Source organism: Eschrichtius robustus, chromosome 2 (genome assembly GCF_028021215.1).
Source record: "Eschrichtius robustus isolate mEscRob2 chromosome 2, mEscRob2.pri, whole genome shotgun sequence".
NCBI classification, from domain to species: Eukaryota; Metazoa; Chordata; class Mammalia; order Artiodactyla; family Eschrichtiidae; genus Eschrichtius; species Eschrichtius robustus.
In genome coordinates, this window is record NC_090825.1 from 56,677,188 (window position 1) to 56,799,083 (window position 121,896).

Consider the following 121,896-nt stretch of genomic DNA (forward strand, 5'->3'; position numbering starts at 1 on the left):
TTCAAATTTTCATTCCCTACTGGCATTAACATTTATTGTACACAATATTCCTTTTTAGTAAACATATTTGTAAAACATATATGTAAATTTGTCAAGAGAGTGTTCCATATTCCACTTGTACATTCCTTTACTTGGTTTTTCTTCTTTATTTCATCATACAGCAAGGTTCTCTTCAAAGAACTTCATAATTTCACCTTTTTTTCATATTCAATATTGTAAGTCACATCTAGTTTTAATTTATGATACCCTCTTCATTTCCCAGGCAACTGGTTATAATGTTATTTGTAACCACAGAGTTAGAACTTTATCATGGAACTAAACATTAGAGAAAGTAAATCTAAGTTTATTTTTGGAAAAGAAGAGGAAGAAAAGATAGTATCGGTATGATTCAAGCTGGTATGAATCACAGCTTGATTTCTGGATTCAGACAGATCTGGGTTTAAGTCCTGGCTCTTCCACCAATAAACTGTGTGACATGGGGCAAGTTACTCAACTTCTCCAGCTTCTGTGTTCTCATCTGTGATACAGTAATAATGAATAATACCTACTTTTATGGCTATTCAGAAGATTAAAAGCAATTAATTATGTAGCAAGATTAGCATAGTTCCTGGCACATTGTAGATTTCTAATAAACGGGATGTATTATTTTTGTAATTAATAGGAAAAAATGTGAAGAGACATGCTAAAATACATACTGTTTCTTCTCTTTTCTGTCTCGTTTTTTCTTTTGCTACTGTGAATGAAATTATTTTAAATATTTTGAAACTCTTTTACTAACATTTCCAACACAAAACCCTACTTAGATCTTCACAGCCTGTTAATGTAAGAAATGTGTTGATAACTACGTTAATATATATATTTACGGTAAAAAGCAGCTTTACTTGGGTGAGGTAACAAGGGTGAGAATATGAGGTCAAAGAAATGTATGAGTTCATTAAATGTGGCTAAAGTATCCAGGGAAGATGGTAATTTATACTCCTAAAGAATTTTCACTCCAGCCACACTCCGTCCATCTAGTGACATAATATATGGAGCCATGGGCTGCTGCAGCAGAAAATAATAGAGTGCCCAATTGGGATAGAACCTCCTGATCTTTATGAATGGCTCAAAGATACAGAGACACAGAGAAGGCTTGCAAAAGGACAAGTAATACTTCTGTGAAGTTGGTGTCCTATACCAAGAAAAGTTCTGAACAACTCTGGTTGAATAATTATCTATTGAATGAATGTACTATAATATATTTAACCATTCCCCTTGTGGAACATGTCATTTTCTCCCCATTTTTTTTACATTATAAATGATAATGCTACAAGCATCTTTGTATACAGAACTTTTTTCTTTCATCGAAACATCATGATGCAGTGATTATGAGTCCAGTCCCAGGAGCTTCAAATCTCAGCTCTGCCATGTGATCTTAAGCAATTTATTTAATCTTGGTGTCCCTCAGTTTCCTCATCTGTAAAATGGGGATGATAAAAGTACCTACTTCATATGACTGCAATGAAGATTAAATGCATCAAGCACTTAGAAAAGTGCCTGGCATGGAGTAAGCATTCTAGGTGGCGATTACTATTAAAAGTGAAATCTTGTCTTAGGATGAATCTTCAGTTGTAAAAGGGCATTTATATTTTTATGCTCTCAATGTTTAATGCTAAGTCACTTTTTAAGAATTAAATTGAGAATTTAAGATTTAAGAATTAATTTATACCAACAACAGCAATGTCTGGGTGCTTATTTTTCCATAGCCTCTTTCAAAGTTTTCTGCTTCTTCTTATACTTCTCTTACACACACTTTTAAATTTATTAAGTGTGAGATATTAGCTGATTGTTGTTTTAATGCAAATGTATTTAACTGCTATTGAAGGTATTTTTTAAAGCTTCCTCTTATTTGAATGCTGTTAGTGTCCTTTTGTTCTTTAGGGATTTGGTGTTAGGCTTTACCTTTGACTAAAGACTGATGTATTTAAAATTCCATTAGCTCACTTGTCATATTTAGTACAAGTAATTCCCTAAGTCTGTTTTCTTTTTCAGCTTCCTTCATTGATTTTCATTTTATAGACTTAAAATGTTTATACAGTAATATATATCCATCTTTTTTTTCATTTCTCTGTTTCCGCTCTTATTTTCCTTGTTATTTTCTTACAATTTGATTTGTTAATATTTACTTCAAGCAGTATTCTCCTAAAGGGCAGAGACTGTTAGTCATCATTGTATCTACATGCCTAAACCAGTCCCAGAACGTAGTAGGCAACCAATAAATATTTGTGGAATGTATGAATAAGTAAAGGAACAACTGAATTGGCCTCAGTAGTCCACAGACCACACAAATCTGGGATAACATAATAAGGTCACATTTTCTTTAACAGCCAAATTACAAAAACCATGAAGCTACATTCCATAAGCTTTAAGAAACCCATTCTTCCTTGGAATTTCCTTCCCGCAGACCTATTACACGTCTCCCTAAATCAGTTCTCCTGATCATTTAGCACCACTGTTGGAGTCTAGCAGGTCACTCCTGCCACCTGATAACCAGCTTCTCCAGAGCAGCACTCTGCCCAGCCAGTTTCTCTCCTAGCATGGACACAGATATCGCCTTTCTTTCTCCAAGGCACAGCTAAGATAATAATAAAACAATTAACAAAATATACTGCAGATTCAGGAATGAAATAACAATACAGTGTACTACTGCTAGAAGGAATTCCTGTTAGAACACCCAATGTGGCAATGGCCAGCTCACCCCCACCAAGAGAAAATCTCCAGGCATCTCTACACTCTGGAATACTGGCCCTAAGAGTCCCTGTGGTGGAAGTATGAGTGGGAGTGTGAATGTGTATGTGCTTGTGTCTGTGTGCGTAGGCACGCATGTGTGTGTGTGCGTACATGCACACATAGAAGAAAGAGAGATGGAGAGAGAGACAGTCAGAGAGAGAGAGATCTTTCCTCTTCAAACCCATGTCCTGTCTCATATGGCTGTTATGAAGATTAAGTGAGTTAAACAAATTAAATAACTGACAGTGGGAACACCCACCCAGAGAGTATAATCTGGCTCCCATGTCTCAAACAAGGCTATGATAAAGGTCAGCAGTGCATGTCCCAGGTCTGAGTTATTTTGTCTTAAATAACACTATGTGAAAAGCAGTAATGGTCCAATCCAAATATTAGTGTACCAAGTCCAGTCCTACTGATTCTCTTTCACACTTTTAATCTCCAGCATAAAGATATCAGGTCTACACAACCCTCTTGGCATAGTCCAGTATGACAATCTCCTGTAAACAATTAGATGGACAAAACACTATCTTTCTTTCTTTCTTTTCTTTCTTTCTTTTCTCTTTCTTTCTTTCTTTCTTTCTTTCTTTCTTCTTTCTTTCTTTCTATTCTTTTCTATTCTATTCTATTCTATCTTTTCCAAAATAAACACTATTTTGCAAGGACAGTTCAGCCTAAATCCATATTCCAGGGTGCTATAGTTTGAATGTTCGAATCCCCCCAAAATTCATGTGTTGAAATCCTAATACTCAATGTGATGGTATGAGGAGGTGGGACCTACGGGAAGGTGCTTAAATTATGAAGGAGGAACCCTCATGAATGGAATTAGTGCCTTATAGAAGAAGCTCTAGCGATATCCTTAGCCCTTTCCACCATATGAAGACACAATGAAAAGTCTGCCATGCCAGAAGAAGGTCCTCACCAGACCATGCTGGCACCATGATCTCAGACTTCCAGCCTCCAGAACTGTGAGAAATAAGTTTCTATTGTTTATAAGCTACTCAGTCTGGTACTTTGTTATAGCAGCCGAAACAGACTAAGACACAGAGATATATTTTCCCCCTCTGATTCCAAAAGGACATACGCCAGCCAATAAACCCAAAGTTGTCAGCTTATGGGAGACTTCAATTTCCTCCACAAGCAACAAGTGAGTGTTTGTTCTACATTTGTGTAAGTAAAAAGATCCATTCTGGTGATTTTGCCAAAACAAAGAAAGTCTTTTCCAAAGATGAATTGATGACTCCACCCCTAGAAGAAGAAAATAGATGGCAACTTGTAAATGATTTAATGCCAGCTTTCAAAAACAGTAAAGTCCTGATGGGCAGCTTCTTGCAGAAGGGATAAAAATGTAGTATGAGGTCTAAGTTTATTTCTCTTCACATTAATATGTGGTTTCCTTGCCGGTTCTTAAATATGACTACTTTCTCCATCATTTGGGTAGACTGAGTTAATATATTAAACTTACATTATTTGCAGACTAGGTTTTCTATTCCTTTCCATTATCCTTTACTCCATCTTTGAACTAATGCCATGCCATTTCCGTTCGTTTCCTCTAAAATTCTAGTACCTAGCAAAGATAGTTCCTCCTCATTGTTCTTTTTTTCCCCATAGTGTAATATTTGACAATTCTGCCAATTTGTTTTTCCAAAACAGTTTTGGAATCATTTTATTGAGCTCTATGAAGTATTCTTTGGTTTTTAATGGGCTTATGCTAAATCTATACATTAATTCAGGAAATATCATTTCTGCTATCCACAGTCATGCTATGTCACTGCATTCATTTGCTTTTCTGAATTCTTTCATTAAACTTTTTTTATAGTTTATTTTATGTGCCTTGAACATTTTATATTAACTTCTGCATATTTTATAATTCAGTGACTTTGTGAATAAGATCTCTTTTTAGTTACCTTTCCTAGTTGGTTTTTACTGATATTTAGGAAAGATATACATGTTTACAGATTTATCTTTCATTTTCCCATTTCACTGAATGCTTTTAACATCTTAAATAGTTTTGTGGAGGGTGGGAATGGCTTAATTTAGGTCTTCTATTTCTTGAAATAACATTTTTGTTTCCTCCTCCCCACCCCAATATTTAGTTTTCATTTCTTCTGGAGATTGTACTGGGATAAAAAAAATTTTCTAGCATTATAATGGAAAATAATAGTGAAAAACAGCACCTTTGTTTTGTTCATTTTTTAAAAGGGAAATGTTGCTAGATTTGCTCTACCATTTACAAAATCAACTTTTATTTTCAAATTCTTAGTTTTTCCTTTTTTTTATATAAAGAAAGAGCAACCCTATATCTCACTTTCAAGGTGTTTAAGACTGGATATTGAATTTTATCAAATATCACTTGGGGCTTTTATTGATATGACTGTATGATTTTATTATTGAAGTTATTGATATGTGGTTTTAATTTTGATAGTTTTCCTTTCATTAAATCACTCATTAATTCAGAGAGAATTTCCCTGATGCCCTAATCTTGAGTAGCCTCCCATCAGTCTTTATCACATCCCCTATTCTATTCTCTTCATGGCAGTTATCCCTGTCAGGAATTATCTTGTTTATTTGTTTACATGTTTATGTCTGTTCTTATGTATGGGGCCCTTACTGGTATTTCTGCTTTGAAACCCTTACTGATCAGATCATCACTGCCATATTAAATTGTGATATACCCTGATCTAACATTATAGAACTATCTTAGAGCTGATGGAATCCAAATCTGCTCCCTAAATCCTGGCTTTCCCTGCAGATCTATTTGCAAGTCATCTCTGGGCAGAAGTGGTCTTTCACTCAAGCGAGAGCACTGCATGGAATTGATATTCCTCAATTTCTGAGCTGAAGTTCTGACCTGCTGTTAAGTTTTGCTGCCCACTGGACATAGTGAGACCAGGGATTTATATATACTTTTATTCAGAGATTGTGCAAAAATGAACCCATCATCCTTAAATTTTTTAGCAAAATATAAACTATTTCTAAGCAAATAAGATCAAAATATCAGCACTAGATAATAAGTAACACTTGGATTTCAGCCTAGATGTTTTCACTTAATGTACCATTGACCTTGGTCAAGTTATCTATCCTTTTAGATTCATCTTTATAAAATGAGAGAACTGCATTAGATTTATCAATGCCTTCTAGCTGCAATTACAAATGAACAATTTATTAGAGAAAATGCATAAAATCAATATCAATAAACTATTCTTTTGAAATCTAAGTAGTTAAAATAAACCTTGGTAAACCTTCAGGCACTGCTATTTTACCAGAATATGTTGGTAGCTTGGTGGGATTTTTGTGCCCGAGCATCAGATCATCTTTTCCAGTTAAATCCCATGAATCAAATGATTTGGAGACGTACTTCTCCAGTGGAGAACTCTAAGGTAGTCTTCCTAGCCCCTCTGCTTATTCTAGAAACTGCTCTTCCTTCTCTCTTATCCCCTCCCACTACAATGAAGCCACAGCAGGACAGCCCTACTGCAACATGACCCTTCTTTCCAGCCACAGTTAATTACTTGTGGTCCAAGTTGGGCTTCTCACTCAGTCAAGGCCAGTAAGTCCCATCCCCAGGAATTTAGGTCTTAGATAGGAAAAAGATGGAGAGTTGGTCCCTAATGCTTGAAGCCATAAAATGTAAACCTTGGGTATACCGGGCAGCCATGTTCCCCATGGGAAAGATGTCTATATAAACAAGAGGCAAACAGAGAGTCTGACATTGCTGGTCCATAGACAAGCTGTATTCCTATCACTAGAATAGGTTGTTCAACTCTTTTTTGAGAAATAATCCAGTATACTTTCAATAAGTTCTTTTTGCCTTAGGTGATCAAAATCTGGTTTGCTTGCCTTCCTCCCCAAGCCCCAAATCTAAAGTAACACAACTTCTATCCAAATAAGTTGAACTCTCTCATCTTCAGATAATCTCCCTGCCAGGGATGACTGCTTCCTTCATAGCCCTGTCCATCTCTATGACTTCTATAATACTGCCTCGAGTCATCTGCTCACATTCCTCCATTCTTTTAAATTGAAAGATTTCCATTAGCTTAACTACTAAAAGATGTACTTTCTCCAGCTAAAATTGACCTGTATGACTTAGAGATATTTTTAGCTTGTTTCTTTCACTTCTGAGCCTTTCTCCTTCAGATTCTGTTGCACAGGAGTACTATAGTTTCCTGTAAAAGAAAATTCTATAGACACAGTTCAGTAAAAACAAGTAAATATATATATATATATATATTATATTATATATATATATAAATATATATATATATATAATATATATATATATATATTCTGTTGCACCTGTAAGATGGATCTTAATTTTATCTACTCAGATCTTGAAGTGAGAGGAAAAAAACGATGTGTGATACTTTACAAGAAATAATCCTTTGAACCAAACAACTTAAGATATACTAGAATCATGGTAAATCATCAAAATAACAGTGTGATGGCATCCTGTCTCCTCAGCAATCCAAATTCCAGTATTACATCCATTTGTAACAATGTAAATATGCACTCCACATAGTATTGGAAAATCCTTCTGAGGAAGGAACACAAATACACAAATTATTTGAGCAAAAATGTTACTAACCAGCATAGAAAAAAAAGAGTTAATGAGAAAATCGGAAAGGTATTAAGGGATATGAATTAATAGCTTATCCACAACTATTACTGAAATAGTCCTTTGTTTTGATTTTTTTAGATGTCTTACTGGCTTATATGTTCTTCATAACAAAATTCCCTAATGGTTTTTTCTTTCTAATTTATGTGACTATATATCCCCTCAGAAAAATCCAATTCCAAGATGAGAAATCTTCTGTTCAGTCCTTAGGGACCATGAAATATGTTTACCCCCATAGGCAACACAAGTCCTGTGAAATGCAGGCAGAGCTTTCATGCCTTAAAATTCATTTCTCTGACTGTACAATCATTACCAGTATAAGCAAAGCAAATCCAAATTACCACTTCCACTTCAGGCCAACTAGAGAAGAGACAGCCCTCATTTTAGAATTCTTTAAATCTTCCCCACCAGGAGGGCTAGAAAAAGCATAGCATACAGAATCACAAATTGGTCTTTTGACAAACTGCCAATCTAGTGACTCTTGCGAGAACAACAGTGAACACTAAGGACAAAACAAAAGTAATAGCTGAGAGATGCAGTTGAAAACTGAACTAAAAATGCAGTGGAAGCGGGGGGAAAAGAAGCCAGTCCAGCATACATGTAACTTCAGAGCCCCAAGAGAAAACTTCATAAGGATACCTTTTATTGCTTTAAAATTTATGAATAAATATCTTTGTAGCAGAAAGCCCTCATGGTTTGGTGAAATTCTTTGGATGCTTGGATATTATGACCCTAAAATTTCTGGTGCAGAAATTAAAAGTTAAAAAAGGACTTTCCCGTTTTCTGTCTCAAGGGATGATTTATTTTCAAAGTTATGAATACATATTTATCTATAAATTTTACTATAATAATCTGTGTTTAAAAATATAAATCTTTCTGGACAGAATGTCTTTATTCTATGAAAGCTGCTCATCAATTTGTAAATTAATTTTGTGAAGAACTTTCATGACATACAAAACATTAAAAATTACATGGCAGTTTATTTGGATCAATTTCATGTAATTCCCTATGGGCTATAACAAAATCATAACACTGACTCCTAAGATATCACTGGAATTAAACCTAAATTTAATTTTTAAAATATTTAATTCCCAGTTGCTAACCTACTGACTCAAAATTACATACATTGAAATACTCTCTTTCTTACTCAAAATTAAAAATGAAACCATGTCCAGTATAACATCCAACAGCTACTTTTTAAAAGTAGAATCAAAAATTCTAGTTTAACTTGTTAGACATATTTTTCTCTTTTCTGAAATCCCCTGAAAATGACAGTAAAGGAAATTTTTTTTTAAGGTATAAATTCACAAGCACAAAGACAGCTGGAAAGACACTATAGCAGACAAGAAATGTTAACAAATTTGTGGAGATGGAAAGCAGATGAAGAAGTGGAAACTGGCTTAAAAGAGAAGAGAAATCTGAAATCGAAGTGCCTAATGCCAAACTGAAGCAAGCTGAGTCTCTCCATAGAGCCCAGGAAGGGCTCAGGAATTGGAGGTACTAAAAAAGGCAGAGATGCAGAGTGGCACTGACAACAGGAGAACTGGTTGAAGAGAACACTGGAACCCTATCCTCCCTGATGAAGCCAGATGACTACTCTTTCTTGTCTCACCTTAAGAAAATGGTAAGAAGTGAACCAGAGAGGCCCCAGACTTGAGGACTCCAGGCACAGTAGAGCACAAGGATGGCACCAAAATGAAAATAAAGGACTAATCAGAGTTAGGCATAATGAACAATGAGACCTCCCACTTCCATCCTTATAACCTGTTCCTGGTCACAGAACACCAGGAGCCAGGCTTATTTCTCCCAATCAAGACATCAGAAAAGTTGTTGACACAGAAGTTGTCTCAGTGCCCCATCGCACTATGGAGATGGCCACCTGTCCACAAATTCCTCCATCACAGCAGAGCCTACAATCTGCTTTTCAGCGCCTTACTCTTAAATATGTTTGGATGGAGAGCCAAGTCTCATCAGACATTTAAGGAAAGCTCCGAAATGAAAGGCAGAGACAAAATAAAAAGACGAAAAAGAACTTGGGGGTTAGGGAGGGGCGGAATGCAGGCAGTAGAAGAAAACTTTGTTTTGTAACTCTGATTAATATCCTCCAAGAGGTGAGAGGACTAACGCAGTCTTTTCCATGCATAAAAGAGCTGGATCTGAGATAACTTTAGGTAGCATTCTCACTAAGTTTTGCCACTATTTGCCATTATTTCTGCCTTGCTGGGTTTAGACAATCTGCCCAATTCCTCTTTAGTAGAGTATAACACAAACACTCAAAACATTTATCAAAAAATAAACATTTTTAAAGAAAAAAGTTCACATTCCTCTATCATACTGTTAATAATGTTAGTATAATTAGCATTATTTTCAATTCACCTGGAAAAATTATTACTCTTTCCAAATAGCTGGCATTTATTGAGTGCTTACTTTGTGCTAGGTGCTGTGACAAAACCTTTACAAGCATAGTCTCTTTTCATCTTCTCAACAACCCTAGTCGGTGGGTACAACTAGTATTTTCATCACACAGATGAAGAAACCAAGGATTCCAAAGGTCAACTGACATCTCCAAGATGACAAAGCCAGGATTTGAATCTAGATATGCCTGGAACTAAAGGTCTGCCTTTAACCTCCCTGGTCACTACTTCTTAAAAAAATTTTAAAAGAAAATCAAAGTTGTATTGTGAGGGCACAGGAGAGGGAGTAAATGGTAAATTGGTAATATGTGTCTCTTGATGGATGTGTTCCTCAAAAGTTTTTTAAGTTGAAGATAAATACAGACCTAGAAATATTACAAAGGGAGCAGAGCTGTTCTTCTAGACAGAGCCTCACACAGGGCCCTTAACTTGATATTGATAGGGTTACCACGGCCCAGTGGTGGGGGTCCTTAGTGCTGTTCTAAAAGAAGATGCACAGCAAGATAAGGGGTCATCTGGAAAGAGTCTAAACCCAAAGGCACATCTCCCTTTCAGGAGCAAACTCTCGTTAACAAAATGTGGGGAGACACATGCGTAAGAACCAGAATACCAGTCCATGTCCAAAAACAATTAGAATGTTGTTTCTCCAATCATCAAATTTATGTGGGAAGTTAAGTTATAATCAGAAGGTTGCTTAGTAGCATGGAAACAAATCCAGGGAGTTAGGTTCTCTTAATGTTTCACCAAGCTAGTCATCCATTCATCCATTTATTTTTCCATTCACTAACTATTTATTGAGTACCTACTTTATGCCTGGCATTGTTCTTAATACTGATAATGTGATTATTAGTAAGATAGACAAAGTTCCCACTCTAATGGAGTCTGAATTTTAGTGAAAGAGATGGACAACGTCAAACAAATAGAGAATGTGATTTTAGATATTGATACATGCTATGAATAAAATTAAGCATGGTAAGAAGATAGAGGTTTAATAGGGTGGTCAAGGAATAATATCTAGCAGGATCTTTGAGATCTGAAGAGGTAAGAGAGATCATTGTGTTAAGTCCTAGGGGGATAGCAATCTAGCAGAGGAAACAGCAAGTGTAGACAGCCTAAGGTGGAGATGAGCTCACTATGTTTGAGGGACAGTGTGGCTGGAGCCCACTCAGCAAGCAGTAGACAGGTAGAAGATGAGGTCAGAAAGTCGGTGAGGGCCAGATCAAGTAGGGCTTTATAGCTATGATAAGGATTTAATTCTAGGAGTTATTGGAAGCCATTGGGGAAGTTTTCAGAATGACAGAATCCAATTTCTGGGAATCAGGCCTTGGACTGGAATGAGAGGAAAACTTAGACTCTTCTTTGGGAGTGGAGTTAAGCCTAGATGTTAAGCTACGTATGTGTCATATGACAAGTGACAAAGTTCTAGCTAATGACAAATGAAAGTGGTGTGTGAAACTTTCTGAAAGGGAGGGTCCTATACCTCTCCTTTTTTTTCTCCTTCCCAGTGGCTGGGATGTGGTTGTAAATGGCTAAGCTGAAATCTGGTATTCCATATTAGACCTTGAGAAAGGAGCTTCATATTAAGGATGGAAAAGTAGCAAGATGGAGAAGCCTACATCCCTGATAATTATGAATCTTCCAGACCAGATGTGAGCTGCCTCTGTTTACATGAGAGATAAATTACTATCTTGTTATAAGTTTTCTGTCACTTGCAGCTGAATATAATCCTAACTAACATACTTCGTTCTTAGCTTGTTTGAGACTGCACAATCATTAGAAATTTCAGGCCATGACATTGACTCGAGTCTTCTCAGAAACACTGATGGAACATACTGGTCCCTATTTATAGTTTATAATAGGTTCTTCATAACTTGGCAGATTGCTCATTGTGGCACCCAAAGTCCACTTAGTGGAGCACTAGTTTACCACTGAGGTCTGCATCTTTTATTCTGGTTGATGACTTGATTGGATGTTGTGTTTCTTTGGCTCTTAAGATACACAGATGTATTCTCCCTTCAACCCTAAAAAGACTTTTGAACTTGATGGAATCTTGAATTCTTTCTTAACTTAGAATCCCACAACTCTTACAAACATTAAAATCATATCCAGTTTAATTCTGGCAAAGTTTTGGATCCAGTGGAGAGGGAGAGGTTGAAGATACAGGTTAGAGAAGGCTAGAGGAAGATGAAGCAGAGAGAATGAACTTTGCTAGAAGAAATCATGGATTAGCTTTTTTTCATTCATCATTCTCTGGAGATTCATCCAAGCTGTTGTGTGTATCAATAGTTTGTTTCTTTTTATTGCTGAGTAGTATTCCATGGTATGAATATACCACAGTTTTGTTAACCATTCATCCATTGAAGAACATCTGGGTTGTTTCCAATTTGGGGCTATTACAAATAAAGCTACTATAAACATTCATGGACAGGTTTTGTGTGCAAGTAAGTTTTTGTTTCTCTGGGATAAATGCTCAAGAGTGCAATTGCTGGGTCATATAGTGGTCGCATGTTTAATTTTTTAAGAAAGTGCCAAACTGTTTTCCAGAGGGGCTGTACCATTTTATATTCCCAATAGCAACATATGAGTGATTCAGTTTCTTTGAATTCTCATCAGATTTTGGTGTTGTTATTATTATTATTTTTTTTTAGTTTCAGCCATTCAGATGGGTGTGTAGTGATATCTCATCGCCTGGGTTTAATTTGCATTCCTCTGATGGCTAATGTTGACTGGTTTTTGAACAATGATTTAGCCTTGCATCCCTGGAATAAACCCCATTTGGTCATTGTATATAATTCTTGTTATATATTACTGAATTTTATTTGCTAATATTTTGTTAAGAATTTTTGAGTCTATGTTGAGTCTATGTTTGAATCTATGAGAGATACTCGTTTGTAGTTTTCTTCTTTATACCATATTTGTCTGTTTTGGTATCAGGGTAACAGTAGCAACACAAAATGAGTTAGGAAGTGTTTTCACTTCTTCTCTTTTTCTAGAAGATATTGTGTATAACTGGTATTAATTCTTTAAATGTTTGGTAGAACTCTCCAGTGAAACCATCTGGGCCTGGAGATTTCTTTTGTGGGGAGTTTTGAAATTATGAATTCAACTTCCTTAATAGTTATAGCACTATTTCAAATTATATATTTCATGTTGGTGAGTTATGGTAATTAGTACTTTTCAAGGAATTGGCATTTCATCTAAGTTCTCACATGTATGTGTGCTGAGTTGTTCATAATATTCCTTTATCATCCTTTTGATTTCTGCTGGGTCTGTAGTGATATCCCCTGTTTCATTCCTGAGTTTTTGGTAATTTGTGTCTTCTTTCTTTTTCAGTCTTGCTAGAGGTTTGTCAATTATATTGTTTTTTTTCCCAAGAAGCGTTTTGTTTCATTGATTTTCCTTATTGTTTTTCTGTTTTCAGTTTCAGTGATTTCTGCTCTTTATTATTTCCTTTTACTTTCAACCTGCTTATATCATATTTGAAGTGAGTTTCTTGTAGACTGCATATATTAATACTTGGGTCATGATTTTAATCCACTCCTGCCAATCAAAATACAATGATGTTTTTAGACCATGTATATTTAATGTAATTGATATGTTAGGGCTGTCATTTTATTTCTTGTTTTCTGTCTGTTCTTTTTTTTTATTTTTTACTTTTCCTGCTTTCCTGTTGATTATTCACACATTTTTTGAATTCCATATAGATTTACCTATAATGTTTCTTAGCGTATCATTTTATATAGCTTATTTACTGGTTGCTTTAGGTATTACATTATATATATATTTAAATTACATATATTTATATATGATATATAATATATATAGTGTATGTATAACTTATCTGAGTATACTGGTATTGTCATTTTACCAGTTCAAGTGAAGTGCAGAAACCTTATCTCCCTTTATGTCTCTTTACCTTCTCCATTTAAAAGTACAATTGTCTTAAATATTTCTTCTACATACATTCAGAATCATATCAGACAATGTTATAAATTTTGCTTCAAGCACCAAATATAATTTAGAAGACTCAAGAAGAAGAAGGGAAACCTATTATATTTACCTGTATTTTTGCTCAATCTGTTCTTCTTTCTTCCAGGGTTCCTATATTCCTTCTTTTATACTTTCCTTCCTGCTTAGAGTACTTCCCTTAGCTATTCTTTTAGAAAAAGTCTGCTAGTGACAAGATCTCTTAATTTTCCTTTATCTGAGAATGTCATGATTTTCCCTTCATTCCTAAATGGATATTGGTGCTGAATATAGGATTCTGGGTTGATAGTTCTTTCCTTTCAACACTTGAAAAACAGTATTATTTCCTTTTGGCCTCCATGGTTTCTGGTGTGAAATTCACTGTCGTTCATATAAGCTTTTATAGGTAAGGTGTCATTTCTTGTTCCCTAAGCTTTCAGGGTTTTTTCCTTTGTTTTGAATTTTTAGAAGTTGAACTATGTGTCTTGGCATGGATTTTTTTTTTTTTTTGGATTAATCCTATTTGGGTTTCATTTGTCTTATTTTTTTAAATAACAGCTTTACTGAGATATAATTTATATACCATAAAATTCACCCTTTTGAAGTTTACCATAAAGTGTTTTATAGTATATTCATGGGGTTGTGCAACCTCCACTGTCTAATTTTAGACTGCTTTCATCCTCTCCAAAAGAAACCTCTGATACTTACTGGTAGTCACTCTCTATTTCCCCTCCTCCAATCCTTGGAAACTACTAATCTACTTTCTGTCTCTGTAAATTTGCCTATTCTAGATATTTCATATAAATGTAATAATACAATACATGGTCCTCTGTATTGGCTTCTTTCATTTGGCAAAATGTTTTCATGGTTCACTCAAATTGTAGCATGTATTAGTACTTTATTCATTTTTTAAATACAATTAATATTCCATTGTATGGATACACTATATTTTGTTTATTCATTAATCAATTGATGGACATTTGAGTTGTTTCCACTTTTTGGCTATTACAAATAATGCTGCTATGAACATTTGTGCATAAGCTTTGTGTAGACATATGTTTTCATTTCCATTAGGAGTGGAATTGCTGGATGTTATGGTAACTCTGTGTTTGTTTGAAGAAATGCCAAACTGTTTTCCAAAGCAGCTGTAGCATTTTACATCCCCCCCCTTCCCCACATCCTTGCCAATATTGTTATTATCTGTACTTCTTACTATAGCTATCTTAGTGGGTGTGAGGTTGTGTCTCATAGTCTTGATTTGCATTTCCCTAATAGCTAATGATGTTGAGTATCTTTTCAAATGCTTATGGGCAATTTGTACATTTTATTTGGAGAGATGTCTATACAGATTCTTTGCCCATTTTTATTTAGGTTATCTGTCTTTTTATTATTGAGATATGAGTTCTTTATTCTAGAAAAAGTCTCCTATATGTGACTTGCAAATATTTTTTTCCCACTCGATGGGTAGTCTTTTCACTTTCTCTCTTTATGGTGTCCTTTGAAGCACAAAAGTTTTAAATTTTTTTGAAGTCCAATTTATCTAGTGCTTTCTTTTGGTGCTTGTGTTTTTGATGTCATATCTAAGAAGTCTTTTTCTAACTCAAGGTCACAAAGATCTACTTCCATGTTTTCTTCCAAGAATTTTACAGTGTTACCTCTTAAATTTAGTTCTATGATCCATTTTGAGTTAATTTTTGTATATGGTATGAGGCAGGGGTCCAATTTTACTCTTTTGCAGGTGGATACTCAGTTGTCCCAGCACTATTTGTTGAAAACTGTCTTTCCCTCATTTAGTTGTTTGGGCACTTTTGTTGAAAATTTGCTCAACTTCTTAAATCTGTAAGTTTATGTCTTTTGTCAAATTTCAGAAGTTTTCAGCCATTATTTCTTTGAGTATTTTTAGCCCCACCTTCTTTCTTTTCTCCTTCCAGGACTCTGATGACATGAATGTTAGATCTTTTGTTATAGTCACTCAACTCCATGAGACTGTGTTCATTTTTTTTAAATCTATTTTCTCTCTATTGTTAGATTGGGTAATTTCTATTTTTCTATCTACAAGTTCACTAATTCTTTCCTTGTACTCCTCCACTGTGTTGTTAAACCCATCCACTTAGGTTTTTACTCCAATTATTATATTTTTTAGTTCTAAAATTTCCATTTGGTTCTTTTTTATATCTTCTACTACTTTGCTGAGATTTTCTATTTTTTCTGTTTCAAGTGTTTTTGTAGTTGTGCACTGAAGCATTTTTGTCTGCTTTAAAATCTGTCAGATATTCTAACATCTCTATCATCTTGGTTTTATCATTTATTGTCTTTTTTATATACAGTTTGAAATCTTCCTAGTTCTTAACATGACAATCGGTTTTCAATTGAAATCTAGACATTTAGGATATTGTGCCATGAGATTTTAGATCTTATTTAAATCTTTTGTTTTAGCTGGCTTTTTCTGACACAGCAATGCAAGTGGAAGTGGGGTTGGGGAGCATGCACCCCCTTATTACTGCCAGGTTGGGGGAGAAGTCCAAGTTCCCTACTTGGCCTCCACTGACACCCAAGGTGGGAGGCTCCTCATTACTGGCTAGTGGGATGAAAGTTCTAATTCTCTACTTAACATTATCTGACATGAGAAGAGGGGAGGGGAGGTTGGGGCACCTTGTTATAGCCTGCTGAGGGTGGAAGTCTAGGCTCTCCACCAGACCTTTGCTGGAATGAGTGGGAGGTGGGGGGTGTCACATTTGGGTGTTTTTTCATAGTTTTTGTCTGGAGTAGAGCATTTATTGTCTAAATGTTTTCTATCTGCTTTACTGCCCCTTTACTGGTCCTTCAGCTAAAGAGAGCAATACTTTGTTGGGCCTTTTTTTGTCTGTACCATTGGCACTTCCAGGTAGCCAGCTTCTTCAGTTTCAAGTCTGGAACATATGAGGCAAAAAGAAAACTCCGGGAACTAACCATCATGTTCCTTGGGTTTCCAGGGCCCTAGTTGGTCTGTCTTCTCTCCATCTTTCAGAGTCTTATGTTTGTTTTATGTGTAATATTTAAGGTTTTTCATTGTACTTAGTGAGAGGAAGAGGGAAAAGTAGGTCTACTCCATCTTCCCAGAAGCAGAAGTCTAAGTAGAACTTTCTATAAATAGAATCACATTTTAATCACTAGGAGATATTAATAGTTAAAGGGACTTTGAAGTTAATCCTTTCCCAGTTAATAATAATTCCCTTGTGTATCTCTTCTGTACATTCAAACTATATCTTGGGTTTGCTTTAAATGAGAAATGCTTATAGATTATATACACATTTCTGAATATTGACTACAACTGTCCTCTTCCAATATTTGAATTAAATTCCTCTAAACAATTACTTTTTAAATGTTTTTTCCTTATTGACAATCTGAACATATTTCAATGGAAGGCAATTCCTTAAACTGCCTAGTGTTAAAGGATTGAATGAGAATTGCCAACTTTCCAGAAGCATAAGATGGAAACATTTCTTAGAAGTTTTCTATTTTAGAAGCTTCCCTGTATCTAATAGATTATTAGATCACTTCTCTTACTGAGTTTCTATATACTCACTAATAATTTACTATTAAAGATATTTATTTAACAACTTATGGATTTCCAGTCCTATTATTTTTTCAATAACCATTCCTCCTTGTCAAATATCTGCTCTTTTATACATATTAATACCTAGTAATACTGTCTTTTATTGCCCTCTAACTATCTGCCAGGCACTCTGCTAATGCGCTCCTAACATACTTTCATATTTAATCCTGTTTAAAGCAAGGAAAGTGAAGCTCAGGACAGAACTGAAAGTGTTTGCAAGTACATACAAGCCCTCTGCCTCCCAGCTTCATGCTTGTTTTGACAGTGCTACATCCTAGAGTAAGCATCTTTTCCTTCCAAGGTGAAAGCTTATAGGTATGTTTTCTCCTTTAATGCTATTTTGTAATTTCTACCATTCTTTGATTTTTATCTTGGTCAATTTTTTTACCTAAGAAATAAATTTTAATACAGAAATTTAAAATATAAGATATCTGTAATAGGTTCTGAAGTTAAACTCAAAGTTTATTTACTGTTTTTAATTTCAGTATATGTCATTAAAAAGTACTGACAATTCTTCAAAGTTTTATCACATGAGCATTGCAGGACTGTATTTGGGTACAAAGAGAAAACACTACTGGGTAGCTGCTACTTCATGCACTAACTGTGCCAAGAGAAAACAAATAACAGGAAATGTAAACTAAAATAAGCTGTGTTAATAAATCCTTGCTAATGATAAGAAGATTTACGGTTTAAAACATGTATTTTTAATTTAACCTAAAGGATAAAGATAAAAAGGCTATATGTCTAAGTATCTCTTTATTCATTGCAGAACTATTTTATATTAAAATTTTAATCCACTTTCATTTAAATTTTATAAAAGAATGGATATTTAATTTGCCTAGTCTTAATTTCAAAATACTGGTAATCAATATTTTTTCTTTCAAAAACTTTTGGCCAATAAATCCTCTCGCATACACTAAATAATACTTCACTTCTTTCCAATCCATTTCAATTATTTCCAAACTATTAATCAGGTGAATTCCTTACTAATTACTTAATCAATAGTTCTTTACATCGGTCATTATTTGCTATTCCTACATATTTAAAAAGTATTCCTGTTATTTTTCTTTAGCAAAGTAGAATACAGATACCACATACATGCTCATTTGTACAGAACAAGGCTCCCTATTCCATGATGGAAATTTTCAAATGCAGAAATAAACCCTGTTTGTTATTTGGACACATATCCCTGCAGATACACTGAACTACCATTTAGGAAGGTTTACATTAAGATTTTTTTCTTGGTAATCTATTCCTATTTTGGGGGCCTCTTTTTTCTGTATGCTATTGTATTCAACTGCTATCGAATTACCATCAGAAAATGTTAAAATCATAATTACGAATATTTTAGTTAAATTTTTTTTCTTGCCATGTTCAATTTCCTAATGACAGAAATGGTCCTTTTTTTTTTTAACGTGTTTATTGGAGTATAACTGCTTTACAATGGTGTGTTGGTTTCTGCTTTATAACAAAGTGAATCAGCCATACATATATATATATCCCCATATCTCCTCCCTCTTGCGTCTCCCTCCCACCCTCCCTATCCCACCCCTCTAGGTGGTCACAAAGCACCGAGCTGATCTCCCTGTGCTATGCGGCTGCTTCCCACTAGCTATCTATTTTACATTTGGTAGTGTGTATACGTCCATGCCACTCCCTCACTTCGTCCCAGCTTACCCTTCCCCCTCCCCGGGTCCTCAAGTCCATTCTTTATGTCTGTGTCTTTATTCCTGTCCTGCACCTAGGTTCTTCAGAACCGTTTTTTTTTTTTTTTTTTAGATTCCATATATATGTGTTAGCATACGGTATTTGTTTTTCTCTTTCTGACTTACTTCACTCTGTATGACAGACTCTAGGTCCATCCACCTCACTACAAATAACTCAATTTCGTTTCTTTTTATGGCTGAGCAATATTCCATTGTATATATGTGCCACATCTTCTTTATCCATTCATCTGTCGATGGACACTTAGGTTGCTTCCATGTCCTGGAGAAATGTTCCCTTTATACTCAAAATTTAAGTTAAATAAACTTGTTCTTTCGTAAAATGATTGTTGTTGCAAACGAAAATTATTAACAAATTTATTAACAAGTAAGATGTCTCAGTATAAAAACACTTCCTAGTATTGGTACTCTAATTTTATCTAGAATATGCCTGGAAGGCAACAATCACTACACATTTTCAAAACATAATATATACAGCACTTGCAAGTAGGATAGTCAAAACTGTTGGCCTTTTGACACATTGACCATGTGAGGAAGCATATCATCAGCGGCATCATCACCTTAGGAAATAATGATCTAGCTATGCAAATATAAAATATTCACATATAGTAAATTTATATAGAAGAATACCGTGAGGTAAGGGCACTGCTTTTTATCTATTCACTACCATTATTATAATTGAGTATATAAAAAGTCTACCTCTCCCATTTTGAATTATTTTCTGTTCGGAAAATAGAAGACATTTTAATTTCTCGTGATGGCCGGTTACGGAGAGGAGGACTTGTTATTTCTAAGAGCAAGAACCTAGTTTTATATGAATACACGCCTGGAGACGTAAAACCTAATTTTAGAAGGCATTTAATTTCACCTACAAAGCAGTTGATGTGTTAGATACAGCATACCTCAAAAGCTATCCTGCAATATTAGCGGAGGACCGTCCACCGAATCTATCCACTGAAGCCATTTCTCCTTTTTACCAGCGGCGATGGAACTGTATTATTGTGGAATATGCGGCACGTTCGGTGTTTAATAGGCTCCCCGGGAAGGGCTGTCACTTTGGAGGTGGTTCTGAGGTATGGAAGTTGGGCTGGGGTAGGGTCGTCGTGCTCGGAGTCAGCCACATGTACAGGCCATTTTGGTCGAGGCCTCACAGCGCGGAGCAGCGTCCGTGCGGGCTCCTCCAGCGAGCCAGAGGCTCGGGCCCGCGCGCCGGCCGCAGGGGGCGCGAGCGGAAGCCTGGCGGCGGGCCGAAGTCCGAGGCTGCAGCGCGGGCTTAGAAACCGCTGCCACGCGCCGCCGGGCGTAGACCCATAGGCGCCGCAGGCCCGGGCCGCGGTTTTCCCAGCCCCGCCGCCGTTGCCAAGGCGACAGCCGCCGAACGTTCCCGTGGCAGGCCCCGCCCACGCCCAATCAGACCGGCGCTCCCTGGAGCCCAGGTTTTCTTTGTTCCGCAGCCATTTCAGGCCCCGGAGGGTAGGCAACGCCGCTTCGGCAGAGGGCCCGAGCGCCGGAGGCCTCTGGGATGGTTTGGGACCGGGTAGGTGGCGTGAGGGTGCGCGGCCCCGGACTGGAGGGCGGGAACGGAGGCAAGCTGTTCGGAAGCTGCCTGACGGGCCGCGGGGAGAGGCGCCGGACCGGCTGCCGCATTCTCGGTGCCCGCCCGGCCGTTTGGAGCCCGGCGGCGGCGGCGGCGGCGGCGGCGCGGTTCTAAGCCCAACAGCTGCCCGCCCGGGCGTCCCTGGGGATCCGGGCAGGGGGCTGGCGGCGGCTCTTCAGGTGTCCGAGGTTAGGGCCTGAAGCCCGTTAGGGGCGGTGGGAAGAGGGTGTGTTCCTCGGGGAGCCTTTGCCCCCGACCATTAAACCGCGGCGTTTCAGGGCCCTGGGTACCGCAGTCGCTGCCCTGGGACACCTGCTTCCCGAGGGTTCTGGGCACTGTCGGGCGCTGCCCCGGATGCCCGGTCTTTGTCCCCGCCCGGCCCCCTCTGCCCGGGTGTCCCTGGTCCACACACACCATCGCCACCACACTCCGCTGGCTGATCGCTTTCTCCAGGCGGTTCTTTCCACTTGGGGACTCATGGTTTCACGACATGTGTACATAATTTTAATGTTTGTAACTGTCCGGGTTTTGCGTGGGTTTGTGTTTTTTGCGCTTTTGCCCTTTTGTACTTCTCTCACGCGAACGCGCCACAGGGAACTGCTGCTGAGAAGCGGACCCACGCCACAATCAACCTGTTTTGGGCATGGCTTTCATCCTTCAAAAACAATCGCCTGTTATTTGTTTCCTGATTTTAAAAATCAACTGGATTTTGCAAGGATTGCTTACAGTTTAAGTCCGTTATCTTAACAATCGCTAATCAGTTCGGTTCTTCAGCAGATAAAAATGTAGAAATTTAAAGTTGGAGACTATCCACAAATTGATTTTGACAGTTGTATTAAGAAGCTCAGTAACGATCCTGCGTTGAAGCTCATGACTTCAATGATGAGTGCATAAATGGTGCTTTTCTTTTTTTTTTAATCTAAAGGAAAGATGTTTTTAAAATACAAATTGTATCGTGGAATAGGTATTTGAAACTTTAAGGTTGTAAAATGGCTGTCCTGACATGCTCATTATTAGGATAACAAATTACTTCTGGATTTTAAGTTTCTCTGTTTTATTAAATTTTCATATTAGAATGGTAAATAAGTTATGCTTAATGAAGCAGGGGAGGATTCCGTCTTTTGAAAACCATTCTGTTTTCACGCCCTCCTGCACCCCATTCTTCTTAGAGAATGACTCCGCCAAGTTGAAAACTTGCAACTGCAAAAGAGAAATATTAGCTTGAAGGTGCAGATTTCTTCTTTACTCCTCAGCATATGCAACGCATAAATGTGTAACAGTTTGGAGTATGGTTTTTACTTCACCTAATTTAATAGGAGCCTAATGAACTATTAGTGCTCCATTTTCTTTTTCCTAAAAGGGGCCCCCACCAGATTAGCCTTGATGTAGTTATATCTTCAGCCTAGATATTTAGGGAATTACTAAATTCCTCCCACTGAAATATCTATAAAAATATTTTAAAGTAATCGAGCTTATTATCATTATATATTGTGAGCAGGATAAGATTTTGGTAAAAATATGTATGATTCTGGTTGTAAATCTTTCCATTATCAACACTTGTTATTGTATTCATTGTTTTTATGACTAGTTTTTTTCTTTATATAATGTTAAAGCCATCTCATGAACTCTGTTCTTCTAAATACTGTAAATGAACTGCATTGAAATATAAATGTACTATGTTTAGAAGAATTGCAGTTAACCATGTTGGATTCTGCAGATACTGTTTTTAAGAAAAGGAATTTGGTTATAAAGGAAACCAAACCAAGTGACATACGTAATGAAATAAATTTATCACATGTAAACTGCAGAGAAGAACACAGTAAGTGGAAGTTATTTTTATTGCCCAGGGTGTACATTATGAATATTTTTTCCTGGAATTGATATTTGAGTATGTATTGGTGCCAAAAAGACCTTGTTCGTAAGAAAACAATTTGGTTTACCAGCAAAAGGGTGAGAAAGCTGAGAAAGTCAAGGTGATTGATTAACTGATGAAGTTTTTAAAAACAGTGGAGAATAATGTCACCTTCAGAAAGGAGGATGAGAGACAGTTAAATTCCCCAGGTGTTGAAAATCTTTCTTAGTTGGTTCCATTCAGCCAGTGCTATGGTAGCTATCTGGTGAGCGTTGGCAGGTAAGGGGTCTCCTGGGTTGCAGAGGGTGAGAACTTCACAATGGAAGACAGATGTTTGCAAAAGTGGTAACTGTAGATTTACCACTACAATTACAACTACAAACTGTAATTGTAGTTACATGGATGGGTGTTAGTTAGTGTGGGAAAGAGTTTCTAGAAGCCACCCTTGCTTGCTCTAAGACCTCCTTACTAGAAGAATTCTTTGAAGTACTGTCAGTAGGTGTAATAAGTAAGAATGTTAAGAGTTCCAGAGTCTCAGTGGTTAAATGAGATATTGAAACAGGAAATAGGGGTGGAGATTTGTCTTAGAATTTTCTGGAGTAGATAGAACGTATACAGGAATGGTGGCTACATCTTATTCCAGAATGGCACCTGATGGCAAAGCAAATATTTGAATTCAGAACTGATGGAAAGCTGAAAGAAATCTCATATCTGAAAGGCCACAGGGTTTGAATTGACATGTACCTTTTTAATGGTTAAAATTTTTAAACAAAACTAGTCTTTTCAGTGTAGTATAGCAGAAGCAGGAACTCTGGAGCCAGACTACTTGGATTCAAGTCTTGGCACCTTCCATAATTAACTGTGTAACCTTGAACAAATTACTTCATCTCACTATGCCTCAGTTATCTCATCTTTTAAGGAATTAATCTTATGAGGGTTAAATGAGTTAATACTAAGCTCTTAGAACTTGGTCTGGCATGTAGTAAACACTTCATACATAATAACTGCTATTATTATCATCATTGTCATGATCATTGGTATTTTAGAAAACTATAGAAAACACCATAAAATAATAATCACTAATATCAGGACCATGAGGTAACTACTATAAACCCTTTGATACATTTCCTTCCAATATTTTTTCTCAGTTTATTTGATCTTTACACAGTTGAGACTTTAATATTAACAATTTTGCATTCTGCTGTTTTCACCTAGCACCATAAGCTTTCTCTTGCTATTAAATTATTTCATCGGCATCTTTTCAAATGACCACATAATGTTTTTGTGAATTTCTCATAAGTAAACGTTTTACTGTTGGACAGTTAGCAAGTTTCTTTTTGCAGTTGTAAGAAACACTACAGTGAATATTCTTATACATAAAACCGTTTCTGTGTTTTAGATTATTTCATTAAGATAGATTTCCCAAAGTGAAAGTGTTGGGTCAGAGTGTATGAACATCCAGAGCTCATGGTTCATATCGCCAAACTGCTTTTACTTAAGGGAATTTAATAATGGACTTAAGTTGAGGAGCACAGCATTTATTGCCCTTTTGCTTGAGTTGGGAGGGAAGAGAGAGTGAATTAACATTTTTTTCTGTATAATATACTAGGCATCATTTGCAGGCCTTTAACATACATTGTTACTTTTATGTACATTATGCTCATTATCCTAGCCCTATGTCGCTTTACACATGAGAGTTACTTCCATTTTACTGGATGGGAGAACTGAAGTATCGGTAGGTAAGTACTTTGCCCAAGGACTCAAGAGTGTTCAAGGCTGGATCTGAATCTAGATCTGCCTCATTACAAAACTCAAAACTTTGTAAAGTTTTATGTGATACACATACTCAGAATCTTATAATGAATATGTATACATTGAATGAATACAGAATCTTTAAAGGAATCTTATAATTCACTATAAGAGTGAATCTGTTAATTGTAGATCGTAGATCACATTATTAAGATAGTGAAACTGAGCTGGAAGTAATGAATGAGTAAATTACAAAGTTAAAACAGGTAAGACTTAACTATCCAAGTATATTTTAAAAAGGAAAAAAAAAACTCCTTACCTGGATGAGATGTAATATGTATGTATGTATGTAATGAATGTAATGAATATATAAAGCTGGTTTCTAAAATGATTGCAGCAAACATTTGTGGGTGAAACACTCTTTTGAAGACCTCAACACAAATAGAGGAGAAAAAAACAAATCCATCAAATTTGGGGTATAAGAGAAGTGACAAAGGCCCAATAAATAACTATATTGAAAAATATGTTTAGTGAAACCACTGGCAAAGTAAACTAAAATCTTAATTTAAAAAAAAATAAATTAATAATTGAGATGTTCCAGTTAAGGAGAAGACTACCAACAAGGTGTGTGAGATTAATTTTATACTGAAAACTAAAGCAAAAAAAAAAATTTTGAGTCGCGTTTTATAGTTGACTTTGAAGCACTCTGAAGCCATTAGTGAAATAATTATCGGTGAAGTCTCTGAAACCTCAGGTGCCAAAGTAACCACCATAGATGAAAAGGTTGATCCCAGAAAGGCCAAGATTCCATTGCTTTTGTCTTTACTAGGGAAGGAATTAGGGGGGAGAAATACTTCAGCAGATTGTGAGTGTACAAAATAGATACAAATAAATGATTAGGAATAGGTGGTATCCATCAAAATTGTAAGTAAATGAATATAAAACATTGATCATTATGCTGCCATTAGAAATAATGTTTTTGAAAAATACTTAATGAAGTAAAAATATAGTTTATTTTAGAGCATAGGAAAGTGATGAGAAACATGCCAAATTATGAAGGACTTGTTCCCTTTATTCATTCAGTAAGCATTTTTAGTGCTGACATTGTCCCTTGTCCTCAAGAGATTTAGATACTACTGTAGAGAGAGATATGTAAACAAAAAAGTGCAATGAAGTGTAGATAAAGCTCTTATGATATAAATCTGAAGAGACACCCAGTAAATATTTTCTGCTTTGTAGCCCAAACCAACTCAGCCATTGTAGTGCAAACGCAGCCATAGACAATATGGAAACTAATAGGTGTGGCCAGATTTGATTGGTGGGCTTTAAGTAGAGAATCTCTTAAAGTATACACTAGAAGGATTTCAGGAAGAGGTACCTACCGAGCCTTGTGTTGCCCTAGCATGAGCCATTGAAAGATTTGAAATGAGAAATTTGCAACGTTGATTTGTGTGATTCATTAAGAGCAGAGAAATAGAAAAAATAGGTTATTTTTAGGTGCTATAAACTAAGAAGAGAATCCAATTTTTTAAGTGGGCAAATCCACAGAAGAGGAAGTACAGCTAGCCAATAATCATGAAATAATCCTCTACCCCACCAATAGGGAAATGCAAAGTAAAACAGTGAAATTTTTTTTACCCATCATATTGGCAAAAGTGATAAAGTTTTACTAGTATGTATCGATAAGATTGTAGGGAAACTCAAACATTGAATAAATCAGTATAGCCATTTTAATTTTAAAGTAAAAACATTTTCGACCTAAGCAATTTCCATTTCTTAGAGAAACATAGGGGTATATCAGGAATCATGTATATTCAAGGATGTCTTTGTCAGTTGCCACAGAACCTCCAGACTTCCAGGTCACCTTTTTTTTTTTTATTTTTTTTAATTTTATTTATTTATTCTTGGTTGCATTGGGTCTTTGTTGCTGCGTGTGGGCTTTCTCAGCGGGGGCTACTCTTGTTGTGGTGCGCAGGCTTCTCATTGCGGTGGCTTCTCTTGTTGCAGAGCATGGGCTCTAGGTGCACAGGCTTCAGTAGTTGTGGCTCACGGGCTTTAGAGCGCAGGCTCAGTAGTTGAGGTACATGGGCTTAGTTGCTCTGCAGCATGTGGGATCTTCCCGGACCAGGGCTCGAACCCGTGTCCCCTGCATTGGCAGGTGGATTCTTAACCACTGCGCCACCAGGGAAGCCCAGGTCACCTTTTATCTCCTGCATTCTAAATCATTAAAAGGTCTATATTTGTCTCCTTTTTTTGAAACCCCGTAACAACTCTTCATATTCTTCTACCGTGCCTGCTGGAATTTACAGTCCGTCATCCACAAAATCCAGTCTCAATCTAGCTACTGTTCTCCCTCCCTTCTCCCTAAAAATCCTGTTTTGGATTATGTCATCAGATTATGTGACTACTACCCTTCATGATTGCTATCAACTGCTAACTGTTCAGGTCATTCCTCCTCATTTCTCAATTATTTTAGCTCCAGGCTCATTGCCTCTCTATACCATCTCAGTCTTTATATTGAGATTAAAATGAGTATACCTGATCTTTCCTCCAGTGTTCTTCCCATCTATTCTATCTTATCTCAGTCATTCACTCCCAAAGTGGTACCCTCTTGCATTGTCAATAACTACAGTCCCTCTGTGGTTACCATTTCATGTTTTCTACTCTTTGACCATACTTCCTTTTTTAGTAGTTCATTCCTTCTAGCTAGTATCTCAGCCCCAACCTTCTTTTTACCCCAATGGAATCACCAGTCCATTGATCCTATTACTGTGTCCCTGCCATTCACCCTCTTGATGTTTTTACTTCCTTTCTTACTCAGTTTAAATTCCATGGTTAATCACTCCTTTGGATAGCTCCCTTGCTCTTTGCTTGTTTAGTAGAACCATACCCTGGTTAAAACCAACTCTCTGCTTTCTTTGTGCCTGCCCCTATATAACTTAGTATGGCTGGAAGAAAACACACAACCACACATGACCACATACCTCACATTACTTGTTAATGCTGCCTGTTGATTATACTGTATTTTCCTAGTCTGTTCACTTTCCTACTTTCCTCAATAACTATTTCATATCTTCTTCAAACCTCCAATATAACTTTTCCCATCTTCATTTTCAGTTCATGACCTTGCTTCCTATTTTGTTAAGAAAATTGAAGCAATCAGAAAACTTCCACACACTCCCACCACCCCATGAACTACCATCATCTGTGTCAGTACATGCTCTCTTCCTGCTTTTTATCTTAGGTGAACTGTTTTATGTTCTTCTGTATGCTTTTGTACTAGATCCATCCTTTCTCCTCTATCATCTGCTCAAGGAATTGCTTCAGCTTCTGTCCTTCCACATCAATTTTTTTCTTTACTGGATTATTTCTGTCAGCAAACAGACAAACTATTATTTCTGCCATCTTAAAAAAATTGATCCACTCTTCACCACCTGTTTCCCCATATTTTTGGTTTCCTTTTGCAGCATTATTCCCCGAAAGAGTTGTCTATATTTGCTATTGCCAAGGTTTCTCCTCCCATACTCTATTAAACCCACTCCGATCAGGCCAGTGAACTGTTCCTGCTGAAACAGCTCCTTAGTTTCTCCAGTAACTTCCATGTTGCCAAATGCCATATGTCCTTGATTCTGTTCATCTTACGTGACCTATCAGCAACATTTGACAGAGCTATTTCATTCTTGAAACACTTTCTTCTTTGCTTTGCAGGATACCTTACACCGTTGGTTATCTCCTACCTCAGTGCCTGCCTCCTTGTAATTCTCCTTTGCTTTTCTTCTCACAGACCTCTTAGTGTTGGAGAGCCCCAGAGCTCAATCCTTGTTTTTTTTCATAAATACTCAGTCCATTGGTAATCTCATTCAGTCTCATGGCTTTAAATACCATCTAAATGCTAACAATGCCCAAATTTAGATCTTAAGCCTCTCTCCCTAATTCCTTACATGTTCAACTGCCTATTCAACATCTCTACCTAAATGTCTAATAATAGGCCTCAAACTTAGCTTGTCCAAAACTTACCTCCTAAACTTCCTCCCCAGTACCTACTCTACCCATAGACTTCCCCATTTTGGTTTGTCAATGGCAACTCCATCCTCGCAGTACCTCAGGCTAAATATTGGAGTTGTTCTTGACTTTGCTTTTTCTTTGACACTTTAGATCCATTCCTTCAGGGCGACCAGTTTTTTTCTATATCATCAAAATAGATCCAGAATCTTACCATGCTTCACCTTTTCCACTGCCACCACCCTGGTCCAAGCCACTACCATCGTATCTCTTTGGATTACTTAAATAGGTTATTACCTGGTCTCCCTATTCCACCCTACCCTCCTCCCAGTAGTCTTCCCTCAGTACAGTAGCCAGAGCAAACCTTTCACAAATTAAGATAGTCCCTGTCACTCCTCTATTCAAAGCGCTGCAATGGTTCCCCCTTTCACTCAGAGAAAATCTAGTCCTTACAGTAGACTACAAGGCTCTACATAGTCTGCCCAGCCCACTCCCCTTTCTCCTTACTTCCCTGACCTCATTTCCTACTACCACTTTCCCTCCTTGCTCACTGGCCTTACCTCCAGGTCTTTGCTCAGATCTCACATTCTCTAAACACTCCGTTTAATACTGCATCCTAACCCCCCATCCCCCTTATCCTGGATTCTTTTTTACTTTGTGCATAGCACACACCACCTCCTAACACACTATATCAGGGATCAGCAAGCTAGAGCTCCATTGCTGTGTGGCCTGTTTTTGTACAGCCTATGAGCTAAGAATGGTTTTTACATTTTTTTAAGGGTTGTAAAACAAAAACAAAGAACACACAACAGACGTATTCTTACTGTTTGGCCTGAACGTGGTCTGCAAAGTCCAGAATATTTACCGTCTGGGCCTTTGCAGGGAAGTTAGCACTAAATATTCTGTTTATTGTCTTTCACATGAATAAGCTCTAAGAGGGCAAAATCTTTGTTTTATTTATTGCTCTATTTGCAATAACTAGAACAGTGCCTAGAATATAGGTACTCAGTAAATATTTGTTGAATGAATGAATTGCTTGTAATGGAATAAAATTATAATGAAATAGAGCTATATATACAATGAGTAGGAAAGCTAAGGCATATTTTGGATGAGTTTTTATAGAACAGAAATAAAATTCTTTTTATTTCGACAGAAACATACGATTTAAATGAGCAAAAAACAGCTCTGCAAGGATACACATCAAATGCATATTAGAGTACCTTTGGGGAGGAGACCAGGATTAGGAGAGGTACTTGAATTTCATCTGTATTGTTTACTTTTTTTATACGATGAGAAGCAGTAACATCAATTTTTCATTTAAAGATACTTTTAATGAAGAGAAAGGGGAAAAAATAGGTACTGACTAAAGCAATGAGAAGAAATAGTAATGGGGTGGAGAGAGAGGGAAGAGAATATTGCCTTTCTTAAAGGTCGTATTTGGCCAGCAATCTGAATGAGAAGGAGTGAGCAATATGAATATTTGAAGAAAGAACAAGCAAAAGTGAGACTCTTAAGTAGGAAAAAGCATAACAACATCAGGGAACTGCAAGAAAACTAGTGTGGAACATAGTGGAAAAGGGGGGCAGCGTCTGCTAGTAGGGAGGACCCCACATTAGGAACAATTTTGTATGCTATGGTAAGAATATGAGGTTTTATTTTTAAGTGTGATGAGAAACCATTGGACGGTTTTGATGGAGAGAAGACATGATTTAATTCCAATTCTAACTTGATCATTTTTACTGCTTTGTCTCAGTATGGGGCTGTAAGTGAACAAAAGAGCAGGCTGGGAAACCAAATGTAGTAGACCATGCTTTTGTAGAAAATGGTATCTGGACTGGGGTAGACAGTGGAGAAGGTGAGAAATGGTCAGATTCAGAGTATATTTTGAAGGTATATATTAAGGACATATTTTGACAGTACTGACTGATGGTTTAAATGTGGAATATAAGGGAAATCAAGAATGAGTCCTTGGTATTTTGGCCGGAACAACTGGATGAACAGTAATAACTGCATTTAGTGATAATAGGCAACTGGAGGAGGAGCAGATTTGGGATGGGAAAGAGTTCTGTTTTAGTCAGCAAAGTTTGAGATACCCATTTAACAAACAAGTGGATATGTCTTATAAGGTGTTGGTTACTTGAGTCTGAAATTCAGAGAGCTATTCAGTGGCACAAACTGGATGAGATTATGTAGATAGGAGAAAGGTGCCTGGGATATTTAGGGTTGGGAGAGCCAGCAAAGGAGACCGACAAAGAGCAGCCAGTGAAGTAAAAGGAAAACCAAGGGAGATGTGATGCCACAGGCTAACAGGTGAAGGAATTGTTGCCCGTTTTCAGCACTGTGGAGGAATTAAGATGAGGCCAAGAAGAAATCATTGGGTTTGGCAACAAGGAAATCTCAGTCTCTGAGGAGTGGAGTGAAGAGGGGGACATGGTGACTGTACATAACTTTCAAGATGTTTCTGTGAATGGAAGGGAAATTGAGAAATTGAGCAGTAGTGGAGGGTAAATGGAGTCCAAGCTGGTTTTTAAAGGTATTTTTAAATAATTTGAAACTTAGAGAAAAGTTGTGAGAATAATTGGGAGAACTCCCATATACCCCTTATCTGGATCCACCAATTTTTTAACGTTTTGCCACATTCTTCCCACCCACCCCACACACACGTAATTATTTTTTTGATCATCTGAGAGTAGGTTGCATACATCTTGCCCCTCTGCCCTTTAACCTGAGTCTGTATATCTTAAGAGCCAGGATATTCTGTTCTGAAAGCACATATAGTTATCGAATTCAGGAAATTTAGTTTTTTACAATCTGTATTACAATTTTGTCACTTGTCCCACTAACATCTGTTATAACATTTTTCCTCCAGTACAGGATCCAGTCTAGGGTTTTATACTGCTTTTAGTTGTCATCTTTTTAGAAAAAGAGTTTTTTTTTTTTAATGGAACTTTGCCATTTTCTCCTCATAACAGCCCCATGAGATAGAAGTACTATTAATTATATCATTTTATAGATCATAGGTTAATTATTCTTTCCATGACTAATAAGTGGCAGAGCAAGAACTCAAAGTCAAGCCAAGGAACCCCAGGGTTTGTACTCTTAAGCTCTGTATAACAGTGCCTCCCATGGAGTGCTTGGAAAAATCTGAAATTCCATGTTTCAAGTGGGCAGATAAGTCAAATAAATAGATCAGAGGCACTGATTCTTATATTAAAAGAATGATTTTAAACTTCTAGATCTGGATTATAACTCTTTGTAATGGTGGATCAGAGTGTAATATGTCACCTTGATGAGCATCAGGGCAGAAGGAAAGCACAAGGAAAGTGAAGATATTTACACTTCATATGTAAATTTTACCAGACTTCAGTATAAATGATATGTTTTCAGAGTTATTGCTGCTGATTGTTTAGAAAGGTAAAATAAAGTACTTGGGTTAATTCTTTTGCGGTAAAGTTTAGTTGGCAGTATATATGGACATGGACTAAAGAGTCCTGATATATGTTTCAGCTCATAAAATGCTGCTTGTCAAACCTTTATTAGAAAATATTAGGAGACTTAATTTAGGAAAAGAGCATTAAACAGTGAATCATTGAAACCACAGATGCTCCAGAGTAGGAATTAGAATGCTCCATTGGATTTTTAGTTCAATAATGTTTTATACAGTTTTCTGTTACACAGTTTTGAGGGGATAATGGGTAAAGACTTCTGTTGGGTAGAAACCCAAGTTGTGATGAAAATTTTTGTACATAACATTTTCAGCTAAAGATTGTTCTTACTACTGAATGACTTTGGTAAGAAATGACCTAAACCTGGTGCAGTGCCATGCCCTTTCACAGGAGCCCAAGTATTTGCTGAAAGAATCAAATGACATGAAGCTCTCACTCAGGTAATTTAGTAGTCCCAGAACTACACTTGAACAATTGAGTTGAATACAAGTTTCCCTGAAGACTTGGAGAATTTCAGTAGCAAGTATAAAGAAAAGAAGTAAGGCTGGTTTTTGTATGTAGAATATGACCAGACTCATTATTTACTAAATGTTTTGCATCTAGAAGCTGAAAAGGAGCATGGTCTTTAGTTGCTTTATAAATGAGGAAATGAACCAAATGAGTGTAAATGATTTGTACAGGATTGCCCAGGCAGTTCTTTGTGCAGAGAAGAACTGAGACAAGAGCCCCAGATCTCTGACACGCCTTTTTTCCTGATGTTATTTTGGCTCATCGTGGCACAGAAGACTTAAAGACCTGGGCAGTTTGTCTTAAAACCCCATGAAGTTACACTGCTGCTGGGAGTTGAAGTGTCTGTTTCGCCTCCCCACATGTCATCCTTCCCTTGGTCTGACACCACCCCACCGTAAGTCAAGGATGAAACGGTGGAGAAACTGTAAAGGTAGTAGGTTTTTCTGGAGTCTTGTTTTAGCACAGGTAGTAAGCTCAGAATCAAGAGAGTGGTATAGTAGTTTAAGATTTAATGTGGATTGGTTCCAGGACCCCCACCCATACCAAAATGCACAACGCTCAAATCTCGTATATAAAATGGTGTAGAACAGTCAGCCTTCCACATCTGGCATGTGGAACCTGTGGATAGAAAGGGCCGACCGTATTACTGTTTTGTTGGATCGCCTAAGTTTGTATTGCTGAAATATACTAGGAGCTCCCTTTTATAATTGTTCAAATAAAGCATGTGTTTATCCACCATATTTGTAAACAGTGGTGCCTCCTGGAAATCATGATAAGAGATGTTTTAGGTCCTTTGAGATGTGGACTGAGTCTTGGGAAGAAGTGTTACCTGAAATCTGGCATCACAGTGAGGGTAAGTTACTACTGTCCCTACATATCCCACTAGTATAAATGTTAATAAAATGAATTTGAGGCATTTTTTTTTTCCCTTGATGGCAGCAGAGGCAGTGATGGCCAGTGCTCAGAACCAAAGTAATATAATTTGGAAAAGGCAAGAGAAGGGAGAGGAGGAATAGAAGTAGATGGGTAAGGAATTCTGTTGTCTGTAAAGAGGGTGCACACCTGAACTGGCAGCTGGTTTTGTTCTTGGCTTTCTCTATTCTTCCTATTCAGTCTGCTCTTTGCCCATCTGGGTATATTCATTATACTCAGTACCTCTCAGAGACTTTCATGCCAGCTTTCAGATTTACTCTGGTGTTCAGCCTGAGGAAATTGATTTACATGATAGTCATCAGCCTTCATCAGTTCCGAGCCCTACAATTCTGAGAGAACTCCCCTAAAAAGTTCAGTTCCTTCTACTTAAAGCAAATACATTTTGGGAATAGTTTATTTTTGTATATATATATATATAAAATTATGTGATTATATATTTAAATAGTTATTTACTATTTCTATTCTGATTAAGTGCTTCTGGTTCCAAGGAAGAAAACTTAATTCAGATTGTCTTAAGAGAAAGGGAGAGATTTATTACTTTTTTAAAGTCATTTGTGGAAATAGAAAGCCATCTGGAAGCAAGGCAGCTCCCAGAAGCAGATACTGTCACTCTGGTGGACCATGTAATCTTGCTCAATGCTTCCTTGCTTCCTCTCTGTGCTGGTCCATTCTCCTCTGCTTTTGCTTACAATTCTTGCCTCTTTATAATTTTGTCATGTGTGTGGAATCGAATGATGGCCACTTGCCTACCACATTGTGACCTTTTAGCTTCTGCTTTGAGAACTGGTAAATGCTTAAATGATCCTAGTACTTCCTGTTTATATTTCTGAGAAAGGAAATTCAATTGACTTAGCTTATCTGTTTGTGCTGGGATTCATCATGTGGAGAGTTGGGTGCCCAATCCTGGTTTAATTAATTGCATTTAGGAAATGCAGTCACAAAGTATCAACCTTGCCATTAGAACCATTGGTTAGACATGGGCTGCAGGCTACTCAGTTTCCTTTAGAAAGAGCCTTTGGTTTTACTGATAATTATCAGAAAACCAGTGCACTATGCAAAAACAAAGAGAGAAAAGAACCTTATAATATAGAACTGGATGTTGTTACTATGTTTTTAAAAATAGAAATCAAATTATTTTTCTTAATTAATTTGTAATGTTGGCTTCTGGGTCTTGATTTCTCCATTTTTTAAAAAACAAGATAGGGATGTTGTCTAATGCTGTTTTCATTTTGGAGATAAGATGTTGGGATCGCTATTTTCTAATTACAGTTAGTTTAAATTGATAAATTCCAATTCATGGGATGAGGGGGATGGATGGTGATAACCACATGATATTTATTTGGCTGATAGATAACTCAGTGTCTCTGTTTATAAGATAACAATAAGCTTTTCAACCCAAGGTTCAGTTTTTAAGGGTATATTCTTATAAACTGAACACTTCCTTAGTATGTATAAGAGATTAGTGTTATCTTTTATGTCTAGTGTAATCTCAGATTTCCTTACCATCTCACATTTTTTTCTAGATTTTATATTCATTAATTTTTTTATGTGTCAGTCTTGGTTGAGCCTCATTGTTTCTTTGTCATGGTAATAAAACAACAGACTTGAACACTCAGAGTATGTGCTGTTGTTTTTCATACTAAACAATTTGTTGTATATACCATCTATCATACAACATTATTTCCTGCTTTTTTTCCATTTGTGGACTATCTGTAGAATTTATTTTGTGATATTCTTTTCCTATCTCCTTGCATACCATGAAGACTGCCCTTAATCACCTACTTAGTTTTCACCCTTATAAAATTTTTACAGACTGATTACACTTATATCTGATTTAATATTCACCGCTTGATTTCTGGTTCTTTTCTTTGTTCCTCTATTCCTCCAGTATTTCTCTTTTGATTTTTCTATTTCTTTGGAATATCAACTCATTTAAATGACAGGTCAGACAGCCCATTTTGTTGCATATTCTTTGATCATACAAAAATAATTTAAGTAATCTTCATCTTAATTCTATCTCATGATACAGACTATCATCAGTAAAGCTGTGTCTTAATGATAATTTTAGTTGGGGGGGTGAAGTGTGAAGGGATTGAACGTTAAGTATCTACTATTGCATCATTTTACATTCTCAGTTAATCTTCCCATCAATACCATTTCACAGATAACTAAACTATGGCTCTGAAAGTTAAGCTACTTTCCTAAAAAAGACAATTGGCAGAACTGAGATTGTATGTATGACTCTGGAGCCCATGCTTTTCCTCTACTCTGTCTTCCTGCTTAGCAACAAAAATAGTGTAGAACAATATTCAGCTCAGGCACTAACATTGTGTTGGATAAAAATTGATTTCCTTTCATGAGTTTTTTCTGCTGTGTCTGTCTTCCCACAGCTGAAATATGAATGATATATGCCCCTGTATGTGTGAGTGAGATTTCAATGAACAAAGGAAAGATTAGATAAAAACTAATGATAATCAGCCTACTGACTACTTACCATGTATCACCTTTCTGTTTTACTGTCTAAACTGCTCTGACCCTTTTACCAATTCAGCCCTGGCCAGTGAGCATTGTGCTATGTTCCTTTTTCTGTTTACACTTGAAAATGTGAAATATTGAATCATCCCATTACACTTTAACAATCAAAGATAGTTTTGGACATGAATGAGAAACTCATAGGGCCCTCTCACTTCAGAACTTTAGGAGGAATCTAGCTGTAATGAAACAGTATACTTGTAGTTACCAAAATGATCTGTAATGGTTGTCCCCATGTGCTACCTAATTTTTCAAAAAACTATCAGCTTAGCTCCCTATCAACTATACAGGCATGTCTCACTTTAAAGTAGATACTAAAATAGTGAATCATACCTTTTTTTTTTTTTTTTTACTTATAATTTCAGATGTGTTATATGGGAAAATATTTGGCTATTTGCATTATAGCCCTTTTTACCATCGTCTTAAATACAGTAAGTGCAGCTATAATCAATAGCTTGCCTGCTGCTGATACATTTTTAATCATTCATTACCAGCGTTTTACCAAGAGCTATTATAGTCTTGCTAAGGTACCTACAGATTTGTCTTCATCTTGCATGTATGTCCACACATGAACCATCAAGTAAGTAATCAGTGTAGAGTGATGTTACTTTAAGACAAGCTGTTCTTTTAATTAATTATACTTCCATATTTTATGAACTATGAATTAAAGAAGCAGTTTGAAGTAAAAGAAACATTGGACCAGAAAGACATACATTCCAACCCAACGTGTTTTGTTTTTTTGTAGAAGTAGTAGTGAAACTGTCTTATTTATTTTTTATATATTACCAGCTTTATGGAGATATAATTGACATATAACATTGTGTAAGTTTAAGATATACAACATAATGATTCGATATATGTATATATTGTGAAATGATTACTGCAATAAGGTTAGTTAACATATCCATCATCTCGTGCAGTTACAAGTTAAAAAAAATTTGGGGGCGTGGGGTGAGAACTTTTAAGATTTATTGTCTTAGCAACTTTCAAATATATAATACAGTATTGTTAACTATAGTCACCACGCTGCACATTACATCCCCAGAATTTATTCATCTTATAACTGGAAGTTTGTACTCTTTTGATCACCTTCACCCATTCCTCCCTCCCCTGGCCCCTGGCTACTACCCGTCTGCTCTCTATGAGTTTTAGGGATTTTTTGATTCCTCATATAAGTAAGTCATACAGCACTTGTTCTTTCTCTATCTGACTTGGCATCGTGCTCTCAGGGTTCATCCATGTTGTCACAAATGACAGGATTTTCTTCTTTTTTATAGCCAAATAATATTCTTGTGTGTGTGTGTGTGTATGTGTGTATCATGTTTTCTTTATTCATTCTTCTGTCAGTGGACACATACCTTGGTTCCATGTCTTGGCTATTGTAAATAATGCTGCAGTGAACATGCGGGTACAGATACCTCTTTGACATAGTGCTTTTCTCTCCTTTGAATATATACCCAGAAGTGGAATTGCTGTCTCATATAGTAATTCTGTTTTTAACTTTTTGAGGAACCTCTATCCTATTTTCCATAGTGGCTGTACCAATTTACATTCCTACCAACAGTGCACAAAGGTTCCCTTTTCTCCACATCCTCACCAGCACTTGCTATCTCTGTTCTTTTTGGTAATAGCCATTCTGACAGGTTTGAGGTGTTATCTCATGGTGGTTTTGATTTGCATTTCCCTGATGATTAATGATGTTGAGCATCTTTTCAGTGTTGTTGGCCATCTGTATGTCTTTGGAAAAATGTCTGTTCAAGTCTTCTGCCCACTTTTTAATTGGGTTGTTTGGGTTTTTTTGATGTTGAGCTGTATGAGTTCTTTATATATTTTGGATATTAACCCTTTATCAGATACATCATTTGCAAATACCATTTTCCATTCAGTAGGCTGCCTTTTCATGCCAAAGGAGTTTAGTTTGATGAATCTCATTTGTTTATTTTTGCTTTTATTTTCCTTGCCTGATCCAAGAAAATATTGCTAAGACTGATGTCAAAGAGGGTACTGCCTGTGTTTTCCAGAAGTATGTTTTCAGGTCTTACATTCAAGTCTTTAATCCATTTTGAGTTTATTCGTGTAAATGGAGTGAGAAGGTGGTCCAGTTTCATTCTTTTGCATGTGAATATCCAGTTTTCCCAGCACCATTTATTGAACAGACTGTCTTTTCCCCACTGAGTATTCTTGGCTCCCTTGTCAAATATTAGTTGACTGCATATGCATGGGTTTATTTCTGGGCTCTCAGTTCTATTCCATTGGTCTGTATGTCGGTTTTTATGCTAGTACTGTTTTGATTGCTTTAGCTCTGTAATATAGTTTGAAATCAAGAAGTGTGGTGTCTCTAGCTTTGTTCTTCTTTCTCAGGATTGCTTTGGCTATTCAGGGTCTTCTGTGGTTCCATATGAATTTTAGGATTGTTTTTTCTATTTCTGTAAAAAAAAAAAATGCCATTGGAATCTTGATAGAGATTGCATTATCTCTGGATGGCTTAGGGTATTATGGACATTTTAATAATATTAATTCTTCCATTTCATGAACGTGGGATATCTTCCCATTTGTTTCTTCTTCAGTTTCTTTCATCACAGTTTTATAGTTTTCAGTGTACAGACCTTTTCCCTCCTTGGTTAAATTTATTCCTAAGTATTTTATTATTCTCTTTGATGGTATTGTAAATGGAACTGTTTTGTTTTTTATTCCAGATAATTTGTTGTTAGTGTATAGAAATGCACCTGGTTTTTGTATGTTGATTTTGTATCCTGTAACTTTACTGAATTCATTTAGTTTTTTTATAGAATCTTTAGGATTTTCTATGTGTAAGATCATGCCATCAGCAAACAGAGACAATTTTACTTCTTTTCTAATTTGGATGCCTTTTAGTACTTTTATCTTGCATTGTTACTTGGTATTGTGGTTAATCGTAGTAGTGAGAATGGGCACCCTTATCTTATTCCTGATCTTATAGGAAAAGTTTTCAACCTTTTACCATTGAGTATGATGCTTCCTGTGGGTTTGCCGTATATGGCCTTTTTTATGTTGAGGTATGTTTCTTCTATACCAAGTTTGTTGAGAGTTTTTATCATGAATAGTTACTGAATTTTGTATGTTTTTTCTGCCTCTGTTGACATGATCATATGATTCATATCTTTCATTTTGTTAATGTGATGTATCACATAGATTGATTTGTGTGTGTTGAATCATCCTTTCATCCCAAGGATTAATCTCACTTGATTATGGTGTATGATCTTTTGAATGTGCTGTTGAGTTTGGTTTGCCAGTAATTTGTTGAGATTTTTTTCATCTTTATCCATCAGAGATACTGGCTTGTAGTTTTCTTCTAGTGTCCTAACTTGACTTTGCTATCAGGGAAATGCTGTTACCTCGTAAAATGCATTTGGAAGTGTTCCCTCCTCTTCATTTTTTTGTAAGAGTTATAGAATTGATATTAATTCTTTTTTAAATGTTTGGTAGAATTCACCAGTGAAACCATCTGGTCCTGAGCTATTCTTTGTTGGGATTCAATCTGATCAATCTTCTTTCTCATTATTGGTCTGTTCAGATTTTCTATTTCTTCATGATTCAGTTTGGTACATCATATGTTTCTAGTAATTTATCTATTTCTTCTAGTTTGTCCAATTTATTGGTGTATTATAGTGATCTCTTGTGATCCTTTGTATTTCTGTGGTATCAGTTGTAATGTCTCCTCTTTCATTTATAATTTTGAGTTCTCTCTTGGTTAGGCTAGCTAAAGGTTTTTGTCAATTTTGTTTATCTTTTCAAAGAACCAACTCTTGATTTTGTTGATCTTCTCTATTATTTTCTTTTTCACTATTTCCTTTATTTCTGCTTTAATTTTTGTTATGTCCTCCCTTCTGCTAAACTTGGGATTAGTTTGTTCTTCTTTTTCCTATTTCCTTGAGGTATAAGCTAAAGTTGTTTATTTGATATCTTTATTTTTCTTGATGTATGTGGTTATGGCTGTAAACTTTCCTCTTAGAGCTGCTTTTGCTGCATCTCATAAGTTTTGGTATGTTGTGTTTCCGTTTCAGTTTGTCTCAAGATAAATTTTTATTCCTTTTATAGTTTCTTTTTTGATCCATTGGTTGTTCAGGAATGTGTTCATTTCCATGTATTTGTGAATTTTCCAGCTTTCCCCGTTACTGATTTCTAGTTTCATACCATTGTGATCAGAAAAGATACTTGATATAACGTCTGTCTTGAATGTGTTGAGACTTACTTAGTCGCCTAACATATGATCTAACCTAGAACGTGTTCCGTGTGCACTTGAGAAGAATGTGTGTTCTGTTGCTGTTGGGTGGAATGTTCTGTATGTGTTTGTTATGTCCATTTAGTCTCTAGTGTTATTCAAGTCCAGTGTCTCCTCATCGATTCTCTGTAAGAGTGGAGTATTAAAGTCCCCAGGTATTATTGTATTGCTGTTTGTTTTTCCTTTTAGTTCTGGTATTATATATATGCTTTATATATTTAGGTGCTCTAATGCTGGATACATAAATGTTTACAATTGTTATATCTTTTTGATGGATTGATTCCCTTATCATAATATGATGAACTTCTTTGTCTCTTTAGACCATTTTTAGTTTAAAGTCTATTTTGTCTGCTATAAGTATAGCTACACCTGCTTTCTTTTGGTTACCATTTGCTTGAAATATCTTTTCCATCCCTTCACTCTTCAATCTATGTGTGTCCATAAAGATAAAGTGAGTCTCTTTTAGGCAGCATGTTGTATCTTTTTTTTTTTAATTTCTTCCAACATTCTTTGTCTTTTGATTGGAGAATTTAATCTATTTACATTTAAGGTAATTATTGATAGGTAATGACTCACTGTTGCCATTTTGATAATTGTTTTCTGTTTTGTAGATCCTTTGACCCTTTCTTGCTGTCTTTGTGATTTGATGGCTTTTTGTAGTGTTATACTTTGAATCCTTTATCATAATCTTTTGTGCATTTACTACAGATTTTTCCTTTGTGGTAACTATGAGGCTTACATAAAATATCTTATAACATCCTATTTTAAGCTGATAACAACTTCAAGAACATACAGAAACTTTATACTTCTACTTCTCTCCCTATCACATTTTAGGTTATGGATGTTACAGTATCCATATTTTTTTACTGCTTATCCATTATCAAAGTATTGTAGCTATGGTTATTTTTAATACTTTTTTTTTAAACTTTTAAACTAGAGTTGTAAGTGAATTAAATACAACCATTACAATGTCAAAGAATCTGTGTTTCATAATATATTTACCATTACCAGTAGGTTTTATACATTTATATGGTTTTAGGATGTTAATTAGCATTCTTTTACTTTACAACTTGAAAAATGTTCTTCTATCATTTCTTGTAAGGCAGGTCTAGTGGTGATGAAATCCCTCAGCTTTTGTTTGGGAATGTCATTATTGCTCCTTAATTTCTTTTTCCTTTCTTTTTTTTTAATATTTATTTATTTATTTGGTTGCATCGGGTCTTAGTTGTGTCAGGCAGGCTCCTTACTTGTGGCTCGCAGGCTCCTTAGTTGCATCAGGCGAGCTTCTTAGTTGCGGCTCAAGGCCTCCTTAGTTGTGGCTTGCCGGTTCCCTAGTTGAGGCACATGGGCTCCTTAGTTGCGGCTCACCGGATCCTTAGTTGTGGCATGAGAACTCTTAGTTGCAGCATGAGAACGCTTAGTTGTGGCATGCATGTGGGATCTAGTTCCCAGACCAGGGATTGAACCCGGGCTCCCTGTATTGGGAGTGCGGAGTCTTAACCACTGTGCCACCAGGGAAGTCCCTCTCCTTCATTTCTGAAGGACAGCTTTGCTGGGTATAGTATTCTTGGCTGACAAGTTTTGGTGTTTTTTTTCCCCACTATTTTGAATATGTCATTCCACTCTTTCCTGGCCTGCAAAGTTTCCGTTGAGAAACCTGCTCATAGTCTTATGGGGGCTCCCTTTTATGTGAAGAGTTGCTTTTCTCTTGCTGCTTTCAAAATTCTCTGTTTTTGACTTAAGACAATTATAAATTTTTGACGTAGCCCTTTTTTGGGTTTAACCTATTTGAGATCTGGATGTTCATTTCTCTCCCCAAGTTTGAGAAGTTTTCAGCAATCTAACCCAAGTCTTAACGTTTACTAACCAACTGACTTTCGGCAAGTTGCTTAACATAACTGAAACTGTTTCCTCAACTCACAGTTTAGTTTTGAAAATTATAGATAAAGTGTGACAGTACTTTGAAAATTATTAAGCACTGTGTTTACCTGAAACCACTAGGCAATGATCAGCGAACATTCTGAAATGGAATTTACATTCTGAAATGGAATTTACGATCATGTTAATAAAAGAGGATTTTTTTCTTAAATCAATGTCACGGAAATGACAACTGTGTTAGAGTATGGTTGACATATTCAATGAGGATAGTCAGTTGAATGTAGCATTGGGAAGATCTCTAGTAAAGCTCTTTAATGAAGCTACAATGCTAAAAGAATCAGGGACCTAATTTACTTATTTTGTATATTTGTATTTAATGTGTGGGCTTATTATTTAGAAAGGTTTTCTTTCAATTTTATGAATGTCTTAATATTGCCATCTGAAGAAAGATGTGGTTATTACTTGCAAGATAAGTTGATTTGATATATGAATTTAAATTGTATTTGGCTGGTCAAGGACCATAATTGTCTAGTATGTTTTATTTATAATTTACTTAACGTATTTAATTTATATAACAACTTTTGTTGTTCCCCCGTATCTTGACTTTTCCCAAGTTTCCATTTCTAAGAACCTAAGTGCAACTCCTTACCCAGCCTCTGTCACTGATAAATAATGAAGTAAATGACCATTGTACTTAATAGCTTCCAACACATGCAGTCCTTACCAAGTAGTACAAATTATGATGTGACTTTAAACAACATGTTCTTATGTTTTGGTTTTCATCAAAGACATTTTTCTAGCAGTTAGAATATTTCCATGTTAATCAGTACAGTCTGCATTCCCTTCCACTTTCTTCTGTTTTGTGTCATTTCTGGTACAGCTAGGACACTGCTGCTCATTAGAGTAAGAAACTCATGAAAATTGCCAGGAGCAGATTTATTGAGTTAATACAAAGAGTCTCAACTGGCTGTATATTAGAACCACCTGGGAGTTGTTTAAACATACCCATGCCCAGGTGCCTAGGCTCCACTCCTACATTGAGTCAGTGGGGGTCATAGGGAACAGGCATCATATTATTTTAAAGGCCCTAATGAGTATAATGCCCAGTCAGGGCTGAGAACCACTGGTTTACATAGCTTAACGTACATGGAGAGTGAGACCAATTGTGATATTAAAGAGTTAAAACAGTTAAATCTGTCTTAGAAATCAACAGAGAATTGGTGTTTTGATGATGAAAATTATATGACCAAAAGTTAAATATATGGGAAGTATTACTCCTATCAGCTTTTTATTTTGATGTACAATAAGTAGTTTGAATTCTGAAAAGCAAAGTGCCGTTATCCCACCTGAACTAATGAAAGGAGACCCTTAAATAAGAGAGCTTTTGAGTTCTTGGTGATGCATGGAATAGAAAGAAAAAGATAAGCCTACCCACGAACTCTACCCAAGAGTTCTGTTAAGGATTAGTCACATGTTCGTGGAAGTGGCAGAATGAGAATAATATGGCAGCATGAATCAGTGCACAGGCTCTGGAGTTGGGTGCATCTGAGCTTGAGTCCTGCCTTTGTTCTTTACTATTTGTGTGACCTTGGACACATTACTCAACTTTTCTTAAGCCTGTTACTCTTCTATAAAATGGAGGTAATAGTAGTCCCTACTCACGGAATTAAGTGAGATCATGCATTTAAATCACTTAGTATAATAACTGGCACATAGAAGTGCTCCATAAATGCTAACAGGGTTGCTTTTTTTACTAGACACAGTCCAGACTTTGGAATTACACAGATGTGGTTTTGAATGCCCAATCTGCCACATACTGGCTGGGCAAGCTACTTAACCTCTTTGAACCTCAGTTAATATAAAGTAGACTTAATATCTACCTCATAGTGCTGCTGTGAATATTTAATGAACTGAATTATATAGGAAGTACCTGATTGCAGATTGGAGTGAGTTTTGAGATCTAGTTTTCCTTCTTGTAACCTGCTCATTTTGATACTAGCCTTTTTTAAAAAATGTTTGTTTGTAAACTTTAGCACTTGAGTCACATGACTAGTCGTCTTCAGAGGTCTTCCTGAAAGGGCACTCTAAGAATACATTTATTTAAATTTTCCATAGTACTTATTTTTCATTTTCTTTTTTTTTCTGTAAATCTTTCAGCTCTTAGATGACAAATTGTAATGCCAGAGGATTGTAATTTTAACCTCTTAGCATAATTCTTCCAAGTGGTGAATGAGATCCATCACCCTAATCAGTCAAGAACAATTTAAAACCTGCTATGTGTCTAGCACCATGTAACATCAGAGGGTCTGTATGCTATGGTCCCTGCCCTTCAATCTAGTTGAGCTCATTTCCTCAGGTAGCTTGGGCTCAATGGTTGCTTTTGCTTTTTCCTCTCTTTTTTTTTTTTTTTGATCCTTAATCTCTGATTACTTTATAGAATCTCTTGAAGAACCTTCTAGTTCTACTGATATCTATTATTTAGCAAGCCTGTCGACATTTTCATTCTTTGACATTAAAAAAACCTCATTTTAAAAAAGTTACTAATAATCATTTGCCTTTAGACTTTCCCTTCTTTCCCTTCATACCTGAATTTTGGTTCAATTTCTTATAAAAGTTTTATTAAGTAACTTTTTAAAAAATAGCATGCTCTTTTTAGCCCTCTAGGCATCTCTGATTTTTTTTCTTTCTTGTTCATCATAACATCTTTTTGTAAAAAACCAGTGTAAGAGACATTTTATTTTGGAAGATCTGATTCACATTCAGCAAGTGATTCAGCAGATGACTTAAGCTGTATTTTGATTTATCTGCTTGTCAAATGAAGATAATACTTGCCACCTACTTACAAGAAAGGGATGTTGTGAAGATCAGATTTAGAATGTTTTGAACTCATTTACTCAATGCTATTGAAATATCTCATTTTTATTATATTTTCACACTGTATACATACTGCTTTTTTAGATCTATTATAATTTTTATAATAGTGAAATACGATTTTTACTTCTCTACCTCACTACAAAGGTATCAAATACATGTTATTTCTTTAGTATACAAATGGTTTTCTTTATGATTAGTTTCCCAGTTTACAGAAATTGATGTTTCTGTTTAAAAGGCAGTTTATCAGGGGCTTAGAGACTGGACCCTGGAACCAGGTTAGTTGGGTTTGAGTCATGGGTTTGAGTCAAACTTCCTAACATAGTCTGTGAGGTCTTCGTAGCCCTACCTTCCTCTCACTTTCACTTTTTAGTAAGTCCTATTAGATCTCAGGTAAAAAAGTCACTTCCTCAAGGAAGTCCTTTCCTGACCTCTTAACTGGGTTAGCATAATGTCCCCACAGCCCCTGGTACTATCCCCTACCATAGTCATTCTCCACTGAGGCAGTGCCACTCTCTGAGGGGGGAGGGGAATGTCCTAGTAATTGGGAGGTGCTCTTGCCACTTAGTAGGTGGAGCTGAGGGGTCCTAGATGTTCATCATTAAGAACTGTCTGGAGCCCTGAATGACTTTTGAATGTCCCATTAGGGAGTTACATAGGTGAAAAAAATCTGTTCATAGCTGTCAGAGCCTAGAGCCTAACTTAGTTTCGCATATACACATGGAATTTTTTGCAGAATTTTAATTAAATGTTGAGTTTTCCAGGAATAAAACTACTGTATTATTGAAGGAAGATTGTACCTTGTTTTGCGTGGAACTCTGCCAAGAATTGTTCACCATTTTGGGAAATCATGTCACTGATGGCACCATTTATCACATTCATGGTGATTCACCATATAGGTGGAAACATTTGACTGCTCAGTAAATATTTGTTTGAATTTAATTGAAATTAGGAGAGAAGAAAGACTCTGAAGCATATGGGAGAAAAGCACATCTTTCTTCCTGGCAGAATATTTTCTTTTTTTTCCTATTGCACTTCAATCGCATACTTCATTCATAGATAGTGCATGTGTCTCTGTCACTAAATGAGAACTTAGGGCAAGAACAGTATTTTACTTACCTTTGAATCTCTACTGCTCACTGAGTACATGGTAGTTGCTCAGCTTAATATTTATTCAGTTGAATTAATGGACAATAATAGTATTTGAGTAATGAGCAACAATAGTATTTATTCAGCAAATACTTACTGAATCACTCTGCTAGAGTGATTCAAAGGGGCAAAAAGATACTGTCACTGCTCTCAACACATGATGTGTTGCTAAGACAGACCTGGAAATAATTATAATATGACAGTTTGTGAAAAGGAAATAGCCATAAACTATAGATTTGTAATGAAAAAAATACTTAAGTCTTGTGGGAAGGTCCTACAATAATGTTACAGAAGAGAAATAGTATCCAGTACCAATCATAGTGCCAAGGAAGACTCTCAGTAAATACTGGGAAACTGAGTAGAGGAGCATATATCTGAAGAGTGAGATGGAGTTTGCCAAATGGTCAAATTTAAAGAGTTCACTCCAGACAGGAAGTCCCTATTCAAAGGCTCAGAGGTATGAGAGGCGCAGCTGGTATTGCTGGAGCATAAAAGTTGGAGGTTGAGTTGTAAGAGATAAAGCTGTCCCTGGAGGTGATGGACCAGATCATGAAGAGCCTCTTCCATGAAAAAGAAGTTAGATTTCATCTTGCAGGCAGCAGAAAATCATTGATTGATGTAACAAACAAAGCCACTAAATTTCAAACCATACTGTATGCCAGGCAAATATCTATAATCCTATTACAGAGTCAGTATGTTCTCACTTTATAGTTGGGAAACTGAGGCTGAGAGAGATTAATTAACTTGCGCAGGTTTTCACTGCTACTAAGTGAAAGAACTAGGATTTAAATTTAGGTTGGTTGAGTCCAGCCCTTCTGTCTGCCTTATGTTTACTTTTTCAACCAGTCTGGCTTCTTTACCTCTCATAAACTCCAGTAAATTCAAATTTTTAATGTAAATTCAAGTTCTTAACAGTTTAGGACTAGAGTAAGTTTTAGTCTTCTGAAGGCCAAGATGTTATCTTACAGTAACTTACCTCTTGCAAGCTTTTTATTCTGGTGCCAGCTTCTGTATAGATGGTTCAAATAACTGTCTTGGCTTATTGAAATGCCTTTTGGTGGGGGAGCGGGGACTTACCATTGAATGTCATGGGCCAATCAGCGTGATTTGTGTACTCTAAAAGAGAAAAATTTGAAGTACTATTTCCCCTTTCTGAAACATTTCTGAGTCTTCAGTGTGCAAAAAGAATGGTAACTATTTTAAGAAAATTTAATATTAATCTTGATATTCTATTTAATTAATATAGATGTAGTTTACTGTTTAAATAAACGATTTCTACCTCATAATTCTGGTGTGCTTGGTTAGCTTGAAGTACTTCAGACATTATCTAAATAACCCTGCGATATCTCTGGCTACCCTAGGATAAGATTCTTCCTAATTTTAATGGCTATGAAAATTTGGTAAGTTCTGGAGATAGAGGTGGCAATGGTTGTACAACAATGAAAATGTACTTAATGCCACTGAACTGTACACTTTAAATGGTTAAAATGCTAAATTTTATATTATGTATATTTTACCACAATTAAAAAATGTGGTATAGAAGTTCAGAGTGGCCTGAGATCTCTTATCAAGCAATTAACAATCAAATATTTTTGAGAGCCTTTTGTTCCAGATAACTTGAGTAAGGTGTGAGGGAACAGTTTATCTCAGTTCTTCCTATCTCATCATCATAGGCTGATCACATTAAATGTTCTTAATACTAAGCTATTCAAAAAGAAAAAGAATTCTGTTGATTTGATGCAGGGATAAAGAAGGAAGCATGGTAATGATATGGGGCAGCCATCCTCAGGATAGGTATGATGAAGGTATCTTTTGGACTTGGCTGCTGTTGGCCCCTGGCATTAGTTTCTTTTTCAGAAAGGCAGCTAAGGAGTTAAGTAGGTATCCAGTTGTCACCTCAACAGGTGGGATATGCATGGTAGCAGCTCAACTCATAACTAAGGCTCAGACTTTAAGGTTCCTCACCCCCTCTTCACCCACTCCCTCCCCCGTCCAGGAACAGGAGAAGTTTTAAATGTTCACCCATTAGATTAACCAAAATTAAAAGAACGTGCTGGTGGATATATGGGAAACATATTATTGGTGAGTGTGGATTTCAGCTGTTTTTGGAAAGTAACCTGGTAATAACTATTAGAAATGTTTAAATACACATACTTTTGGCCTAATAATCACACTGGGTTGCCATTACTGGCTAGGGGGACATTAGTACAAGAATGTTTTTTGCCGTGTTGTTTGTAGTCACAAAAAAGTAGAAGCAACCTGGAAGCCAATCAGGAAATAGTTGAACAAGTTATGTTCTATCCATTCTAAAGACCAATGTGCATCTATTAAAAAGTGAAAAGTTAAATCTATATGTAGTGGCCTGGAATGATGGCCATGCAATATTATGTGTTTTAAAGTTTTTAGTTAATAGAGTGTAGTATGTGGCATGATCCTAAAAAACAAACCAGAACTATGTGTATGTTTGAGAATAGAGAAAGGTGTAGAAGGATTCATATCAAACTGTTGAAACTGATTCTGTCAGGGAGGTGAGCTTAGTGATGGAATTGAATTAACTATTTTGTACAACCATGTTGTTTGATTTGTTGTAATATTGTTTTTGTAAAGTTTTTTTGAAGTTTCTGAAGTAAAAAAGTCAAGAGGGAAAGGGGAGAGGTCTATAGTGATAGAAATTATAATAGGGATTATGGCATGGGTTGATGACCGAGAATGGGTACAAGAGAAACCTTGGTACTGGTAATGATCTTTATCTTGATGTGGATGTTGGTCACACAGGTATTCACAGGTATTCACTTTATAAAAATCCATCTAGTTGTATGCTTATGATTTGTACAGGTTATTGTATAATATCAATTAAAAGTTTATTAAAATTATGGCACGTCAATACAATGGAATACTTTTTTAAAAAATACTTTTAATATTTAATGATATATGGAATTGGCCAAGAAACAAGACAATCCCATTATTATAAAATATATAAACACACAGAATGAAGACTGGCATAAAAACACTACAGTATTAATAGATACTATGTCCAGATATCATTTTTGTTTGGGGGGGTTTTGTTTGGGGGTTGGGTCATTTAGGAAGTTGATAGAATTTGGTGAGCAAAGCCAGACTACAGGATATTAAGCGGAAAATAAAGGTGAAGAAGGAGAGAGGAAAAGGTTTTTTAAAAATAGAAAAACACTGCTAACTAGAGAGGTACTGTAAGGTCAGGTAATTTTTTTTAACCCCTGCTAGGAAGGGACTAAATTCAGCTGTCAAACCATCAAGTAGTAGTAGATCCAGATGAAAAAAAATCCTCTCCTTCAGCAAATTCAGTTTGATTTTTACAATAATTCATGCCTGATACTTAAGTTTTGTTTTTGTTTAAGCATTTAGTTTTAAAGGAACTGTCATCGATAAGGTAGTTTCCATTGATTGTAGCAGATGCAACTCATGGTAGTTTAAGAAACCTATATTCTCCTCCCAATCTTAACTAATTAACTGTTGTAATTTCCTCTGATCTTTTTGCTCTATAGTTGCCACATGGGGGCAAATAATACTTCCTCCGGTCGGAGTGATAATAAAATGAGAAAATGTATGTGAAAACACGTTAATAGAATTAAACACTATCCAGTTGTAAAATTGCGTTATTTTTCTTGTTTTTCTTAAGCCCAAAGTCTTTAGTTGTGAAATGCGGTTATTTCAGGTGGAGTTTATTTCACGTAAAGAGTTCAAAAGTTGAAGTTTATGAAAGGATGCATTTTTTCGGTCAAATTATGCAAATGTAAATGCAACATGTAACTACATGTTTATCGAAGTGTGGGTTGTGATTGCAATGCATCTTTAATATTTTAGACTAAATATTAGGATTTAGTGCTTTATATATCAAACTGAAATGTAAACATTTTTATTTCTTTAAGTGTTGTTGAGCTGTCAGGGGAATTACCAGGCTTTCGTCCTTATTACAGTCATTCTTAATCACTAACCATGTTAACTTAAAATGACTGAAACCCAAAATCAGATCTCTTCAGGTGTTTCGCAGGGATTTTGATAAGGACTTGATTTTTGATTAGCCCTTAAATCAGTAATAATCTGGATGGAACTAGAGTTGGGTTGGAGAAAACTGCGTGGCACTAGGACCCAGGGGGCTCCCGTGAGCGGATCTAGGGGCCAGATTGCAAATTCGCGGTGACTCAGTCTGGTCGGCTCCTTGCGCTCGGCGGCCGCGGCGGCAGCAGCAGCAGCAGACATTGGCGGCCGAGCTGCTAGGATCAGTTTCCCTGGGTTTCACCGTCCGAGACTTCTTTCGGGGCGCCCCAGGCAGGTCCGAGGCGTCCGGGGAGCGCAGGGGTCGTTCTGGCGGGGAGGAGGTGGGTGCTTGGCGCGGGAAGCCCTCGGGCCTGTGCACGGGGAGTAACATTTGCTCCGTCTCTTCCTGTGTCTGGCTTTATTTGCAGCAAACCAAGATGGAGTATGAGTGGAAACCTGACGAGCAAGGGCTTCAGCAAATCCTGCAGCTGCTGAAGGAGTCCCAGTCCCCCGACACCACCATCCAGAGAACCGTGCAACAAGTATCCTTTCCGAGGCCTCGCCGCCGCCCGCGCAGCTTGCCCCGCGCGGGGCCCGCTCTCGGCGGCCGGGTGGCTCCCGCCGCCCCTCCCCCTCCTCCCGCTCCCCGGATCCCTCCGCCCTTCGTCCGCCCGCCCGGGAGGAGAGGCCCGCCCGCCGCCGCCGCCGCCTCGCGCACGCGGCCCTCGTGCCTCCGTTTCGGAGCGCCACAGCGCCCGCCGGTTTCCGGCCCGCGGGAGGCTGGGGGCTCCTGGCCGTCGCCCGGGATCGCGACATGTGAGCCGGCCGCTCGTCACGTCCCCGCCCGCCGCTGACCGGCTGAGGGGGTGGAGAGCGGAGCAGCCGGGTGCCGGCGCGGACCCCCGACCGACGCCCCGGCCCACACAATGCGCGGAGGGGGCGGCGGGCAGAGCGCTGCATGCGCGGCGGAGATCGGCGGCCTGAGTGGGGTGGAGCTGGCGCGGGGTTTGAACCGCCTGGGTGTTGGGCCTGGGGTTTCTGCCAGGCCCTTGCCCGGAAGGGCTGGAAACCAAGAAGTGAGGGGTCTCAGGCCTCTCACCCCGGGGCTGTTCGTGCCAACACCTGTTGCGAGCTCCCTGCCTCCCAAGTGAGATTTTCTTTTTACATCTTTGGCGCAAGACGGTCTGCTTAGTTACCAAGTCTTTACCGAGTTTGCTGGTCCTATTACTACGGATTTAGAGGCAGAAAGACTTAAGAGAAGAAGCAAAACCTCTACTGTGTGTACTTTCTGTAGTGCCCGAAACTGTGGTCAGATGGAGAGCTCTTGCTGCATCCAATAAGGGAAACAAATTCACCCGATCAGAAATAACCGTTTTATCTCTTATTTTAAGACGAAGTTAATTGTTTAGGAAACTTAAGTCTGCTGTTTGCAAAAAAAAAAAAAACAATTCTTAATTTTTATTGTTAATAAACAGGGAAAATTGCTTAGTATGGAATTTGGTAAGTAAGCTCTTTTGGCGTAGTTTGGACGTATTTAAATTTAAAACACTATAAACGTTAAGTTAAATACAGTTACTTGAGAAGTTCTGGTAAATAAGTTTCTCAAAGAAGTACTGCATTGCTGTAACTTAAAATTTTTCAGTAGGTAAGTATCTAGCCTTTTGGTTAATTAATACTGCTTATTTTAAAATGGAGGTGTTAATGATTTAGGTCTACTTGGTTTGGTTTTTTTTTTTAAGCCATTTCGCTTGTATACTGCTAGTACTGAGGGAAGAATAGTCGTTTTGGGGTGTATTGGAGCTTGTATTTGAAGCATTATTGTGGCTCAGTCTTAATTTGTGTTGTCATAGCTGTAGAAATGATAAATGTTGATATTTGATGAATTGTAGGTGTTATGTGACAGTTAATTTCTTAAGTTAGCCAATCCCAAAACTGCATTGTAATTTCTTGTACAGCACTGTATATCATAATTTTTTGTTTTAGTACATATTTATTAAGTACCTTTTATATGCTCAGTACTATGCGTGCGCTAGGAATCAAATTTACGGTTTATTCTGTGTGCCTGGAGCATAGTATGCCCTCTGCATAAGGGACAAATTGAATTTCAGTAGATAAAGGTTAATAGTATTTTAAAAATATGCACTGCTTTATATTTTCAGAGTGCCTAATAATGACCTTGTTCTTTTGTGTCTCCTTTGGAAGGAATGTAATTATTGTTTTTGTATAGGCTTGAGCACTTTCAGAAAGACCGTTATACTATTATGGATAGATAGCTCAAGTTCTAAGAAAGTGAACCTTATCAGGAAATATTTATGAAAAATTATTAGCATATCAGCATGCTGTTAATCTTGGCTGTTCACTAAAGAAAGAAATCACTAGGATTTTTTTGGTCAAAGAAAGTACACCTTGGAATTTTTCTAGAGAAATGTATTTTGATATTAATTTATGTTCCGAGCACTGAACACTGAGAGTATTCTAGTGTATAATAAGTAGCTAATATGGTGTGCCTAGAGTGTGTATCGTGGATTTAATTTAAAGATTTAAGTCTATTGAGAAAATTCTGTCTAATAAAACACAATTAGAGGTGTTATTAAAAAGCATGTTAGGGATTAGAGGGCATGAAGAAAGACATAGTAGACCATTATGTCATTGTTGCCTGCCAACAGAATGAAATACCTGCATGTTGGTGTCACTGGAAACGTTAGGTCTTGTTGCGGGGTGGGGGGCAAAACTGTAGAACTGTTGCAGTGTAGTAATTTCATAATACTGACTGTTATATAATAAGGCTTGATATGTAGATTTGCACATAAATAGCATTTTATCTTAACTTTTTGAATTCTAAAGAACAAATGAGTCTGATAAAAGCACTTTAAGTTAAAAGGCGATTTTATAAAGTTAATTTCCCTAAGTGATCTTTAAGAGACTTGTTTTTGTTTCTTTGGGGTGCTTTTCATTTTTGTCATTATTTTATACTTAAATACCTTTCTGATTAGGGGTTTTTTTTTAAGTTCAAATAAATCAAAGAAATTGTTTTGAAAATTTTTTCCATATGATATGCGCCTGTGCTGAAGGTGGAGCTTGGCTTATGTTGTCTTGAATATAATTGATGTAAAATATTAATATTTCAGCCATAAAGCGCACAAGAGGTTTAACACAACCATTGGTGTGTTCTTGGAATAGCATATTGATGGTTTTAATAAGATAACTATTCTTACTGGAAAAAATGCAAGGCTAAAAATCACAAAAGAGATTCTTGATTTTAGGTTAAAAGTGCCTAATTCCTTCCTTAGATTACACTGAGAAGTTTCCTTAACTACTGTTTGTTCTAGAAACTGGAACAACTCAATCAATATCCAGACTTTAACAACTACCTGATTTTTGTTCTTACAAAATTAAAATCTGAAGGTAAGTAGGGTTTGTGTTGGTAACTACTTAAAAGTTTCTTACACTTCAAATTTTGTCTTTGAGGTGTGTTAAAATATACGAAGAGTGACTTATTTCAAAGGATTTCATTTTGTAGTAACCACTTGCTTTAAAGATGTGGAATGAAAGAGCTACTATCACTCTAAGCATTTGGATGCTTAATGAGCATTCAGTTGTTAATTGGGTGTTTTTGTAATAAATTCACTCATTCTTTGCAAATGAAAAGAATGTTGCAAAGTCTACTTTGGTGCTTTGCTTCAGTCCTTTTACATGACTGTCATAGAGATAGATTTCTTTTAATACACAGATTGAATGCAGGATTTGCTAAATAACTGACTATATGTGTGATCATATTTGTATGATTAAAAGTTCATATAACCAAAATGAAAAGTCATGTATAATCCCATCACTCAGAGACAATTGTTAATCTCTTAATTCTGTATTCCTTTATATGGCTATGTACTGTTTTAAATTTTAACCAGAAAAAGGATCATTCGATTTATAGACTCCTGTAACTTTTTTAAACCTTCTAACAGTATACATGAAACTTTTTCATTAACTATTCTACAACAGTTTTAAATTATCTCTATATAACAGCCTGATTTTTAAATGACATGATCATCTGATTTTTTTTTTTAAAGATGTAGATATGTAATGACCTGATTCTTTCTTTCTTTTTTTTAATTATTTTTATTTATTTATTTATTTATTTATTTATGGCTGTGTTGGGTCTACGCTTCTGTGCGAGGGCTTTCTCTAGTTGCGGCAAGTGGGGGCCGCTCTTCATCGCGGTGCGCGGGCCTCTCACTATCGAGACCTCTCTTGTTGCGGAGCGCAGGCTCAGTTAGTTGTGGCTCAGGGGCCTAGTTGCTCCGCGGCATGTGGGATCTTCCCAGACCAGGGCTCGAACCCGTGTTCCCTGCATTGGCAGGCAGACTCTCAACCACTGCGCCACCAGGGAAGCCCAGATCATCTGATTTTTAAATGACACGGTCATTTGATTGTTTCTAATACAAGTAATGTGTCCATCTCGACTTTATTCATTTCACAAGTATTTATTGAGCACCTCTTCTTTGCCAGGCAGTTTGCTCGCTCAGGGACAATAAAAGTGAACAAAATAAATGAGAATCTGCCCTCGTGGCGCTTACGTTGTAGTGAGAGGTGTTCTTCGTAGAGTTATTTGAGTATTCCCTTCCTGGAACATTGTCAGACACCCAGAACGCACTCAAATGTTTTTTGAGCAACTGACTGGCCTCTAAGTGAAAGCACCATACCCTTTCAGAAGCCATAGTGCAATTAGTAAAAACTACTACACTTGGAGTTGAGAAATAAGTCTTAGACTCTGACACTCATTTCACCTCTCTTGCTTTTTTCAGCTACAAAATGCCTGTGTTAGCCTACCAGACCGTCCATAAGGTTTCAACTCCAAGCACTAGCGAGTGCGTTAATGGCCTTAAAATCTCACTAATCTTGTATTTATTCAGATTTTAATAATTCATGCACAGTATAATGATTTATTTTGAATTACTTTCAAATTTTCTAGTTAACTTTAGGGATTTTAATTTGTGATTGAGGCATGTAAGAGAAACTTCTTAAATTTCTAAATTTAAAGTTTAAGAAACTAGAAAGTCCTTCAACATATCTTTACATTCAGCGATTAATATTCCTAGTTTGATAAATATACATTAATGTGATGTGTTATTTCTTAATATAGAAATCTTATTTTTCCCACATCATAGTTGTAATCAGATAATTCTATAAGGACTTAAAGATTTAGTAAATGAATTTTTCTAAACTATATTGTTTAATTTGAAAAATTTAAGTTTGTTTTCACCAAGTCATCTATTCTGTCATGTCCTCATCCTGAATTCCAAATATTAAGATTGGTATAATATTATACTCTTTCTTAAAACTTTTTTGGGCTATGAGGATACATCAGAAGTATTTTTAAAAGCAGACAAACTTACAATTCAGATAGCAGCAAGAGAGGTTGGGTGTGTAACTGCCTCCCAAAAGACCTGTTAATTACAAAACCACAAAATGTTGGAAAGGATTTTATGTAATACTTGGTATTTCTTCCCGTGTTTATTGATTTATTTGGGACACAAGTTTGCTATATCTAGTTTTCTATTTAAAAAAATTAGCATTGATGCCATCCATATTAGAGAAGGAACATAAGTAAATTCTTGAAATGAAAATGCTTATTTATTTAGGAACCTTTTTGCCATTCCTCATGTGAATTTGTTTACACTGAATCATGGAGTAAAATTTTAGATGTGGAGAGACCTCAGAGATCAGCTCATCTCCTTCCCTCACTTTACAGATGAGAATTGAGACCTAGTAAAGTAGTCTTTTTAAAAAGAGGATGTGGTTAATTTTTGGCCCTTCTAAATGAATTTGGGACTGGCGATATTTTTAATTAAAATAAGTATTTTGATATAAAATATTTTATGTTTTTAATTTTAAATCATTTCACCTCGTGATTTTTTTAAAACTTCATCTTGTAATCTTAATTGTAAAAATGATATAGTGTATTTCTTATAAACAAATACACATGCCATTTAAAATTACATGACTGAATTATTAATGGCTGACTTAAGACAAAAAAGCTTATTGCTCGAAGAAGTTAAATTTATAAAGTTAAATAAATCTATTCATTTATTTTATGGAAGTTTTAAACTTTCAAGAGAATTTAGAAGTGTTTTTGTTTCATTATAGGTTACTGATTGAATGATGGTAATTGAAACCAGGAAGAAATTTTTAGAGGGTGACATAAAAAGCTCGTAGGCTATATTGCTGTGATGGCTTGAATGGGGTTTATATGCAAAGAAACACTATCTTTTTGCCTCCCCCTGTTCTGTACCCCTGAAGATTTCAATGCCAATCAAACTTTGAGAGCATACTACTAGCTAGAACAAGCTTGGGTGGTTTTATTTTTTAGTAAAGTACGTAAAACAGGAGTGCTGAAACAGCATATTGTGTTCAATACACCAGCTGTTCATGTCTTCTAGCCCTTTGAGGAGGGTGATCCTGTACCGTGCATCGAGTGTAGGCTCTGGAGCTGGACTCCTAAGGTTGATGTTTTGGCTTCCCCACTTCGTAGCCTTGTGTGACTTTGGTAAAGGCCTCAGTTTCCTTGTTTGTGCAGTGGAGATAATAATTCCTGTCTCATGAGGTTGTGAGGATTAAATGCAAACTACTTGGAAAGCACTTAGCAGTGTTTAGTACCTAATAAACATTCAGAAAATGTTAACTGTTGCTAATATTGTTGGTGATGAGGCAAATTGTTAAAGCATTGGTTATATTCTAATATTAAATTGGTTCTTGGAAAATTTGTTAGTACCATCTACGGATTAAACTTCTTTTACGTAGATTCTGTTTTTTAAAAACTTCTGGAAATTTAAATATTGTTTTACCCCCCACCCCCCCCCCTTTTTTTTTTTTTTTTAGCTCAGAGGCAAGTGAAAAACATGATATAAATGAACGGCAGTTATTTGTATGTGAAGGTGATCCCATATGTTCTTTGTCCACTTAATTTTTTAATAGGCTATCTTTAGTGACTAATACTTTCAGATCTGTAATTTGATGTTCATATCAGGTTCCAATAAAGCTTGAGTACATTGGCCATATATAAACTAAATTAACTCTTAAATTAAATCAGTGGTTCTCAACCAGGCGCAGTTTTGTGTGTCGTCCCCCCCCCCCCTTCCCGCTGCCCAATGAGACATTTGACATTATCTGGAGACATTTTTGGTTGTCACAACTTGGAGAGGTAATACTGGCACCTATGGCCAGTGATACTGCTAAACATCTCACAGTGCACAGGACAGCACTCCTCAACAAAGAATTACCTGGCCCAAAATGTCAATAGTGCCAAGGTTGAGAAACCCTGAACTATAAATCATGGAGCTAATCCTTGGATAATCATTTATGGTATTTTTTTTCCTGGTTATAGCAAATTAATGAAATGTTACAATCAGTTTCTGAATACATTTTTAAAGTTACCGTTCTTGGTATATTTTGAAATGAAAACTACTTTAAAACTCAGTGCTGTTGTTTTGTTACAGATGAACCCACAAGATCATTGAGTGGTCTCATTTTGAAGAATAACGTGAAAGCACACTTTCAGAACTTCCCAAATGGTGTAACAGACTTTATTAAGAGTGAATGTTTAAACAATATCGGTGACTCCTCTCCTTTGATTAGAGCTACTGTAGGTAAGTAATCTGTTACAATTTTGCTTATCCTGTTTGTAACTGGGTTGGTTTCTGACATGACAGACCATTTCCATAGGAATTTTTATCATCCATTTCATGTTGAATTGTGATGGGGAAAATAATTTTCATTGCTGCTTTTGAAATAATGTTACTAAAAGCTCTCTTAATCCAGCGAGACCAGGTTCACTAGTAGTTGCTTAATCAAAGTTGGTTACAGTGGGGCATTAACAAGTGATATTAATCTAGGACTACTGTTTTTTCTGTGGGTTCCTTAATTATGTCTTCCTTGTGTCATACATGGGGTATAATTTCCAGTTTCACTTTCTTTTGCATGTAAAGAAAAACTTCTTTGTAAAACATCTTCCGTGTAGGACCTTAGATTTTCACTGTATCCCCCCCTTGTTTTTAATTCATATTTGCCTTGTCTGTACCTAATTACAGTAATTTTTGAGTCTTTTAAGTGTTCAACTTGTTTTCAGTGAAAGAACAACTTTCTACCATTTTATGAAAGACTGTGTTAAAATGCTTAGTTTATAGTAACTGGAATAAGTAGGTTTGGGAGCCAATACAACTGACTGTGGGTAAGCACACACATCATCTGGTAGAAGCAGAAATAGACATGTACTGCAGAATAGCCCACCAATGGGTAGATTCCATATGCCATGAGGTTTCAGCAGCTATGTTTTACAAGGACCTGGAAAGCCTCTGTTAATCTGGCAGGTTGGTTAAATGGAATTCAGTTAAGAACCTCCATAATGAGTCAGTCATTTTCATTAAAAGTTCTTTGCTTTTGTATATTTTGTCTCATGGTAGGTTTGAAAAGTACCCAGTTCATCTCTGACTCAAAAAGCAGAGGCTCTGTAACTTCCCTCCAAATATTAAACATTGCCATCATTAACACTGATTTTAAATAGGATAGGTAGAGGGCATTTTTACTTTGAGGAAAGGGTCTCCCTAGGTTATTCTGATGGACCCTCATATACTCCTAATTTTCTACCAGACTCTTGACAGTGGTAAAAAGGATGGTGAGTGTATACCAGTCTTTTTAAAAATTTTTTAATCTTAACAGTACATACGGTAAATCTTGCCAAGGAAGTGTACTGGGAAGGACCACATTTCAGTGACTGTGTGGTAATCCATTAGAGAGGTGTAAAATTGTTTCTCCTTGTTAAAGAATGTATGGTTTGTAATTTTATTATTTCAGTGAACATACTTTTATGTATTTCATACACAGGTGAGAAAGTTTCTATAGAATTCATTCGTAGAAGTAGTATTACTGGGTCAGAGTGTTTTTTAAACATTTAAAATTTTAATAGGTATTGCCAGGCACATCAGTTTTCACTCCCATCTTTGTTGAGTCCACTGAGAATTACAGTTTTTCACTTTTTGCAACTGCGTTGGCATTAGAATATTTTTTGAGAGTGGATGAGATTATATGGGGCCAAATTAATTTGAATTTGTCAGTCTGTCAACATTCTTTAATATTCTCTCAGCAGAAGTCATGAATGTCAGCAGACTCTTAGTACCAAGTTTTAGTTTGTGTTTAATTTTTATTATTGCTTGTTTTAAGACATGTTTGGTTTCCTTTAGGCAGATCCAGAAATTTCTCTTTTCCTCAATTCTTTCATGTCTTAACTTCAGGAAAGAATACATGGCAAGAAGGAACAGATCTACTGTTAGTCTCGCTGCTTTTTGATCTTACTAGAAGGCCACTTAATTGTACGGCTTATATCTTAAAAATGCTGTCATTTTAAGACCCTTACCATATAATTTAATTTTTCTTGTGGAGAGTAAATACTCTTTACATTTTTTAACTCTTTACCATTGGGAGCAACCTTCCCAAAACTAACAATGGAAAACTCAAAGAGAATTTATATACACAGACAGTAGAATTTGCTGTTCAATAATAATTATTGAGTATCTACTATATGCCTGGCACTTTGTGTGCCTATCTCACTGAATTCTCAAAATAACTATGAAGAGAGAACTTTTTCTCTTCTTTTAAATTTTTTTTACAGAGTAGTATTTTGAATTACATATAATTTGCCTACTGTTAGTTTATACTCTTAATTAAGGTGCTAAAAGATCTGTAATCACCAGGCATATTACATTATGGTACTAATATTAAATTTACTAAGGCAGAGAAAAATACAAAATTTTTGTGTTACATACATATTTCTGTATTTGCATGATCCTGAGCTATTACAGCTAAGCCACACAACACAGTTGAAATAATCCAGTCAGAGTGACATGATCAGTCAGCCTATGCCACTAGCCTCCATGATCCAAAATCGCTTTGCCAGTGATTCATCCTTGGAATGTTCTGGGCTAATGGCTTATGTACTTTCTCTCTCCCTGCCCTGAGTCATGGCTTTGATCCTAGGTTAAGTCAGAGAGCTGATCTTACCCCTTTTATGTGTTTTTATTTGAATCTAACAAACTCATACTCATCACCCAGTGATAAGTGCTGCTAATAACATTTTGGTGTATTTCTTTCTACTCTTTTGTATATAATTTTTATAAAATAGGGGTAATTTTAATTAGTAGAACTATTCTTGATATTGTTGGAGAAGGGCAGGTTGTAGTCTTTTGTACAGGTACTTGTTAAAAATGCAAAGAGGGTGAAGTGTTGGAAAACAAGATTAGAATGGATCTGATTTATGTTGGGGTTTCCACAGATGTACTGTGGTGATACAGTGATCCTTGGTGAATGTTACTGTTGACATGGTTTGCAAGTCATACACTGATTTGGAACATTTAAACTGTATGTGTGTGTGTGTGTGTGTGTGTGTGTACGTGTGCACGTGCATGCGTGTGCACACACACCAACGTGCAAACGTGAGCACTCACATTGGCTTGTGGTGGTTCACAAGGCAGTATCTAACATAATGCAGTCAGATTTCCTAAAGGGGTGTGTTTTCTTTCAAGGTATTTTGATTACAACTATAGCTTCCAAGGGAGAATTGCAGAATTGGCCTGACCTCTTACCAAAACTCTGTAGCCTGTTGGATTCTGAAGATTACAACACTTGCGAGGTAAGGATTTTTGCTTCATATATAATTTTTCTATTTTTCTTTTCATGTTTATTAGTAATATTGAGAAAAAATAATTCCTCTGAAACATATAACTTCAAAACTTAGAAGCCTAAAGTTACCTTTTTGTTTTACATTAGTGATCGTGTATCTTACTGTTTAAAGACCGTTAAGTTATAAAACCTGTTTACTATATTTCCTACAAGGAAATATCTTCTGTCTTTGTATTTTAAAACTATTCTTGGGTGTGTGTATATGTAATCAGCAGAGCAATTGTCAAGCTTAATCAGGTGAAGTAGTATTTTTCGAAGATGGGCTTAATTAGATTTACCAAATTCCCAGACTGGGTACATTTTCAGTGTCTCTAAGTTGTTTTTGTGCCTCTTGTTGTATGGTATGTCTGAGGTATATGTAGTATACTACATATTTTAAGTTTTAAGTATATATTAATTATAATCTCTTGTTTGCCACTGATCAAATCAGTAGCAACCTTTCTATTTGGGGAGATGAAAGGGAATCTGTATGGATTTGTTTTCCTGTAATTTCTCACTTAATGAGTACCTTAACCATCTCTTTCATTAGCAGGCTTCCAGTTTGGATAGAAATCTGTTTTAAATAGAAATCATTTTAGGTGTTTTGCCTCTCAAGGCAGTGACTTATCTCCCTCTCAAAAAAGAGCAAGGCTTGGAGGCAGGGCAGGTGCAAAAATAACCTAATAAAAAGGAATCAGGTGGTCTTTTTGACTTAACGTTTTGTTGCCAGATCCGACTTGGGGAAGAGAGGACCAGGGAGAGGGAAAGCTAGCAAAAAGGAGTCTTAAAAAGTCACTCTTCTCCCTCCCTCAAAGAAAAAGAAAACAATCTTGCATTCTCATATATACATTTTCTAGTAATGCCTTGGAAGGTTACAGAAAAACTAAAATAAAAATAATATTTAGCCATCAGGTAACAGTTGATTAAAATTTAAATAGTGCTTTGTTATAATGATAACATAAAAGGAAGCCAAAATTTTAAGCAAGCACTTTCCAAGAATAAAAAGTTTAAACTGATAAGCATGAAATTGTGGAGCTACTAAGTCATACAGTATTCTTAAATTAACCTGTAGTGTAGAGAATAAGTCCCAAGGTGCTGCTGATAGAATTATAAGCAGAGTAAAGTAGGTGGTTGAGGTAACTGGTAGGTTAGATATTATATACAGGAGCTCTCTAGGTAAGCCACTTGGTTGTAAAGTGGTTGTAGGGGAAATTGCCAATTTGAATTGCCTGCCCTTTTAACAACTTTTGTCAATGAATGGTTTACAGATAAATAATTTTTTGATGATAATTAAGACCTCCTTTTGTTCTTCAAAAAGAGAAGTGGTACAATGGTTAAATGCACTTATACGTAAACATAGAGTTTTACATTGTTTTAACAAACTGGTATTTAATAAGAGAAAAATTAGTGTTGACGTAAAATTGGCAAGAATACTTCAGAAGTTAAGTTTTTTAATTAGATGATATTATTTACAGTCCCTGACGATAAAATTCTAATTCTAAGACATTTAATGCTAAAATTAAAATGTACCATTATATTTAAACTGAGGTTTTAAATAACTCAGTGGTATAATAAATTTCTCTTATAGCTGATGATTAAATGTATAGATTTTATGATGCAGGTTTTATGCGGACTGGGAACATTAATCCATACAAATTGGTTAATATTCCTCGATTTGCTTTTAAAATGGCTTCATTTTTAATTCTAATCATTGAAATGTCTTTTACAGGGAGCATTTGGTGCCCTTCAGAAGATTTGTGAAGATTCTGCTGAGATTTTAGATAGTGATGTTTTAGATCGTCCTCTCAACATCATGATTCCTAAATTTTTACAGTTCTTCAAGCACAGTAGTCCAAAAATAAGGTATCTATATAGCCAATATTAAATTAATTTATAAACTCTGATACGAACCTGACCACTCCCTTATTTTGCAGTACCTACTATTTTTGCGATCGGCAGAAGATAACTGGCTGTTCCATAGAGGTGGACTTGATCATTGAAATCTACTCCTCTAATGACAGCCTGTGAAATGTCACTACTGAAATTTTCATTGACTATGACACTTCTCCACCATCTACATGGTTAATTACATTTATAATGGTTAACAGTCACGCTTTTAAAGTCCTTTGTGTGAGGCTGAAATTCAGTGTGGGGCGGACCTTGTCGGGGTTGACACATACTGTGGAAAAATAGCGAGCATAAGGGGTTAGGTAGCGTGTGTTACGTAGCACATTCTTTGTCACAGGCAGCAATTGTGCAGAAACCCTGAACAAAGTAAAGTAGCAAGGCTTTTCTGAACGATCAAAGCCAAGATCACTTAAGAGGGAACAACAGTACAAAGTCCCTGGAGTTAGGAAGAAACCTTTTAGAGTGACAGAAGAAAACGATTTTGTAGCACAGTAGGAAATGAAGCTAGAGGGGTAGAGAGTAGCACATTACAGGGGTGTGTTTACGCCAGTAATCGGCACGCTGTGACCCGTGTGGCCAAATTCAGGCGTGACTTATGAGCTACAAATGATTTCATATTTTAAAAGGTTGAAGTGGGCGGGTGGGTAATAAAGCTGCCACAGACGTCTTATGTGGCCCACAAAGCTTAAAATATTTACCTTTTGACTTTTGGCAGGAAAAGTAGATTCCTACTGGAGCAATCTGAACAAGGATATTATGTGATCTTATTTATATGTGTCAAACAGGTAGTGGGGTTTTGCATAATGGAAATTGGGAAACCAGTTAGAGCCTGTTGGCATAATCCCGTTGGGAGATTATGGTTTGGACTAGAGGAGAAGTGGAGGTAGTAAGTGATTAGATTATGGGTATATTTTTAACAGTAGTGCCATTAAGAATTGCTATGGGATTAGATTAGGTATGTCAGAACACATAGGCTGTAGAACAGTCCCCATTTTCAGTTTCAGAAGGAATGCATACCCATTATTTTTAAATCTAAAATAATAAATTTCCGTTATGTCCCCATCCAACCTCCCACTCTTGAGAGCGAACATGTCCTTCCAGATGCTTTTCCACTTTCTTAGTAGCATTAACATATTGCTCCACAACCTGCATTTTTCACTTAACACGGAAAGAATGTGAAGAATATGTTTAATACATAGAGAGTTTTGACTCATTCTTTTTAGGGTGCGCGTGTGCACGTATGGCTGTACATACACTGTAATATTTTTGTGGAGGAACGTTTAAATTCTTGCCAGTCTTCTGTAAATGGAACAGAGCTTCAATGAGTATATTTTGAATTTTGTTTCTAGGTCTCATGCTGTTGCCTGTGTCAATCAGTTTATCATCAGTAGAACTCAAGCTCTGATGTTGCACATTGATTCCTTTATTGAGGTAAGATTTGTCCTCCCCCCACGCCACCTTATTTTTGAGGAGGTTAGAAACTGTTCATTGCATGTAGTTTTATTTTATAAATACGATAATTTATAATTATGAGCTGTCAATATTTAAATTATTTCTGATAGTATTAAAATTGGGTACAGTATAAACTTTGTGATTCTCGTTAACTGAAAATAAAACTGCTTTTCCTCTCACGGAGTTTTCTACTTGTGCAAACATTGATTATGGTATGTGTGTGTTTAATATCTTGATTATAAAAGTTTCTACCTCAATATACTGTTCAAATTGCATATGGAAATTAAATCTCCCAGCTCGTTTGTGATGTTAGAAACATGAAGAAGTTGAATAAACTTAATTTGATAAAGAATCTGAAGGTGTAAATGAAAAGGATAGTACTTCTATTTTTGCATTGGGTTTCAATGTAAAATGAGAAGTTTCAGGGGGGAAAATTGGCTGTTAAAGCTCAGCGTGCATTTCTAATGGTACTTTTTAACTTTTTGATAAAAGCAGAAAGACAACAGGAGCATAGTTTTTTGGCCATTGAACCCTAAACAGTAGAATTTCTTTTCAGAACTTCTGCTTGATAACAGCGATTGTGAAAGGATTATTAAAGTTCCTTAGGCACTTCACTTTTATTTTCATCAAATGAAATTTAAATAGTCTATTCCTTTTCAGCTCTCCTTTAAAAAAAAAAAAAAGTCCTTCAGAGACCATATTGCTGGTATTCCTGTTGGGAAATTACAAGAAAGAAGGGGGGGAAATTATGTCTTTTTTTTCTCATCACTTAAATTGACAAGCTTCTTTCTAAACATCTTTTACCAATAGACTACAAGTAGTAGCCATTAGAATCCTCAAACCATTTGAAAATTGAAATGAAAACATGCATCTTAAATACATTTTACTGAATACTTACTGTGACTCAGGCACTGTGCTTGGTGCTAAGGATACATAAAGAAATTTTATGCTTCAAGGTGTTTTCAGTCTAGTTTGGTATAGAGGGTAGTGGACAGTATTAGAAGTTTGGAGTAAGACTGCCTGTGTTCAAATCCCAGCTCCACAGCTTAGTAGCTTGTTAACCTTGGGCACCTTATTTAACTGGTATTTTCAGTTTTTATAAAATAAAGCTAATAATAGACTTACCTTGTTGGATTGTTTAAAAGGTATTGGCTAAAAATAAATTGGAACAGCGCCTGCTACAAAGTAAGCACTCCACATGCTAGCTACTGCTATTATTTTTAGAAGCAGTAGTAGCTTTTATTGTAACTATCATAGTATTCCCTCTTAGTGTTCTTCTCTCATGGCTTATTAAAGAGAACAGTAATAGACATACCAGCATCTTATACAGAAATATAATTTAGAATAAAATAAATTCTTTCTGAAAATAAAAATTCCACAGGGCCATACTCAGCAAGTGGAACAAGAACGTTTCCTGGCATTTAATAATATTTTCCATTAGTGTTAAATACCATATTAATACTTCTCTGCTACTTGGTAATCCAGTAAGATTCACCCAGTTCTTCATCCTGTAAGAGTAGTAAACCTCCAGAGGAGGCGCCTGACACATGGTAGGCTCTCAGTAGCTATTTGCTAAATCAATAACTGGTTGGTTTTCTTCAGTCACCAGTGTTTTTATCGGGGGCTGAAATCATGCCTGCTACGTGTGACGGTACTGATGAAAAGTGTGTTGGTTACTAATACTTGGCTATAACATACCTTGGCAAAGCTGGGTATTCATACTCAAGACAATATCAAATTTCACGAAGGATTTATATAAGCAGCACCTGCTGGAAAAACCGTATTCTTACCGTGTAAAATTAAAAGAGCAACTACAGAGTTTTGAAAGCCTCAGAAGTAGAGGCAGGACTTGGAGAAATGAAAGTTTTAAAAATGCTACAACAGTACTTCACATATTGTCGCATTTGATATTTAAATTTTTCCATCGTCTTACCCATTTCTTGTAATATGATTTCAGGTTCATCTCTTTGGAGATGTTTCTGTGGTCCTGGGAAGAGACAAGGGAACACATTGGATTTTACTTAATTATTTTAATCATCTTTTTACTGCTTTCAGTATGTGTGTGTATGTTGTGTGTAGATAAAGTAAAACCTCAGGAGTGAGATAGGGAAGGCTTAATTGTTTTTACTTCTGACATCTCCACTTGAACCTCTGCAAGAGACAGCTTTTTCTAGTGGAGGCTTGTTGGTATAATGAAATGAGTGTGGACTCACCCATGATTTCGTGAAAACCAAATTCAGATTCCCCCACTTGCTAGCAAGTTATATAATGTCTAAACTTGTAAAATTGAGTAGCAGCATCTTGGAGTTGAGAAGGTTAATTGAAACAGTATTGTTCATTCCGACTTTTTTTTTTAAACCTTGTAGAGAAATTTAACAGCATAAGATCGATTGCTACTATTACTATTTTTTCAATAGTTGACTCAGTGAACGAAAGCAGTTTAGGGTCACGTTGTTGGAAACTCAGTATGTATTTCCCAATTGTTGGTGCTTTTATAGAATGTATGCCTGTTAAGAATCGGTGTTGGTAGGAATAATCTCTTAACAGACAGTAATTTTGAAGAGTAAATCAAACTGTATTTTAATGATTATCTCTAATTCTGGGTGATCTGGGTGAATGCTCCTATGTCCTAATGACATGGTTTTATTCTCATAAACTAAAGATTACTTCAAGATGCAACCACTCATACTCTGAAAAATGGCTTTAGATCATTTACCAAAATCATAATTTTTGGCAGTTATCATCCTGCGTCTGTCTTATTTTATAATCTAACGCTATAAAGTGTTAGTAGGGCCAGTTAATTCATAAGCCTTTATTTGTACAATATCTTCTTAGGGTTTCTTTAAATGTTGCCACCTTGCAGATTATTGCTTATTATGTATAAACCCTTTCTAGTATGTTGGAATACTTAACTAGAAGAAAATATTTCTTGTGCAATAGAATCTCTTTGCATTGGCTGGTGATGAAGAACCAGAGGTACGGAAAAATGTGTGCCGGGCACTTGTGATGTTGCTTGAAGTTCGAATGGATCGCCTGCTTCCTCACATGCATAATATAGTTGAGGTAATACAAGCAATTTAAAGGCTTTCTCCTCATCTTCCCCTCAAGAAAAATCTTGGGCACAAAACGTATAGTGTGAAACCACTGTCTTCCAATTTATTTGTCACATTTGTTTGGGGGGGGGGCTATAAAAATTAGTTATGATCATCTTGAAGTTAAAAATTATCTTTATGGCGATTTTTCTTTCATGAGATATAAGATGTTATGGAGGGGAAAGTTGTTTAAAGGAGTAGATAGCTTTTAACCAGTGTAACTAGGAAATATTTGGATTATTTGTATTTATTAGATATGGGTTAGGCCAAGTTTGTTTTCGACCCGTTAACTGGTAAATTGATCTGATCAACTTTTGATTTATGGTAACAGTGATAACAATTTCTGAATAGAAAATACATAACCATTATAGTGAGTTCTAGCAGACCATTTAGGTTTTAAAAGGCTCTCTTTCAGTCCTTATGTGATTAAAATAATTTTACTAGGATATTGTAAGTATGTTGAGCACAGATAGCTGTAATTAAAGGAAGGAATACATAATAACATAATTATTATTAGGACAAAGTAATTTGTTGGGCAATACTCATTATTGCTATAGTCATACCTAATTTTCATATTGCTGAATATAGTTGTACTTAAAGGATGGCATCTAAGACCAGTTAGAAGAAGGCTAGCATTCATGATGTTCAGCAACTCCTTTTCTAAAACATAAGGAAAGATAGTTGTAGTGATAAGGATATGTAGCAGCAAAAGATGGGGATAAATGACATTCTCTCTGATAAAGATATTCTCTCTGTAAAGTGTTTAGAAGAATCAGGTGGGGTTGGTTGAGAGTTTAGTGAGAGTCTGGGGTTAACCAGAAAGTTAAGAAAGACATTTAATCATTTGCCACGTCACAGCTGGGGAACCTAATTTACAAGGCTACAATTCTTTCTTCAGCAATACCCAGCATAGTAGTAGGACATGATAGGGGATAGCCTGTCACAACAGTTTGGTTGCTGTATTTTGTCGTGTGAGATGTTTCATTCAAGAATTCATCACTTGACCCCAGATTCAGTCCCAGGTACATTGGGAATTCATGCCTTTGATTATGTTTATTTTGTTTTTGCATGTAAGGTTTTTTTGGGGGGGGTTTTGGCCGTGCTGTGCACCTTGTGGAATCTTAGTTCCCTGACCAGGGATCGAACCCAGGGCCCTGGCAGTGAGAGCGCCAAGTCCTAACCACTGGGCTGCAGGGAATTCCCGGTATGTTAGGTTTTTAAAAGGGGTAGATTTGGATAGATTTGGAGATCAGATTGTTCCTCCAACTTAAGAGTGGATTTGGCTTGGTATGTTCAAAGGACATGAAGGACATGATAAACCTATTTTGTTGGCAACTAGAAATTAGAGTTGACAAAGAAATGTCACCACTTTGTTCCAAGTTAAAAAAAAATTAATTTTTGTAATTGTATAATACGTATATATCTTTTTAAATATGTGGAAGTATATACAGTTGACCCTTGAACAACACAGGTTTGAACTTCATGGGTCCACTCATACCCAGATTTCTTTTTACTAAATATGTACTACAGTACTACACAACCCAAGATTGGTTGAATCTGCAGATGAGGAACTGGATACAGAGGAACCGTATATATAGAAGGTTGGCTATAAGTTGTAGGTGGATTTTTGACTGCTTGGAGGGTTGGCATGCCAACCTCCTCGCTGTTCAAAGGGTAATTGTAATTATAAGAGACAGCTTGGGTAGTTATGTTATAAAAAAGATTGTCCATTTTATGAATGGTTTAATGGTGTTTTTTATTTTGATACATCTATGAAGACAATGTTTGAATATTAATACTTTTTAAAAATCTCAGTGGTTTCATGAAACAGTATACACCTATATAGAAGCAGATAAACATGAATTGGACACTTTACATTAGGCAACGTTCTAAAACAGTAGTTCTTAAGTTTGGCTGCTTTTTAGAATTGATTAGGAAGCTTTTTTTAAAAAATACAAAGCCTAAGTCGAGAACCTCTGTAAAAGTGCAAGGCCCATAGCAAAGGACCGTTAACTTGCTGAAATTAGGTTTATTTTAATTGTATGATTTAAACTGATTAATACTAAGCCTCCTTTGTTTACAGTACATGCTGCAGAGGACCCAAGATCAAGATGAAAATGTGGCTTTAGAAGCCTGCGAATTTTGGCTCACTTTGGCTGAGCAACCAATATGCAAAGATGTACTCATAAGGCATCTTCCCAAGTAAGTGTACCTTCTTACAGATACTCCCTTGTTGTTAAATTTAGCAGTGATTCCTCATTTTCATATTTTTAGGTTACATTCTTATGCCATCAGGTAATGAAGTTCTAAAGAAATAAGGCTTAATTTTACCGATGCTATAAGTAAAGACATTTTTGAAGAAGCAGTTACTTTTGTTTTCTAAATTACATGAGGGTGGTTTGTCCTGAATTATAACTAATTTTGGATAATCCATGGCACAATTTTTTATAATCTTATAATTTGACTATGGGGTCTCATGGATTTCCTACTAGTTGTGATACTATGCAATTTTTGGTTAATCAATTGTTAAGCCTGTTTTTAACCCAGTGAATGCTGTTAAATCAGTTATTTTTTTAATATATTTTTTCCAGTTTTATTGAGATAAGTTGAATTTGATATAAAACAGCATATTAGTTTTAGGTGTACAACATAATGATTTCATATATTAAAGTCAGTTACTTTTAAAAGTAATGCTCATGTTCTTTTGAAAATAAAGAAAATACAGGCCATAAAAGAAAATTAAAATGTAGAAAACTTAAAATGTCTTGTATTTCCACTCCCTTGAGTCATCACTGTTAGTATTTTTGGTGTGTTGTCTTTTAATGTTTTTTTCTGTGATAGTACCATATACCAAATGTGATATATTCAGAGTGTTTTGGGAAGAAATAAATTTGGTAGTATGTACATGGCATGTGGCTATAGTTAATGCTTACATTTTTGATTTTACTATTTTGTGGTTGGCTCTTTTCAGTTATTATAGGTTGTGCACTTTCCTCCATGTCATTACTCTTTAAACTTTGAGTACTGTTCCATCATGGTTTGTGTACCATATATATATAATCGACTCTTCTTCTATTGTTGAATGTTTAGTTGTTTGCCCTTTTTTTTTTTTTTTAACTCACAAATAATCCTGGACTGAGCATCTTTCTTTGTCCATAAGTAGTGATTTCTTTCAAGGAGAATTCTTAGAAGTGATTTTTACCAAGGACAAAGGGCCTGAGCATTTTAAAGCATCTTCATAAATATTCCACATTGTTCTCTAGGGAAGTTACACCAGTTTACACCCCACCAGCAGGGTCCCATCTTGTCACAACTTTTGCAATCCATTAATCATAATTTTTCCAATCTTAGCCCTCTGGATGAGCAAAAAACAAAACCATTTGTTTTAATATGTTGTAGTATTAGTGGAGTCACATTGTTTTCAGAAGTTAGGATACTTGGATATTCTCATTTTCATGTAGTCAGTTAAGTTTTTTTTCTTTTCCAATAAAATGCTTTCCCTACCGAGAAAACAATGCCACCTATGTTTTATTCCAGTCAATCTAGAATTTATTTGGGAGGAAAGTGCAAGGTGATGTGCTACATGGATTTTTTCCTCCCTTAGGAAATTCATATATTAATTATTCTCTTCTCCCTGACTTGTGATTCCATTTTTATGATATGCTTGTTTCTTACCATAGGATCATATAATTCTAAAAGTCATATAAACAGACATTAATTCTTATAAAACTGAAGAGATTTTATTAATGAAAACCTAAGCTGTAACACTGGGAGATGATAAGAACAGCTATAGGTTGGTGGTCTCTTTCATTACCCTAATAAAATCTAAACATTGGTAAGCAACCAAGAACTTGGTAGCAGGCTAAAAAGATCAGCAGTTCCCATTTAGTTGTGCTATGTGCAAACATTAAACAACCCATTCCAGTGATAAATGGATTTGATTTATATGTCTTCCAAACCACTGGTTTGGGAACCATTTTTAGATTAAACAAGACTGCTTTTATTTTTGGTTCAAATAATGTATTGTGAGGATGGGAAAATACCAACATCAGTCTGATCCTGAGATTAAAAACACAGTAAAAGAACTTGTTTTTCCTAGATCTGTTAACCAGATTCTTGTTTAATATGAGCAAAAAATGTTTGCTGAGGAATCAAAATTGTTAATGTGATGAGATCTTTCTTATTAAAATGAATTCACATAGAAAGCATTAATGTAATAAAGAGTAAGGTTAAATTCTTTTATCTTTCTGGGCTGTGTCGTGTATTCTTTTTTTTTTCTTTTCCTTTTTCTGTTTCTTTTTTTTAGCCAGTACTATGCTCTATTGATTATTGAACATTTGCTAATATATTTTGTTATCTGGTAGAACGGGTCTTCTTTTTTTCCCCTGAATTATTTTGGTTTTTTCCCACCTTTATTCTCGTACATTAATATCTCCTGGGGCTTATTTATGAATTAATCCATGTAAAACAACTAACCCAGTGCTTGGTATATACTTAAGTACTCAGTAAACATTCATTGTTGGTATTAACATCATTGCCTTTCCATGATGTTGCATTAAAATTCTCTTCTTGTTTTCTACAAGAGGCTTCAGGAGAAGGTTTCTTAACAATTAGATTTGTTCAAAAATAATGGTCTGCTTTGTATGATTGGAATTTGTCAGACACATGCCATATCTCCACGTGGTCACAGTTAACTCCAATAGCTCTTTCCTACCTCACTTTTTGACTTGCCCCGCCTTATCAGTCCCTTATTTCCTGCACATCTTCATATTCTTTCTCTATCTGGCACAGATATCATCCACAAATCAACAGTACTGAGCATAAACCTCCAGCTGCCCCCTGCTCTGGATTAATCGAACTGTCTTTGCTACTTCTTAAATACTGTTGGGAAAAGTTACACTGCCAGGAGGATTGGTGGCTGTAGAAATCCATGGTCTTCAACATCAAGTGGACCCTTCATACAATCTGCCAATTTTTCCTGTTCCAGATCAGCTTTTATCTTCCATTCACCAGAGCAACTATTTGATACCTTTATCACTCTTCTGAAGTTCTCTTCATTCATTTTGAGCACTTCTGCTTTGTAGGGAAAACAGGTGACCCTTCACATTTTGGCCAAAACTTAGATACATTTTCGTGTGAATTGTCTTCTTCCTAACCAGGCTTTCTATTTATGGTCTTGGATAGCATAATTTTTTTCTTACCCTTAGGGACCTCACTCTATCAGATAGATAAATTCTCTCTTTAAACTTTTCCCTCTCTGCTGCCTTAACTTTTTAACTTGCTGCAGTTTCTTTCATCTTAAAAAGATTGAAAGAATAGATGGGGCTCACTGTCTTTACTTCTTTACCTCACCTCAGGTGAACTCTTCAATATTTTATGGTCTGCCATCCATCCTCATCATTTTCGTGAAATTATTGACAAAGATCATAAATGATTTAACTGTTGGTGATCCAAATGGACTTGGTTCTCTTGCAAGATTCCTGTAGCTTACACAGTATGGTTCTGTGTGTTATAACTTTATCTAGTTATGGTGTACTAGCTATAATGTTGAATTACTACCATTAATCTATTATAGAATTTAGAAGGACTTTGAACATGAAAGTTTGGGTGGCTCATATTTTCCTTTTTACAAATTTGAAATCCCACTGCTTCCTTTTTACTATTAGTATTCCTTTGGTTAATGAGGGCTTGCAAAATTACCTCATTGAAAGTAGAGGTGTGCTTAAAATTGGTTTCATACATATTTATTTAGTGTGTGTTAAAGCATGTAACTATTTGAAGTAAGGCCACAACAAACACTGAGGACATTAACGTGGACGTAGATTTTTACATCTGGGGTAAAGAAAGGAAATTTACTTAACATTTATGGTCTTGTGGAAATAATATAAACTCTCTGAGCTTTAGTTTACTCATCTGTATAATAGGGATCATAATACTTTTCTCACTAGGTTATTAAGAAGGTGCTTTATTAATAACCCCACAGCTGGTACTCACGAGTATGAGTTTCTTTTGCCTACTCACACTTTTTCCACGCCCCCCAGAACGATGAAAGGTAGAATTTTGAAGCAGTGGACTGTGGACATTGTTATGTGTTTCCAAAGTATTCTCATACCTTTTGTCCTTAGTAGACTCATTTCAGTGTGTATGATTGGACAGTGAGGAAACGAATCAAAGTTTAAGAAAGCTGTCCAAGATAAAACCATCATAGCTACAAGAGGAACTGAAATTAGTATTTTGACCTTTACATAACATGTTTTGATTTTTTTTTTTTTTAACTAGTCATCAAAAATATTTCAGTATACCTGGAATTCCGTGTTTACAGACATTATGGTTCCCTTTTGGTGACAACATAATACTTCAGATTAGATATAATATTCTGATTTATTTAACTATTTTCTTATTGGAAGTTTAAGTTCGTAATGTCTTAAGAAGTTAGAATTTAAATTTCCAAACTTTTTATCAGACTATGATAACCTTGTCGGTAGAGCTCTTTTTTTCCTTTTTGATTTATTTCTTTTGGATTAATTCCTTTAAGTTTACTGTTTTTATATTTTAAACACTCTCATCTCTTTTATTAAAAGGAATACAAATACTGAATGTAGGCTTATTGTAAAAATGTCACACCATTTAGAAATAAAGTAGAAGATGGATACCGTCCCTTTTTAGCCTACTCACTCACCTCTCTGAAGACAGCAGTTTATTGTATAGCCTTCCTAGATAGTCTGTGTATATAAGTTATTGTATAGGTAATCTAATTTTTTTAATAATTTTTATTGGAGTATAGTTGATTTACAATGTTGTGTTAAGTATCAGATGTACAGCAAGTGAATCAGTTTATATATATATATATATATACACATACACACACATATATACATACACACACACACACACACACACACACACACACACACATCCACTCTTTTTTAGGTTCTTTTCCAATGTAGGCCATTACAGAGTATTTACTAAGTAGAGTTCCCTGTGCTATACAGTAGGTCCTTATTAGTTATCTATTTTATATATAATAGTGTATGTATGTCAGTCCCAATCTCCCAATTTATCCCTGTCCCCCTTCCTCCCTGGGAACCATAAGTTTGTTTTCTATATCCCTCTTTCTGTTTTGTAAATAAGTTCATATGTACCATTTTTTTAGTCTCCATATATAAGTGATATCATATGATATTTGTCTTTGACTGACTTCACTCAATATAACAGTCTCTAGGTCCATCCATGTTGCTGCAAATGGCATTATTTCATTCTTTTTTATGGCTGAGTAATATTCCATTGTATATATGTACCATATCTTCCTTATCCATTCCTCTGTTGATGGACATTTAGACTCCTTCCACATCCTGGCTATTGTAAATAGTGCAATGAACGTTGGGGTGCGTGTATCTTTTCGAATTAAGATTTTCTCCAGATAATATGCCCAGGAGTGGAATTGCTGGATCATATGGTAGCTCTATTTTTGTTTTTTAAGGAACCTCCATACTCTTCTCTGTAGTGGTTGTACCAGTTTACATTCCCACCAACAGTGTAGGAGGGTTCCCTTTTCTCCACACTCTTTCCAGCATTTATTGTTTGTAGATTTTTTGATGATGGCCATTTCTGACTGGTGTGAGGTGATACCTCATTGTAGTTCTGATTTGCATTTCTCTAATAATTAGTGATGTTGAGTATCTTTTTATGTGCTTTTTGGCCAGCTGTATGTCTTCTTTGGAGAAATGTCTGTTTAAATCTTCTGCCCATTTTTGGATTGGGTTGTTTGTTTTTTTGATATTGAGCTGCATGAGCTGTTTGTAAATTTTGGAGATTAATCCCGTGTTGGTTGCTGCGTTTGCAAATACTTTGTCCCATTCTGGGGGTTGTCTTTTTGTTTTGTTTATGCTTTCCGTTGCTGTATAAAGGCTTTTTTAAGCTTAATTAGATCCCTTTTGTTTTTGTTTTTATTTTCATTACTCTAGGAGGCGGATCAAAAAAGTCTTGCTGCAATTTATGTTATAGAGTGTTCTGCCTGTGTTTTCCTGTTAAGAGTTTTATAGTGTCTGGCTTTACATTTAGGTCTTTAATCCATTTTGAGTTTACTTTTGTGTATGGTGTTAGGGAGTGTTCTAATTTCAGTCTTTTACATGTAGCTGTCCAGTTTTCCCAGCACCACTTATTGAAGAGAGTATCTTTTCTCCATTGTATATTCTTGCCTCCTTTGTCATGAATTAGGTGACCATAGGTGCGTGGTTTTATCTCTGGACTTTTATCCTGTTCCGTTGATCTATTTTTCTGTATTAGTACCATACTGTTTTTTTTTTTTGTTTGTTTTGGTTTTTTATTTTTTGATGTGGACCATTTTAAATTTTATTTATTTATTTATGGCTGTGTTGGGTCTTCGTTTCTGTGCGAGGGCTTTCTCTAGTTGTGGCAGGCGGGGGCCACTCTTCATCGCGGTGCGCGGGCCTCTCACTATCGCGGCCTCTCTTGTTGCGGAGCACAGGCTCCAGACACGCAGGCTCAGTAATTGTGGCTCATGGGCCCAGTTGCTCCGTGACATGTGGGATCTTCCCAGACCAGGGCTCGAACCCGTATCCCCTGCATTGGCAGGCAGATTCTCAACCACTGAGTGACCAGGGAAGCCCCATGCTGTTTTTATTACTGTAGCTTTGTAGTATAGTCTGAAGTCAGAGAGTGTGATTCCTCCAGCTCCATTTTTCTTTCTCAAGATTGCTTTGGCTGTTTGGGGTCTTTTGTGTTTCCATACAAACTGTAAAAGTGTTTGTTCTAGTTCTGTGAAAAATGTTATCGGTAATTTGATAGGGATTGCATTGAATCTGTAGATTGCTTTGGGTAGTATAGTCATTTTGACACTAGTGATTCTTCCAATCCAAGAACACGGTATATCTCTCCATCTGTCTGTGTCATCTTTGATTTCTTTCATCCGTATCTTATAGTTTTCTGAGTACAGGTCTTTTGCCTCCTTAGGTAGGTTTATTGCTATGTATTTTATTCTTTTTGATGCGATGGTAAATGGGATTGTTTCCTTAATTTCTCTTTCTGATCTTTCATTGTTAGTGTATAGGAATTCAAGAGATTTCTGTGTATTAATTTTGTATCCTGCAACTTTACCCAGATTCATTGATGAGCTCTAGTAGTTTTCTAGTAGCATCTTTAGGATTTTCTATGTAGAGTGTCATGTCATCTGCAGTGACAGCTTTACTTCTTTTCCATTTTGGATTCCTTTATTTCTTTTTCTTCTCTGATTGCTGTGGCTAGGAATCTCATTTTTATCTTAAATGGAAATGTGCTTTATGTGTTTTACACCTAGAGGGCTTTTTGTTTTTTCAACTTAATTTGTTTGTTTGTTTGTTTTTGTCTGTGCTGCATCCAAAAACAAGATCCTTGCAGGGTCTTAGTTCCCAGACCAGGGATTGAACACTGGGCCCTAGCAGTGAAAGCGCAGAGTTGTAACTGCTGGACTGCCAGGGAATTCCCAACTGTAATTTATTTTTAACCAAGCCCTTAATGATGGACATTTAGATTGTTTCCATTGTTCTTGTTCTTGCATCAGGGAACATCGGTCTTTAAAAATTGGGAATGTTCGTTCATATATTTGGGATACATTCTTAGGGAAAAAATTGAAAAAAAATTATTTTTATTTTTAAGCACTCTTGATAAGCTATCTTATTCCCACTAAGATTCCATCCAGTAGATCCCATGCATGAGTATTTAAAAGGCCTGAGATACATATTGGGAGTACTCATCATTTGAGAAGGGCAGACAAAGAACATGCTGTAAGGCAATATTAGCAGTGGCCAATATTAGCAATATTAGCTATAAGGCAATATTGTTTTATTGGTATTATTAGTATTCATGAGGTTGTTAAGACTTCGAGATCTTTAGATCTTTGTTTCATGAATTCATTTCTTTATAGGTTGATTCCTGTGTTAGTGAATGGCATGAAGTACTCAGATATAGATATCATCCTACTTAAGGTAAGGAAACTATTTCCTGATGAATAGGGAGGATTATTTTTATTGACTTAGTAGATCTTTAAATTTGACTAACAGAACATTTATTTAGAGTAGGCCCTATGTAAATAGGCTTTCTGTTATATAATATGCTACGGAGTTCAAAGATAATGAATTTGGGTGGTAATAGATTCTAGCTTAATTGGAACTAACTAGGCGGTGACTCTGATAGAGTTCGCATCCATTTCCTGTTAATACAAATTGTTTGGAGTTTATTTTAAAATATGTTAAATATGTTCTGATCTTGATTCAGATACTCTAGATTATACCAGCTGGTGGGAAACCATATAATGTGGTTGAAAGTGCCTGATATCTAACATGGGTTACGTGATAGCCTATTCTCCCCTTCACAAAGAACTATTTTCTGCCCAGGGGAGTGGCTCTTAATGAAGAGGTATACAGTTGACCCTTGAAAATGGGATGTTAGCAGCATCGACCTTCAGCGCAGTCAAAAATCCCTGTATAACTTTACATTTGGCCCTCCATGTCCATGGTTCCATATCTGCAGATTCAGCCAACCATGCATTATGTAGTAGTGTTAAGACTCCATTTATTGGAAAAAAATCTGCATGTTAGTGGACCCGCACAGTTCCAACCCATATCATTCAAGAGTCAACTGTATTTCAGAATAATATGCATAATCCCATCTCTGAATATTCTCATTTTTTTACTGATATACATATTAGCTTATAATGAATATAACCAAAATTTTCCTTTAAAAAAAATATACAGGGTGATGTTGAAGAAGATGAAACAATTCCTGATAGTGAACAGGACATAAGGCCACGTTTTCATCGATCAAGGACAGTGGCTCAGCAGCATGATGAAGATGGAATTGAAGAGGAAGATGATGATGACGATGAAATTGATGATGATGATACAATTTCTGACTGGAATCTAAGTAAGTCAGAGAGGGAGAAGCACAGTCGCCAGCTTTGATAACAGTTTTGTTGAGAAATAATTCACATATCATACAGTGCCCTCATATCATACAATTCACATACCATACAAAAGGATACAGTTGAGTGGCTTTTAGTGTATTCACAGAGTTGTGCAACCATCACCACAGTAAATTTTGGAACATTTTTATCACCCCGAAAAGAAACCCCGTACCCATTAGTAGTCACTCCCATTTTCTTCCAGTTCCCCAGCCTTAAGCAACGACCAGTCTATATTCTGTCTCTAGGAACTGTTCTGGACATTTCCTACAAATGGAATTATACAAAAAGTGGTCCTTTGTGACTGACTTATCTGTTCATCATTTGATGGACATTTTGTTTCCCCCCTTTGGCTATTGTGAGTAATGATGCTGTGAACAGTTGTGTAAAGTTTGATGTGTAAACGTAAGTTTTCAGTTCTCTTGGGTATATACCCAGGAGTAGGATTACTGGGTCATATGGTAACTTTATGTTTAACCTTTTGAGGTACTACCAGGCTGTTTTTCAAAGTGGCTCCACCATTTACATTCCCCCCAGCAGTGTCTTAGGGCTCCAGGTTCTCCACATGCCTGCCTTTTTGGGTGTCTTTTTCTGTTACAGCCATTCTGGTTGTGAAGTGATAATCTTATTGTGGGTTTGTTTTTGTATTTTCCTGACGGCTCTGCTCTTCATTTACTTGTCATTTTATTCCTTAAAAAGACTTTATCTCACACTGTCATTTCTCAAAGGGGTATATATTTTGGTTGATACTGTGAAATAGAAACATTGACCACAGCTTTTCCTGTTTTCCTAACATAAACTTATTTTTTTCTGTGATAATTTGCATGAAAATTGGTTGATTATCATGCAGATTTCCAAAATGATATAAATTGCTTTTGTCATATTCAGACTTACAAATATGCTTTTTAAAATCTTGGTTTTCAACCTTACCTGCAAATCCACGTCATATGTTAAGCCTGCATTCTGGGCCACATACTAATTAGATAACTCTGGGGAGAATCTAGACACCTATGTTTTGCTTTTGCTTGCATGCTGGTTTTTAAATCTTCCTGCTCTAGTTCACAGCACATTTCACGTTTTGGGCCGTGTACTTCTTTGTTGTGGGGTCATCCTTTCCATTATAGGATTTTGAGCAGCAGCCCTGATCCCTGCCCAGTAAATGGCAGTAGTGCAGGAGGTGGGGGGAGAAGAACACACACAAAATTGTGACAACCAGCAGTGTCTCGAGACATTGCCAAATGTTCCTTGGGACACAAAATCACCCCCAGTTAAGAACCACGCTGTGATTCAGAGGGTTGAGATTTCTAGTAACTAACTGATAGAGCAATTAAGGACATGAATCATCAGCCTGAACTGTGTAAATTATTTGGAATAATGCTGATTACTGCCCATTTAGTTTCCTATAACTAACGGTTCATTAGAGTGACTAACGTGCCCAGCCCTAGGCCAAGGACTTTGTATGCCTGTCACATTTAATCTTTCCAACAGCCTTGGGTAGGTAAAGATACTGCAAAAAGAGAAACTTCCCAAGGTTAGCTTAGCTAGTACTGATGGCACATGTAGTTTTGGAACCCAAATCTCACACAAGAGAACCCAAGGTCTTCATTACTACCACAGAATTACCTCCCAGTGTATCCCTACTTTAAGGTTGGTGGGGAGCATGCATTAAGATTTAATGTAGATAACTGCAAAAGTAATAATGTGTGTTGAATTGGGGGGGGGGAATACTTCCTTTTCACATCCCACCCATCTTTATGTTCTTCCAGAAATTTTTCTGTGCAGATAAAGAAAAACGAGTGTACGGGCTTACCTCCTGTTGTTTCGCTTCGCTTTCTTGCACTTCATAGATAACTGCATTTTTTATAAAGTGAAGGTTCATAGCAACGCTGCACTGATCAAGTCTGTTGGCGCCATTTTTCCAACAGCATTTACTCACTTTGTGACGCTGTCACATTTTGGTAATTCTTGGAATATTGCAAGCTTTTTTGTTATTATATTTGTTAGGGCAATCTGTGATGAGTGATCTTTGATGTTACTGTTGTAATTGTTTTGGGGCTGCGTGAACCATGCTCATATAAGACGGCAAACTTACTAATTAGTAAATGTTGTGTGTGTTCTGACTGGTCCACCCACAAGCCGTTCGCCATCTCTCTCCCTCTCCTTGAGTGTCCCTGTTCTCTGAGACACAACGCCCCATGTCTCTCTCTTTAAATCAAGGGTTAGAAATGATTAAGCTGGGACTTCCCTGGTGGCGCAGTGGTTAAGAATCCGCCTGCCAATGCAGGGGACACGGGTTCGAGCCCTGGTCTGGGAAGATCCCACATGCCGCGGAGCAACTAAGCCCGTGCGCCACAACTACAGAGCCCACGCTCTAGAGCCCGCGAACTGTGGCTCCTGAAGCCCGTGCACCTAGAGCCCGCGCTCCGCAACAAGAGAAGCCACCACGATGAGAAGCCTGCGCACCACAATGAAGTAGCCCCTGCTCGCCGCAACTAGAGAAAGCCCGTGCAGCAACGAAGATCCAACGCAGCCAAAAAAATAATCAACGAATTAATTAAAAGAAATGATTAAGCTTAGTGAGGAAGGCATGTAGAAACTGCAGTAGGCCGGAAGCCAGGCCTCTTGTGCCAGTTAGCCAAGTTGTGAGCAAAAGAAAAGTTCTTGAAGGAAATTAAAAGTGCCACTCCAGTGAACACACAAATGATAAGAAAACAAAACAGCTTGAATGCTGATAAGGAGAAAGTTTTTGTGGTTAACCAGCCACAACATTCCCTTAAGCCAAACCTCGTCCAGAGCAAAGCCCTAACTCTCTTCAATTCTGTGACAGCTGAGAGAGGCGAGGAAGCTGCAGAAGAAGAGGTTGGTTCTTGAGGTTTAAGGAAGAAAGTCTTTATATCGCCATAACATAAAAATGCAGGGTGAAACAGCAAATGCTGATGTAGAAGCTGCAGCAAGTTATCTAGAAGATCTGACTAAGATAATTAATGAAGGTGGCTGCACAAAACAACAGATTTTCAATGTAGACAAAAGAGCCTTCTGTTGGAAGAAGATGCCATCTAAGACTTTCATAGCTAGAGAGTAGAAGTCAGTGCCTGGCTTCAAAGGGCAGGCTGATTCTTGTTAGGGGCTGATGCAGCTGGTGACTTTTAAGTTGAAGCCAGTGCTCATCTACCATCCCGAAAATCCTAGAGTCCTTGAGAATTATACTGAATCTACTCTGTGCTCTATAAATGGAACAAGAAAGCCTAGATGATAGCACATATGTTTATGACAAGGTTTACTGCATATTTTAAGCCTGCTCTTGACACCTACTGCTCAGAAAAAATGATTTCTTTAAAAATATTATTGCTCATCGACAAAGTACCTGGCCGCCCAAGAGCTCAGGTGGAGATGTACAATGAGGTTCATGTTTTTTTCACATCTGCTAACACAGCATCGATTCTGCAGTCCATGGAACAAGGAGTAATTTCAACTTTCAAGTCTTATTATTTAAGAAACACACTTTGTAAGGATATAGTTGCCATAGGTAGTGATTCCTCTGAAGGATCTGGGCTGAGTAACTTGAAAACCTTCTGGAAAGGATTCACCATTCTAGATGCCATTAAAAACATTTGTGGGGGCTTCCCTGGTGGCGCAGTGGTCGAGAATCTGCCTGCCAACGCAGGGGACACGGGTTCGAGCCCTGGTCCGGGAAGATCCCACATGCCGCGGAGCAGCTGGGCCCGTGAGCCACAATTACTGAGCCTGCGCATCTGGAGCCTGTGCTCCTAAACAAGAGAGGCCGCGATAGAGGCCCGCGCACCGCGATGAAGAGTGGCCCCCGCTTGCCACAACTAGAGAAAGCCCTCGCACAGAAACGAAGACCCAACACAGCCATAAATAAAATAAATGAAAATTAAAAAAAAAAAAAATTTGTGATTCACGGAAAGAGATCAAAATATCAGTATTACATTAGCAGGAGTTTGGAAGAAGTTGATTCTTCTTTAGGGGTTTAAGACTTCAGTGGAGAAGGTAACTGCAGATGTTGTGGAAATAGCAAAAGAACTAGAAGTGGAGCCGGAAGATGTGACTGCATTGCTGCATCTCATGAGAAAACTTTAATGGATGAGGAATTGCTTCTTACGGGTGAGCAAAGAAACTGCTTTTTCTTGAGATGGAATCTGCTCCTGGTTGAAGATGCTGTGAAGATTGTTGAAATGACAACTGAGGATTTAGAATATGACAGTGTTGGTTGATGAAGCAGCAGGAGTGTTTGAGAGGATTGATTCCAATTTTGAAAGAAGTTCTACTGCGTAAAATGCTATCAAACAGCACTGCGTGCTACAGAGAAATCGTTCATGAGAGGAAGAGTCAGTCGATGCAGCGAACTTCACTGTCGTCTTATTTAGGAAATTGCTTATAGCCGCTACCCCAGCCTTCAGCAACCACCACCATCAAGGCCAGACCCTCCACAGAAAGATTACAGCTTTTTGAAGGCTCAGATAATGCTTAGCATTTTTTAGCTATAAAGTATATTTTAGTTAAGGTATGTACATGGTTTATAGACATAAAGCTATTACACACTTCAGTAGACTACAGCATAGTGTGAACATAACTTTTACATGCACTAGGAAACCAAAAAGTTCAATTGACTCACTTTGTTGTGGTGGTCTAGAACTGAACCTGCAATATCTGAGGTATGCCTGTGTCTTCTTTCTAGCAGGGGAGGCTGATTTTCCAGAAGTGAAATCAGATCATATGTACTCTGCTGATTTTTTTCCATATATCATGCAACTCATCCTGTGTCAGTACCTAAATATTTCATTCTGTTTCCTGGCAGTATAATATTCATATGAATGGATCTACATACAGTATAAGTAAGACCCTTTTGATGAGTAAGGTGTTATTTCTGGCCAATGTAACAGCTTTATTTAAAAAAAAAAAAGGCAGTCATATACAGGATAAAATATCTTCATAATTAGTTCGCTAATTCTTGGTCATAAAGTATTCTTGTCAATAGAATTTTTTTTCCTGTGACAGACTACATCCTATTTAATTGAATCCTTTAAAAATTTGTAGAGGTAAAAATAAAGTGTTGTACATACAACAGATTTTATCTGTATATAGATACAGATAGATTTATAGATATATAACGAAATGATAATGGAAGTTAATGTAATGTCTTTGAATTAAATATTTCCATAGGAAAATGTTCTGCGGCTGCCCTAGATGTTCTTGCAAATGTGTATCGTGATGAGCTTTTGCCACATATTTTGCCCCTTTTGAAAGAATTACTTTTTCATCATGAATGGGTTGTTAAAGAATCAGGCATCTTGGTTTTAGGAGCCATTGCTGAAGGTAAGTCTAAATCAAACTTGAACTGTAAAGTCCTCAATAGGTGCTAATGTGACTAGGCTACTTTAAGGACTTGTTACTCTGTAAGCAGAAACTGTTCACGTACTTTGTTGTCTTGTGTTGCTAATAAGACTATTGAGGTAGATAAGACTATGATCCACATTAACCTTAAAAAACGATATTTGAGTCTAAAAGCCATCTTAGGATAAGTTTTTACTTTGAGCTAATTAATTATTATTAAACAACCGTAGACTTACTTATAACCCCAGCCAGATATTTTGAAAATGCCTTTGTTATAATAAAGAGAACAGAATGAGAGGATTCTGATGTCAGAAGCATCCCTGTTGCTAGAAAAATAACTTCCATAGGTAAGTGTAAGAAACATAAGTCAAGTGTCATCATCCTCTATAAAGGATTATTATTCTGTCCTAGCTGTAAACATCTATCTACAAGAAATTGAAGCATTTTACAGGCATTTTTGAAAGCCATAATTTCTGTAGCAGAAGTAAAATGTGCTTTCCTAACCCTACTGAAAGATACTTAAAGAGCAGTTAGCGCTCATTTCAGTTATTTCTTTAAAATAATTTTGGAACAGATTAGTGCAATATATTTATTGGAATGGAGATGATCTGAATGTGTTTCATGGATGCACGTATCAGTTTAGTATTCAACTGAAATAATTTTGTTTTAACCAAATTTCAGCACTTCCTGAAATAGTTCTGTGGGTTTTTTTCCTAGGTTGCATGCAGGGCATGATTCCATACCTACCTGAGCTCATTCCTCACCTTATTCAGTGCCTCTCTGATAAAAAGGCTCTTGTGCGTTCCATAACGTGCTGGACTCTTAGCCGCTATGCACACTGGGTAGTCAGCCAGCCCCCAGACACGTACCTGAAGCCATTAATGACAGAACTGCTAAAGCGTATCCTGGATAGCAACAAGAGAGTACAAGAAGCTGCCTGCAGGTGAGACATTCATAACAAAATGTTCATTGTGGGAGAAGGGAGTGTGAGTATTTCAGGGAGAAACTTAATTTTCAAACTTGTGTTGAAATGTTGATATTAAACCACTAATGGGGTTTTTGTTATCTGTATCTTTCAACCTGATTTATAAAACCTGATGGTTTTATAAATCCAAATGAGACTCTACCTAGACATCCATATTTGCTGTTTCTTCACGTTTTTTTTTTCTTAGTGGCTTTAACAGTAGCATTATCTTTCACCCTAATTCCCACACAGATATCTGGAGTGGAAGTGGCAAGGGTCCTACTCTTGAAGGAGTAAAAAAGTTTGAGCAGAGTGACATTATTAGTCGACAGGTCAACTACGATAACTAAGTTGCCACATAGTGATTCAACTCCAGTAGCAACTCTGTCAGTTGCATTTGGGGCTGCCTCTGTTTTTACATCAGATCAGCAGTTAGTTTCATTACTACCAGCATTTCTGTTTTCTGGAGCAAACCTTCATGTTCTAAAAAGGCTTGCCACTTAATGTTTATAGTTCTTAATTTTTCAAATAGAATTGCTTTTACTGTTGACTTTGTTAATAAGAAGAAATAGCTGTTGAAAGAGAGGAAAGTAAATTTCAGTGTAGCTGGACTTTACCAGATCTGAAGCAAAAATGTCTGGAAGAGTCCTAATTCGTAATGATGTGAAAGAAAGTTAAACAAGGGAGCTTTGGTGATTAACAGCACTCAATATTTTTTCAAGCCGGGGGAGGATACCGATTATGCTTGGTTTCCTGTAGATTATTCATTCAGCAAGGATTTTTTTAGTTCCCTACTAATTGTTAGGCATATATTAAATGCCGAGCTTACAGTCTCTGCGTCTTAAAATTTACAGGCTAGTAGGGCATACTGAACAACTATATAATTATAATTTGTGGAAAGTGCCATGAAGGAAATAGATATAGCTCAATGTTAATGAATAAGACTTCAATTAACAAATGGCTTAAGCCTATCATTTTAGGAAATTCCTACCTGGCTAGAACAGAAGAAAATAACCTTAATTTTACAAACGAAGGGCCAGATACACCTTAAAGTCGAGACACATTTAGGTATAAATTGAAGTAATTGCCCTGAGGCCCTAGAGTTTGTTCGTTTCTTGTATATTTGTCCTAAAAAATAAGCTGCATATAAACAAATTTATAATAACAAATGCACTGTGCATTCTAATGTATAGTGTGGTGCCTAGAGAAAACTTTTTAAACTTTACTGAGGAATAATTGACAAAAATAATTGCATATACTTAATGTGTACCACATGTTGATTTTGATATACATAAGCATGGTAGAACAGTTACCAAGATCAAAATCCTATAGTTAACATGGGTAACTCTTTTTTCTGTGAGAATGCTTAAGATCTACTCAGCAACTTTCAGGTATACAGTGCTATGTTAACTATAGTCACCATACTGTACATTAGATCCTTAGAATTTATTCCTTTTTTTCTTTTTTTTTTTGATTTTTTTTTTTTTATACAGCAGGTTCTTATTAGTTATCTATTTTATACATATTAGTGTGTATATGTCAATCCCAATCTCCCAATTCATCCCACTACCCCCACCAACCCCGCCACTTAGAATTTATTCTTATAACTGAAAATTTGTGCCCTTTGACCTCCAGCACCCCATTTCCCCCTCCCACTAAGAGAAACATTTGAGAGATCATCATACTGCTATGTTCTCATACATCTCAAACATCCTAAGTGTTAAAAAATGTTTCTATCATTTAACAGTGTCAATTCTGATTTCATTAATCTGGAACATCACTAGAATGTAAACCCCCCGAGAATGGGGACATTGTTTTGTTCATTGCTATGTTCCCAGCACTCAGTCACTAAATAAATGGTAAACACCAAATAAATTGTTGAATGAACCAACAATAGTTTTAGATTTTACCATTGTAGTTAAGCACATGCCCGTAAGTGACAGCATAAGGAATGGGAAAGAAATGGTTAAAAATAAGCATCTGGTGTGGTACGGTAAGGAGATATGCATGTAAAGTGTAATAGGTATTCTATAAACTGTAGACTTAGATTCCTGTCTCTATTGTAAACTGTTTCTTTTCTACAACAGTGATCTCTCTTTTTAAATTATAGTGCCTTTGCTACCCTGGAAGAGGAGGCTTGTACAGAACTTGTTCCTTACCTTGCTTATATACTTGATACCTTGGTCTTTGCATTTAGTAAATACCAGCATAAAAACCTGCTCATTCTTTATGATGCCATAGGAACATTAGCAGATTCAGTAGGACATCACTTAAACAAACCTGTAAGTACCTATGATGAACTGTTAAGGAAAAAATTAAATATAAAGCATAGTTACAATCAATAGGTTAACATATTTGAAAATTAACGTGTTTGGGGAGATGTGAACACTTAGTGTTTGCTGCTTTAAGAATGTAGAGCTGAAAAAGACAGCAAGTGTATTCACCTTTTAAGTAGTATTTGAAAAAAATATGTGCAGGGTGTGAAGATTACAGGAGCATATCACATGAATGCACCAACACTTTTTAGAGTGACTAAAGGAAAGAGGATAAAGGTTTTATACTCTGGATTTCAGCTTTTACTTAATTCCAAGTAGTTTGTGTCTCACTTAATAAACACTAGCTTTAGAGTACCACATCTAAACATCTGTGTTTTCTCACTGGAACTTACAAGTATGAGGAATACACTAAGGTAAAATAGTTAAAAATCAGGGTAATAGATTAAAATGCTAAATAGTGGTACAGAAGTGTGGCTAGGAAGCCAGACTCTGTCTCTAGTAGTATTAAGAATTGAAGAGATGGGTGGAATTTAATTTGTTTAAATAGGATTTAAGTAATATTAGAATTTTAATATAGCTCGAAATTCCCTGCTGAAGAATAGATTTCATGTTTATGATTACTCTCTGAAACATCATAAGAAATTGTCTGTGTTTATAAGTTATACTTAAAACTTGGTGCAGTGCACTTGTTTGTGGGTTTGCTTTGATGTTGGTTGTTTTGGTTTTGTTTGGTGGGGGGATTCCTAATATCTTAGATTAGACCATTTAGAATCTGTGCTCCTGTTTACATGATTACTATGTTTATTGACTTGGTTGCGTGAATTCTTCCGTTTTAGTAAGAACATTTAAATGATTATGAATTTTTTTCTGCAAATGTCCTTAATAAGTTTACCTGTCATTTATAACCTACTGCACAGCAGGAGTCATTACATGTCACAGGCCCCAGGACTAAAAAAAAATTCAGTCAAAGAATGAGTCTTAAAATTCTTTCAGTAATAATTTTACACAATTACTGTAAATGGATTTTAATTTTCATAGACTCAAAATGGACTAGTTTACATATGGTAGTGGAGCTTTATGTGTTTTTCATCGTTGTAATTAGGAATATATTCAGATGCTAATGCCTCCACTGATCCAGAAATGGAACATGTTAAAGGATGAAGATAAAGATCTCTTCCCTTTACTTGAGGTATGCTAAGCTGGTAACATTTAGTTAATCTGTGTTTCATCAAAAAAAACATGTTCAAATCTAAAATGGGTATATGTGGTAAGTGTTAATTTACATTCTGAACCATTTCTGTTAAAATGCTGAATAAATATGTAACTTCCCGTAACTTTAATTATGGTACATCTAAAATTTTCTGTTTTCACAGAAATACTGTGAAACAGAAAAAGTGTAATGGATGTGTTATGCTTTTTTTTTTTTAAGTAGGCAATGGATTGAATTGTATGTTTTCTAGCCTGCTCTACTTAATTGATAGTAAATTATCTTGGAGATCTTTCCATATCAGCATATATATGTCCATCTCTATTTAACTATTTCTTTATATGGATATATAGCCATGTCATAATTGATGTAAATTCTTTTATATATTATCTGTTGTTTATACATACATATACTCATATATATGTGAAGTAGCATTGGGACTCTGATGGGAGGGACTTCACTTTATACCTTTTCTATCTAGTTTGAAGTTTTGTTTTCTTGTGTACTTAAATGCTTTTTTTAACCAAAAAAAAATGTATATGCTCTTTAAATAACTGAATACATTCTCAAATGTGGTAGCTTAAACCTAGACGAATTGATATTGGTAGAGCCAGTTCAGTCATTCTTGTTCCCCCTATCATTCAGGGGTCACCACTTCTGCCATGGATTGTCCCTAACCAGCAAAGTAAAAACTTCTGTGACAGAGCAATGGCTAATCCTGGGCCCGACAAAACAAGAAGAATTATTATGACTAGATATATTTACTTCCAGGCAGGGGCTCAGAATGTGCCCAGTAAAGTCCACCCACAGTATTGACCAGAATGGGAGGATAAATAAATGTCTCTCTTACATTTGAGGAAAAAATAGGAATACATAATACTTAAATCTGTTTCTGAAAGATAATGTTCATTATAGAAACCTTTACATTTTTTTGAGGAAACCTCCCCTGACCAGCTAGTAAACTTAACAGCAATGAATGGCATCCAAAGGAGAGGTTTGAAAAGGTAAACCTGCTATGCTATAGACTAGTAGAACAGGCTCATAAGTGACCGGGATCTTATTGAGTACACTTTGAAGCATTTATCATAATCGCAATTATACCTAGAAGTTTTACACATCTGCGTTATCCTTTCTAGTGCCTATCTTCAGTTGCCACAGCCCTGCAGTCTGGCTTCCTTCCATACTGTGAACCTGTGTATCAGCGTTGTGTAAACCTAGTACAGAAGACTCTTGCACAAGCAATGGTATTTTTAAAAATTTTTATATCTCTCCCTTCTTGCCATATCATAAACATTTTTCTAAGGATAGGCATAATGTATACAAACTTTTTAATTGATTCAAAGTAAGTTTTCAAAAAATTGTGTCTTAATTTCAGCTGAACAATGCTCAACCAGATCAGTATGAGGCTCCAGATAAAGATTTTATGATAGTGGCTCTTGATTTACTCAGTGGCCTGGCTGAAGGACTTGGAGGCAACATTGAACAGCTAGTAGCCCGAAGTAACATTCTAACACTAATGTATCAGTGCATGCAGGTGAGACTTATTAAATTGAAATGAATTGAAACCTGGTTCTCTGTGTCACATTGGGGTTAATTTCTTCTTCTTTCTTGCAGGATAAAATGCCAGAGGTTCGACAGAGTTCCTTCGCCCTGTTAGGTGATCTGACAAAAGCTTGCTTTCAGCATGTTAAGCCTTGTATAGGTATGAATATTTTCTATTGCTGTGATGTGATTTTTAACATTATTTTTCATCAGCTGTGGTTTACATTATTAAACTGAAATACCATGAAATCCCAATATTTATAAGTGTACATTTTACTGGTTAGAGCTGCTCTGATTCAAGCAGGCAGGATGGGAACCCCTCCCTGTTCCTTGTTTCTTTGAATTCACCATCACTTCAGCAGCTCGTTAGGCGTTCATGTGACTGGAGAGAAGTTGGAAAAGTATTACTTTAGAGTAAAGGACATGCCCACCTGTGAATCCTTGGTCCTATATGCTAGTTCATGGATACTTCTTGAATAGCCTCTCTTTTTTGGTAGAGGTACCCAGTAATAATAATAATCAGGTTTTCTCATGATAAACCAGCATAATTTTTCAGGTACTATAGGAAACTTCAAACAACTTTCTTAAAAGTAAATAATGATTTGTTTCTGTTGAAATGGCATAGCATTTGTCTTAGCCTTTTGTGAAGATAAGAAGGGATTCCTTGAATAATGTAACCTGAATAGCTGTCAGACCCATGGATTAAATGGGGTTTTGGTTATTTTTCCTTCATTTCTATATCCCATCATTTAATCTTGGTTTAAAGCATTGATCTAAAATGGTTTTTTCTGTTGCTTTTTTTCATTTGATACAGTGTGCTTTGGGGAGCCTCCCTCCAGTTTTTATTAAGATGTAATTGGCATATCATTGTATAAGTTTAAGGTGTGCAACGTAATGATTTGATATATGTATATATTGGGAAACGATTACCACAGTGTTTAATTAATAACATCTATCACCTCACATAGTTAAAATATTTTGTGTGTGTGTGGGGTGAGAACTTTTAAGATCTGCTCTCTTAGCAACTTTCAAATATACTATACAGTATTGTTAACTATAGTTATAATGTGATATACTACATCCCCCAGAACCTAACTTATTTTAGAACTGGAAGATTGTACCTTTTGACCTTCAGCCAATTCCCAGTTATACTTTTCAATAATAACTGTCTTTCTGAACTTTGAATAATAACATTATTTATGACGTATTAAAGTAAACCATCAAGTTTAAGCCTAACCACTCTAAATGAAAGTGTAATGAATTCTTGTTTTATGGAAAGCTTGTTCTACAAATATTTGCCACCTGATTTAGTTTTTATGAGTTTAAACTTGTATGAAAGATTACATTTCTTTTTTTATTTTACGACTTTATAGATCACGTACCTTCTTCAGGAGGTACAGTGTGTCTAGTTGTCTCCCTGTTTTTAATGTTACCAACCATGATGATTATTTTCCAGGTTAGTGTTTCTCAACTGGAGCAATTTGGCAATGTCTGGAGACATTTTAACACTGGGGGTGTGTTACTGGTGTCTAGTGGGTAGAGGCGAAGGATGTTGCAAAACATCCTACAACACATGAGACAGCCCCTCGCCACAATAGAATAATCTGACCCAGATTATCAGTGTTGCTGAGATTGAGAAACTGTGAGATCGACTGGTTTATTAGGGGTTAAAAAATGATATTCTAATTCTTCATTTTGTAGTGAGAATGCATATATAGAGACATTTCCCATATCAATAAATTATTGCCCTGAGGTACAAATCATATAGGAGAAGAGGCAGGATAATTACTTGATTCTTTCTCTTTATTTACCAGTTTTCAAAATAATAATTGATTTCCAGCATCTTCCACAGGTATTGATATTATGTTTCAGAGTTTAGTTTGTGTTTGTTAGAGTGTCAGTATGAACTCATGATGCTCAAATTGTCCTACCGCTGGCAACAGGAGCTTTAGCAACTTGGGTCTGGAGTCTTTTCTGGTATGAAAAAATAGTCCAGGCTTGTTTCGTACATTTCCTGCCCTTAGCCTGCGGTGGGACATTACTCTGATAGCCCTTTTTCCTTTTAACTGGAAAGTGATATTTAGAGACCACAATCTGAGCAGTAGGGTAAAAGTTAATGTAAAAGCCAAAATCATTGATTTAAAATTTTCTGAGTGTGAAAAACCAGCTTTGAAGAAAGTTCTATTGTATCATGTTTTCCTCACTTTATTTTAAATTTTCTCAGTCTGATGACAAGAGAGATTACTCTGACCAGCTCTTTTTAATGATACTTAAAATAAAACCAAAACTTGGGCTTCCTGATACATTTCACATGAACGTTCAGTGGCCAGATACTGCCTCCTTCGGTTTCTTAAGATAATTATTACCAACAGCTTTTTTTTTTTTTTTTTTTTAAGGCTGTTTCTTGCCTAGATTTCAGTTTCCATCTGGTAGATCTCCTTTAAAGCACAAAACACTGCTATTGAGAAGTTTACTACATAGTTTTTAAAAACTTTTTTTTTCTAGCTGATTTCATGCCAATATTGGGAACCAACCTAAATCCAGAGTTCATTTCAGTCTGCAATAATGCTACATGGGCAATTGGAGAAATCTCCATTCAAATGGGTAAGATTTTTTTCCCCTTTAAAAATATACATTTTTAGATAATTTAATATTTTATAATGAGCTTTATATATATGAATATTATAACATATCACAGTAAAGGGGGCAAAAATATTTTACATTGATATTTTAACAATGAAATTTTTCTTTTTTGTTTTCTCTTTTGGGAATGATCTAGGTATAGAGATGCAGCCTTATATTCCTATGGTGTTGCACCAGCTTGTAGAAATCATTAACAGACCCAACACACCAAAGACGTTGTTAGAGAATACAGGTACCATATGACTGAACTGTTATGGTGAAGAGAAAATTATTTGCCTTTTTATTTTACGTTAAGATGTGTAGAGAAACTAAAGCAAAGCTAGCTTTAGAAACCCAGCTTATTAATTAACAGCTAATTTGTATTCTCAGTAATGAAATATACTGTTTTAGCTTCATTCCATAGCCAGTTTTCAGAAACTTTCAAAAAAACACTTTCTCCCCTGTTATAGTGTTTTAATACTGCCTAAAATGGGCCCCAACTAAAATAACTATTGAATGATACGAATTTTACTTTTACATTAATTCAGAGAGTACCTGGCAGCTGGGGAGTATTTTTTTTTCTTTTTTTTTTTTTTTTAATCTGTAAAAATGTAGCCAAAAATAGATTGCATTATAGTGGCTAGTTCATTAATAATGGCATATGTATTTTGTATTTTGTTGTATACTCTTCTTCAGATTGGGAACTTAAAGCAGTATCTTGTGGGATTTTTATTCAGGAGGCTTGTTTCTCTTTTGCATTTATAGAGAGCATGTTTATATTAAAGAGTACCTTCCATACTGTAAAACACATTTCAGGGTTATTTCTTTCCACCCTCCCTGATTTTTTAAAATGTAAATTTTGTTTTCAATCAGGCACATTTTTTTCTTGATATACTAAGACAATTCCAGTAGTATATTCATAGTCAGTGAATGCCTTACCAATATACTGGACAAGGAATCAAATAAGTTTTTCTAAATAAAAATCTATCTTCAAAGGTATTTTAATTTTACATTTTTTAATTATAGAAAGTTTATTATATCCTAATGTGATTAATTAATGTGATTATTGGTATGGAAGGAAATCTTTTAATTATGAAACAGTTATATGGCTGTTTGACTGTATGGGTACTGTTTATATCATAAAGTGAATTAGATTTTCTTGCTGAAAAGTATAAAAAGCTATGTATAGGATGGTTATGAAATCTTGTCAGGTTTTTATCTCTTTAGAATGCAGTACCTATACATGACATTCAGATTTGGAACACCTGGCCATTATCAAATTACTGTTGAACCTTAAGAAACTTCCTATTTATTTTTAAATGTGAATGCATAACTGCAAATAAATGTTGAGTGTAATGTATATTAAAGTTTCTTGTGGGATATCAGGTGGTGAATTTGTTATAGTTCCTTGAACAAATTGGCTTTATATATAAGATTATATTCTAAGTATGAGTCTACCCTAAGTAAATCAAAAGGTAGTTGATAATGCCCTTCAAGTTGATGGATTGAATTGATATGATTAAGAAACACACTTGGGATTCACTGTATTATTCTTATCACAAGTGACTGCAGGAAATGTTTCTCTTATTCCATCCCCAAAGGAGGGGGGTGGATAATAAAGTAAAATCATTGTCAGTAGGTAATATCTGTATATTTTAGCAACTTAATTACCATTATCTTAATATTTCATAAAGCCAATTCCTTAGTATATGCAGTTACTTGCTTTTTTTCTGATTAGTATATCCTACACTGAACTTTTTCAATGGACCATCATCTGCTTTATCGCATGTTTCATTGGGTTGTTCATACTTGCCTGTTTAATGAGAATGTTGCATAGTTTGTGTCTTTTGAACATAGGTTTTCTTTCTCTTGCTTCATATGAATCTGCTGGATTTTAGTATTATCTGTGTAGTTTGCTTCAAGTAATCCTTAAACATTTTTCTTTACCCCCCCACCCTTTTTTTATGAAAGGTTAACCTGTAAGTTTTTGAGAGAACACCATTAAAGCACCTCATGGTTTGTTTTCTGTTTGTTTTTTTTTTTTCCCCGTTGTGTATAAATGTATTTATATGTAATGTACCTTTGAATTGCAGAATGCAGTTCTGAGTTGCACTTGTTTTAACTCTTTGTAAATTTAAGGACTTAACTGAATTTTGATGGTGAATATATGTTTGATTAATTCCCACTTCAGATTTTTAAAAATAAAATATTAGCATGTAATCAGTGTGTTTTCATTATCTATTATCGTGTGCTGTGCATTTTATAGCAAGGACAGAATATTTGTTCCTTTGGTCCACATATCCCATGTCATTACAGTGGACTGTCTAAATTTCCTTTTTGTCAAACAGGGTTTGAAATTAGTGGACTATTTGAGTTGTTATCATCATCACCATCCGAGGTTTTTTTTCGGAACGGGATTTGACATAGCACAGCAATTCTCCAATCCATTTATTCAGTATGTACCATAACACCTAAAATTTAATAGTTGATTTTGATATCAGGCAACAAATGGTCCACTGGCTTGTTTTGGAAATGCTGGCAAACAAACCAAAAATATACCAAAATTTTGATCAGATTCCTAGATAATTTTCAAAGAATGGAAATCACATAGAAAGCTACGTAAAGAAGTGAGAAAGCTTTTAACTGTTAACTTCTGAGAAGTGTGTTTGAATAGACAATTCAGAAATGTAATCATTTACATTTACTAGTATTTCTTGGGGGAGAAAACCTAGATTTCATTGTTAAACTGAAATTTCAACCGGCTTTGAAGGAAGAATCTAAATCCATCTGTTTAATCGCTCATCATTTTATTAACAGAATATCTTGACACTTGATTGAGCGAGAAAAGCAATTCATCACGGTTTTTGGTGTTCTCTCAATCTTTAAAGTTTTTTTAATTCCTTTTGTTTTTCTTTTTCCAAGAGTATGCCATATATGTTGCTGCCCCTTATTATAGGGGGTGGTAATAAACAGCACTGGTGAAATCTTATGTTTATTATCATACACAAATTCTGTTGGTTTCTGTTTCTGAGTTATTTGTTGTTTTTTCTTTATTTTTTCTCCTTCCCCCTCATTTGCTCATGTCTTGGTTGGCGTTTGGTGGTGTATAACCGTGATTGCGTTACCTTAGCAATAACAATTGGTCGTCTTGGTTACGTTTGTCCTCAAGAGGTGGCCCCCATGCTACAGCAGTTTATAAGACCCTGGTGTGTATTATTCAATCTTTTTTTTTAATTCATTTTTCTTCACTCTTTCTTTCTCTTTCTATCTCACTTTTAGATATATTTTCAGTTGGTTACAAAAATCACAATCCTTAATCATTGCCAACCATGTGACTAATCTTGTCCTATCAGGTTTGTGAGGTTTTTCAGTAGCATCGTCATGTATATTTATTTTATGTTGTGGCTAACGACTAATTGATGCATGGGATAAGATTGTCACATGCTTGCTGTGTTAAAAAGCTTGATTATACATAAAAAGCATTTAAATATCCTCCAGTAAAATAAAGATGCATGCAAATTCTATAAATTTAGGTTTTGGCATTGTTTCTTTTTTAGAATTAATTTGAAAACTTGGATTGCATTAAGAAATACATGTTTAAATTTGTTATGTATAAAAATCTTATTTGCTTGTTAATGTAAAAATTAAACATCTACATCATAAGTTGTATAATAATAGTTTCTACTGTGGCAGTATATCCTATGTTCTGCTTCTTTCGATTGACAGTCTTTCAATTCAAGACATTTTTAGTAGTGTTTAATGGAATACAAGTCATAGTACAGTTTTAAAAATGGGTAATTTACTCTTGGCTCAAGCTCATTAATAGTTTAAATGGGAAATTAAAATCAGTTGTTATTACTTAGATGCAATTTATTAGTAAGAATTGTGAATTTCAAGGTTTTCACTATATTGAGATTAGATGGGCCCAACATAATATAGTAAGTGTGAGAAACTTTAAGCTTTATGAAAATTCTTTGAATATAAACATTATCTCTACTCTGGTGCTTATTCCATTAAATACTGTCCATTAGTATTGTAGTTGAACCTGCTTTTTACTTAAATGCTAAACTCAATTCTATAATTTTAATAGGTGCACCTCTCTGAGAAACATAAGGGACAATGAGGAAAAGGATTCAGCATTTCGTGGGATTTGTACCATGATCAGTGTGAATCCCAGTGGAGTAATCCAAGTAAGATGTTCAAAAGGATTTAACTTTTAGTGTTCTGAATTATGAAACTCTAAAGTTTAAGCTATAATTATTAAAAATATTACCTATTTTTACTGAAGATAACTGAAACAAATTATGTTTTAAATGTGTATTTCCTAATATCTTGAAATGATGATGCCTATTTTTATTTCCTAAATGTTTTTTTGGTCCTGACATATAATAACAGCAGATTGGGAGAACAAAAGTTATATTCTTGACTTGAATTAAGCCAAAGCTTCTTTCATTCACATTCAGACGTCACTTATTTACTTTGTAAATGCTTCCTAAAACCGTGAATATCAATTTGCTGAGTTTGAGGCTGTCTGCACTTCAGAGGGTGATCAAATAGTAGGATACTCTTTCTGTTACTTAGATCAGAAACTCAGTAGTGAATAAAATAGAACACTGAATCAACCATTGAAACTGCTTTAACTTTGAGAGTTTATGATTTAGTGATTTATTCATCCTTAATTTCATTTCTTAACGCTATTTCATACTATATTTAGACGTCTTTAGCCTTTAAAAAATTATTTGGCGGCAGTACTAAACGTGAATCTGATCAAACCTCTGGATCCAGCTGACATACAAAACATAAAGGAACGTGTTGATTTACACCGTATGTATGAAGTCAACAAAATACAGGCTATGGGGCTATAGGTTAAATGCCCCAGGTTCCTCAACAGATGAATTGTAAGGAAAAGAAAGTATGGGAAGGGTTTTCCAGAAAATAACCTTTCACTTTCAAGAGATAGGTGCTTTGAACATTTTTTAACTGAGACCTTTTGATACTTCCTGTCTTACGTGGATTACTGTGTTGTTTGTTAATTCAGGTTTAGAAACATTGTGAAATACCAGCTTATAAAATTCAAAATTGGTGTAGGTGATAGGCATTGAAAACATATGAAGTAGAACTGGAAAAAAAGTCTTTTGGCTAATTTTACATTTGTATAACATTAATAACTTACTATTAAAACAAGCCAGTACTGTCTTAAACGATGGTTCCTAGTTGCAAAATAACCTCCTGGCATTGAGTTTCTGGGTTTTTTCCAATACTTAAGAACTTTGTGTCACCTTTAATACATTTTAGAGGTATCTGATGTGGTATATACCATATTAAGAAGGAGCATTTTCATACAGGGTTTTTTTTTTTTGTTATTGTTGTTTTTCCTTTTGCATTAACATTTAAGACAGTGACAGTAACACGTGTGGTCATGAAATCACTACCAACTTAAAAGTTGGTATAAATTTCTACTTTTTACATACTTTATTTGGGTATGGTTAAAAGAAAATGTCTTAAGTTTTATTCTTTTATGTTTAAATTTTTAATCACAAATTCTGCATGTATATATAATTTAAATTTTTAACATCAGACTTTGATATTCAGAAGACACTGGAATCATAATTCGAATAAACCATAAACTTTGGGCACGTGGCATTTTATTTGCTTAAATATGTGTTTTATGCACATATTTTAGTATTAGTGATTTTATTTGAAATTAATGAGGTTTTCTGAATTTAATAGTAAAATTTAAAGTAGTTGTACATCAGCAGTATCTTGTATGTTGTATGTTGAACTGTTGTTTCAGTAAGATAGTCGAACTTGAAAAATACTTAAATGAAGTATTTCAAGCATATACCTGTCACCACCTTGTTCTTTTAGTCAGAATAACCTGATTATCTTATAAATAATAGTCTGAGCATTGGGGGTTTTTTTGTTTGTTTGAGTTGGGTTGGGCTGGGTGCTGTTTGTAACTACGTAATTTTTCTTCTAACTTATCATTTCATTTACATTTCTATCTGGAGGTGGATCTTGAAATTTAGATCTATAAATTCCTATGCTTTAAGTCAAACTTGTTTGGTGTATACTTAACTAGCTTTGAATTATTTCTAGGCCAATCAGAACTGTAAAATTATTGAATTTATATAATTAATTCCATAAATGAAGATTTTTTAAACTGGTGCTTATTTGATGCTTTCAGTCCTTGCTGATGCTACACGTTTACTAGACTGGGGTTTTGTAATGTAAAATGAAATACTGGGTTGGCCAAAAAGTTCATTTGGGTTTTCCTGTAGCACTAAATTCCAATATAAACTGAATGAGTTAGAGGTTCCTTGATGGTGGAGTAACAGGGACAACCATTAAGAAATTACTTTAATTCCTTATTATAGCTGTTTAAAAAAGTTGTTTTTTTTTTTTACCTAGGATTCTGTTGATATATATTCTGAAGTTTACATGTATCTTTTGTTGTGTTTGACAAATACAGTATCAATTGAAGATGTATTTCTTGCTTGTTATAGGATTTTATATTTTTTTGTGATGCTGTTGCATCATGGATTAATCCAAAAGATGATCTGCGAGACATGTTCTGTAAGGTAACTAAAAAGTCTTTATGATGCACATCATGTGACTGTTACAGTCTTAGTTGGGAAATTTAAATTATGTTTTTATTTCATATGAAACTTAGACTCTTCAAATCAGTACTGGTAGACTATATAACCTTTGTTCTTGGTAATAAAGAAGTTGACTTGATCTTTTCTTAATATACAGTAGTGACTTTGTATCAATAGAGCATGTATTTTAAAAATATTTTCTCAAGCAGTACCACTGATTCATGAAGTCCCGTTATCCCACCTATGCAAAATAGCATGTATTTTCAAAGATGGCTGACTAAGATTGGCGTATAATATAATCTATTGAACAAAGTAAATCTAACTGGTCGCAGCAAGGATTAAACCTGTGTGTTTTAGTAATGCCGCTTGTGGTTAACTCCAGTCAGCCCTCAGCCATAACAAAATAAGAAATAAAATGCTGCTACACATTTGAATTACCTAATATTAAAATTAGTGAACTAGGGCTTCCCTGGTGGCACAGTGGTTGAGAACCTGCCTGCCAATGCAGGGGACACGGGTTCGAGCCCTGGTCTGGGAAGATCCCACATGCCGCGGAGCAACTAGGCCCGTGAGCCACAACTACTGAGCCTGCGCGTCTGGAGCCTGTGCTCTGCAACAAGAGAGGCTGCGATAGTGAGAGGCCCGCGCACCGCGATGAAGAGTGGCACCCGCTTGCCGCAACTAGAGAAAGCCCTCGCACAGAAACAAAGACCCAACACAGCCAAAAATAAATAAATTAATTAATTAAAAAAAAAATTAGTGAACTATATAGTTGCAACTATGAACCCCCAAAGCTTTGTGTATTTTCAATTTGAATAAACTTAATAAGGCATAAAAATTTTAATCCCTTGGGTGAATTCTATACGTTTTTGCTTGCTTTTCATTACTACTATGTCAGATTGCTTAGAGTACTTCTGTTACTAGGACACTTGCTGAGTTCTAACCTTCTCAAAGCAAAGTGCAGCATATTCTATGAGGTGCTTTTAGGCAAGACATGGAATGGTGTAGAATTCAACAAAGTTTGAGAATAACTACTTTAATAGGGGTAAAATTTTAGAATAATAAAATCAGTAGTGTTTGATTTCAGAAGCTACGCAGATATGAGAGTTTCTCTTTTGTTATTGATAAATTAATGATTTTTTACTTTTTTGCAGATCCTTCATGGATTTAAAAATCAAGTTGGGGATGAAAATTGGAGGCGTTTCTCTGACCAGTTTCCGCTTCCCTTAAAAGAGCGTCTTGCAGCTTTTTATGGTGTTTAATCTCATACGCTTAGGCTGCAGTCCCATAATTAGGGGTAAGTTGTAAGAAATTTGGAATTTTCCAGGATGAAGGAACTTAAGTTAGGACTTCAGTCTAAAACTACTGAATAGAATAAAAGCTATTTGTTTTCCACAGAGGTTGAGTAAAACAGCCTCATGTTATATTTGACTTAAAATTACTTACATGAAGGCTGGAGATTGATTGATTGATGGATTGATTGATGAGCCAGCAAGCAAGATAAAATGCCTGGTTCCACTTTGAATCCTAGGTAGAAGGAAATCCAAGTTGGTGTACTAGTTGGATTACTCACCATTTCTTCAACCAATCCTTTTTTTAATTTTTGCCCTTTAAGAGGTCACTGACATTCACTGTGGCAGGGTAGAGATGATTCATTTTTAAAGCATGAATTTATAGTCTCATATATCAAGGACTTCCTATGTTGCGAGCTTTAGGGAAAACCCAAGTAGAATTGGAACTGGATTTGGTCTCAGTAAATAGGAATATTTAATATTTATTCTTCATATTTTATTGAACACCTTCCTTGTTCCCAGCACTGTGTTTTTAAAAGATCAGTGGAAGATTCTTTTTTGATTTGGGGTGGTAGAGAGGAAAGTCCACCTGCACTCTTGTTGTTTGAGTTTTTCTGACTTAAGTCAAACTAACAATTCTGGTCTTTTAGCCTTAGTTCCCTCGTTAGGTTATTTTGAGGATTAAATACTATTCTATATGTGGTGCCAGGACTTCGTATATTGCCTAACACACTAAGTTGGCTCAATAAATATCAGTAATATGGGTTAGTACAGTGAGCCAGGACGCACTTCATTAGTTTTTGAACATGGACTGAGACCTGTTCAACTGGAGGGTCAGAGAGTGTACTCAGTGTGTGTTGAGAAAGCATACACTTACTTGAATTACCTTGTATGTTGGAGTTTCTGTTTGCATGCTTGCTGGTTTACTCTGAGCTAGATTTTAAACCTGGAAAGATTTGAACATCTAAGTTGACTAGCCTAAAAGGGCAGTAGAAATGGACTTGCAGCCTCTGGAATGTCTCAGAGCCCTTTGTGTGTGTTGTCCCTCAGTGGTCTTGAGTCCTTAAGGCTGTCTTGTGGCTTTAGCATTTTAGAGAAGTGCTTGATTCACTTTACGTTAAATCATGAGAATGCAATAGATGAGAAATAACTTTTAGCATCAAGGGCTAAATTATTCAACAGTGAGCTAAGTCTTGAGCACTTTTGGGTTAATAACCCTGATTAATAAACCGTATGTGGTCTCTGTCATTTCACCAGTTATGAATTAACTGTGGTGATCTTCATAAATGTCCAGAGTTTCGCAGGAGTAGTTAAAGTTCTGTTGTGAAAGGACAACTGTCAGGTACTAGTTACAGTCTCCCAGTAATCTACCTTTATTTCTTAATCTTCTCATAATTAAAACTGTGCTAGCATTGAAAAAGTCTTTATCAGGAAAATGAAGAGGCCTGAGAGTATAGGACGTGACTGAGTAAAATAAGTCACGCTCTTTTTTTTGCTTAACGTTGGGAATACTGGCAAAAATGATAATGTTTCAATTCTCACTAAGGAAAGTGATTGTCCTAAAGAAAGTGCTAACTTAATTTTGAAGAAAGCAAGGCAACTTGTTATATAAGAAATAATCGGCTCCCATTGGGACCCATTGTGCGAACGAGGATAGATAATTAGACTGATGGCAACCTACAAGGCATATTTCATCTATATTTCATCTGTATAAAGCGCTGCACACCTCTCTGCATGTCCCCAGCTTGGCGTCACTTTTCGTATCTGATGCAGGTGACAGCTGAGAGCTGTAGGAGAAGGGAGCAACATGGTTCTCATTGACGAGCGTGATCTTAGGCAATTTGTACAGTTTCTCATTTTCTTTAGGTAGAGATAGCATTGCTACCTGATTAATTTTGTGTTCCACTGGCTTTAAAAGAAAAACAATTTTACGTATAAAATTGTTTCTGTTTTCTTACAGGTCCTTCAGTCTTGGAGACTATGAGGGAGCCTCTGCACCCAGGGAAAATGTTACCCTTTACAGGGGGGAAGGGTAAACCAGTAGGGAATACAGTACAATCCCAACCCTACTGGGAGGGGCGGGAGGGAGGTGTTGCCGTCACTGTATTAAGTCGCTGTTGGGAAACGTTTTAACATCTGGAGCCTTTGTGGGTGGAAATCTGTCTCCAATTACAACTCTGCACTGGATGTGAAGAAGCAAAAAAAAAAAAAAAAAAAGAAAAAGCTCTTCAGTCTACTCACAAAACAGTACATTCTGGAATATTATGGGGAATTGTACCAAAACAAGAACCATATAAATGATGCATAGGGATGAGAAAGAGGAAAAATTCTATAGCACACAATAAAGGAAACCTAAGAATGGGGATTAGAAGACAGTAAAGTTTTTGGGTTTTTTTTGTTTTTTTAGTTTTTTTTATTTAAAGGTTTTTATAAAATTTCCCACATTGATGGGGACTTGTTTTTGCATGCTGATGAAGAACTACACAAAAGAAAGCTAATAAGAGTTAAAATCAGCTTGCCTACCCATAATAGTAGAAGCAGGTTCTTGGAAGTTACAATTTAAGGTACCCCAGAAAGTTGGAAATAAAACAAAACAAATATAAACAATGAAGCACCCTGTGAAATGCCAAATGAGTCACTCCTTTCACCTTTGTGGGGTGGGCAGGGAGGGAGGAATAAATGGGGTTGGACATATCAAACTAAAGATTGACATCTTGATTTTGCATTAAGACATTAATGTAGTGGATATAATTTGATGGTTGTACTTCATTAGATTTAATTTCTAGGCCAAGATGTTATTTTTAAAGTGCAGTTTAAGGTTCAGGCATGCATTCTGGCTCATAGTGATTGAAAGTACTTTAAATTAGTGGGAGAGTAGCATGCTTGCATCACATAGAGTGAGATTGGTATTCAGTTACCTCTGTTGCGCCAGTTTGTGTTGCAGTTTACCAGTTCAATATAGCCCTGCATTTAAAATTCCTTTTTAAGATTTGTGGATTTTATTTTTATTAAGAATATAGATATAAAGTACTGTAGTTTACAGCTAGGCCTTGAAATATCTTTTTAGGATCTGTTAGGAATAAGATTGATATTGTATTGTGTGTAACCTGCACAATGTGGAAAGCTGATATACCTGTGCAAAATCTTTGCCTCTGTGCTGTCAGTGTGATGTGCTTTCTGCATGGTTATATACTACTAGTGATTTTATCAAAACTTCTAAAACTTAAATTACATGGTAAAAGATCTGTAAGAGGCTGCATAAATGTTAGTTGGCACATAAAGACAATTGTAGAAGTTGAAGACATGATTGCTATATTTCAATGTTTATTCCCACTCAACATATTGCCTTCTAAGCTTTCTTTTTTTGTTCAAAGCATGATCTTAAAGATATGTTTAAGTTAATGGATGTAATGCAGGGTTCCTACACTGTATTGGCGCATGTTGGTGGCCCTCTGTGCCCTAGATATATGCACACAGGGTGCAAGTAAAAGCTACAGAGTGAAAGTTGGTTTGGATCCTCTTCATTTCATTTGTTTAGCTTTTCTGTTATTTTTCTCTACTTACATGTATTCCTGTGAATAAATCCTTGTTAAGTTAACCCTTTACTTTTCCTTCCATGTGTATTTTCTTATATACTGTGAATGTGAAAACCTAACTGGTACACTTGATCTTGTGTCCATATGAAAGTGCAAGTCTTTATTAATTTGGATTGCCTGAACAGTGTATCCCATGATGATGAAGGAAAATGGAGAGATTTTTCTTTTTAACTCTGCTGGTCAGAGATGAAGCCACACCTTTCCATTTTTCAATGCTGCATATTTAATCTGCAACAGAAATGTTAAGCCATAACAACCTTTTTATATTTTAGTTTGTCACCTTCGCATTGCAGAATAAATACTGAATAACCATTTTTGTAAGCAGTTGCTCCTCTTTGCATGGTTCTCTTCCTCTAAAGGTGTTGAATGATACAGCCATTGCACTGAAGTTTGAGCTGTATGTGTGTGAATTTATAAATACCGTTTCAAAAAATTTCAGATGCATGGTAGCATGCAGAAAGGTTTTTGTTGTTGTGTGTGTGTGTGTGTATTTTTTTTTTTTTAACATGTTCTTTCACCTTCTTTCCTCTACTTTGGCTTTGCAAATTTCAGTCTGTAGAGCCTGAAATTAAATCATATTTTTAATGTACAGTTTTTTTTTTTAATTGTAAGTTGGATCCAAAGGGTATGTAGCATTTTGCTTTGTAGTACCATTGCCTCACTGGGAGCTCAAAATTTGCTTCCTAGCTAGTCTTTAAAACCTGATTAGGGTAGCTATTTTATCCTTAAATTCTAGTGATATACTGTAGTTTTCCAAAACTTTTTAGAATTTAATATGGGAGATATTTTAATATTCTGGAATAAGTAGTAAACATTTTAAATTGAAAGAATTGAATTCAGAATTCTCCTGAACACTTTAAAATGAACATACAAGAACAACCTTCAATAAAGTTATCTGGACCTGTGATAATTCTCTATTGACTGAAAAGCGTTGTTACCTATTGGATTGAAAAATTAATTTCTAATTAAGCAGATACGTAACATAAGAATGTGCCCTTTTTTGTAGTCACTTAACGTGTTTTTAAATTAAAAGGAAATATAATTTAAAAATACAAAATATAAATATGACTGACAACCTGAGATGGGGTTGGGTTTTTTGGGTTTTTTTCCCCCTTGAAGTTATAGTTTCTTCCTAATTACATTTCAGATACATAGTATAACATAGGAATTTGCAGAAGCCATTTAAGTTATCTTTTGAGGTAAGCTCTGATTTAGCGTTTATTCTGATAAAACTTAATACATCATGGGATATATATATAAAGCAACTTAATTCTTGTGGTGTAGTCTTAATAGTTTTGAATGTTGACTGAATGTCTATGAAATTGTGAGTTTGTCTTTGTTACATTCCAGTGTTTCTGCCTCTTGGCATGCGTAAAAGCACGGCTTACTTCATCTGCTCCTTACACACTAAAGTGCTGTTAGTGTGCTCAACTACAGAAATAGCCGCTGCTAAGTGATGTAGATTTTCTACTTGAATATTTTTATGTTGTAGGAACCTCAGGAGGTCAGTGTTTACTGTTTTATATATGCCTTCTTTTTCCTGTTTGAGCTTCTCTCTTTGAAGGATTCTAACAGAACAAAAGCTGCTGATCAACCTAAGTTGGAAACAGAAAGTGTATTTAATATAATTTAAATGCATGTTTGGCAGTTCCATGTTACAGTCCATTAGTAAGTGAACCTAGTGCCACAGACATTCATTTATTCAGGAAAGAATTTTGCTTTTTGTATTGTCTAATCTCTTTAATAACTTCATACTGTGTAAAAAAGAAATCACTTTTTTATATTTTTTGGTTGGTTATTTTCCAAATAATCAACATGTAAATAATCTTTAAGAGCCAGTTCTGATGCTTTACATTATACTGCTACTTGATTTTGTGATGCAGGTTGGATTTCAGAAGAATAGATTTTAAAACACTTAACCAAGCCATCACATCTTAAAATAAGTAGCATACATTTTGTAATTAACATATTGATAAACACTGTGATTTTTTTTGTTAAGACTTTTTCATTGACCTGAATTGCTTAAATTGCATATATTGTAAAATAGGATCAGATGTATATTTTAAAATAATTTCAGCTGACTTTCCTCTATTGAAATGCTTTGTCTACTCAGTTATAAAATATTCAGATACAAGTTTTATCTCAGGTGAATACTCTTGTATCCTTCTTGCTTTGGTGACGTATGCTTATAGAGAGTCATCATACTTGTAGTCTTTGTTTTTTTAGTGTATTTCATGAAGAATCTTTCCATTTAGTCTGATTTTCCAGTCCTTAATTCTTGCAGACTATGGTGGTATAAGTCCTTCCTGGCGAGAATTCAATTTGGTTCTCCTTTTCTCCAAACTCTTAAGATAGGAAAGTGGAAAATTTTTCTGTCATATATTAAATTACCCTGCATAGCTGAAATGCCAGAATTAAAGTATGTCTTAAACCTTTCAGTCTAAATTTAACTTAAATCCTTTGCCATAAAGAAAAACGTGGGATTTTTTGCTTCATATAGTTAATCTATATTATTCATATTGAATGTATTAACAGATAACGGTGCAAAAACATTCTTCCCAAGAGAAGAGTGTATCGTGCATAACTGCAATTTAAGTCCTTCCTTTAGTAGTACTTTACACACAGCTTTGCTTATTGAATTATTTTTGCAAGTAATACAAGGGGGAAAACACTTAACTGTCGCTACTAGTACTGTTATTGAAATGTAGGCATTGAAATTTTGATGAAAACTGGTCTTCAGATTAAGGGCCTAAAATAATCTAGATTAAAAGATCAATAAAGAGCTGTGTAACAATATTATCTAGTAATAATACCATGCAAGAGCATTGTATACCTACTTAGTACCTAGTCATACTGTATTAAATATGGAGATATTTCTAATGCCTCTTAAAAATTCAGTTTTACGTGAAAGTTTCATTCACTTGTACACTTTCCAGGTGACTTGTGACTAATTTTTTCAGTCTTACATAGATCTTCCCCCATTGGTATTATATGTAGAGGATTCTTTATCTTTATGCCTAATTATTACGCGTATTAATTTTAAGGTATACGTTTAAATTATAGCAACTGTTTATTGTGATTTGTATCCCAGAATGTATTGTTTTTATTTTTATTTTTTAATGTATGCATGATTTTGAGGGAAGTTAAAATGGTGATTATTTTTTTCACCTCTTGTACATTTTAAAGTCAAACCAAATCTATTTGCCAAGCATTATATCACTAATTAGGAAAATAGGCTTTTCCCGTGTATTACAATTTTTGTTCATCTACTATAGAATCCCCTTAACTGTATGGCTTGGTATTATTCACAGTTAGCTATTTTGCAAGTTCAGTTATCTTCCTAAAAGCTTATACTGTAACATGGTTAGCCTATAAGGCAATGTTGGTTCCCTCCTAATACCAGCCTCATAAAGGGGTTCCGCTGTACTTTCCCCATATTGCTTCATTGTTGTTTTTCCTCTGTGGATATATAACCAAATTAAGATTGGATGAATTTTATGGAGATAATAATAAGACAATACTGTATAAGTAATTTTGCTTAATTATCATCTGTGAGAAGAGATGTTTAAACGTGGTTGATGACTTCACTTCATATTATAAAACAGTTTTACACTTAATATTCATGTTAATATTGGGTGCAATAATTTAGTAGTTTTAGCTTTAGTTATAAATAACTGGATCTTTCTGCTGACAACTTAGGTTGTATGAGTTATGCTTAAAAGCTTTAAATCTGATGTTTCCTGTACCTGCCACACTATGTTAGAATGTGTCCTTCAAACATATCCTCCTGCAACTTCTCAAACTGTACTAAATTGATATTTCTTGAAGTCAAACTCTGTGCTAACAGATCTTCATTTTAAATAGAATACGGTTTTAATTTTTGATAAGCTGCTGAATTTTAAAGAGAGTTTTTTGGGGCCACCAAATATTTTGGATCATGCAGAGAATATATATTGTACTGTAGTAATTTTGTATTTACATTTGTATGATGTGACATAATAGATGTGAATGTTAATCACTGCTTGACTATGTTAATAAAGTTGTTTAACTATAGATGTTTCACTCTGATTTTTAATGGAAGGAAATGAGCTTTCTTCCCCCCTGTTCCCCCATCCCATTTTGGGTCCAGATAGGTCTTCTTGTTGTCTTGTTCTTTGTTTTGTTTTTTTGTTTGTTTGTTTTGAGAGGGTTTTTTAGCTTACACTTTAGTGCACTCTTGTTTGACATCATCTTTTTTTACTGAGTATTTTCTTAGTTGTATAATGTAGTAAAAAAAACCTGTTTTCCCCACATTTTAATCCTGTTATTGATGTATTTCTAAACAGTTGATTCTAGGTTCAGCTTCCGGTGGGAGAGGAAAAAGATACTGCTCTGCAATAAAAGGAATTAAAACTAAGTGAAGTCATGAATAAAACATTGAAAGGATAGATTGCATGATTGTGTATGAACGTCTGGCCTATTAAGGCTTTCTGGTCATCCTTCAAAAAAATAAGACTTGTAATTTTGGAAATTAATATTTACAAAAGTAGTAGTTTCCTCTTCAGGTTGTAATCCATTATTATAGTTGCATGTTACTAATTAAATGTATTAATATATTTCAGAGGAAGTGTGTGCATAACTGTGAAGTACTCTTTTTTTTTTTTGGATTTATAACAAGGAAAGTGCCTGAGATTAGATTAGTGCAACCCAGAAAACTTTTAAGGGAAATGAGACTTGGGGTTTTTTTCCCTTTCGTTACCTGCACATGAGAACATTTGAGATACCTCACTTGGGTTGGAGGGGAGGGGGAAGATGACACCTGAGTATCATGTCTGAAACACATCATCAAGAAATAGTTTAAGATTCCAGAGTTTAGGACTTAGGTTGTGGAAGAAGATAATCAAAACCAGCCTAATCATTAGTTATTCATGATTCCAATTTGCTGCAGCAATCTTAGAATGTGCCTGTAGCTAAAAATCTTTTGTAAGTCTTTAACATTTTAATGAAATTAAAGTACAGACTTTTAAGATGTTTTCACTTTATACCTGTTTTTGAACAGACTGGTGTTTTTAATCTTGAGAGTTCATAATCAGCCTGACTCCAATCATTAGCATTACATGTGATTCTTTAGGAATGATTGGAAAAGTATTACAGCAGTTGAACTCCACAGCTCTGAGCTTGGACGTACTCATTGCTATGGTGAATACAGAAGCTGCGACTGTCATCTTGTCCTTAATGTCAGAGTCTTGTGTTGGCATAAAAGAAACTCCTGAAACATCCGCATAGATCTCCAGTGTTCAGTTCAACACAGTTTGCAAGTTACAGTTTAGAAATTCAACAGAATCTAAATCATTGGCAAAAGTGATACTGGAAAAATTCTTATACTAAGAATCCTAAAGTTTTTGTGCCAGTTACTGATCTAATTCATTTCTGTACATATTATAGCCATTTTGCTCTGACAGTTTAAATTTTATACGATGTATTCCTTTTCTAGCTTTATGTTACCTTTTCAAGAGCTTCATTAAACAGTTTAAGAAAGACAAGTGAACAGTTGTAAATGGATTTAGTACAACTACCCAGTAGAATAACTTGATGTTTCTGTGCACATATGAATAGTAGATTTGTGCATTGTTTTTAGTATCTAAATTTGCCTGTTAATGTACATGATAGCTATGCCACGTTCTGTGAACAGTTTACACAACCGTCTTAATTGTTGGACATTCAGAAATTATTTCTCATTTTTTACTCCTAGAAATAAAGTTATGATGAATGCCCCTATGCTTAAATGTTTGCATACATCTGTAGCGATTTCTCTGGAACTGCCATGTCAAGAGGAGATGGTTATAGTACAATTTCCTTTCATAGAAAGTTATACTAATTTTCATACCCAGCAGTAACTTCAATGGGTATTAACCATGTGTGCTGTAAATTGTGATTTAAATAGCATGATTTTCTAACTTTGTATTTAGGAAATTTTATATACAAAAATCATACTTTCACATCACATATTTAACAGATATCCGAGTCTTATGTCACAGGCACAATTCCTTAATCTTATGGAGCTTACATTCTGTTATAGCAAGGCAGATAAGTAACTGTGTGTTACATGGTGGCAAGTGCCAGTGAGATGGGAGGTGATGATGAAGAGACTTGTTATTTTAAATGGGGTGAGTGGACATAGAGGAAGGTCTGAGGGGGTGTCGTTTGAGCAAAAACTTGGAATGGACGTCTGGGGGTGACTATCTCAGGTAAAAGGAACAATAAGGACGAATGTCCTGAGACAGTAAAATGTTTGGAATGTCAGTTTTGCCCTTGAGTAAAGTTAAAGGACCATTGTGGGATTAACTGGATATGTTTTAAAGGAGGAATCGAGATTTGCTCACATACTAGAAATGGGTTTGAGAAAAGAAACCAAGGATGGCTCTTAAGGTTTTTGGTCTGAGCAGCTAGAAGGATGGAAATGTTAACTGGAATATGAAAAATCTGACATTTGGGTTGAGCCGTCTGTAAAGAAATGTGGAGTAGGCACTTGGAGTTCAGGGAAGATCGTCTGGCTGCAGATGGAAAATCGGAAGTGTGTAAATGTGCTTTAAACCATGAAACTGAATAACACCATCTGAGAACAGGAAGAATGAAAGATGCAAGGACTAAACATGAAATTCCAACAATGACGTCTTAAGGCTTGAGGAAAGAAAACTAGAGAAGCATGGTGTTCTGATGTATAGAACAAGTAAGGCAGAATTTACTTTGCATTTAGCAACCTGGAGGTTGTTTTGGCAGACTTTTTTTATGGCTGTAGAATCAGAGTGAGAGCTATCATCTCCATCCCTCCAGAAAGGTTGAGAGACCATAGGCTTCCCTTTTCGTCAAGACCACGTCAAGTAGCTTTGTTGTTTTCTAAAAACTGGGTTGTTCAAGAAATGTGGAAGCTTGTGAGGAGTGAACAGGCGAGAGTGGATAGATGACTTCCCTAGATGATAACCAGCGTGTAGTGTCTAAATTTAAAATTTAAAACATCCCCAAAGACTGGCAACAGGTTTTTGTTTGTTCCAAGATTATTGTAGGGTTCATGTGAAAAAGAGAAACCAGAAAAACTGTGAAAGAAGGTAGTCATGAGGGTGGGACAGTCCCAATCAGGTTGTTGGGTTTTGTTTTTGTTTTTTTGTTAATTATGGCTACATGAGTGAAAACTACTGATTCATACATAGGCAGCTCAAAAGAACTGAGTCCAGAAACATCTAAATGCTTCACATGAAACTAGTATATGGCACTTAAGTGAAAAAATATGGATTAGTTTACAAGTGTTGGGAAAACTGGGTAGGCATTTGTTTTAATTAAAAAAAAAAAAAATTGGGTTCCTATCTCAACCTCATACTGTGTACCAAAAATTCTAGATGGCTCTAAATTAAAGTACAATATGAAACCTTAAAGTTTCTTTTTTATATATAATCTTAGTGTGGGGAAGGCATTTCTAGGAATGACACAAACCCTGAAAGTCATGAAAGAAAAGATTGGTTTAAAAAGCCTAAAAATTCTGCATGACAACGTAAAAACTTAGGGGAAATTTTGCAGCTCCTTTTACAGAAAATGATTAATTTCTGTAAATTTTAAAGAGCTCCTGTAAGTCAGTCAGACAACCTATTAGAAAAATAGGCAAAGAATATTGAGTTCACAGAAAATTTACACTTAGATTGCTTTCACATTGACAAAGGTCAGAAAGGCTTCGTGACGCACTTACCTAGGGAACATGGCAACCGGAATTCATACATTGCTAGCAGGAGTGTAAATTAGTACAATATGAAGGGCAATTTAGAAACATCAAAATTATAAATACATGCATTCTTTGACCTATAAATCATTCCCTAAGTAGTTAACCAATATGATAGCTCATAAACAAATGAAAAGATACTACATATCTTTTCACAGTCACTAAATTCACAAAAACTGAAAATACCAATTGTTAAAGATGCATGATAGAGGAACAGGAACTCTTACAACTCTGATTTAGTATAACTAGTTTGGAAACTAGTTTGCCATTACCTAGTAAAGTTGAACACTTGTATACGCTGAGTCAGCAATTATACTACTAGGTATATACCTTGGAACAACTTCTTATGTGTGCCAGAAAACACACAAGAATCTTCATATCAGCATTGTAATAACAAAGAATAAAAAGGAATAATCCAAATGTCCCACAGGATGGACGAATTTTTAGAATAGTTCTCAGCGAAAGAAGCCAGTTAACAGTAAAATACAGAGAAACCATTTATATAAAATTCAAAAACAGACAAAACTAAAAAATACATAGAGATGCACACATAAGTGTGTAAATAAAATTAAGATGGTTACAACTTGAAAGCTGAGGGTGCAATGATGAAGAGTTTGGGTGGTGGGTACATTTTATTCTTTAAATGGTACATGAATGTATACTCATGTATATTTCACACATAATTTCATAGCACCAGAGAAGACTTATCTGGTAACCATATACTGGCATACTGACCTCCCTTTATTTTTCCAGCAAGTTCATCTTTTATAATCAAATCAGGCAACTTTATGGTAACACTATAGATGTGTTAGCTCAAGTTCATTTCAATCCAACATACTTATTAAGGACTAAAGATCCATGAGAGCTTTTTTTGTTCAACTTCTGAGATATCCAATACTTCCTACAAGGCAAAGTAATATATGTCTATATTCACCTTCTGGCATCTTTATTGATAAACTTCTCTAAGTACTTTGTTTTTACATTTTCAATTTGAAGGCACATTTTCCCAAATAGAAAAGTATATATAAGAGGTCTTCTTAACACTTATTTCCTTATCACAACTTTTTTTTCTTGGCCATGCTGCACGGCTTGCAGGCTCTTAGTTCCTCGACCAGGGATTGAACCCAGGCCCTCTGCAGTGAAAGCGCAGAGTCCTAAGCACTGCACCAGGGAATTCCCCAAAGGCCCACTCTTTATATATGAAAAGGAAGGAATTGATAGTTACTAGGCCTTTCTTCCGTGTCTGCTAGGATTTTACAAGCATTTCTATTTTGTTAAGCCTCATCCTTTTTGTCAACTGTAGGCATGCACATTTTCTTTAAGCTTCTTAAATTTTAATTTTCCTGAAATCCTTTTAGGACTACCTTAAACGATACTCAACAATGTATAAATTCAAAATATTTCCACTAGATGGAGCCATTGACCTATATTAATCCTGGAATATTAGTACAGTATTTTGTAAGAACATAAAACATATATATATATATATATATGGAGAAAATTTCCACACCGTAAGCTCACCTCAATTAACATGACGTTTTTACATGAAAATAATCTTGAAAATTGTTAATGACATTCTCCCTTCGAACACAAAAATATCTTCAAGAAATGTTTCCCTAAGTCCAAGGACAGGGATTGTGATCTAGGCAGGACATCTCAAACTTTAATGTGCATACATGTCACCTGCTAGTCCCGATAAAATGAAGATCCTGATTCAGTAAGTCTAGATGGGGCCTAAGTTTGTGTATTTCTAACAGGTTCCCCGGTGATGCCTTGCAGCTTGTTTATGGACCTTACTTTGAGTTAGCAAGGACCTAGAGAGTTCTTGGGAACCTGAAGTTCCCTTATGACATTAAGAACTAAATAGTTAACATGTAAGCGTCACAAGAGAGCAGGGGCTTCTGTATATTTTTTTTGCTCGAATGTCTTCAGCGCCCTGAGCAGTCCCTGAAACAAAAGTAGATGATCAACAATATTTGTTGAATGAATGAGGACAATGTCTAAGTGCTTTATGTATATTAACTCATTTCCTTTTCTTGACAGTCTATGAAGTCAGCTGTTTTATTATTCCTGTCCATAGAGAAGGAAACTAAAGTTATATGTAGCGAAACCAGAATTTAAACTCAAATAGTTGAACTTGTCACTGGCTCCAGGGCCCATGCTTTTAACAAAAAATACTATACTGACACTCATTTTTAGGTAAGAGATAAAGTCCCACACCGATTCAGGCACTTATTGTCCAAAGGTCTGTTGTAATATATCTGTTTATGGTCACTTGTTCCTGACACATTGTAGGGTTTGCTATGCCACAACATAGAGTCCCAAGGACAGGAGCCACGACTGCACAGTGTGAAGAACATCTCCCCACTTCCTAACCTGGCCTATAGAGCGGAGGTGGGAAAGAAATGAGGGACAGCCAGCCCACCACTCAGGGTTCATGAAGGAACAAGTTGCCACCAGTCCTTACCCCATCATCTAATTTGGTTAAGTCTTGTAGTTTCCTCGACCAAAGGAATGATCATCAAGACCCCAAATTACAGAAGATCAATAAAGACAGGAGCTCCTTAAGTGCCCCTGGACATCCAGCCTAAAAGAGTTATTTAACATCCCCTACCTCTCAGGTCTTTTGCTGGGCCAGGGTTCTGTGCTGGGACATCTCTGGCTTCTTCATGGGAATTGCTATTCCAGTTATATTGTCCGAAGAAAGTGTTATTTTACATTGTTTATTTTTTCTAATCTTCTACAGCTACTATTTGATCTCATTTGCAAATCTGGCGAAAGGGAGGTGGATATTTGAAATTTTTCTGTCTACAAGAAGTCACTCATAACTTAAATAGTTGCAGGTGGATTATATTAATAAAGTTCATTTACTATTACTTGAACAAACTTCCTACAACAAATTCTATTTTTTATGCCATTTGGCTGAAACTTAAATTCCTGTACCTTTGTATCCCAGTAAAAATATTTTTATTATGTAGTTTAGGAAGACCTACAGATGTCTCAGAAAGCACTTGTCTTCTTAGGAAACATAAAATAGCTTGCATAAACTCAAATGCACATAAGAGCTTTCCCTATCTTTTAGACGTTTTTGTTCCCTGTGATCCCAAGGTCCTCTCCCACACTGAATAACTAACCTGGCCCACTACTTTGAAGAAGTACTTACCATATTAAAAACTGTTTTCTTCCTATAATTCTTTTGGGCCAAATCAATTTTTCACAGGTTTCTGTGTTGTCCTCTGCCCCTTCCTACACCTCCCAGCTCACCTTTAACTTTCTGTCCAAGCTCCTGCCACCCTGACCCTTTGTTCCCCAAACACAGGAAGTGAGGAAAGCCTTAAGGTCTTTGCACACTCTGTTCCCTGAGTCTGAACTGTTCTTCCCTTTTTATTCACATGGCTGGTGCCATTTGGTCATTCATATTTTAGGGTGGGTATCACCTCCCCACTAGGGCCTCTCCTCACCCCCCCAATCTAACCTATAAATCGTTTCCTGTCCTGTCTGCATTTTCATTTTTTGTATCACACTTGTTTAGTCATCATGTCTCCTGAGTCTCCTCCAGTCTTTGACAGTTTCTCAGTCTTTCCTCGTTTGTCTCTACATGGAAAATTTTAAAGTAGATTGGTCAGGCACTTTGGAGAATACTTCTCAATTTTGAATTGTCCGATGTATTCTTATTATTGAACTGGGGTTGTGGATGTTTTTTTGAAGACTTCTACAAAGGTGAAGTATCCTTCTCACTGCATCATATCAAGGAATACTTGATATCAACATGACATCACTATAGAGATGTTAACTTTGATCTCTTTATTAAGGTGATATCAGCCAGTTTCTCTGTAGTCGAGTTACTATTTTTCTCTTCCCATATTCTGTTCTTTGGAAGCGAGTCATTGAGTCCAGCCCACACTCAAGAGGAAAGGAATTAAACCTCACCTCCCAGAAGGGGACATATCTGCATGTATTATCTGGAATTTCTCTCTAAGGAAGATGTGACCCTTCTCCTCTCTGTATGTACGTATATATTTAATTATTTATATCAGTACGAACTCATGGATATTTGTTTTATTCTTTGGGTTGTAATCTAATACTATCACTGTTGTGTTGCTCAAGTTCTTTCAACTTTGACCATTGGGAACACTTTCAAGTTGGTTTCTATGTACTTTTAACATGCCCTGATGCTTTTTTATTTTTATCTTTAGCACTAACTTTCTGTCAATAAGTGATACTCTGGGCTCATCTTGTTTATTTCCTGCCCCAGCCCTAGAATCAGCTATTTCTCCAAGGAGACCTGGTTCCTTTTACTGGAGAATGGCATTTAAAAACTAAGAGCTGGGTGCTGGGTGTGCTAACTGCTACTGGCGTGTTACTGTTCCTACATCCTCTCAGTGGACAGAGCAAAGAAATAAATGCATGTATACTAACCCATCTATAACCACATGTCTGTATTTACTTCTATATCAGTATAGAAAAATAGTGGAGTTGGAGATGTCATCATGATAACTTAACATCAAGTTAATGTCAGGATATCATGATGATATCTCCAACTTGAATTCATTTTCGTCCTCCCTCCTGCTCTTGCCTTGATTCTTTATAACTTCTTTCTCTGAAAGTAATAAGCCTGGCTCCCATTATCTTCAGTGTCTTTACTTATTTGTTCAACCCTAGTAAACATGTACAGTAGTTTTGGAATTACTAGCCCGTACCACTGTGAGAAACAACTTACTACAGTCCAATGTTTACATACAGCATTCAGTCATAAAACCGTTTTCCAAAGTTCCTTAGGTCAGCTCCTTTTCCTCCAACCCGTTCAGGGAGATTATGTCATACACTTGTAATACAGTTTGAGTCACTTGTCTCAACCTGCATTTCAGACTTTGATTCCCATCTTCCCCAGCATCCTGGCTCGTTTTTTAAATCTGCATACAGTGAAAGTTCTATGGATTTTGACAAATGTAACAAATCATTTCTCCACTGCCCCCAAACCACACAGAAGAGTTCCATCACCCTAAAAAATTTCCCCATGCAGCTGCTTTGTAGTCAACTACTCTCCCTTCCTCCAAGCTTTGGCAACCACTGATCTGTTTTCCATCCCTATAGTTTTGCCTTTTCAATAATACCATATGAATGGAATCATAGAGTATATAGCCTTTTGAGTCTGACTTCTTTCACTTAGCAAAATGCTTTTAACGTTCATCCATATTGTACAAATCAATGGCTTACTCATTTTCATTGCTAAGTAGTATTCCACTGTATGGGGATACTGCAGTATATTTATTCTTCCACTTGTTTTTTTTTTTAATTAATTAATTTATTTACTTATTTATTTTTGGCTGTGTTGGGTCTTCATTTCTGAGCGAGGGCTTTGTCTAGTTGCGGCAAGCAGGGGCTACTCTTCATTGCGGTGCGTGGGCCTTTCACTGTCACGGCCTCTCTTGTTGTGGGGGCACAGGCTCCAGACACGCAGGCTCAGTAGTTGTGGCTCACGGACCTAGTTGCTCCGTGGCATGTGGGATCTTCCCAGACCAGGGCTCGAACCCGTGTGCCCTGTGTTGGCAGGCAGATTCTCAACCACTGCACCACCAGGGAAGCCCTCTTCCACTTGTTGAAGAACATCTTGGTTGTTTCCAGTTTTTGGAAGTTATGACTAACACTCCTAAACTTTATGACTAAACCTTCACATACAGGTTTTTGTGTGAACATAAAGTATTTGCCTGGATAAATATTAATGGGTAAATATTGTTAAGTCTCTAAGTTTTGGGGTAATTTGGCCAAAGAAATAGGTAACTAATACTCCTTTTTTACCCCTGAACCATTTGAGTATAAGTAACAGATGCCCTTTTATCCATAAATCCTTTAGTATGTATGTCCTAAAATATTCTACATGACCACAGGAAAATGATCAAAATTTCGATCTAATTTGCATTCTTATTCAAATTTTACTAGTTATCCCGATAACGTCACTTATAACAAAAGAAAATTCCCATATTACTCATCGTACTCAGGTGGCATTCCTTTTTCTTTTTTAATAAATTTATTTATTTTATTTATTTATTTTTGGCTGCATCGGGTCTTCGTTGCTGCGCGCAGGCTTTCCCTATTTGTGGCGAGTTGGGGGTACTCTTCGTTTCAGTACATGGGCTTCTCATTGCGGTGGCTTCTCTTGTTGCGGAGCACGGGCTCTAGGCACGCGGGCTTCCGTAGTTGTGGCTCGTGAGCTCTAGAGTGCAGGTTCAGTAGTTGTGGCACACGGGCTTAGTTGCGCCACAGCATGTGGGATCTTCCCAGACCAGGGCTCGAACCTGTGTCCCCTGCACTGGTAGGCAGATTCTTAACCACTGTGCCACCAGGGAAGCCCCCCTTTTCGTTTTTTAATCTGGTAAGATTCCCCAGTCAATGTCTTTCATAACACTGACATTTTTGAAGATGATAAACCCATTATTTTATATCATGTCCCACCATTTGGGTTCATCTTTTTTCTTCCTGTTAGATTCAGAAATATTCATTTTTGGCAGAAATACTGTAATATTAGGAGACATATTATGCCAATTTGTACTGTTATGAGTGATGTCAACTTGGATCTCTTAAGGTGCTATCTACCACATTTCTCAGATGTAAAGTTACTAATTTCCCCTTTGCAATTAATAAGTATCTTGTGGGCTGATACTTTGAAATTATGCAAATCATGTTTCTCATTAAACTTTCACCCACTAGTTTTAGCATTTATTGATTATTCTTGCCTAAGTCAATTATTACTATGTGGATTGCCAAAATGTGTTTTTCAGTATTTTTTTAGTTGGCATTGTATTACAAGGAAGAGTTTCTCTTTCCCATTATTTATTCTTTTATATCAATATGAATCAATGCATTTAAAATTTTTTTGATTTTATAATATGTGTCAAATTAAAATTTGGTAATATTAAGCCTAAGTTTTTCTTTTCTCCTCTCTTCTGCCACATTCCTCCCCACCTCCCCTCCCCCACCCTTTAAAGCTGAGGCTTTAAAGCCTCAGCAAGCATTTATTTGCTTCAGAGATGGGCTCAAAGAATTAGAGCAAACAAAAAACCCAATTGGATTTCTGAACAGATTTTTAAAAAATTTTTGCTATCGCCTGTACCTTTGATATCTTATACCCTAAGAAATAAATTTTAAAATTATCTTCACTAATTTGTACTGATTAGCAGCAGAAAGGGAGTGGGGGAAAAGAAAATTGGTTACTATACACAATATACTAGTAACAAGGCAAGGAAGAGAACAAGGGTGGCTGCTCTAATTTTTTTTTTCTTCAACTTGTTAGGGCACTAGTTGATATGTATAACGTCTTTCCTCCTCTGCTCATTCCATGTTCCCTTACTCTCAGCCAGCCAGTACCTCAGCATGTTGGAGTACTTAAGCTGGTGAGGTGAACTAAGCCTTCTTTCCTGAAGCTCTACTCAGCAGTCAGTCAGTATAGCAGACTCTATTGGTGCCCTCCCAGATCCTCTTTACAAAGCCAGTCAGCCCTCCACCAGCTGACGAAAGGTAGGCTGAGTACAGCCCACAGCTGCATTCTTCTCTGGAGCCTTGCCCTTGGCTGATGGTCAATGCCCCATCCAGCAATTGCTGAGACGGATGCCCCAACAGAGCAGAATCCATGGGAGCAGCCACACACACCATCACTCCCAGTGACCCACTTGGGAATTTGTGCTTACTGCTCCCACAGTCTTAGGCCCTGTGGATCTAGAGATCTTGTTTCCCAGAGGGGAGATGCTTCCATAGGGTCCACCGGAAGAATCTCACTAAACTTAAAGGAAGGAAGCAAGAAGCCATAATCTTGGCATTCAGACAATCCACTGGGTCTTCTTTAACTACTCTCAAGTATGTTTATTCCAATGTAGAGACTTAGAAGGTAACTCCAGGTGGGTTCATGGATCCATTGGGCCTACTGCTTGATCTTTCAATTTTTGAGAGAGGTAAGTTAAAATCTCTCACTATGATTGTGGATTTTCCTATTTCGCTTTGTAGCTCTGTCAATATTTGCTTTATATACTTTAAAGACAGGTTGTTAGGTACATATAAAGTATAGGTCATGATCATATCTCAGGGAATTAAATTTCTATCATTGCAATAAATTATTAAGTAAATTAAAATAAATATATTAATTACACTAGCTTTCTTTTGGTTTGTATTGTCTGATGTATTTTCCATCTTTTTTTTTGTTTTTCCTTATCTTTATGTGTGTCACTTAAAAACAGCAGTTAGAAAGCATAATTGGATTTGCTTTTAAAATCCAGTCTGACAATTTTTGTCTTTAAACTCAAAGAGTTATGTATAGATTCATCTCTACTTTCTATCTTTCCCTGCAGTGTTCTCTTTCTTTTCTCTTTTTTCTCTCTACTTGACCTATTTTTTTCAAATTGATTGAACATTTTTTCTTCTTTCTTTAATCCCTTTTTCTCTATTAATTTGAAAGTTATATCCTTTATTATTTTTTTAAAATTTTCTTTATTATTTTGGCTGTGTTGGGTCTTAGTTGCGGCATGCAGGATCTTGGTTGCGGCATGCAGAATCTTCAGTTGCGGCATGCGGGCTTCTCTCTAGTCGTGGCGTGTGGGCTCCAGAGTGCATGGGCTCTGTAGTTTGTGGCACGTGGGCTCTCTAGTTGAGGCGTGAGAGCTCAGTAGTTGTGGCATGCAGGCTTAGTTGCCCTGCGGCATGTGGGATCTTAGTTCCCTGACCAGGGATCAAACCCAGGTCCCCTGCATTTGAAGGCGGATTCTTTACCACTGGACCACCAGTGAAGTTCCAGTTACATCCTTTAATTTTAGTATTTTATGGTGACTTCAGCTATTTTACATGCATACCTAACATGTCACTCAAAGATTTTTTTTTTTTTTTTTGGCTGCACTGGGTCTTTGTTGCTGCGCGCAGGCTTTCTCTAGTTGCGGTGAGCGGGGGCTACTGTTTGTTGCGGTGCACAGGCTTCTCATTGCGGTGGCTTCTCTTGTTGCAGAGCAAAGGCTCTAGGTGTGCAGGCTTCAGTAGTTGTGGCTCGTGGGCTCTAGAGCACAGGCTCAGTAGTTGTGGCACACAGGCTTAGTTGCTCCATGGCATGTGGGATCTTCCCAGACCAGGTCTCGAACCCACGTCCCCTGCCTTGGCAGGCGGATTCTTAACCACTACGCCACCAGGGAAGCCCCACTCAATGATATTTAATTCAGTTTGTTCGGAACAATCCCTAGACCCTAGAATGTTTTAACTCTGATCACCACCCTCTCCCACTTATGTCCCACTATTAAATAGTATTTTAGGTTTTTTTCCTCCATAAAATACACATTATATTTACTTTATATATTTGACTTTTGTTTAGATTTGTCCATATATCATAGTATCCTTATATTATCTTTCCATATCATTTCAGTTTGTATCTCAAATTTTCTGTCTAAAGTCATTCTTTATATGAGTACAGACTTTAGAATTTCCTTTAGGAAGGGTCTGTTGTAGTAAAATCTATTTTTGCTTGTCGAAAAAAAATCTCCTAATTTTGCTTCCTTTCTTGAAAGTTGTTTTGGCTGGGTAGATAATTTCAGGTTGACATTTATTTTCACTCAGCACATTGAAGATACTATCCCCCTCTCTTGAGCTTTATATTGTTGCTATTGAGAAGTCAGTGTTTAGTCTAGCTTCTTTTTTTGTTTGTGTGTGTGTTTGTTAAAAAATTTTTTTGTCTTTGGTGCATATTTCACCATGATGAATCTGAGTGTGGAAATACTTTAAATTTATCTTACTTGGGATACAATGAACTTGCTAGGTCTGAAGGCTTATGTCCATTAATAATTTTTATCCATTCTCTTTTAAAATAGTGAATCATCTCTTTTCCTTTTTCTTTTCTTTTATTCTTTTGTGTGTGTGTGTGTGAATCTTTTCTTATCTACTTATCTAATCTCTTATCTACTTCTGGAACTACCATTAAACAGTTTGTTAGAATTCACTCTGTTATCTTTTATCCTTTAGCTATTTTTATCTCTTCCTCACTGTCCTCAGAGACTCTTTTCTTTCTTACTATCTTCCAACTCACTAATTCTGTCTTTAGTTCTGACTAATCTGCCATTTATTTCTTCATTGAGTTTTAAGTTTTAATTGTTTTATTAAAGTAAACTAAAAGTTCTAGTTGATTCTTTTTCAGATCTCATCATTTTATAGTCTCTAATTCCTTGCTCATTACTCTCTTTTTTTTTTCTTTAAATATATTCAACTTAGTTATTCATACTCTGTGTCTGATCATTTCAATATCTGAATTCATTGTGTGTCTGATTCTGGTATCTCTGGTATCTCTTTCACTTATGGTGCCTGGTTTCCTTGCGTTTTGTGATTTTTAAATTAACTCTCAGATTCCTTGGAATTTTTTTTTTTAATTTTTATTGGAGAATAGTTGATTTACAATGTTGTGTTAGTTTCAGGTGTACAGCAAAGTGAATCAGCTATACATATACATATATCCACTCTTTTAGAGTCTTTTCCCATATATGCCATTACGGAGCATTGAGTAGAGTTCCCTGTGCTATACAGCAGGTCCTCATCAGTTGTTCATCTTATATATACTAGTGTGTACTTGTCAGTCCCAATCTCCCAATTTATCCCTCCTCCCCCTGCTTATCCCCTGGTAACCATAAGTTTGTTTTCTACATCTGTGACTCTACTTCTGTTTTGTAAATAAGTTCATTTGTATCCTT

The 121,896-nt window shown here is 36.0% G+C and overlaps 1 protein-coding gene across 4 annotated transcripts; it reads left to right on the top strand.

Annotated features, from left to right (window-relative positions):
• Positions 1–20,488: 20,488 nt before the first annotated feature.
• Positions 20,489–103,452, top strand: TNPO1 (transportin 1). Of its 4 annotated transcripts, none has more exons than XM_068535489.1 (25): positions 20,497–20,617; positions 50,306–50,419; positions 53,207–53,282; positions 57,368–57,517; positions 60,446–60,552; positions 62,311–62,444; positions 63,839–63,920; positions 66,882–67,004; positions 69,117–69,235; positions 76,956–77,016; positions 77,785–77,953; positions 83,175–83,327; positions 84,063–84,288; positions 86,420–86,591; positions 87,688–87,774; positions 88,929–89,036; positions 89,168–89,326; positions 89,407–89,494; positions 91,840–91,938; positions 92,114–92,209; positions 95,087–95,162; positions 96,047–96,146; positions 98,463–98,537; positions 99,710–99,852; positions 101,808–103,452. In XM_068535489.1, exons 1-24 carry the CDS (start codon positions 20,603–20,605, stop codon positions 99,815–99,817), a joined length of 2,697 nt encoding a protein of 898 aa, XP_068391590.1. In that variant the 5' UTR covers positions 20,497–20,602; the 3' UTR covers positions 99,818–99,852; positions 101,808–103,452. The 4 variants fall into 4 exon arrangements, with proteins under 4 accessions (XP_068391593.1, XP_068391590.1, XP_068391592.1 ...); XM_068535491.1 differs by lacking the exon at positions 20,497–20,617 and adding an exon at positions 50,056–50,172; XM_068535490.1 differs by lacking the exon at positions 20,497–20,617 and adding an exon at positions 50,074–50,168.
• Positions 103,453–121,896: the final 18,444 nt, after the last annotated feature.

Excerpts from the sequence above, each read along its gene's own strand:
- TNPO1 (XM_068535489.1), top strand. Across the intron at positions 63,921-66,881 it reads ACATTGATTCCTTTATTGAG|AATCTCTTTGCATTGGCTGG; the intron begins GTAAGATTTGTC and ends CTTGTGCAATAG. Across the intron at positions 84,289-86,419 it reads GTACAAGAAGCTGCCTGCAG|TGCCTTTGCTACCCTGGAAG; the intron begins GTGAGACATTCA and ends TTTAAATTATAG.